Source organism: Phyllostomus discolor, chromosome 3 (genome assembly GCF_004126475.2).
Source record: "Phyllostomus discolor isolate MPI-MPIP mPhyDis1 chromosome 3, mPhyDis1.pri.v3, whole genome shotgun sequence".
NCBI lineage: Eukaryota > Metazoa > Chordata > Mammalia > Chiroptera > Phyllostomidae > Phyllostomus > Phyllostomus discolor.
The window spans coordinates 95,250,911-95,395,089 of NC_040905.2; the positions used below are offsets into that span (position 1 = coordinate 95,250,911).

A 144,179-nucleotide genomic window follows, 5' to 3' on the forward strand; every position below is an offset into this window, starting at 1 on the left:
TTCACCATATTCTCTATGCATCTCTGAAACTGAGACCTATCAGGGATGTCTGAGAAGATGGTGTGCAGAGAGACATGGCTTAGCAGCAATTACTGTGCAAATGGGTTTGGGACACTGATAAAACAGCAGAGTTTTAATTTTTATTTATTTGTTATTTTTTATTTAATTTTAATTGTATTTTTTCCCAGTACCATTTAGTCCCCTTACACCCCACCCCCAGAACCACCACACTGTTGTCCATGTCCGTGAGTCCTTTTGCTTTTATGCTCAATCCCTCCATACCCTACCCTCCCTCCCTTAGCTGTCTGTGTCATTTTCCTTGTTAGTGCAATTTGTTCATTAGATACCCCGTATGAGTGAAACCATATGGTATTTATCTTTCTCTGACTGACTTATTTCACTTAGCATAACGTTCTCCAGGTCCATCCATACTGTTACAAAGGGAAGAATTTTTACTTTTTTATGGCTGAGTAGTATTTCATTGCATAAATGTCCCATAGTTGTTTTATCCACTCATCTACTAATAGACACTTGGGTAGCTTCCATATCTCAGCAATTATAAAGAACGTTGCAATGAGCATAGGGGTGTTTATGTTCTTTTAAAGTACTGTTTTGGGTTCCCTCAGATATATTTCCAGAAGTAGGATCACTAGGTCAAAAGGCAGATCCATTTTTAATTTCTTGAGGTAACTCCATACTGCTTTCCACAGAAGCTGCACCAGTCTGTATTCCCACCAGCAGTACAAAGTGTTCCCTTTTTTCCACATCCTCACCAGCACTTGTTTGTTGATTTATTGATGATAGCCATTCTGACAGGTGTGAAATGGTATCTCATTGTGGTTTAATTTGTATTTTTCTGATGATTAGTGACATTGAGCATCTTTTCATGTGTCTATTGGCCTTCTGTATGTCCTCTTTTAAGAAGTGTATATTCAGATCCTTTGCCCATTTTTTAATTGGGTTATTTTTGTTCTGTTTTGTGTTAAGTTTTGTAAGTTCTTTATAAATTTTGGATATTAACCCCTTATCAGATATATCAGTGAATATGTTCTCCCACTGTAGGTTGTCTTTTTATTTTGTTGATGATTTACTTTGCTGTGCAAAAACTTTTGTTTGATGTGGTCCCATTTGTTTATTTTTTCTTTTGTTTCCCTTACCTGGGGAGATATATCCAATAAAATATTGCTATGAGCAATGCAAGATATTTTGTTGCCTATATTTTCTTCTAGGATTTTTATGTTTTGGAGTCTAACATTTAAGCCTTTAATCCATTATGAATTTATTCTTGTGTGTGGTGTAAGAAGGTAGTCTAGTTTCATTTTTCTGCGTGTATCTGTCCGATTCTCCCAACACCATTTATTGAATAGACTATCTTTAATCCATTGTATGTGCTTGCTTCCTCTGTCAAATATTAATTGACTATAAAGCTGTGGGTTTATTTCTGGGGTCTCTGTTCTGTTCCAGTGATCTGTGTGTCTGTTTTTATGCCAGTACCATGCTGTTTTGATTAATGTGGCCTTACAGTGCAACTGGATATTAGATAATGTGACTCTTCCAAGTTTGTTCTTTTTTCTCAGGATTATAGTTGCTATGTGGGCCTTTCATGGTTCCATGTAAATTTCTGAAATATTTGTTCCAGTTCTGTGAAATACATCATTGGAATTTTGATGGGAATTGCATTGAATCTATAGATTTCTTTGGGTAGTATGGACATTTTAATGATGTTAATTCTTCTTATCCAAGAACAGAGTATATGCTTCCACTTATTTGTGTCTTCTTCAATTTCTTTCTTCAGGGTCTTACAATTTTCCAAGTACAGGTCTTTTACATCATTGGTTAGGTTTATTCCTAAGTACTTTATTCTTTTTTGAAGCACTTGTTCCCTTTCTGTTAGTTCATTGTTGATACAACTGATTTCTGGATATTAATTTTGTATCCTGCTACTTTGCTGAATTCACTTATCAGTTCTAGCAGTTTCTTGGAGGAATCTTTGGGGCTCTCTATGTATAGTATCATGTCATCTGAAAATAATGACAGTTTTACTTCTTCCTTTCCAAAACAGCAGAGTTTTTAAAAAGAATCTTTGAAAGATGCACTGTTTCAAGCTTGCAGGTCCATTAGAGTCCACAATGCTGCTCCCCAACTCACACCTAAAGTCTCTCCTCCCCTTCCCTCCCCCATCAAAACAGCTGCAGATCCTAAAAATCTCAATATTATCTGCTTTTGAGCCTTTTCTAGGACTGATTCTTACCATGTGAATAATCTAGACAAGTTGTTTAATTTCTCTATATCTCAATCTCTGCCTGTGAAATGGGAGTGATATTAGCTACCTTAATTATAAATGACAGAATGGCATGAAGTAGACTACAACTATGTTTAGTCTATGTTAATTATTCTTAGAAAAAGAGGAAGGGAGGGAGAAAGAGAAGGAGAGAAACATCGATGTGTAGGAGAAGCATGGATTGGTTGCCTCATGCATGTGCCCCAATCTGGGACCAGGCTGCGCACCCAGGTATGTGTCCTGATCAGAATCAAACCAGTGACATTTTGCTCTGTAGGATGACACCCAACCAACTGAGCCAAAACAGTCGAGGCTCATTTTAGTTTCAATTTGCATTTTTATGATGGCTACTGTGGTTGATCACTTTTTATATGTTTATTGCTATTTGTATGCACTCCATTGTGAAGTACCTGTTCAAGTCTTCTGTCCATTTTAGTGGGGTTTTAATCTTTTTAAAATTGATTTCTAGGTGCTCTTCATATATTCTGAATATGAGTCCTTCTGTAGTTACAGGTACTTCAAATGTCTTCTCCCACAATGTGGCTTGCCTTTCTACTCATTCAATGATGAAAAGAAGTTCTTAATTTTATATATTTCATTGTATCATTTTCCCCATTACAGTTAGTACTTTCATTAGCTTAAAAAAAAATCTTTGCCTTTCCCTACCATTTCCTTCTATAAGTTTTTCTTTAATTACTTTTAGCATTTAATTGAAATTCTATTTGGAAGTTTTGGGTACAGTAAGGTGGTGTCAAGATTACTGGGTTTATTCCCTCATGAATAAACAAGTGACCCAGCCCCAAATAATAAAAGGCCTTCCTTTCTCCATCATTGCAGAGCCAAGTTTTTTATGTTATCAGGTAACCACTTATGTTTTTTTTCCCCCTTTGGTACTATTTGATTTGAATTGAACTAAAAACACATTGTGTTAATTATAGGAGCACAATAATAGGTACATGGAAGTGTAAGTCTTTTCACCTTGTTCTTCATCAAGATCATTCTTAGCTATTTTTATACCTTTGCATATTCATATGATTTCTATAAAAAGCTTTCTAATTCCACATAATAAGCACATTGAGATTTTGATTGGGGTTTCATTGTAATTTAGATTAATCTTAGGAGAATTGATGCCTTTACTATTCCAGCCAGTGAACATGGCATACCCATCAATTAATATTTATCTTCTTTAATTTATTTTGGGATATTAGAATTTTCTAACACAGTGGTCTTCAACTTCTCTTTATCATAGTTTTACCTGGGAATTCCATATTTTTTACTAAAATTTGTATTTTTAAAGATTTTATCTAGTATTTTTGTTGCTAGTACAAATACATACAATTTTTTTACATATTGTCCTTATATCTAGTGGTCTTGCTATACTCAATTATTAATTCTAGTAATTTATCTGGATAGGCTGCTGGATTTAAAACCAATTAGTTTTTCTGTGAAAAATGTCATTTTTTTTACTGTCCTTATGTGTTCATTTACTTTTCTTGCCTCATTGCAATGGCTGGGAACCAACAGTACAGTGCTGAATAAGAGGGGGTTTTTTGGAAAAAAAAAAAGATAATTCTACAGCAGAGATAGGGACAGTATAAATGTTCCTGGAATACTTGTGTATGTGTGTGTACTAGAAAGTAATTAATTACCCTCCACCAAAATGATATAGCATGTCCAAAGGAAGCCAACATAGAAGCCAACATATCAAAATAAATTATGGAAATAATAGATTATAACACTATGAGTAAAAAAAGGATCTATGATGTATATTGATACTAAAAATATAAACAGTTGAGTAAATAAATAATTAAATAAGGAGAAAGAATGGAGTTTTTCTTTATATTAGAATATCAACTAACAAATGTTTGAAGAATGAAAGTTAAATATCAACATTTTGCAACCATCAGTGTAATAATAGATCCAGGCAAGAATCATCCATGGATTCTAAATTCATTGGGTGACAGTATGTTAAGGAAGAAGGTATTACATAGTCTCAAATTATTTCCCAGCAGAGTACTTATTATTACTAAAGGAAAAAAGGGGTACTTTTATAGCAGAAAACGTCTAGTAGACACCACCATACCTAAGAAGTAAAAGTTATATCTCCAATAGTTGGACAAACTGACATATATGCCTCCTGATGTGATAGTGAAAAACACAAAATTAATGATGTAGTATTTTCCCACCAAAAATTCATGTGGAAACATTCAGCTTAACCCAAATTGAAAAACATTCTACAATGCAACAGGCCAGTATGCTTTGAAATGGTAATGTCATAAAGACAAGGGAAGACTGAAAAAGTGTTCCAAATTAAAGGAAACTAAAGAGAGTGACTACTAAATGCAATACATGTTCCTGGATTTGTCCTTGGGGGAAAATTCTACAAAGGTCCTGGCTGGGGTGGCTGAGTGGGTTGAGCATTAGATTGTGAACCAAAGGGTTGCAGGTTCAATTCCCAGTCAGGGAACATGCCTGGGTTGTGGGCCAGGCCCCCAGTAGTGGGCACACAAGAGGCAAATGCATGTTGATGTTTTTCTCCCTCTTTCTCCTTCCCTTCCCTTCTCTCCAAAAATAAATAAATAAAATATTTTTAAAATGTTACAAAGGACTATATTGGCAGAATTAGTGAAATTTAGACATGGTCTATAAATTAGATAATATTCAATCAGTGCTAATTTTCTGAATTTTATAGCAGTTATGCAAAAGAATGGTCTGATTCTTAAGTAATAAATCCTAAATTATTTAGCAATAAAAGATCATGATTTCTTCAAGCCAGTATTAAATACTTCAGCAAAATTAATAATTATGACAATAGAAGAATAAAACAGATGTAACCTATTAATCAGGATTTCCCAGAGAAACAGAACCAATGCAATGTTCGTGATATATAGAAAATTACTATAAAAAATTGGCTCACAAAATTATGGAGGCTGGCAAATCCAAAATCTGTAATGTGAGCCAATAAGCTTGAAACCCAGACAAGAAGATGGTACAGATGAAGTTCAAGGCAGTCTGCTGGAGAACTCTCTCTTGCTCATGAAGGTTGATCTTTTTGTTTATTCTGGCCTTCAGCTGATTGGATGAGACTTGCCACTTTATGGAGAGCAATTTACTTTACCCAGAGTTCACCAATTTGAAGGTTAATATCATCCTAAAATACCCTCCAAGTTGACACATAAAATTAACATCACGTGTGGTAAAATCTTAACAATTGGTTAACCTAGCTAGTTTTCCAAACATGAAATTTATTTATCTTTTTGTTATCAATTGCTAACCACTTAGAAATGGGCAAATACCTCAAGGGGGAAAAGAGCAGGAAAGGGATGGTTGCCTAGTTGTGTTTTGCTTCACTTCGGGACATGGCTTACTTGCTTCTCTACAATGCCGTCAAACAGCTTTCTGGGCCTTTGTTTGATTGTTTGTTTTTTTGGTATTTTGTCATCTGTTATAGTTATTCTTGGCAGGAAGTGTGGTCTGAGGAAAGCTACTCTATCCTAACAGAACATGCACATGGGACTGGGTCACATGTTAGCACTAGATGTCACACTGAGATGAACTAGCAGACAGCAAATCCTATAGGAAAGGAATGTGTCACCCAAATGAACCCTGAGATTTCCTTGAAATAGAAAGATTCATTGTATTTCTCTCTAAATCCCCAGGGGCTCACACCATGCAGGCTCTCAATGTGTTCACTAAATTTGTGAATAAAGGTAAGAATAATGGCAGCCTGACATGCCACACCAAAGAAGCCACGTGTGTTCTATTGTCATTAAGTCTTTCCAATCTAGAAAACGCCAGGGGTCAACTGTAGGTTAACATTTTGGCAAGAAGCACCTGCCATCAGGAACAATAGATGTCATGAGAGTGATTCAACATGGGATCAGAATACTGGCCAATCAGCCAGCCTTCAACATAGGAACTCCCTTCATTCACTGCGCCAGAATCAAACAGCCTCTTTCCAACAAAGTGTTGCTTCAACAAGTTTACAGTTCAGTTTTGGAAGAAAGAAGCCAAACATCCTTTTATTCCATAGCAAAGAGAGAAATGCTACAAACAACCTAAATATGTTTCAACAGGAGACTGGTCCAACAATTAAGGGACAACTATGCAATAAATCATTATTAACTTATAAATGATAATGAGGAAGAATATTTAATAACATGAAAAAGCATCCATGATATATCAGTAAATAAACCAGCTACAAATAAGTATAGAATGACTGCATTTATGTTTTCTTTAAAAAGGCAATGACACATGCATAGATAAGGGATTGAATAGGTAACAAAATATTAATAGTTATTTTTAGATTATGAGATTATAGCCAATAAAACTTTTCTTCTTTGGCTTATTTTTAAAATTTTTAAAATTGTTGTTCATGTACAGTTGTCTCCATTTTCCTGCCACCACTTTCCCCCTTCACCCACCCCCACCTACCACCCTTGATCCTACCTGCCTTTGGCTTTGTCCATACATCCTCTATACATGTTCCTTGATGACCTTTTCCCTTCATTCCCCCATGATCCCCCTCCCCCCTCCCTTCTGGTTACTGTCAGTTAGTTCTTTATTTCAATGTCTCTGGTTATATTTTGCTTGCTTGTGTGTTTTGTTGATTAGGTTCCACTTATAGGTGAGATCATATGGTATTTGTCTTTCACCACTTGGCTTACTTCACTTAGCACAATGCTCTTCAGTTCCATCCATGCTGTTGTGAAGGGTAGGACCTCCTTCTTTCTTTCTGCTGCATAGTACTCCATTGTGTAAATGTACCATAGTTTTTTGATGCACTCATTTACTGATGGGCACCTAGGTTGCTTCCAGCACTTGGCTATTTTAAATTGTGTTGCTATGAACATAGGGTACATAGGTTATTTTGTATTGGTGTTTCAGGATTCTTAGGGTATGATCCCAGCAGTGGAATTGCTGGGTCAAAAGGCAGTTCCATTTTTAGTATTCTGAGGAAATTTCATACTGTTTTCCACAGTGGCTGTACCAGTCTGCATTTCCATCAACAGTGTACTAGGGTCCTTTTTCTCCACAACCTCACTAGCACTTATTGTTTGTTGATTTGTTTATGATGGCCATTCTGACCAGTATGAAGTGGTATCTCATGGTGGTTTTAATTTGCATCTCTCTGATGGCTAGTGATGCTGAGCATACTTTCATATATCTCTTGGTCCTCAGTATGTCCTCCTTGGAGAAGTGTTTGTTCAGTTCCTTTGCCCATTTTTTTAATTGGATTGTTTGTCTTCCTGGAGTGGAGTCATATGTGTTTCACAAAAATATTTCTATTAATGAATAATGATTTTTAAAAGTTATTTTTAAAAAGTGCCACTCTGTGCTTGTTGCCCAGGAAGGAAGAAAAACATCAGTTTCTCAGCTTTCTAAGGACAAATTCCTCTGCCTGTTGTTTGGGAACAGAACAGGGAAGCTGGCGTGGCCTATAGGTGAGGGTTTTATGAGGGCTGCTGCCAGCCGGGCTGATGATGATGCCACACTTTGTTATCCACATTTCACTTTAATGAGCAGGAATTATAATAATAAACAAGTCATAACAAGTGTTGGAGAGGTTGTAGAGAAAAAGAAACCCTCATTTACTGCTGGAGGTACAGCAGCCATGGACAATGTAAACTGGTACAAACACGGTTTTATGGAGGTTCCTCAAAAAATTAAGAACAGGGTTACCTTCTGGCCCAGTAACCCTCACTCATCCATAAGAAAAGATAAAATGCTGCCATTTGCAACAACATGGATGGACCTCAAGAATATCATGCTAAGCAAAATAAATCAGACAGAAAAAGTCAAGAACTATATAATTTCACTCCTATTTAGGACATAAAACTGAACGAATAAATGAACTGAAAGCAATAAATGAATGAATGAACAAACAAACAAAAACTCATAGACACAGACAAAGTATGGTGGTTCCCAGAGGGAGGAGTGGAAGGGTAGTAAAGAATCAAAGAGGCCAAATATAAGAAGACAGAAGAAGATTTGAATTTGGGTGGTAAACACACAATACAATATACAGATGACATATTATAGAATTGCTTACCATAAACCTATATAATTTTATTAAGCAATGTCACTGCAATTAAATAAATTTAATTTAAAAATTAAAAAATAAAGAAAGGAATGACAGGTGGAACCCCAGCCTGAGCAGCCTGCCCCACTGAGCCCAGCCCAGAGGGGAGGAACAGGGCTCTACGCTGTGGAGAGAGCAGGAAAAGACAGCATTTCTCAGGCTGCTAAGCACCTGCAGAACCACTAGCAATTACCTGATCCATACACTGTGCAGGCCGTGGGGCCCAGCTTGGGGACAGCTGCATGTTGCTCCCTGTCACAATTACTTCATGCACTTCCCTGTGGAAATCTCAGCTTCTCTGCAGACAGTGTGTTATGGTAACCACAAGGACACGTGGTCCTGTATCAGTTATTTTACTCCACACCAGCTTTCTTAGGAAGGGTTCTGCTCTACAGTGACAGAGGAACAGCCCTTGTGAGAGACAGTGGGGCAGGCTGATCTCTACCAAAGGGCCCCAACTCCGGCTGACATTCACTTTCTCAAGTGAGTCTCCCACCAAAGATCTGCCTTCACTAAGTTCCTACAATCCCTTCAGCAGCCAGCCTTTATAGCCAGAGGGGCTGGGCTGAATCCTGATTGTGCTTCTCACTAGCTGTGTGATCTTGGGGAAGTCAGCTAAGTTCTCTGAGTTTCACTTTGCCATCATAAGGTGTTAATGATCATAACTAACATTTATATCTAATATTGACATTATTAATTTGCTTAATCCTCACCCAAGCCCCCTGAGGTAGTTGGCATAAAGTTTGTCCAACACATTAGTGTTGAGGGAGCTGAAGCACAGATGGTTATGGAATTGCCCCAGCCCATACCTACTCACTGACAGACCACTTACTCAAAACTGCACAGTCTTATCCCAGTGCCTACTCCTTTAACACTATGCTAAACCATCTCTTAAACCATTGTTGTGAAGACTCAATTGATAATATTTGAGGAATTATCTGAAAGGGGCTTTATGAAAAAAATAATAGCTTAATAAAGGCTTGTTAATGCTTTTGTTAGCTAATTCAAATGTAGTCACCTATGAAGCAAGACAAAAAGACCCTAGAACCATGCAGACTACAACTTTTCAGATTGTCAAAATGAGGAAGTATCACTGCATAGCAGCATCTTTGGAATTGCCCTCTTTCCAGGGATTCCTTGATGAAGTACTGCCTTTTTCACTAGCAGTTCTCAATCTGCCATCTGAAGTTCTGCCAAGCAATATTTTTATTCTATTGGTTGTGGTAGGGAAAATAAAGCAAATTTTAAAAATTATTTTTGTAGCTTGCAAATAAGGAACAGGACAGTTCAAATCTCCTAAGGATGTGTCCACTCTCTGATGTTCATCTTTGCTGGCGACTTCATGTGAACTTTGTGATGGAGCCACAATCTTTCTCCTTCCCAGTCATTTCCACTCCCAGAACTGTGTTGCAGAAAACATGGGGAGGGCCAGAAATGCAGTGACAGGTCCCTGGCAGATAAGGTTGGCTGCACAGAGCATGCCCCACATTGTTACTGATGGACAAGAATGGGTTGCTTGGAGAACTGCCCATTGTTTTAGGTTGGTGCTCACTGCCAGTTGGTCACAGAAGGAAAATCTAAGCAGAAGCATCAACAGAAATAAACACATCATATTTAGGTAGACATGGAAATTGAGGGAGTTATTGCTTTATAATTGTGACAAAACTCTAAATATTGTGTTTCAATTACATATTTCCTCATCCTTCTGGTGGTATATATCCCAGTGGTTAAGAGCTACTGCCTTTGGCTATGCTTGTAGATGCTGACTAATCAAGGTGACCAAAGTCACAGGCCAGCAAGTGAGAGCCATTTGTGCTTCCATCCAGTGCACCTTGCCATAGTCTTCCCTTGAAACAGTACATTGTACTTCATGCATGTGTTCTGCTTTATTGCCCTCCATTCAATGAAGGCTCTTAGGGTAGGAGATCTGGTATTTCTCTTACATCGGTTCCTTCTTCCACAACAATGGCTCATAAAGAGCAATGACAAATGAAAAGCCCACCTCTTTCCATTGAGAGCTAGGGCAACGCTGGAAGTGCCTACTACTAGGAATAACCCCACCTCCAGGTAAGAGACCACATTATATCAGGCTGGTTGATTACCTAGAGCAGCTGGAAGTACCACAATAACAGGAACAGGGAGAGAAACATATCCAAAACACAACAGAAAACACACAGCATTTAAAATACTGATTATAAAACCTACCCACTGTTGAATACTTACTATGTAACAGATTCTGTGTAAATTACTTGACTTATACTATCACATTAAACTTTGCAATAATCTCTACAAGTGAGCTATCACCCCATTTTACAGATGAGTAAACTGAGACCCAGATGAAGTAGTCTGTGGAATCTCATGGCGCTAAAAGGACAACGTTGGAATTATAGTTATCCAAACAGTGATTAGTGTTAGATACAGAGTAAATTCTTAAATGAATGTACCTCTTCAAGCCCACGCCTGGTCCATGAAACCATGCAGCCTCTAGATGACCTTCACCTTGCACCATGCTACCTTGTTTCAGGTCTAGGACAGGATCAAAGCAGAAGATAAAGCAAGAGTCTGGGAGCAAGAGAATGCCGGAAGAGGTTAGAAAGTTAGATGCAAAGCAGGTAGTGGCCAGTGTAAGACCTTTAGTCCTAAGTGACGCGGACATGGCCAAGTAACTGCTGTTGTTGGCACCAGCCACAGGCTGGGGGTGAGCAGACAAAGTACAAATGCAGACTCAGGAGGGATCACTCTGCTGTGATGATTACATACTAAATGACTTTATGTTTTCCTACTGTTTGTCTCATTCTGAATTCTGGGAGAGCATGGAAAAGGGTAATGTCTAAACAATTTAAATGGTAAAGATCATTTGGAAGCTAACCCAAAGCCAATACTTTTATATAGTTACCTTAGTTGTATTATGCAGTGATAGTAATCAGAATCCTTTATGTGATAACTTACAGGTAACCAAATAAATCCCATGGCCCATTTCTGCATGCAGTCTTATTCAAAGAGATATGGTTTAGTAGCCAAAGATACTCATTAGATTGCAACCTCCATATGCCTCTCTTAAGGAACCTTGAATAATTTATAAGTCATAACTTACTATAAGACTTAAAAAACAAGCTTTATACTCATTCCTCATTACCTCATATATTTTAACTTCACCCTAGAAAAACAAAACAAAAAAGCTTTTCCAAAGCCTAGAAAGAATAACATTTGTGCCTGCCCCTCACCCCTTGGTTACTATCTACTCCACCCACTTTTTCCTCTACCCTTCTGATACTTCCTTGGCACAGGGGTCCCCTGGTGGACAACCACTCCCATTACTACCTACACCAGGCTTGGCTCCAGTGAACCCAGGGATACCACAGAAAAGGGCGCTGTCTCCAGGACAGATGGAGTCCAAGGATGCCCCCTAACTCTCCACTGAAAGAGGTGTGCACAGATTCCTATAGTGTTGCCTGTCTTTCTCTTACTGTTGGGTGTGTATGCTTGTGTGTGTGTGTATGATAATTTTCATGGCAAATTTCCAGTAAATAAAATTTGCCATCTTGTTAATGAGGAAACCAAGTATAAAGGAAAGATGTATTGACTTATTTACCAAAACTATACACAGGTCAAGGTGAAGCTGGCCTAGAGTGGTCCAGCTCCAAGACCCAAAGAGCACCAGAAATCAATCAATGTCTATCTCTCTGTGTCTCTCTTTCTCTTCCTCTCTCCCCTCTCCCATCTCTCTTTACTACATAAAATACATATGGTACCAGTAACTCTGTACCATGTCGTTTGTGCTCAAGAGGACGGGGCTTCATTTCCCTAGGTATTTTCTTTCCCCAGAGAAGGATTCAGAATGTCCTGGTTTGGATCATTTGTTCAAGGGTTGAACTAACAACTGTGACCACAGGGATAAAATAATGCTGTGATGCAGCATTAGTTACATACTCACCCCTGTAACAAGAGAGAGAAATGTGTGTGATTAGCACCCTCCCCCACTAAAACACAGGTATGCACTCCAAAAGAAGAGAAATGCTGCCTGGTTGACCAAATGAAAGTACTCATCACCATGGTGAATGGTGAAACTATTACTTTTCGATCCTGGGCTCATTTATAAGGCTTAGTTTAGGAGGAAAAGGTATAAATTCTTAGTAGGGAAAGGATCTGAAAATTTTACTTGGATCCTGCTATTTTGTTACTCAAAAATTGGCAGTGGGATCTCATGGACTAATAAAAATAAATCTGCTTTTCTGGAAGTTAAACCACCCTCTACAATCTGAATCAATCCTTCCACCTTTTTGCTTGAACCATGCATTCCAGATAAATTGATTAATATTCTCTTGCATAAATACTCTTTGTACTTTCCCATCTGTGAGATTTCCATTGTGTGGTTTCCTCTGCCTAGAGTAACATTCTTTATTCTCTAACATATTCATCTCCTACTTGTCATTGCCTTCCTTCCCTAATCTGTAGGGTGGGGCAGCAGGTTGCCTGAAGCCCCTTTTAGATGATAGCAGGTCATCTCTTGCAGAGAGCAGTCCTAAGTCCAGCCCTGGTTGCTCCCTGATGCACACTCTTCTCTTCCATCCTGCTACTGAACTTCCAATTTGCTTGACAGATTAGCCCCCTCAAGATCAGAGGATCTGTCTTGCAAAGCTGGTCCTTATCACACTGGCCAATAACCTGTCTCTCTTCTGAAATTCCAAAACACCACATTATGCCACATGCTGATTTGTTGATTAAAAACGAGATGATGCATTTAAAGCATCCACACAGGACCCCTTTTGTTTTCAGTAATCATAAATAATAGTCAGCATTGTTGTAATTGTAAGCAATCTCAATCCCCCTGCTAAGCTGGACAAATATTTGTTGGATGAGCAAATGGTTGGATGACTAGATAGGAACAGTAATGAAAATAGTGAATGTTGTTTTCATATTGAAAATCTTAAGATGGGCATGTGTGCATTTTATTTTTAAATTTAGACATATTTTTAAAATGGAAACCAAAGCTCTGAGAGGACAACTGCTGGAAGCTTTACCAATTCCTCAATTTTCCAATGTCATAATTTACCAATTTATCAATAGCATACTGTTTGTACCATGAAAAGTGGTAATGTATTCTTTCAGGTCCATTTTTTTCACAAGTTACAAAACATCTCAGGTTTCAAACAAATAAAACAGAAACAGACTCATAGATACAGAGATACAGGTTGGGGACACGGCCGGTGACCACCAGAGGCCCCTGCAAGGATCATCAGGGGCATGGAGCTGCCAGTGCAGACATCAGGAGCAAAAGTCTACTTAACGCACTAGTGACTGCAGGGCTCAGGGGCTTGCCTACCCAGAGTGTAGTTGGCTGGGGGTTTCTGAAGTTCCTGCCAGCAAACTTGACCTTGATGCCCAGTTCCTCCTCAATTCTGAGGAGCTAGTTGTACTTGACCAAGCACCCGGATTGGCAAGGGGCACCAGTCTTGATCTTCCCAGTGCAGAACCCCACCACCAGATCAGTGATGAAGGTATCCTCAGTCACCCCAGAGTGATGAGACATGATGACACCCCACCAATTGGACTGGGTCAGCTTGCACACCTGAAGAGACTCAGACACAGAACCAATCTGGTTCACTTTGAGCAGGAGGCAGTTGCACTATATCTCATCCCTGGCCTTGGCAATCTGCTTCGAAATGGTCACTATGAGGTCATGCCCCACTACCTGGATTCCTGCACTAGCAGTGAACTTGGGCCACGCTTTGCAGTCATCCTGGTCAAAGGAGTCTTCAGTGGACACCACTGGGTAGTCCTTGATGAAGGATATGCATAGTTTGGCCAGCTTATCAGGGCTGATGTACCTGCTGGGGTCATCAGGCAACTTGAAGTCCAGTTCATAATTTCCTGACTTGAAGAATTCAGAGGCAGCTACATCTATGCCAATGACAACCTTGTTGGTGTAGCCAGCTTTGCCCATGATGGTCCTCAGCTGCTCTAGGGCTTCTTTATTCTCCAGGATGTTGGGAGCAAACCCACCTTCATTCTCCCATGCTGGTGGCATCTTTCCCATAATTTCTCCTTGAAGACATTTTTCAGGTTGTGATAAACCTCTGCTCCAATGTGCATGGCTTACTTGAAGTTTGTGACACCATCAGAGAGGATCATGAACTCCTGTATGGCTGGCTTGTTGCCAGTGTGGGAACCACCATTGATGATACTGAAAGCTGGAACTGACAAGATGACCTTGGCATTGCCAGCCAGGTCAGCAATGTGGCAGTACAGGGGCAACCCCTTCTCAACAGCCCCAGCCTTGCAGATGGCTAGGGATGCTCCCAGAATGGCATTCACGCCAAATTTAGCTCTATTATCCATTCCATCCAGCCCTATCATCAGCTTTTTGATCTTCTCCTGCTCCACAATGCTCAGCTTTTTGCTAAGCAGAGCAGGCACAATAGTTTTATTGATGTGCTCAACAGCCTTTGAGACACCTTCCCCATGTAGCATGTCTTTTTATTGCCCCCGAGCTCTAGAGCCTCACAGATACTAGTTGAGGCACCACTGGGCACAGCAGCTTGAAGAGACCTTTTGTGGTGTAGAGATCCACCTCTACAGTGGGATTCCCACAAGAGTCAAAGATCTCACTGGCATGCAGCTTCAGAATAGACATGGTGAATTTCCGTCCACCGGTTGTTGCCACCCAGGAAAGAAGCAGGATGCTGCAGATGAGGAAGGCAAGCATTAAGCCCCAAGGTCTCCAAAATATGATTAAAACATGTTTATAAAATGTTTCAGGTTTTAGCACAGTTACCAGCAAAAGGTAAAAGGAGGAGAGAAAAAGCCACAGGAAAGTGCTAGTGCTGCTGGTACAGGTGCTACTGGTACTGCTGGTGCTGCTGGTGCTAGTGCTGTTGGTGGGGGTGCTGGTGCTGGTTCTAGTACTGGTGACACTGGTGGTGCTGGTGCTGAGGACCAGAGGTTCTCACTAGCTGGGCAAATTGCTCCTTTTCTGCTCACAGAATGCAAATACAAATCTAAGCCTTGGCATCATGGAGCCTCAGGTTCAGTGGAAAGTATTCAAAATCACAGATGTCACAGTCCTCAAATGACAAGGGTCTATTATAATTGTAATGTGCCTGGCACATGATACCATGGCTCTAATAGACATCCAAAACACATTAAACAATTGTTGTATTCACACACTTCTATAAAAGGGACAATTCACTGTTTATATCTTGAAAGTGAGAATATATGTGTGTGTGTGTGTGTGTATGTGTGTGTGTGTGCTTTTAAATGGGATTTCTAACATGTTAGAATTTATTTAAAAACCTTCAATTGTACTTGAGTTAAAGATGTGATCATCTTTTGCTTGCATTCATAACTTCACCCAAGAACAGATGAAAAGGTAATGAAGCATTGTTGAGTATACACTGAAGAGTTTTAGCTACTACAAGATAGCGTGAAATATTTATTCAAGTGTCTGCATTTCCACTTCTGAATAGATGAGAATGAATTTTCGGCCTCCTCAGATCATGAGCAGCAGCCTTTAGTTAAGAGTGTTGGAACAGGCTGGCTTTGACGAGACGCGCTGCATTAAGCACAGAAGACCAGCCAGGGAATTTGCTAAGCTGGGATGGATTAATGCAAGCTGTTAGCGCTAACTTTTTACAAACTCCTTTCCGGGTAATAACAGGGGAGAGTAGACACAGACTTGAAATTTTTGGCAGTAAAATTAGCTTTAACATATGACTCACTTTTTTTCTAAACATAGAAATGGGGTAGGGGAAAGCAACCTAAAATAATTAAGACTCTCTTAACTGGAAATGTATAGACAGTAGCCAGCTAGCACATTGGCCTGCCCAACCTCCATGTGGCATTCTAGAGCCAGGGTCTTTGCCCCATTACAAAATCGTCATGCTCACAGATGGCTGTCATTTTGGCTGTAATCAATGGCAGTCACTCTGTCCCCAGTGAAAAACACTCTGAGTCAGTCAGGGTAAAAATATTCCTTATTATAAGAAAGCGAAATGATGATGGAACCAGATAAGCAAGGATGCCCATCATTATTCATAGCCTCCTGGGAGAAAAACAAGCTCCCCTGCAACCCCCTAGTTTTCTGCATTTGAGTCATTCTAATTGAGAAACTTGAGCACATAAACACAGCATATTGGGGCAGGGAGAAAGCCTGCATGTGTTCAGTATGCTATCTGTTGTTGGATTTTTAGTTAATAGTAGATAAGAAGAGAAGGCTAATGGGTTAAGGGTTAGGTTCCAGTCTGAGGTACCATCCTGTGCATATTTCTTAATCTCTGTGTCTTAGTGTGCTTATCTGTACAATGGCAATAATGACACCTACATGACAGGCCATGTAAAGATTAGCATTCGTAACTGTACAAGAACATTTCTCAGATTCTGACACAGAGGTGGTGGCAATAAATACCAGGTTATAATCCTACTGAAGTTATTATTTCTAAACTATTTGACATGAAAACTCATTCTAGGTTATAACTAACACACCTTATGGCACCAAAGTTCTAGCTGGAAAGTGAAAAGTTCTGACAAACGGGTGATTTGGAATCTTATACATGGAAAACAGTGGGCAACTCCACCTACTGAGTTGGTGGAATTTGCAGCAGCCTCAGTCACACTGGCTTCCCCCACTAGAAGACCAAAAGCATTATTCATACTGAGTTCCTTTTCACCAATGCTCTGAGGCAATGGTGTCTACTTCTCTGAAGGAAATTCAGATAAAGAGGCTTGTTCCTGGGAGCACATGGATCTACAAAGGGTGGGTTTGGAAGTTTTGTACAATCGACTCCTTAAGCTCCCCTTTATGTTGGTATTTTCTGGCACTCAAAACAAGTCCCACAGGAAAGCCTCATTATCCTTCTCCCCAGGGTTTTAGCCGGCAGGGTTTCTTTCAACTTCTCTTTTGATTACTACACACACATGCATACACACACAATCATCCCTATAAAACCACATGAAACTTAAAAATTTTATAATATATGATGCTCGTCATTAGTAATCACGAAGGAAATGCAAATAAAAACCACAATGAGATAGCACCACACACCTGTCAGAATGGCTATCATCAAGAAGACAAGAGGTACGGGGTGGCAAGGATGTGGAGAACAGAGAACGCTTGTGCACTGTTGGTGGGACTCTAAACTGGTTTGGCCACTATGGAAAACTGCATGGAGGGTCCTCAAAAGATTAGAAATAGATTCACCATATGATCCTGCAATCCCACTTCTGGGTATTTATTAAAAAAAAATGAAAACTGGTTATTGAAGAGATAAATGCACTCCCATGTCTAGTGCAGCATTATTCACAGGAGCCCAGGCATAAAATCACCTAAGTGTCCATCAATGGATAAATGAATAAGGAAGATATCTATCTATGTCTATATCACACACACAATGGAATACTACCCTTTCATTTGTGACAACATGGATGGACCCTAAGGATATTATCTAAGTGAGATAAGCCAGACAGAGAAATACAAATACTATATGAATGAAATCCCTTATATGTGGACTCTAAAAATAAAACAAATTTAGAAAGAGAGAGGAATAGTGATTACCAGTGGCTCAGGGTTGGGGAGGGCAGAGTTGTTTAAGGGTACATTCTGGCAACTGTCAGACAAGTCCTGGAGATCTGATATACAGTACAGTGATTATAGACAACAAAACTGCATTATAAACATTTAACTTGCTAAGAGACTAGGTCTTAATTGTTCCCACCACTAGAGGAAATGATAATTAAGTGACAGGATGCAATAGAAGTGTTAGCTATCATGACAACAGCAATCAGCACAATATCAGCATATCAAATCAAGGTGTCATGTACCTTAGACTCACACTATGTAATATGCCAATATATCTCAATAGAAAAGTATATTAGAATATTCAAAAAAAAACTTCTCTGACATTGCAGCATGACACTGAATGCAGAAACGGGAAGGCAGCCACAAGAAAGCTGACAGCATCAGGGTTCACCCCTCGCCCCCACTCCACCATCTGGATCTTCACCCCAGCACCCAGGAAAGAGCACCCTAGCTAGTCCATGTGGCTTTGCCTTTACTCACACTCTTAGCATTCTTCCTTGCTGACCATTCCCCACACACCTCATTCACCTGGCCAATGACTGCTAATGACCACTGACTCTCGATTCAGGATCATCATCCTCTGTCTTCTTTTCCTGCCCTCCGTGCTCATCCTCCCTATGTGCGCTATGATTGTTTGAGCTTCCTCTGTGCTCAATTCTGGGTCTTCATCAGCCTAGGATATGAGTTTTATAAATATCCTCTTTGGCTATGGGTCACTTCCATTGCCTTGGTACACATCTGTGACTAAAGCACATATTGTAACTTGAAAGCAATTTCAATACAGTTGCATTTTAATGATGTAGTTAGTATAGCTCACATCCGAATGCCATCTGATGGTTCCCTTACCTCAAGTGACTGAAATGCCAGGGATCTTCCTTTTGAGTCATAGTATTTCTATATAGTAGTCCATCAACATACATTCCACAAGGGCCTAGGAACACCAGCTCTTTGCCTGAAATCTATATATTTTCTGTCTCTAGAACCTTCTGGCTAGCTACCTTCCCCCATATGTGATGTCAAACCAGCTTGGTTCTTGCCTTCCCTCAGCCCACCCTCATCATCCCCATTAACATCCCCTCCCCCAATCCCAGTTCCGTACCATCTGAAGCCTCCATTCTATTGTCAAGAGATCTTTTGTATGAGTCACTTTTTCCTGGATTGTTCCACTAACTTCTTTGCCTTAATTGGATCCTAGAAAACCCAGTGCCTCCCCACGCTCCTTTCCCCCACCTTCCCTACTGGAGCAGGAATAAGACTGGCAATCTACCAACCCACCACTACCACATCCAGACAATCATTCCAGAACAACAAGTCTCCATGCCTTCTCTCTTGCCATCTCCTTACTAACCTCAGCATACTTCTTCATGTTCCCAGTGAGCTTGCAATATACTCCCCCATTTTTGGAGGGCTGGCTCACAATTTTCCTCTTTGCTCTGCCTTGCCCCAATCTCACCCCCAATTGTACTGGATGAGTTCATAATCCTTAAGAACCTATCCAACATGCTGGCTTCAATCACCTAACATCTCTAGCTTAACACCATGCTTTTATAAAGCTCTTCAGCCACTTACAGATTAAACTTAATCTTGTAGCTTCAATCTAATTTCCCCTCTCTCTTTTCAACTTTTTTTATCTTTTATTTCACTCCTTCCCAATTCTCGAACTTGCTCTGTGAACACAATTCTACCTCTAGTTCTTGTGCTCCTGTATTTTTTCCACTGAGTCGACTTTCTTCCTTTTTTTTATGTGAACTGGACCTCAGAATCAACCATGTTTCTCACAGTCAATAACATCCAATACACCTGTGTCTTCCTGGTCATCTGCCACAATCAGCAATACCCTCCTGTCCCCCATCATCCATTTACTCCTATTTCTCAGTGTCCCATAATATTGATCATTGTTGATCAACTCCATTTCCTGCACCCTCCATCCTCATCGAACCCTAACTGCTGCTTGCCATCTTTTCCTCCAGCACTTGTTAATTCTCAAATTCATCCTTTCAAAGTCCCTTTCAAAATGTTTCCACTCTCCTGAAGGGAGCCTCTTGACACATTTTTTTACCCTCCGCTGGGGTTGCTTCATGCATTGCTTGCTTCCCCTCCCTTCTCAGAAGTTCTCTTTATGTTCACTCATGTCCTCTGCTTTTCTCTTCCACTTCCCTCCTCTAGCATAATGTGCCCTTTATTACCTGCAGATTCAGCTCTCCTGGAACCTTGATCTCACTTGGTTTCCCTCCTCTGGCACAATGGCCCATTAATTAATTGTGGGGTTTTTTTCTCATTTTCAGCTTTCTATTTTTTCTAATGGGGTCAAAGTTGAACTCATCATCTCCATCAACGTGCTGATCCCCCTGCACATTCCAGCTACATTGATATTATCACTATAATGCCAATCATACCAGTTAGAAATGTATTTTCAGTTCTATCGCATCCCCTTTTTCCAGTCTGTGGCCAAGAATGTTATCTGCTCAGCAAAATCCATGTCCACATCTCTTTGTGGCCACACAGCTAGACTATTATACGTTTCCCAGACTCCTTGAAGTTAAACATAGTTGTGAGAATGGAATGTGAATGGAAGTGATGTGTACCACTCCTTGGCCACATCCAATTTCCCACCCAGTTCCTTCCATCCGGTGTTACTTTTAGGTTTCCTGGAATTGAAATGATCCTCAGATCAATCATGGAAGTTATGTGTTGAAAATGGTAAGAGTTTCTATTAATGTGGCTTTCCACAATGGCATTTCTGCAAATGTCATTGTGGAAGAAGGCAACATCTCCAACTTGTTTATCTGCCCAGTACTGTTACATTTGCAAAAAATGATCTTGCATTGTGTTGGAACCATGGTATATTTTTGAAGTCTACTTGTTATATCAATTAAACTATATAACTAATACATCCCCAAATGTCAAGCACTATTGATTCTACTTATGCAGCATCTTTTCTATCAGCTGTTCCTTTTCAGAACCACTACTGCCACTGCCAGGTTCAGCTTAATCTTCTCCCTCACATGATCTATTACAGTGGCCTCTGATTGGTCTCCCCGCCTTCAATATCTTGTCTGTAACATCAAACCCATCATTAATACTAAATTTCTTAAAACAAAAGTCAGATACTTTATCCTGTACCTCTAGAAGCCTTTGATGTTCACAGAATAAATCTCATACTGCTTAGCACAACACTCAAGGTGTCACACAGACTTGCCTTAAACTGCCTTCAGACATTCATTTACTTTGGGACCAAATGAAGTGTCCCTCATTTTTGTTTCTACTTGTGCTATTCATTCACCCTACTCTAGGTTCACAAATGCAATATTCTCTTACCTTTCAATTTCCAAATGTTCCTCACATATGAAATATTACCAGATCCTATATTTACAATTAATTATTTCTTCCTTTACCATTTACATGTTCTAGTATTTAGTAGCTATCTCCTCAAAGTAAATTGTTTATATATCCATCTTTCCTACCAAAATAAATAGTCCTTGAATATGTAGCATCAATGTATTAATCTTTGTATTCTTTCTGTTGTGCCCAGGACATAATATTTGCTTAACAATTTTTGCACCCAATTACACTGTGTGGGTTCCCCCCACCCCACACCACCAAGTAATTCTCCGACATCCACTGGACACCTATAATTCAACTCAATTCTGACACTATCTACCTGGAGATAGCATCAGATCCCACAGGTTAAGGGCTCAGTCCCACAACCCCCCCCCCCTTGTACATACATACACACTTCAGATTACAATCTTAAGTCCAGGGTGTCATCTGTGCTTCTGACCTACCAGATATAGATTAGAGATTCCCAAGACCCCCTCCTTGGGTTCAATTAATTTGCAAGAGTGGCACACAGAACTCAAACATTTTACTTACTAGATTACTGGTTCATTATAAAGAGTACAACTCATGAACAGTCGCATGTGACAGACCCATAGATACATAGAAAGGGCATGCCACTCTCCCCACATTTGCATGTGCTCAGCAACCCAAAAGCTCTCCAAACTGCATCTTACTGGGGTTTTATGGGGGCTTCATTATGTAATCATGATTGACTAAGTCATCAGCCACTAGCCACTGAATCAACCTCCAGCCCCTCTTTCCTCCTCAATGTCAGGAGTAGAGATACTAAAAATTCCTACCCTGAAATCACATGGTTGGTTCTTCTGGCAACCAGCTGCCATTTTTAGGTGCATTCCAAAAGTCACCTGTTAACAACAACACAAATACACCTTTTTAGGCCCATCACTTAGAAAATTTCCAAAGGTTTTAGGATCTCTGTGCTGGAAACAAAAACCAATGTTATAAATCATAATATTATAATTTTAACAAACAATTGTTGAAAAAGAAAAACACCAAATTCTAGGAAGAAAGAGAAAGGAGAAGGAGGGACAAGAGGAGGAAGGAAGGAAGGAAGGAAGGAAGGAAGGAAGGAAGGAAGGAAGGAAGGAAGGAAGGGAGGGAGGGAGGGAGGGAGGGGAGGGAGGAAGGAAGGAAGGAAGGAAAGAAGGAAGGAAAGAAGGGAGGGAGGAAAGAAGGAAAGGAGGGAGGGAGGGAGGAAGGGACAAGGAAGACAAAGAAGAAATATTTAGTTGTATAATTTGAAGGACACCCCTTCCTAAACCTAGAGGCTTGGCACTTACTGTAGTGAAATGGAGAAGTGCCAGGCATGGTGTAAAACACATGTGGGTGCTGGTCCCAGCTCCTCTACTTAGCAAGTCAACTCACCCTAAGTCTCAGTCATTTCATCTAAATAAAATGAAGATGGTGTGAAAATTAATAGACTTCAATGAAGATTGGAATCAGGAGGACCTGGAGGGGGAGCTCTCACCCCCTACCATTCATTCTCTATTGCCCCCCAAAAGAGAAGTGTCTTGCATCTACATCCAGAAGATTTCTATTCTACTACCCCAACAGGGAGAAGGAAGATTGTCTCCTCCCCCAACAATGATCCAGCCAATGAGAGAGTGACAACCCAGCCAATGAAAAACCTCTATACTCCAAACTCCCAGTTTTCTCCAATGGAATCGTTGTTTATAACAGCCCCCCCAACTTTCCCTCTCCTCTACAAAAGAACATTCTCCTTTGTCCTCTGGACTTGCCTACAGTTTTGCCATAGCTTGCATGTCTTGAATTGTAATTCTCCACTATTCCTGAATATACCTATTTTTTGCTGGTAAAATTACTTTTATTTTTAAGGTCAGCAATAGTAATACCTACTTCATACAGTTGTTGTGAGTCTTAGAAAACTATGTAACTATATCTATGAAGGCCTTGGTCTAGAGTATGGTGCATAGTAAACACTCAATAAATGACCATCATTGATAATAACCCTAAGTGCCCTTTGGAAATAGGCAGGAACTAAAATTTAAATGTGCCATCTCTACTATGCAATCTTCTATGACTTCCCTGGTAATTATTCACAAGGAATTATACATTTGCTGGCATTCCCTCATTTCCTACATATTGCCACCATCCTTGCCTTTCTAATGAGTTCAGTGGAATCCTTACTTCAAGGTAATCAAAAAACTGTTTTCTTAACAGAAACAGTACATTAGCCAATGGTATATAGAAGCTATATTTCCTAAGCAACCGAAATCCCAAATAATAGTCGCCCTTGACTTCACACAGAGGTGCTGAAGGTGTTTTCGGACTCCAGCTCTTAACCTGCCTAGAGTATGGGCCTCAACCTGTTCCTCCTGCACACAGATTTGTCAGCTTGGGACATTCTCAGGAGGCATGCCTGGCTCTCTGGGCTACTCTGAAATCTGTCTTTCTTCATAGTCTTAACTGTAAGAAATATGAGAATTTTTATTAGTGCAATACTTGATTTTCTTTTCTCTCACACATGCTGTTGTATGCTTGCTTATTCTAGGAGGGGGATTGAGACAGCTATCATTCCTTTGCAATAGATATTTGCTAGATAAAGCTTGGTTTCCAGTCTCTTTCTTCTTTTCCTAGTAGGTCTTCAGATGAGATGCATGCTGCCCCACGCCATTTCCTGCTGGAGGTAGCAGATCTGGGGGGATCTCAAGGTCATAGCCACCCTAGATCTGGCTCCTCATTAACCACTCATCTGCACAATGCTGAGCATCTGTCTCCAAATGCTTTATTTTCTTCCTGCAACTAGCAACTATCCATTTTCTCCTTTGAAAGACAATGCCAAAAGAAAAACAATTAAGTTAAGAGCAAGAGGACACAATTATAAGAGTCTTTCCTTGCTCGTTTCTTGTTCCTTCTACTTAAGATCTTGTTACCCATGATTTGTGCCTTGATGCCCTCTGGGTATAGGAAAGCTCTGTATATAGGAATGAAACAGACACTTTGATGGATGTCTTATTTTTCTGTCATTCTCTTAATAACATATCTTATTCCAAACCATAATAGCAAGTAGTTTTTAGATTGTATCTTGCATGGGAGAAAATATGTTAGAAATGGCCTTGCTTTGCATAATCTTTTCTTTGGTTCCATTTACGGGAAATAAATATTCACTTATTTACCTGGAATCCAGGAACAAGGATATCCTTGGATAGAATGTGAGGGTGGGAAGACTAATTTGATGGTGGTTTATTTGATTGAAATGCAAATGTATCATTTCCAATGAAATAAGTTGACCCTATAAATTCCATCCAGATTTTGTACTGACCTCAAAGATCTTTGATGTTTTCTTCATTTATAGTGTTCCACTGTGAAGAGCCCTAAATTATTCAGAACTTTCAAAGAATCATAGTGAAATGTCAGTGGTCTTGCCTTCTGGTTTCGTTTCCCCTTTGCATTCATTGGATCATTATGCCTCACTAAGTGTATCAGGTGCGGTGTACCAGGTATATTAAAATGAATTGAGGCACAGTTTCTGCATTCAAATAGCTACACATCATGAGGAAGGTGGGTATGCACAGATTTAATGAGAGACACAGGAATAGGGCAACACAGACCAGGGGCATTAGGAACAAAAGGATTGGGGCATTACCTATGAGCTATGTCCTGAAGTCTGAGGAGGGGCTTCTGAGCAAATCAGGTCGGGAAAGGACAGTCCAAGCATAGGGAACATAATGTACAATGGGGCATGACATACCAGAGGTGGCCATGCCTGGGGAAATGCCCATACCTAAGTGAATGCAAAGCAGTGGAAATAGCAGAGGAAAACAAACAATATTAAAAGAGAGAGAAAGACAGAAACTTTTATTCTGAAAACAGTCCAGTTAGCAAGCACTTAATGGGCATCTACCATATGTCCTACCCTGTATGCAAGCATCTTATTACTAATACAACTTTGCTGCGTCACCCAAGGCTAATTTTAAACGCATGTATGGACCCCGGACACCAAACCCCAGTTCAGAAGGGAGCCTTGGGCTCCTTTACTAGATACATATGTCCCCAGCACTTACACAAGACACTGTTTTGGGTGACACATCAAGGCTTCAAAGCACAGTGGCTAAGAATGCAGTTTTAGTTGAATAGGTCAAACCCCAACAGCTCCAGTTAGAAGTCATGTGACTTTTGCACTTAATTCTCTTCATCTCTGTTTCCTCGTTTGTGATTCAGAGATAATAATGGTAACTACCTCATTGGGTTATTATGAGGGGTAACTAAGCTAATTTATTAAGCACTTAACAAAATCCTCTGGCATATAGGAAATCACTATTTTTCTGCATATATTTATATATTAGTTAACAAAATAAAATAGATTTTATTGGAAAGCATATTAAGAAATGACCCATGCCTTCAGGAGCTGAGACTAAGAGTTATAACCTGGTTTTAAGGAGAGTAGCTATTCACAAATCTTAGCAATAAAAACTGAGTCTCCCTGCAAATAAAATAAACTTGCTGAAATTACAGCTGCTATTGAAAACTGTTAATTTGGGGAACTTGGTAAAAGTTGGTTCTCTCCAGACTAATCTTTATTCACAGCAAAACGTAGCAATTCTGAGATTTGCTTTGAGTAGGAAAGAAATGATGAATAGAGGGAGTTAAATTTCGCCTCTGGCCACAGACTAGTTTCTGAATAAGAATAAAAACAATTTTAAATATCCTCAATTTCAAATTCCTCCTCTCTTTCTGTTCTCCCTCCACACTTATTAGGTATTTATAACAAACTTTACAGTTTTTTAGTTTAAGGTAAAAGTATTAATGCAGAGTAAAAACCTCTTGGTATTTAGAGTGGCTAATTGTTAGTTTGAATGTTAAGTAATTTTTTAGAAATTAAAGCGCTCCTTTTTTCTCTGACCTATTGGGCCAGGTACAAACAAGGACAAGAAAAGAAGATAAAAGCTGACCAATTCCAAATACTTGTTCTAAAAAAAAGCTGTTTTGAAGATTTGCTGTGTTACATCTCTGTTTGTCAATGCAAGAGCCATGTGGAGGCCTTGATGTTTCTACAAAAACAGCAGGAGAGGAGCAGGGTGCTAATTTCCCTGAACAAATATTGTTCATCGACAACCCCAAGACAAGGTTCCACAAACCACTCCAGCCTCCTGTTGCCGCTGAGATAAGTTCTGCCCAGCCTCAACCAGCACTGTTCCCAAGGGTCTGGAGGAGACCAAGCTGGGCAGTGTCTGGCACCAGGTTTTGTGTGCCTGACATATAAAGAAAGGGCATTTCAAAGTTTCACCTTTGTCCCATCAGTTTTAGGTGGACAGCGCTGTCTTTCTCTTTATGTTCCATCAGCAGTGGGAAATGGTAAGGTGAATGTCAGGAATAAAAGACACATTCCAATCACTTCTTCCCTCTCAGATCAGGTCCTGATTATGGCTACCATTTTTTTTAAGCTAAGTTTTCACCTTAGTGGCCAAAGACCCCAATAGGTGGAATCTGGATCTATAATTTAACTATAATCTGTTTTAGTTCATTACATTAAGAATTAATTACATGTACTCTTTAACCCAAATTAAAAGATTCCTTGGATTTATAGCAAAGAAACTTTGGACCTCAGCCTTCACACAGATTAGCGGTTGTTCCCTCCCTCCTGCCAGGAGTTGTGTTTAAACATCCCTGCCTCCTTCCTATGAGCCCGCAATTACACCTCCTTGCAGCCCCTTCAGCACCGAGCTCTGCAAAACCACCCTTTGACAGGGCGATCCCTTACAAAACACAGAGGGACACAGCCCTGGACTAAAGAATACTGTTAAATATGATTTTGATTTAGTGGCTCTGATATTATCTTTCATATTGTGCAAAGAAAAAAAGGGGTAATGTTTTATCAGCAGCTACATGGTAAGCATATTGTACACTTCAATTAGATTCCGTTTATCTAGCGTGTCCTCCTGCCTTACGTGAACTGAGCCTCGTGTTTCTTCCATGCCCAGGCAGGCACATGCAGCCCATGTTGAGGGTTCCAGAGTGCTTTATTAAACAGAAAATTAATATAATGCTATTGTGTGAGCTGGCAGCTTCTTGAGAGTTAAAGACTTCGTAGTATTTTATTATCAGGACCAAATTTCAGCTTCTGGGATCTGGCAACTGGAGAGTTTACTCTACATGATTTCCCCAGAGGAGAACTGTATAAACCCCCCGTGGGAAGTTTTGGCTGCAAGCCCTTGATCCCGAAACAAGTGGTTGTACGAACTGAGACACACACCTGGCTCTTTTCTGAACTGGAATCAAACTGGCCTTTCATGTGGTATATAAACTGATGGGATTTTAATAAATCCCATTTATTTATACAGTAAATGTTTAAATGAGCCCCTTCTATCCCAGGCAATGTAGGGCCCAGGGAGAGAGGAATGAGCTGGGCACTGGCCTTCAAGGAGTTCACAGTCTAAGGAGAAAAACAGGAAAAAAAAAAAAAAGAAGCATAATACCATATGTAACCCGTGCTATTAGCAATTATCCAATAGTCAATCCCGTCCCGTTTTTCTTGCTAATGGATGCCAGTTACATTTAAGATGATGATATGTCCAACTCTATATTCATTTTATTAACTTCCTTTACAGCTAAGAGTAGGCTAGTGACAGAATTCTGGTCTATAAAATATAAGCTGAATTCTACTGGGAGATTCTGGGGTAGCTTTTGCTCTCTTGAATAAAGAGGACAAACACAACCTATGCTTCCCTAACTTCCACCTTTTGCATAAAACCAGAGGTGGTGCCTGGTGCAGGGGCAGCCATTTTGCAGTCATGAAGATAAGGAGCATGGGAATGAGAGTTACCATGCAAATCATGGCAAAGACAAAAGCAGAAAAGGACAGTTTCTTGATGACAATGTTTGAAAAAGCTGAGTTAATACCAATTCCCTTAACACTTGTATATATTGTTAAGTAAGAAAAAATACTTTTTTGTTCAAGCCATTATTGAAGTTTGGGGAAAGGGAAAGGGTATGTGAGGATGGGAACAGAAGTGCATGCTAGATTCTAAGGAGTTTTGGAAGTCAGATTAGGAGACCAATGAAGGTTTTAAGCACGTGAGTGATGTGTTGCATTAGAAAGATAATCAGCTATGATAGAAACACATAAGAGAAAGGGGAGGTGGATTGAGAAGGTGGCTCTAAGAAGATCACGTTCGACATAATTTTATAATTATTCAGAACTATTTAAACCTTAGAGCTAATGAACAGTTTTTTGTAGGATTGTGAAGGAGAAATCATATTTGCATTTTAACCCCAATGCATAGGCTGTCTTATTAACCTTTCTACATCTTACTGGTAACAACATTATATCACTATGAGGAGATAAGGAGACTAAGTGTCAGGAGCTTAAGCAGTTGTCCAAGTTCCCAACTACAGAGAGGAGGTCTTGGTTCCTAAGATCACATTGGTCTGGTACACAGACTGCATATCACCCCCAAGTCCTACATGAAAAGAGTCTTGTTTGCCTCCAACTGGATTGTCAGGGGAGAATACTGGAAGACTTTGCAACTCTGGAAACTAACACCAGGGACATATAGGTTACATACATAGTGATCAGGAGAACAGAAGGACCCAGACTGATCCTGCTGGTACGGTGGAGGCATACATAGGCTCTGCCATAAACAGATCTGCAGGGAAATCCCTCTCGAAAGATGTCCTTAGGTCTGTGGGAGAAACAGACATTTCTTTGTCTGCAGTGTCCCCAAGATAGATTGCCTAGAGACATTTTATTAATAAACCATTTTTAGTAATTTCCCCCAACTGCCAGGTACTGTTCTAAGTGTCTTACATGCATTAGCTCATTAATCAACAAGATCACATGGGAAAACCTCCACAGGGGTTTTTATGTTTCATGTTAAACCCATGTAGAGCTGCCAGTGTGAAGTGGGATCCACCAGGGGAAAGGGAGGGAGCTTGCTGCCACCTGCTCCCTGCTATTTAAAACCTCTGCACAGGGGCAAAATATGTATTCCTTCAAGGCAGAGCCTCTGGAGAGAGGAGCACAGCAGCTGAGACAAGCTGAAGGGAAGCTGGAAGAAAAGGAAAACAACCAACATTTATCAGGAACATTATATGCCTGAGGACAGAGCTGAGTCCTTTGAAAGCCCCTACAAAATTGATTGCACATTAACAACCCCTGAGCTAATGCTATTGAGAGGGTTGTTTAATGGCATTACCAGGAAGATCATGGCAGCTTTGTTCCTGCCCAGCGAAGGAAATGCATTTTCACTTAGGATATCAAACCGGGAAGTTCCAGAGCAGCCAAACAGAATAAAGCACGGATCCCGTGGCCCCATCTGGGCAGAACACAGGTAGGTTATACTCCTGATTGCTAACAATACAGGATGATCAGATCAATTCAAAGAGAGGGAGAGCTAATAAAATGAATGGTCCATTCCTAGAGTGGTTAGAGTGGTTAATAGGTCTCAGATCCAAAAACACTGGGCCACTAAGATGGCACTGGCACCAGCCAGCTGGGTTGGATGATGGCCATCGGGGATCCACTGTGGTTGGTGGGTGTTGAAGAACTGAATGTCTGTCTGTCCAGGTGACAAGCAGACAGCACTTATCAGGCCAGTATTTTAGAGGAAAGACAAGTTTCCCAACAACACTGTAATAAAGATCAGGTTCTTAGAGCAAACTTTGAACAAGGACTGAGCATCTTTACTTGGCTTTATTTTATCTCATGGTGCGTGTTAATTTATTCATGCAACCAGCCCATGTTTATTGAGTACCTACCCACTTTATACCAGGCATGGCTGTAAATGCCTAGAGTACAACTGTGAATAAAAACAGGCAAAAGTTCCTACCTTCTTGAGTTTACATGCTAGTAAAGAGAAATACATTCACCAACAAAAGTAATAATTCAGTAAACTATATCAGAAGGGGATACATGTTATACAAAATAAAATAGGGGCAGGTAGATTGGAAATGCTGGGGTAGGGGCAGGGCCCCAGTGAAAATGTGCCTCAGTGATGGTGGAGAATCAGTCATGCAGTTTTCCAAAAGAGCTTCCACCCCAAGCACTGGAAACAGCCCATTCACAAGCCCTATGGTGAAAGCAGTGTCTGAGCTTGACTGGGGAAGAGAGAAACATTCAGCAAAGCCAGTGAAGTGGGAACAGAAGCCACAGAGCATGAGTCCTAGAGTCCATAACACTGAGTTCACATCCCAGATCAATTAGGTTCTGAATAAATTTTTAACATTTCTGAGTCTTGCTCTATTCATCTCTTAAATGGGAATATAGTAGCCACCCTAATCTATGGGGGATATACTACAAGACCCCCTCCACACACACCATGGATGACTGAACTCATGGATAGTACCAAACCTATATATATTACTTTTTTCTATACATAAATACCTATCATAGAGTTTAATTTATAAAGGAGGCACTATAAAAGATTAATAATAACCAATAATAAAATAGAACAATTATAACAATATACTATAATAAAAGTTATGTTAGCATAGTCTTTCTTTCTTTCTCACGCTATCTTATTTTACTGCACTTACCCTTCTTGTGATGATGTAAGATGATACAGTGCCCAGGTGATGAGATGAGGTGATGTGAATGATGTAGGTGCTGTGGTTAGAGTTAAGCTACTATTGACCTTCTCATAATATGACAGGAGGATCATCTGCTTTGGATGATCCTGGATCATCGAGCCAGGATGATGTCAATGAGTGGGTGTCAATAGTAGATAATGCTGATGGTTTGGATCCTCAATAGTTGAACTTTTTATTTCTAGAATTTTCCAGTTACTATTTTCAGACCATGGTTGACCACAGGTAACTGACACCACAGAAAATAAACCATGGATAAGGGGAGACTACTGCAGTGATGGTAGCTCTCACGGGCTCTGGAGAGGACTGAATGCGCAGCATGTGTAAAGTGCTTAGACAGCTTGTGTGGGGTACACAGCGAGCCCTCAGAGGTGTCAGCTGCACCGTGGCTCCTTCCCACAGCTTCTAACTCCATATTTCCATGTACATAGTTACTTGTCTCTCTCACTACCTTTGGGGCAGAAGTTCTGTCCTATTTAATTCTAAATCTCCATACCCTCAGTTAGGACCTACACCAATCAAACCCTTCCTTGGTAGGAAGCTGTGGAACAGGGGATGTATGGCTGTCCCAGCAGGTAGAGCAGTAGATAGAATTGTTACTTTGGGACATAATAATCCAAATTCTTGACCATTGCACTGAGCAATATGAACACTCTCTGCAGGTGAGATTCAGTTCAGGCATCACCAGAAGTCAGTCTTCAGAGGCAGGGGAAATACAGCTAGGGATGTGAGAGAACTACCACAAACAGATGCTGACAAAAAGGGAACCATGTTAACCACACCTTCAGAGCCTTTTGAGGCTCTTAGACAGAGATATGGTTTGTCCAGGGTCCAGGTCACCAACCAGAAAGCAAGAGAAGGTGAAGTCTCTAATCTGAAAAACACTGCCTTCTCCCAATGCAGCATGCCATCAGAGTCTCAGAGCCAGGGCTGCTCAATGTGATTTCTGACAGCTTCTCATCCCCACAAAGAGATGGGCAGTGATGAGGTGGAATTCAGCTCATGCCTCATGCATGGAATTTTTCTAATTCCAGTGACAAAAACAGGTACAAGATTTCCCTGGAAGCCTGAATCTGGGCTTGTCATGTACCTCTGTCTTCAAATAGGCTGGGGACTACTGGGCTTGTGTGTTAGATGAATAACAAAACAGGAACAAGAACTAAGGAAAATCTATACTCTGTAGGAGGCTGGCTCCAATGTCTGTGACAATGAGATGGTCTCTACGTAGGCCCCAGTTGCCAGGCTTGGGCTAAAGTCACCTCAGGATCTGCTGTTAATTCCCAGTCCTCTCCTGCAGCCAATTTTAGTCCAACTCCTTGATTTAATTACATCCCCATGTACAATAGGAAGCTTTCATTCTTCTATACTTGATGAATATTCATCTGATAGACCTATAATTTCCTCCACCAGGCACACTCCCATTTTTGCATATTGATGCCATGTTTAGTTTATTTTCTAATTTTCCATCCTTCTGGTCCTGTGCTCACCACCTTCTCCTCATAATAATTTCTATCATCCTATCCCCATAATAATTTCCATCAGCACATATATACACACTGCCTTCCCTCTCTCTCCACCTTCGCCCAGATGGTGAGTAGCACATACCTGAGCCCCCTGAGCCTTCTTTATACCTGTCAAAGTGATGGGTAGAGGTCTGGGCTCTAGTCTTTAATTGGAGTCTGCATGGCTCTAAATGGTCAGGAACAGACAATAAGGAACAAAGCTGTGGGTGGAGTTCCGAGGGTACATATGGAGACCGGAGACCTGCACACTCCTTCACAGACATCACAGCTAGCCTTCCGCCAATTATGCCTCCTACCAGAAGGTAGTCAGGTGTTTCAGGTGTTTGGGTGACAGCAATACCTCACTACAGAGGGAACAGGAACAAAAGTTGAGAGCAATTGGGGTGTCCAGCAAAACTACCTGGCTCCCACATGTCCTCTCCTGGTGACTACTTGTGGTTTGGAACTTTCCCTTGAAGTCTTAATCAGCCTGGTCTATTATAACAAAGCACCACAGCATGGGGAGAATATAAGCAACAGAAATGTATTTCCCACAGTTCTGGGGGCTGGGAAGTCCAAAATGAAGGCACTGGTGAATTTGGTGTCTGGTAAGAGCACACTTCCTGGTCACAGATGGCTGTCTTCTCAATAAGTACTCACATGGCAGAGGTGGGGGCAGATCTCTGGGGCTTCTTTTATAAGGCCACTAAGGTCAATCACGAGGGCTTCACCCTCATGACCTAAACACCTCTCAAAGGCCCCACCTCCTAACACCAACACATTAGGGTTGAGTTTCTACATAAGAATTCAGGGGGACACAAAGAGTTGGTCTACAACACTTGACTTGTTTAGTCCAATTCCTGAACCTCTTCTCACCAAAAACCTTCCTCTAGCAGCATCATGGGCTCTGGCGCTCCTTCCTTCCCCAGGAACATTTCAAGGGTCTGCTGTGCCACACTGGGCTCAACTCAGCTTGTTCTGGTGCTTGGACCCTTGTTTCAGGCTTATGCCCCAGCCAAGCCCAAGGTCCCTTTCTGTCCACCAAAGACAGGAAGAAGAAAAGAAAGGAAGCTCAAAACTACTCAGTGCAGGCATCTTTGCCTATATCTCCCAACAGTCCCCCATTATGTAAAACCACTGGGACACTTCTAACATGCTTGGTCCTCAGAGAAATTCCCCATTCATCGACTCTGTGGCTGCTGATGACTAGATGAACGCCCTGCCTACCCTTCCATATAGGACATTGGATAAAACTATCAAAGACTCCCAACAGTTTGCATATCCTCCCATGAAGCACATTTCTCATTCACACAAGTCATTTCTTGAGAGAACCAGGGAGCATAAGGGAAGCAAGCCCAGGGATATCAGAATTCCCATGGAGGCTTGTTTCAGTCCCCATCAAGACTTTCTGATATGTTCTCTTACTGAGACTTGCTGATTAACAACTGATGTTCACATTTGCAAAGCTTAATACGAAGCTTAAATGGACATTTTAATATACATGTGTCCCTCTTGATGAAATAGCGATATTCTTTGAAAGTCACATGAGATGTAGATGGTTTAGCCTACTTACATTATAACTTTAATTTGAGTATCACATGCTAAATACAGTCCAGTTAACTAATTTAATACTCAGTAGACCCCTACAAAGTAGGAATTATTTTCACCTCCATTTTACAGATTAGGAAAATAGAGTTCGTAAATGACAAATGATTTGCCCAGGTCTCACAGGTACTAAGTGGCAGGATGCAGATTTAAACTCAGGTATCTTTATTTCAAAGCTTATGCGTTTAACCACTAAACAGAAAAGACATCTGGGTGGGGCCAGCTGATGGTGCACACTACCTACCTGCCTCCAGCAACTGCATGTGGCAAGGCTAGCAGAGTTCAGAACCTGACTCAATTTAGAGATGAGGAACTCCATTTTTATAGGCTTGTCAGAGGTCCTAACAACTGCTGACCAAACTCATACGAGGGTCAGTGGGTAAACCAGGGGTCCCTTTTTCTCTTTTGGAGCATCACAAAAGCCTTTCTGCTCATCAGCAGTCATCCCATTCTCTCTCCTAGAGGCAAGGGTCCAAGGGCAGCCATTCCCCCACCTGGGGTCACCTTAGGCACCTAAAACTGACCAGATGCTGGGATGACCTTAAAGCCCAAGTCACCCGATTTGGCAGCCTAGAGTTTCTAACCTGACTCTAAGAAGAAATTCATCAACAAGCCAGCAAAGTTCTTGTTACTGGACAGAGCACCTTCTTTCATCAGTTCCAACAAGTTCTTTTAACTGACTTCCCTTTTCTAGATTGGATGTAAATACCTTCTTTCTATTATTAGAGTCCTTGTTTAGGCAAACTGGGAGTGATGGGTCAGGTTGAAGCTGTGTTTCCTTTGCACACTCATTCTGAGCACACTCTGGCCACCCTATTTAGACCAAAACAAGTGGCAATCTGATGGAATTATCTGGTGGTCTTCAAGTCTCCTTGGCAACACATTTAAAAGGCTCTTAGAATAGATTGCATCTGCAGCTGACTAATTCCATGCATTATATGTTGCTTTTCACTGGTTCTATTTGGAGGCAGATTCTTCCCTCTGTGAGCCTTTAGGATGATGATCTCAGTGATGATGGTGATGATGTAACTTACGTGTGTTGAAGGATTGCTGTGAAGATAATTGAAGTAGTGTATGTAAAGATGTAAACTGCAAGGTACCAGATTAAAACAGATCTATCTAATAGACTATATGATAAAATACAGCAGCCATGGGACTGGAAGTTAGATTTTATGCTATTTCCAAGGCTGGGCACATCACTTAACATTTGAGGAAAGTCTTCTCCCATCTGTGAATTGGAAGTCATGACCTTTGTTTTCTTACTAACAGGACTGTTTGGAATTCACATGGACATTCTGGAAAGCCATTTTTTGACTACAAAGTAGTGTGCTGGCAGGCATACAGGACAATGAAATACACCAAGAAGTAGACAATCATATGGCAAATCCTTTCATAAAGCAAATAATCTCCTGCTCACATAGGTCTCTTAAGTCTAGAAAATGCTCAGATTTCAATTTTAAATCTGTCAAATGAATTTTCCATATGTCCATACAGAGGTGAATCTCATTTAATGGCTATTTGATGAAGGGAGGAAGGGAGAAAAGAAGGAAGAAGAAGGGAAGGAAGGAAGGAAGGAAGGAAGGAAGGAAGGAAGGAAGGAAGGAAGGAAGGATGGAAGAAGTGAAGGGAGGAAGGAAGGAAGGCTCTATTCTTCTTGCTCCAACTCCACATGCTGTTTTTAAATTCCTCCACATAATTACCTTTATGAACTATCATCAGGCAGCATAAATCTTCATTGGTACTACAAAGAGTATCTAAATTATTGAAAAATCTCTCTTACTATGAAGTTTTATTAAGAAGCATGACACATGTTATATAGTGTTTCTGTTAATTGAGCATCAAGTAAGTAAAATACACCCAGACACAGAGAACGTGCTAGGCAAGGAGTCAAGAACTGGTGATACATTTGTTCTTTTCCAGCACACAGTTGTCCTGGGCCTCTGTACCTACTGAGTGCCCTGAGGTCTGCTGGCTGTAGGGAAGACCCTAGCAGCTTCTCTGGATATCAGTCTCTTCTCTCCACCTACCACAAGCCCAACCCTTCAGTGTCCGGGCTACAGTCTCTTCACATCCCACTCAAGTGGATGGTGTCTGCTTACTCTGACATTGTGAAAATCCTGTTTGTTCATGCTAGCAGAAAAAAGAGCCATAGCTGTCAGGTTTCCTGGGTGCCTGCTGTTCTGCTTTTCCTGCCTTGGTCCTTATTCTTTAAATCCAACAAAGGCTTTCCCTCCTGTTCAGTCCTCTGAACCCCACCTCTTGCATGATACCCCTATATTACAGGATGCAATCCTCAGAGGGCATGCCCTACCCTTAACACTGTAAAATGTAATGGACTGGAGATTTGTGTTCAGTTCTCAAAGAACTTCTCTTTAAAAGCTGCAATAGAAGAAAGCTTCGTTCAATGGTGAAAATGATGACTAGCTTGGATGAGGACCAATTCAGATAATTGTCCAAAGACCTTTAATCTCACTGGCATCCCTCTGCCACTCAGCAGGGAACTGGCCGATCATTCCATCAATACATTTATTTTGTCAGCTGTCACTGTGTGGTGCCCACACGTCTCAGCTGGGTAACTTAGGCAAAGAAATGGAAACCTGCCAATATCAGAATCATTTCATCCCTGTCACGTGCCTCTCTTGTCATATGGATTTTCAAAGCATTTCTGCCTGGCTTGGCAAATCTAAGCTATGACCTTGTTTTAAGCTGCTGGGTCCCTTTAATTATTAGTATCAAACCCAACCATCTTGAGCTAGTACATTGCCAAACTGTATTAACTCAGTAAATTCTACCCACTAGATTTCTGTTCTGTCTGACATCCCCCACTATAAACACACACACACACACACACACACACACACACACACACTCATCCAGTATCACTTTGAACTGGTTATTTCTTCTCAGTAGCAAACATGTGTATGTACACACACTGATTTATTTTTATATGACTTTTCATGTATAGTTTTTCTTAGAGTAACTACTCCTGTCAGATGAAAACTACTAGATCTTTGATAGTGTTAAATAACTATACTATTGCCTGTTCAACACTGACTCTTGATCTTCCTAAATTGGGTCATCATTTTGTGAGGCAAACAGTCAAAAAACGGTTCTCAGAAAAAAAGTTGTATTTTATTTCATTATTATCCCAGAAATGAAATGAGAACACCACACATCTCACAAGAAAGTGATCACGAAATAGCCTGCCCCACACATTGGGACGAGGAACCTACTGTTGGCCTCCACCCTGGACAAAGCCCTTGTCTGCTGGCCTCTGGGCAAGCTGCACTTCTGAGCATTGCACTAGCAACGAGATTTTGTTATGACATCATAGGCAGGGCTCCAAGGCATGAGAGGGGAAGGAATGTGAGCTTTCAAGTCAGCCTGGCTCCAAACTCAGCTCTAGTACTGTGTGATTGTGCACAAGCTTCATCATCTAATGGGGATGATAAGAGCATTAAATAGCATACGTGCATAAAGACCCAGTGCAGAGCCTATTTGCTAGTCCCTCCAAGGAATATGCTCTTCCTTAACTGCTATGCTACTGCTCCTGCTCAGTTATTAACCAACTATGTCAGCAGAAACGCTTCAAACTTACCTTGAAACAATCCTTCCACTTCTTGCTCCTCTGAAAATGACAAGTGGTATAGAGGCTACCAGGTAACTCTTAATACATATTACCCTCTTCTTTAGGTAGATAATCATGACTTCCCACCAGCAATATTGTCACCTGCTTGAAAGAGTACATTCCAAAATCTCCCTTGCAGCTACAAGTACACTTCACTAAGTTTGGACCAATAAGATATAAATAAAAGTGGTGTAAAATTTCTAGGAAATATCCTTACAAGAATTCTTCTTTTCTTGTACTTTCTCCCTATTGTTGCCTGGAACATGTATGTGGATGCTGGCATTCCACAAGCCATCTGGGGTTATAAGGACAGGCTTGAAGTCTAGGAACAAAGAGTGGAAGGACCCTGGGTCTCTGACATCTTCCTGTAACAGCTTTATTACTCATGGGCTCTTTATTTCTGGACTTCTTTTGTATGAGAGCTAAATATAATTTTATCTCATATAAATCATTAAGATATTTGGCTGTTTTCTGTCCTAAGGAGTTAAACTCCAACTAATGCACCTTATTTCTCCACCTTTCTCTCTTCCCTATCAGCTCAAAGGCCAGTTGGACTGGACAAACTCTGTTTCATTTCCCCTTCCTTCGTTTCAATGATTGAAAGTCCCAGGATAGATTTTCCAATTGGCTGAGCTTAGATCAGGTGCCTACCTTACCTTTACAAGAAATGAGAGGTACTGAATCTGGAAGTAGAGGCCTCTGAAACTACTGGATTGACCCTACCTTCAGGCGGTGAAAGGTAATATCTCAAAAGGAAATGAGGGTACTGCTGACAAAGGCCTCCAAGAAACTTTCCATTCCTCACTCCTGTTGAGCAGCACATGCTTCTGGTGCTCAATATATCTTTTGTTGAACATTTATTGCAAGTCTACTTAATTCCTGCCTACTCTAGACACAGGGACACAAATATGCAGAGAAAACTGCTGATGCTCCCAGCCTAGAGGGAAATGCACAAGTAGACAAACAAGTGTGCAGTAAACTCCAAGGGCAAGAGATGGGTGGGGGTTTACAAGAGCAAACAAGAGTAGCATGTAATCCAAACTGGGAGTAATTGGAGACAAGAGGAGAGTGGGGATTATTTCCTCAGTGAGTCTACCTTGGAAGCAGAATAGGAGTTAGACAAAGCAGAGGGAAAGCAGAGGGGAGAGCAGGCTGGAGGCAGTAGGGGAGAGAGAACAGAGAGTGTATGAAGAAGCACAGGTCACATGGCTGGTCTTACTGGAGCCCAGAGTGTGAGGGACACACTTAGCTAGGAACAGCCCATGGAGAGCCTGGTGGGAAATGCAACTGAGCATAGAATTTATCCTTTAACCAAAAGACAGCCACTGATGCATTGTAATCATGAGGGGCAACATGATGAAATATGCATTTTAGAATGATTAGAATGATTACTCAGTGTGGAAAATGGATCATGGGGGAAGGAGGCAAGAATCCAGGTCTAATGACCAATTATGAGCTTATTGAGATAATACCATCAAAAAATAATGGTGCCCTGAGTTGAAAAAAAAAACATTGCTTCACCAAAAAAGTACAGCAATGTTCTTCTTCTGGCCAGTTTTTTTTCCTTCCGAAGAAAGCCAAAAACATAATGGTAAGAGGAATTGAGACAAAGTGGGCAGATTGCTAGGATTCCACTTAATACAAGAGTGGAGCATCAAAAATTAGCATTAGCTCAGTGCTTCTTAGACCATCTAGCTGGGATACCAATGATTTTCAACAAGCCCATCCTTTTTCAGGACCTGGAAAGTTGATAAATCAGAATGGTGTTGCTGGTTATCAACAATGAATGAATGAAGGAAGGAAGAAATGAATGGATGAACTTAACAATTAGTTGCATTTCTGGATCAGGGCCACCCTGGTTTCTATAGTTAAGCATCAAAATGAGGGGATTTTTTTCCCCATTTCCCATCTCTGTCTTTCTTTTTGAAGTACTTCTTAAAAGGAGTAGAAAGTGTTATTGAACCATCCCTACCTCTCCATTTGACTCAGAGTAGTGAACAATCATCCTCCATCAGAAATGGCATCTGGGACAATGTGGAGACAACTTATAGCCTGAAATTGTGAATGATCTTATAGTCTTTTACTGATAGCGAAGGTGGATAATTTGGGAAATATTATTCCATTTTTGGCAGATATTTTTGGAAATGCTATAAATGCAGAATAAAAGTTAAGCAGATAGATAACACATGGAACCTGAATTACCAAACACCTTGTTGATCTATGAAAACCTTCTCTGAGCTGTCTGAGTTCACTTTGGAGTTCTGTGAGAAGCAGATCTTCTCCAGGTATGGCAGTTGTCCTGGTGGGAATGAATTCAGCAAAGGAAATAATGTGCCAAATGTCTAGATGGTTAGTGTTTGTCTTTATCCTGAATTGTCCATTATAGTTTTATGCCCTTTCCATCCTGCTTCTTAACCTTCTAAACAAAGAAAAGGAATGTGTCTAGGGTAAATACACATACAGGAATATCAAGCAGATGCTGACCTAAGTCTCAGATTCAAGGAATTCTAAGAACATTCATGAATGACTCACTTTTCCTTCCACTGTGATCAAACACCTTCATTAGCACTGTTACATCTGGGCTCTGTGGAGATGGCCCAGAAAACTTCCAGTGGCCTGTTTGCTGCCCCAGACTAGGACACCCTGGTTAATCACACAAAATGGTAAGACAGACTAATGTTTAGCCAAAAATCATCTATCAATCACCTCACACCCATTAGGATGACTACTATTTTAACAAGAAAGAAAGAAACAAAGAGGAAAAAAAAACAGAAGATGAGTGTTGGCAAGAATTTGGAGAAATTGAAACCCTAAACACTCTTGGTGAGAATGCAAAATGGTGAAGCTACTGTGAAAAACAGTATTGTGGCTCCTCAAAAAATTAAAAATGAATGATCATAAGATCCAGCAATCCTACTTCAAGACCCTGAAGAGATATCTGTACATCCATGTCTTAAAGAGACATTTGTACACCCATCTTCATAGCAGCACTATTCACAATAGCCAAACTGTGGAAGCAACCCAGATTTCCATTGATGGATGAATGGATGAGAAAAATATGGTATGTACATACAATGAAATATTATTCAGCCTTAAAAAGGAAGAAAATTCTGACACATGCCATAACATGGATGAACCCTGAGGACATTAATAAGCCCATCACAAAAAGACAAATACTGTATGATTCCACTTAAATGAGGCACCTAGTATAGTCAAATTCACAGAGACAGAAAGTGGAATCATGGTTGCCAGGGGCTGGCAGAGGGGGAACGGGGAGTTAGTGTTTAATGGGTACAGAGTTTCAGTTTTGCGAGATGAATAGAGTTCTGGAGATGATGGTGGTGATAGCTGCACAACAATGTGAATGTACTCAATAGTACCGAACTATACATTTAAAAATGGACAAGGTGGTCAATTTTATGTTATGTATATTTTACCACAATTAAAAAACAACAACTACCACCACCAAAAAAAGCATCTATGAGTCTGTATGAGAGAGGAGGTACCAGAGGCTAGCCAATGCAAAGCACATTAAGTGACTATTTTAAAGCCCAAGGATAATGTGTCCTTTCCTCTTGCTGTCTGTTTTCTGTCCCTTCCTTCCTCTCTCTCTTCAGGCCTTCAGGGATCATCCTGGTGTCCTCAGAGCTTGGGACACATCTGCTCTAAACCTCTCCTCCACCACTGACCCACTAAGGTCATTCATCACCAAGATTTCAGCCCTCCTCAAGGTCACAGGGAGCCCCAAACTATACCTCCAGATTCCTCCTTTCCACTAAGTTTCAGACTCACATTTTTACTTGCCCACTGGAAGCTTCCTACAGAGAACACAATCTTTCCCCAGACACACCCTCCTTATGTATTCTGATTTTAGTTAATAGTATTATCCCAAACCCAGATTCCCACATCAGAGCCCTGAGACTCATCCTAGAACCATCTTTCTCTGTCTGCCTCTCCTTTTTCCATCTCCTAGGCACAATCCTTTCATTTCTATCCCTCAAACTTGGATGCTGTTATCTCCACTCAGCCCCTTCCAAGTGACCTGGGCAGCTTCTGTCACATTCTAACTGATCCCTTAATGCTTTCATTCTCTAGATTTCCACATTCCATTTTCTACACTGCTTTTTTACAGCATAGATGTTAACAATGTCACTCTCCTGCTTAAAAACTACACCAAAGTTTCTCTTGCTTACACAAGAACTGCCCCCCCACACACACACACAATTTTCCAGGGCAGAGTGGGGGACTTTCAAACATCTTAGGAAATAAAATAATTGGTCCAGTTTTGAGTCAGATGACAATACTGGTCTAACCACCTGAAACAGAAGGATGCAATCATTTATAAAGAAGGCAGCTGCAGTTGGCAGAATTCTAAAGATGACACCCTAAGATTGTTGTCCCTTTGTTATTAAATCAAACGTTAATCTAGGGACTGCTGTAGAGGAATTTTGCCAGTGCAATTTACTTCTCGAGTCAGTTAACCTTGAAATATGGAGATTATCTGGGTGGGTCTGACCCAATCAGGTGAACTCTTTAAAGAGGGAGATTTTTCTGAGTTTTAGCAGAAAGAGGAGTCAGAGAGAGTTGAGCAAAAGAAGAATTCAACATGCTTTGAAGAGAGAGGGGCTACCCACAGACACCAGAAATCAGCCTCTGAGAGTAGAGAATGACCCACTAAATTCTGCTGACAACCTGAACAAGCCTGGAAGCAGATTCTTCTTTAGACCTTCTATGTAAAAGCTGGGCTTGGCCAACATCTCCACTTCAGCCTTGTGAGACCCTAAGAACTGACCCCACACAAGCTCACCTAGACTTCTAACCTAAAATGTTGTGAGCTAGTAAATGGGTGGTGTTTTAAGCCGCTAAGTTTGTGGAGATATGCTACCCAGCACTAGGAAATGAATCCAGCAGCTCTCTGAGCTATCTCATGGAGGGGATGCGGAAAGCATCCCGGAGGAGAGGATGGCTGAGCAGACAATTTCATATGTAGCTGTTCCATTCACCAACCCACTTCAAGTAGTCCCTTTGCCTCTATCTGTCTTTCACTATGTTCTCTGCTATGTATTAGATTCACTTTAGGATTTCATGGGCTTTCAAAAACAAGCATTAAAATTGGATTTACTTTTAACTTAATCTAGATATATTTAACAGTGCCAAAGCCTAATATGTCATCAGTTTTCCCACACATCCTTGTATATGGTTGACATAAGCTTAATAAATTAATATAAACTCCTCCCTCTACTTCCATCCCCCACCTTTCTCTTTCCTACTTTCTTTCTCTCTCTTTCTCACACACACACACACATACAAAATGCCTGAACAAATTATGCCTCTCTCTTAAATGGAAGGGCATAAATAGCCATTTCAATAAGAAAATAAAAGAGTTAACCATCATCCACACTGTCTGCTTATTCTGATGTAAGAACATGAGCTTTGGAGTCATTTAGAGCACAATCTGAATCCCAGATGCCTAATTTTTATGGTAATATGACATCTTTTAGTCTCAGTTTTATCATCTGTCAAATGGGCACAATAATATAACCAACCTCATTGCACTGCTATGAGGATTAATTTTAATAATGCCCATGAAGTCCTCAGTACCTGCCTAGCATGAAGTCTACACTCAGTAAATAAGGCCAAAAATTTTATTATAAATGTAATGAGTACATGTGGCCCTTTAAAAGTAACGACATGAGAGACCCAAGATGGTGGAAGAGTAAGCGGAAGCTACACTAACCACCTCCCAGGACCAATTTGGAATTACAACTAAATTGTAGAGAAATCATCTTGAATAGCCAGTTGAACACTAGCTGGAGAGAAGTCTTATAACCAATGACAGACAGAAGAAACCACTTTACCACAACAAGGCTGGTAGAGAGTACAGAGTATGCACAAGAGGGCTGGCAGGGCTCCCATGGGTGGCAACTGAAGTTCTGGAGGGATATTCTCAGCAGCCCTGAGAAGTGTGGGGTATAAACCCCAAGTGGGCTGTCCAGCTGACAGCACCAGAGCCAGAAAGGAACCCAGAAAACATCCAGCTGTGAAAAGCAGCAGGGTTTCTATCTGCCAGGGAAAGACAGCTGTAGATACAGAGAGCCTCTTAAAGGGCCAAAGCACAAAATTTCATTTGCAGCTACTTACCCTGGGCTCTGGCAGAGGGAGGACAGAGTGGACCAGAGACGCTTGAGGAGAGGCCTGAAGGAACGGCTTCCAGGATCCCAGTGCTGAGTCATTCCCCATACAACAGAAGCCCTCTTTCTCAGGGAAAGCACTCCTCTCCAAGTGGCATCAGCCTCAGGGAAAGAAATAACCCCACCCACAGGAATTACTCTGTCCCACCCTGTGGAGCTTAAGCTGAGCTACTGATTACAACTTGATTAGTTTAATAGCTGATAAGTTTAATGACTGATTAGTTCAACAACTAAGGCAGAAAATACAAGGAAGCACCCAAAATGGGAAGACAAAGAAACAGACCCCAAATGAAAGAACAAGAGATTCTCCAGAAGAACTAGATGAAATGGAGGAAAGCAATTTATCAGATAGAGAGCTTAGAGTAATGATTGTAAGGATACTCAACAGAATGAAAAAAGACATAGAAGCCATAGTAAAGGACCAGTCAGAAATAAAGAATGCAATATCTGAAATAAATAATACACTGGGAGGAAAAAAACAGTTTTGATTAGATGAAGCAGAGGATCAAATCAGTGATTTGCAAGACAAGGTAGGAAAAAACACCCAGGCAGAGCAGCAAAAAGAAAAAAGAATTTTAAAAAATGAAGAGAGTTTAAGAAACATTTTGGACAGCATGAAGCATAATAACATCCATATCATGGGAATACCAGCAAGAGAAGAGAGTGAAAAAGGTATCGAGAAACCATTTGAAGAAATAATGACCAAAAACTCCCTAATCTGGTAAAGGAAAAAGATACACAAGTCCAGGAAGCTCAGAGTCCCAAACAAATTGGACCCAAAGGGGCCTGCCTCGAGACACACCATAATTAAAATGACAAGGCTTAAAGACAAGGAGAGAATCCTAAAAGCTGCGAGAGAAAAGAAGGTAGTTACCTATAATGTAACACCAATTAAACTGTCATCTGATTTCTCAGCAGAAACATTTCAAGCTAGAAGGGAGTGGCGTGAGATATTCAAGGTGATGAAAAGCAATGACCTACAACCAAGGCTACTTTACCCAGCAAGACTATCATTTCAAATTGAAGGAGAAATAAGGAGCTTCCCGACAAGAAAAAGGAAAAGGAGTTTGTTAACACCAAACTAATACTGCAACAAATGTTAAAAGGCTTGCTTTAAGAAGGAGGAGGAGGAAGAGGAGGAGGAGGAGGAGAAGAAGCAGCAGCAGCAAAAGGGGGGAAAAAAAACAGAAGAAAATGGCCTAACAATCAACAAAATAAACAAGCAAGCAAAATAGAACCAGAGACATGAAAATAGGAACAAACTAACAGTAATCAGAGGGGAGGCGGGTAACGGAGGAAAGAAGGGGAAGGGTGAAGTCAAGGAACAGGTATAAAGGATGCAAAGACAAAAACAACAGGGGTGGGGGGAGGATTAAATGTGAGAGGTGGGGATGGGTAGGGCAGGGGAGAGTAATGGGAGAAAAATGGGGACAACTATAATTGAACAACAATAAAAAAATTTAATAAAATAAAATGGCACTAAATACATATCTGTCAATAATCACCTTAAATGTAAATGGCTTAAATGCTCTGACCAAAACACATAAGGTAGTGGAATGGATAAAAGACAAGACCCATCCTGCTTCCAAGAGACCTATCTCAGATCCAAAGATACACACAGACTAAAAGTGAAGGGATGGAAAAAGATATTTCATGCAAATGGAAAGGAAAAAAATAGCTGGGGTAGCAATACTTATATCCAACAAAATACACTGGGATGGAGACTTTCTCCTGTTATACAATTTTCAGCTATCTTACAGGCAGGGTGGAGGGGTGTTTTGGGGGTGGGTAAAACCCTGAGCTCACTAGACCCATTAGGTAAATTCCAAAAGCAAATCTGATCTAGAACTTTTTGTTGAGTTAGAATGGTGGGAAACATGCTGTCTCTGTTGAATAGTGGGAAGAAGGGAGGGAGAAAATGAATAAATATGAATGCTACATTCTAAAGACATATGGGGAAGTGATTCCAGGGCATTAGAATTACCCAGACATGTGCAGGGTTCCTCTACTTCGACCAACCTGTATGGACAAAATGACAGGGCTGAGTGTGCCCACATCACTGAGGAAGGGCACTGGGCTGCCTTGGCAACTCCCTGCAGACTTCTTTCTGTGTGTGCTACCTGGAGAGCCTGCTGGGGTTGGGGTTCAGAGTCTGAATGAGGACACCTGGGGGCATCCCCACCCCCGGGAATTAAGTGCTCCAAAGTAAGTGACAGCAGCCACTCACCTCAGGCAGGAGGTCTTTATCTGGGTTTGTAATCATATATTTGGATGGAGGAAAAACAATTACGTCGTTAATCCTCTCTTACCTCTAACTGAAATCGAACAATCCTTCAATTAGCGATGCAGACAACAACCTGCAGTACAATTTGCAGTACCTGAGACTTTATCCCTATGAAGTTCACAGATATTTTCCTATCATACCATGCTTGTGCAGATATCACAAAATATCACCTATGTTCATCATGACTTCAAATTAGGCTTGTTATTAGCCCCACAGCTAGATGTTAATAAAGAAGCAAATCCATTACTATGTCACCGATTTGTTTTGTAATATTGTGCTAAATAGTTTAAACATAATTTGTTCCTTCTTCAATCCAATTTATTTCCTTTTATTCTTTAGAAATAGTATGCTGCGAGGGGGTGATCATCTTCCCAGGCTGCAGGGTCGAGGGCTTTAAGTGGGATGTAATGAACCTGCTGACTAAGAGCCCAGAGCATTAGGACCTGACTTTGAGGACAAGCTCTGCCCAAGAGAAAAGTGATTCCTAAGGTGGGGTGTATACTCTGCACCCAGGTGAGGAAGATGAGAAGCCCTACTAGGGGCTTCTGACTTTATGGAACTGACTAAAGGGAACTGGCTTTATGGAACTCCTATTTCACAACACAAACTGTACTTTACTTAAAATAGTCTTCAGTTGTCCCAGTAGCAACCGCATGAAGTGAGAACAATTTTCCCCATTTTACAGATGGGGAAACTGGCTCAGAGGAGTGTAATCACTGCTAGGAAATAAAGGAACTAGGCACAACTCCACTCTACATCAGTTTAATTTTCCACTCTCTGACAATGGCAATGACGGTGACAAAGCTTTCAGAACTGCTGAGCAAATGGAGAAAATCAATGCATCTACCAGAAACAGCCCCTTGGATGGTCATGGGGTATACCACTCAGATCCCCTTTATGAGAACCTGCTGTGGTGAGTACACTGTCTATACCATGGGGCTCCTCTACAGCACTGGCTCTGAGGACACATTCTTCCCAAGCTATTCCACAGCCAATGAGTTGAGAACACTAAGCCATTACTGAAGCCAGGCCATTCCTGCCTGATGAATCAGGTCCCTCTGATGGATAACCTGCCTACTGGCCAAGGTTTCTCCCATTCAGTTCCACCCTTCTTCCTTTCCTCTGTGCTTTCACAGGTACCAGACCGGCACTGGTCCAAAGGCTTCAAGCCTATTCCTGCTCACCCTCCCCTTTATTCTTCAATCAGTTTCTTGGATTTCTACCTCCATCTTGGTGCTTGCTTCTTACAAGACCCAAATTATTGATCTTCCATGTGTGAAGAAGACTGGCCCTCTGGAGGACAAAGGAGAGTGTGTTTTTTGTGACATGTTCATGAGCCAAGAAGGGAAACCAACCCTCCTTCTAAATTGTCACATGGGGAGTTCATCATGGAACATAAGCAGACATGCATGGGCAAGCTTGTTAAGGGTTAAATAAACAGGGTAATTCTACTAATTTGTGGTTACATTGATGGAGAATATTTCTGGGGAGGGGGCACAAAGGGATATTTCTGGGGTGCTGATAATGTTCTATTTCTTGAGCTGGGTGCTAATGAAATACATGTGTTCAGCTGGTGATAATTCATCGAGATGTTCACTTACGATCTACGCAGTTTTCTGTCCATCTATTTTTCCTCATTAAAATGGTTTCAAAACCTTGGTATATTTATGGAATCCAGCACCCAATGAGGTGAAATTTGAGGGCCTGCTCTCTGTAGGATGGAGAGCAATGTATTCGTTAATAGTGGGGTGGGGGAAGGTAAGTACTCTGCACAGTCCACCTATAAGCTCCAGGGATCCCAGGTTTGAATTTGGATTGTTGCCCTTAACAGAAAAGCTGCAGGCTATTTATCTTAGGGTGCTGAGTTGCTACCAAAGGTTCTAGACTAATCTGATATACATGCCCTTTTTAGCCAATCTTCGACTAAATAAATAAATGACTTACTTACATCTTGACATTTTAGAGATGTCAGAAAGAGAAGAAATAGGGAGTTCCACAATCCTTGGGACTGCCTGTAGCAGGATTCAGTGCTTGACTTTGAAAGCGTGATATGTGGCTTGCAGAGAGAATGAATCTGCCCCAGTAGAGAAATGTGCATATATGTTTGACAAATAATTCTCTTTCTTGGAGGAGGAGAAGGGAGGCTTGCATGGAGGTCAGGCAGCTCAATTACCAGAGGCAAAGCAGGGCAGCAGAGGTCTTGCAGAATCAAGGGGCCCCCTGGCACTGAAGCTTGCAAGGGGACTCACTGGCATCACCTGTTAGGCTGGGAATCTCTGCAGGCAGCCTCTGAAATTAATGACATCCTCACTTCCAGGAGCAGTGGCCTGCCTCTGCCTTCAGTCTCAAAGGTCAAAAACACCTCAAGGCGAAAATGCAAGGAGCACTTTGCTAAACAGGGTAAGTGCTGCCTGCCGATCACAGGGAGCCTGGACAACAGCTGCTTTTGTTCTGTTCAGTCAGCCAACCCCAACTCTCTGCCCTGGGGTCATTTACCTCTTAACTTGCAGGTAGAGGGAGCTGGCATTTGGTAGCCAACCAAATCTCAGAAAAGATAGTGTCCGATTCTACGGCAGCACTCTAAGAGGAAGCAACAACAGCATTAGTAGCATAATTCTATCATCTAATAGGATAATGACTTTGAGCGAGTTTCTTAGCCTGTCTGTGCCTCAGTCTCCTCACCGATTAAACAAGATTATTCATTATAGGACTTAGTCAGAGGGCTATGAGAATTGAATCAGATAATGCCTACCGAGCACTGTAAAAACTACATAGGTACTGACAAATGCCAGCTGTTATTATGGTGGCCATCATTAGTGCTGGTCACCAAATGTTTCTTACTCTATGTCTCCCAGGTGTGTGGTAAATGGTTAGAATTGGCCCTCTGAAAAGGTAAGACAGCCATGCAGCTTACTTTAGTCAATGAAATGTAGGCAATCATTTCCAGACAGGAACTCTAAGAGTGGGTTGCAGTTCACCGTCGGAAAACCTGGCCACATGGGGATGGAGCTGCTGTCAGTCGGAGGCCTTGAACTAGAGGATAGAGGGCCACCTCCCCAGCCACCATCAGGAGACCCACAGTATAAACAAATAAATCTCCACTAAAATTTTATATTTATTTGCTACTTCAAATCATCTGGTCTATTCTGACTGAACACAGACTAGTACCTAAAAATGAGATGCTGCCAAAACACAAACCTCAAATATGTGTAATTAGCTTAAGATTCATGTGGGCTACAGTACAGAAACCATGACTGGAGGCTGGAAGGATGGCAACCTGTTGTGCAGGGTTATGCAGGGCTGAAATGTGTGGTACAATCTGCTACAACCTGGAATTCAGGTAATATTTTGTAGCTCTAGAGAGAAGTTGCAAGACAAAATTCGTGTGTTGATTCTATTTACTTCATTTGTGCAGGTAACACAAGAGAGTGGCTCACAAGTAAACAGCCAGTTTGCAAGCAGGGATGAACAGAAATACAGAGTTTCAATTCAGAGACTTGTGGGTTTGGGAGAGGAAACATCAGAGGTAACATGAGAAATGCAAAGGCTAGCTAAGCCTTTGTAGCAAGAATCAAGTCAACAAGTTGGCCTTATACCCACTGTTGATGTTTCTGAATGTCCTTGCAACTACACTTGGAGGCTCAGCTCCACGCAGCAAACTAGAAGAAATTCTGCACCATTAGTTGAGAGGGCAGTGGAATAAATACGGCCCCAGGCTTAACTGTATAACCCAGAGACCTCTTCATTCTCCTGGCCTCTATTTGGTTCCATCTTATCTCACTTCCTGCCACACACTTCCCAGTCCCTGTAATTTGTTCTCTGTCCAATATTCCAGGGTTTTTAGCTCCTGCCCTTACCCCCCTCCACCCACCCTCTCTCCTTCTAAGAACCAGAGTCCTTCTCCTGAGCCCTAGTCCACATGATTCTGCTCCACCAGCTCCTGCCAGGCCCTCCATACTCTGCACACCTGTGCCTCTGAATATGGTCACGGCCAGACAAACCTGAATCTGTGATATTTGCCTGTACCTCACCAACACACCCCCAACTCTGCCATCTTTCTGGGCTTTCTCTGTCTTATCCCAAGGTCTGTCCAGTTCACAAGCTACAACTTGGCAAGTATCTCAGTCACTAGAACATGGTTTGAACCAGTAGAGTGCTCCTCGGGAGTCCCACTTCTAACCTTATCTTCCTTTACACTTGGTGCCCAAAGCTGATCACTATAGTCCAGATGACATCTCAAGGGCAAAATGCAGTAGGACCTCCCCTCCTTTCCCTAATGCTTAAAGCAACCTGAGATTCCAGTGGTTGTTTTATCAGCTTGTGCCTTTCAACCAGGCTACCTACCTGCCCCTCCATACAGAGCCAGCACCTCCATGAGCTCCTGCTCCCAGAATTGTTGCTTTGTCACACCCACATTCTGAACCTTTCTCTTCCCTCAGAGTACTCTGTTTCCAGACCTTTCCTGATCCCCTCTGATTGGGGCTTCTCAGTCTCCTCTTAAGCTCTGCTGATAAGGCTCCATTTCCAGGCCACATTTTCACTTGTTTCTTAAATATTAGCTACTTTGAGCAAACGGAATGCCACAGCCCAGGTCAACCTTGGCCTCTGGGACTATCCTGGTATGATTCATATGGTTGACTTTCCCACTGAGGACACCCCAACTCAAAGGAAAGAAATTGGACACTTGCCACACTGTGAGCTCAGAATGAACTTGTGGTCAACAAATGTGCCCAGGTCTTTTTCACCTCAACAGCTTTCAGGATACAAAGATCCCTCGTACTATTAGCTGAACATTTAATTTGCTGTACCTACATATAATTTTTAATCATTTATTTTAGAGTCATTGTTCACAAAATTGAATTAATTATAATCCTTTACCAATGACATACTAGCAAGAGTGAGCAAAAGTGGTCATTTTCTGACTTATTTTACTAATATTTATTTATATATCTCTTCCTGTGTATATTTTAAATATAGGGAAGTTTCACAAACCCAAGATTGCACCCCAAATTGAGACAATGAAAAATAACCTACATCTACTTCTGCATTCATTTCTTATTCCAGTGGTCTACAGCTGGTGCCCAAATATGTTCTTGGTTAATCCATCTAACTCTATCTGATCATTCCTTTTCTCTCTGAGTACAAACAAATTGCCAGAGTCCCACCTGATTTGACTTTGGGCAACTTGAACTTCTGTCCTCTCCTGACCCTGGTCTTAGCCCAAGGATATTTATTATTTGGGCTACTCAGTGCTATAGGCCTGGGGTGGCATTATCTTGCCAGACTGAGATTGACCTGGCACTGACTTAGGACTGAAATCTACTCTATTCCCCATGGCTACCCTCCTTATATTTTTTATCTCGATTTCCACAAAACATTAGTTTACAAATGCCCCATTTTAGAATGTGGTTAGTCTTTAGAAACACCCACAGTTTAGTTCTTTTGAATCTGGAAGTTAAAATACACGCATCCATTTTTCTGTCTACATCAGAGATTATATCCTGACGTGCCTGCCACCTTTGACATTAAGGTTGCCTGGCTCATATACCTACACAGTAATCAACTGTCTAATTTTTCCTCACAATCAGTAGAAACCTGACAAAAGACACCTTAACATCTGTTGGGCTTTCAGGCAACTCATTATGGGAATTCAGCACCTGGGTTTTCTGTAGCGTATCTGCTCAGCTTTCCACAGGAAAAGAGTTCCTGGGGGACTCTATACTCACCTGCTCATGGGGGAATTGATACAGGCAAATCTCATAAATGTCAAAGGAAAGTACATTCAAGATGCTGCTTTTGGTACATTTTAAGGGCAACAAAACTCATTCTGAAAAGGCAATAAGGCAAAAATGAAGGGTAATACCATAGTAAACATGTGTATATGAAGAGGTATAGAAAGACAAAAAAAAGACTGTGGGTGAAGTGGAGAGAGGAAAGAAAACAGAAAGAGAGAGAGAGAATGAATAAAGACAGAGGGAGAGGATACCCTTGAACAGGGTGAAGCAAGCTGTCCATTGAAATCTACTCAGGACTCTTTTTAGACTTTGCATTGCCAAGCCATATGGTAGGTTCTAGAAGAACACCAAAGGAGTACGAGACAAAGGGTCTGTGACTGTCATCAAGCTTACAATCGTGTGGTGAAAAGGGCTTGTTAAAAAAAATGCTTGTGAAATAATCAAAAGGCCATCAAAAGAGTGTAGATACCTTGGATCGGTGAGCTTACTCATTAGCTTGGCCCCATAAATATGTTATGTACATAATAGAGAAACATGGGTCACAGATCCCATTACAGTGCTTAAATGTAATACTAATAAAATAGTATACCTGTTAATAAATTTTCATCAGAGACAACTATTCTGGACAACAAAGCTATTGTCATGTTAGGTAACTGGCTGAGGGTAAACATGTGTTTTGATCTGAAATAAGTCAGTCTAATATCTTCTACAACACATTACCTTGAATGCCAGTAATATTTTTTTCTTATTTATGACCACTGAACAAATATAATTAAAAGTTAAATTTTTCTGCTTTTCTCCAAACTGCCTGCTCCCTACCCCCATTCTCATCACCACCACCCCCCAAAGAAACCCTCAAAATTTAAATCATCAGGTGAATCTTACTTCAGATGAATTATTCCTAACTTGGTCATCCTACCACTAAGTGTCAATTAATCTTCAAATACCTTTGCTTCTTTAAAATACCCAACATAAACCCACATCCAAACCCAGAAGCTCATACCCATAGAAGTAAGTCTACACAGACTCTTTAAAAGAACTTAAAACAATGCAATTCCCCCCAAAAATAGTTTTGAAAATTAAATGGGCAGACTGACCAATCAACCAAGTAAATAAGAAAGAAATGAATTAATGCAAGAACTTGGGATCCAATGGGGAAAGAGTGAAGAGATTTGAACTGGACACACCACTAACTCCAACTTTCACCAGAGATTCAGAACATCTTTTTTATTATTTGATTCAGCAGAACAGTTGTTCCTCAGTCCTACATCATTTCTGCTTCTGCAGGCAGAGGTTATGCATCCTAGCAACATGCTTCTGTTGACAGGGGAACTGTCCCATGAAGTATTGGGTAAAAAAATAATTGAGCTGGTGGTGTTCAGAAATTGGCTTCCTGTCATTTAGCGTGAAGGCAGGGCATCCCTCAGACAACTAGGGAGTGAGAAATTATATGTGAAGCACAGATTTTAGTTTCCAGATGTAAAATACTATCGTATACTTAAGGACTCACATGTAAGTTCTGTTGTATAGAAGGATTGGAAAAGAAGGACAAAATCATAAGGCAAAATCTAACAGTGTGTTAGTTTTGAGACATAATTAATTATTTTATAATGTCATGTTTCTTTAAAAGTCTCAATATGGACAGTGGTGTTTTGTTTTTTTCTCACCTAAGTCTTCCTTCTTGTTCTTCGTGTTCTAAACAGGAAGAACAATTCTGATGATTATAAATGAAAATACACAGTCCCTAGTGGGATCAAGGCTTCTAATTCTATTTCATCCCATTCATAAACCCTCCTAGGCAAGCTGTTGGTTGAATTCTAGTCCTGAATTATTCAGGGGAAACTGCATTGAAATATTGTGTAAAATATGGGGAAGCCTATAATACACATTTAGTATTTTTTAAATCTGCTATTCTGTTATGCCTTCCTAACCCTTCTCCCTACTCTCAGCTCAGAAATCCCTTCAGTGACACATACACATCCTCTCTCTTTCTGTCACTCTCTCAATAATCCCTTTCTTTAGAACACAAGAAAGCTTACTTTATCATACCTCATACCATAATAAAATCCCTTTTTTGAAGTTATTTTTAAAATGAACAGTTGCTTTCAAGGAAAATTATAAAAAGCACCACATTAATTGGAACCCAGCCTCAATAATTTTATGTGAGAAGAGTGTAAAAATGCCATATCTGATCCCTTATGAGCACAGATAATTTTGACTGTTATCACAGTCATTCCCATGCCCTGAGGGTATGGGTGGCCCATTTCTACAGCAGGTGTATTTAAAAGAGTTTGGTTTAAATGGGACCCACTTAAAATGCATTAGCATATGAAACCCAGGGACCTCTTTGGGTAGGAAAGAGGACTACAAATAAGGTGAGACTTGATTGAAAATGTAAGATATGTTTGAAATCAACAAAGAAAGAAAAATTAGTTTGTTCTGCACCTTCCAACTGTGGGCAGTCAACAGATTCATGTCATACATGAACAGTTGAGAGAACAGGGAGATGATTTGCCCAGAGCAGGGGTGTCCAACCTTTTGGCATCTCTGGGCCACACTGGAAGAAGAAGAGTTGTCTTGGCCCACACATTAAATACACAAACACTAATGAAAACTGATGAGCAAAAAAAAAAGGTTTTAAGTAAATTTATGATTTTGTGTTGGGCCACATGTATAGCCATCCTGGGCCACATGCGGCCTGCAGACCATGGGTTGGACACTCCTGGTAGAGGAAGGGTGGAAATAAAAAGCCAGGGTTTGAGAGTCAGGAAGAGAGGAAAAGGTGAGAAAGAGGAGAAGAAAGACAGAGCCGGGAGTAAAAGGGGACAGAAGAAAGAATAATAAGATCACCATCTTAAATATTCGTAGGAAATAATATATTAGAAAACAAAGCCAACATTAGTCTATGAGTCCCCAGATAGCAGAATTAGGACAAAGAGGAATAGTATCAAGGAGCAGATTTTTTGACTCTGTGTAAGAAAGTACTTTCTAGTCATCAGAGCTAAAATGGGATATGTTACATGGTAATGAGTAACCCATCAGAAGAATTATTCAAGCAGATGCTGGGTCACCATCCATCCTGGCTCTTCTTATAGAGATTGCCCTAGAAATTCTGAGATTCTATGATTTTGTGATCACATCAATAGAACGTGCTTATGATACAGTCCATGACACAAAGGAGATTCAGTCAATTCTCATTATTCTCAGTACTTCTGTTCTATAAAGTGACTGTGAACATGGAAATAACAAATACTGCACTATTGCCTCTAGGGAAAAACAGAGTTAGGTTCCTGGGAGCCTCCGGTCGCATTCTTTTTGTCAACCAATCAATACATGGCTTTGTTTTATGTGTGTTTCTGATTATTTTTAAAATATATTTATTTTTACAAACAGGAGAAGGGAGGGAGAAAAAGAGGAAATAAACATCAATGTGAGTGAGAAATATCGATTGGTTGCCTCTTGTACACACCCCAACAGGGGACTGGCCAACATGGGTCAGGGCTATGTGTATTTCTGTTTAAAGACACTTAAAATATATTGTGGATTCATTAACATTGAACTCATGGCCAACAGCACTACAACTCATGTCTGAACAAAGCTTATCTAACACATTTTTATCATAAGGCACATCACAGCTTTCTTGCACTTAGGAACACTAGGCAGCTCTTCAGCACTATGATTGGAGGCCAATTTAAACAGCAAAATCAACAACAAAAAAGCACAAAAATGCAAATAAAGTGACACTAAGTAGAGGGTGAAAAGGACACTTACCTACAGCATGAGTGCTGAAACAAGAAGGCAGGATATTGCCTTATTCACTCTCAGCGAGGAACGTGCATACTGGGCAACTCAAATTTTTCACTGATTGCACATGTTGATGAATGACTGTGAAAGTACAGATAGTATTGATTTGGGGGTCACAGATAAATTTTAGTGAATAGGTGAATTCACAAATATGTAATCCATGAATAAGGATAATCACCAGAACTTGTAGATATGGGGAAGCAATGATGGGTAAACCAGACAGGTAAAGGGTTCTAAATAGTCCAAAAAGTCTACTTCCAATGCCACAGCTTCTCCTTATAAAGCAGAGCACAGTGAGGTTGACACTTCTTCTTGAGCACAGCTGTCCGTCCTTCTGGTCACAGGCTAGGAAGCCAGATGGTTATATGGTCCAAGCTATGAGAGCTAAGAGGCTTCATTGTCTGGTAACAACTAAAACGTTCCATGAGAGCAGAAGAGCTGGTTGCAAATGGACCACTTTGGGTGGACTTAACTGCCTCTTTGCTCCTGCCTTGTTCCTCTTCACTTCAGACCTCCAAGGAGCTCTGTTGTGCAGAATATGGACAGTAAGCCCTCTGGGTTGGCCCAGATGAGGAAACTGGGACTTAGAAATGTGAAGTGATGACCCCTTGTACCAATCAGTGGAAGATCTTTCCACTTTCTGGCACTGCATTCAGTCATGGTCAGAATTAGGAAGATTGTTTATGCTCTCAGTAACATCAAGTATTGTCCCACACATATCCAAGTACTGCACAGAAACTGGCCCATTTGTCATCAGAATCCATGCTTACCACCTTACATTCACCCACTTCTCCAAAATAAAGACATCATCACCATCGCAATCTCAATCATTAAAAGACAAAACTATACGGATTTTACATATCTGAAAATGAGCAAAAACATAAAGATATAAAAATGAAAAGCATTTTGATGTTTTCACAAATTTAAACAATGTGCCAGAGGGCGAGATCTTCCTGTAAGAGTGGTGGACCTATCTCATCTGCATCTAGCATCTGCAAGGGTTGAGCTAGATCTGTAAGGGCAAGATTGCTTTGTTACAAAAGAAAGCAGAATTTTCCCTTTTTTTGTGGATTTTAATGCAATGATCTGTGCACACTTGTTATTAGTTCTAATGGACTGCAAGAATTGAGGCTTTGGGAATTAAGAGACTGTGCTCTGGTGATATAACCTCAATTAACTCTTTGTGGTTGGCTGAGGACTGGCAGGCATGAAGGACAATGATACCAAGGAATGTCCATAGGGGCTACTGTGCCAACTGGAGTGTTTCCTTCCAACAACACCCCATGAAGAACCACCTCTCATCTCAGACTCTCCAGTGGGGTCCAAGGCACTATGCTTATGGGAGTAGCACTTACATGGAATACAGTGTACACAGCCCCTCTTGGGGTCCTGCCATCGGTGGCCCCAGCTTGCAGATGAGCATCAGTGCAAGAAGGGACATGGCGGACTGCAACTCCTCACTTGTATATAACCCTATATGCTTTCACAAAAGGGAAGTACCTTATTATTACAAAAAATCCCAATCACTTTCCTGACCTGGATCCTTTTTACCTCTCCAGGTTCATCTTTTGCCATCCCTCGCTTACACTGAGGTTGTTTGTTTTGTTTTGTTTTTGCCATTTGTTCAGTGAGTCAGGTTCTTTTCAAAAGCCCCAGAGCCTTCCTTCACCGATGTGCCTCCCTTCACCTAATATCCTCTAATTTCTCATCCCCTCAGTGTGTCCTGCTTCTCTAGGAACCAACCATGATATTACCAGTTAGCTCTTTTAGCTGAAGTCATAGAAACCCAGACTCAACTGGTATAAAATATAACAAAGATGTATTATCCCACAAAACAAATAGTCTTAAGATGAAGGAGTTTTCAGGTTGGTGAATTCAGCTGCTTAACAATGTCACCAAAGGCCCTGTTTTTTCCATCTTTCTGCCCAACCATCCTTGGCCTGTCTTCTTTGCTCCTTGGTGGCTATGAATGGCTGGCACAGATTTGCACAAAACACGAGGCCACAATGACACCCAGATGCTCTCTCTCCTGGAGTGTCTTTCTTTAAGAGAGAGAAAACATTTCTCAAAGTCCTTCATCAGACTTTGAGTTCTCAGTGACTGGCATGGTATAACAAACTCATGCCTCAATCAACCATGACTGGATTAGTAAAACAGATCACAGGAAGAGAATAAAGTATGCTGGAAAAGAGAATGGTTTGAGGCTGGCAACCAACACTATTTTTTATTAACTACCCCTCCACATATGTTGCTTTAAGTGACTATGGACTGCCACTGTTCTCGTTCCCTATTACTCCTCTCAGGAATCTGAACCCTCTGTATCATAGTTGGTTACTCAGTTATATGTAAAGCTAGACATGATGTCTCATTCGTCATTATATCCTAGCACCTAGTACACATGCTTGGAGCTTAAGAATGAACGAATGGCTCTGGCCAGGTAGCTCAGTCAGTTAGCGTTGTCTTGATACACCAAAGTGTATCAAGTTGCGGGTACAATCACTGGTCAGGGCACATACAAGAAGCAACAAATGAATGCATAAATAAGTGGAACAACAAATCGATGTTTTTCCCTCTCTCCCTCTAAAATCAATAAATAAAAATTTTAGAAAAAGGAATGAATGAATGAGTAAATAAAGTTCTGAATGAGTGCATGAAATGACAGCTATTGTGTGCACGGGTAAACAATCACCCTCTGACAAAGGCATTGTTCTTTCCATTCTACGCTCAGAGAAATTCCTCCTCAGAAAGAGTCAAAACCTTCTCCATAGTTATATATAGTACAGAGCAGAACTAGACTTAACCTCAGAGCTTTTGGTTCCAATTTGAATGTTGGATCACACAGAAATGAGGCTAAAAAGATGAGACTATCAAATGGTCTACCCCGTCTCTCACAGTAGCAGTGCTGCAAACTTACAAAAACAGTTTTAACATGCACAGGGATCATTTAAAATTTTGAGTGCAGATGCACAGTGATCATTCTGAGACTCTTTTTCCACATGATTAAATCTTACTCCCTTCAGCTTTTTTCATCCCAGAAACATTTATATAACAAATGGATCCAGATCTTTTGAGGATTCATTTTGCAATCCTGACAAATTAAGGACCCTAAAGAATCAATTATTTTTACTTATCTCCCTGGCTGAAGGGGAAGAAGCCCTACATTTCTGGAACTTTGGCTTTGAAACCTCTTGAAAGCATTACAGAAAAGCCAAGGGAATTAGACAATAGGATTCTTTCAGAACAGTAGGATTTAGAGGATCTTATTACCTACTTTATAATCTTACCTTAAGGCTGTAGGAAGTATTAATTGGAGCAAAGACATTCAAAAGGGAACAGCTACTGTAAGTCATCTCTACTGCTGAAGTCTGCCTTTTATCTCTTTAATTTGTTACATTGCCTTACTCTCTGTGCAACTGTTGAATCCCTGTTGTATTTTTTTTTTTTTCTGGGCACAGACAGCAGGGGAAAAAAAGAGCTAGGCCAAGTGAATCAATGGCACTTCAAATCCCATTTCCTGCCCTGATCCGTGGTTGATCCTTTCAAAAGAAGTGGGCTGGAGAAACGGGCAGACAGGCTCTAGGCAGCTAGAAAAACTCAATCCAAGTATCTCTAGAGAAAGCTTATATGTGACCTGCACCCCAGAATCCAATTCTTACTAAAAATGATATACTGTTTATTTATGGAAAGTGTGAAATACTTTAAAATAGGTTGGGATGGCTGGAACCCCCTCTGACAAATGAAAGGAGGATGTGCTAATTGGATCCTATTGTCCCTCACTCATGGGCTTTGGGGACCACCTGCTTCCCACTCACATATTTTTGTAATGGGGTTAGAAATACTTCTTTTTTTATTTGAGGTAATAATTTTTAGCAAAAATGTTATAATCCCACAGAAAATAGCAGGGTTAAAGGGAGCTTAAATCTTCAGAAAGGAACAAGCGGGAAAACCAACTGCTATTTTCAGAAGATTGGTCTTAGTATAATTTCCCCTCCTCATTTGCAAAAAATTTCTGAATACATTATATTTGTGTAGAATTCCTTCTCTTTTATAAGTGCTATCTTTCTGAGGGCAATCTAGGCCAAAAAAATGCTTAAATATTTTTAAATATTTAAATATACTTAAATATTTCTCAAATTGTAGTCATTGTATTAACCAAAAATGCAAATTCCTGGGTCAGTAGGCTCCCAGATCTACTGACTGTGAGGCTCTGAGTAATAAGGCCAAATTAGAAATGTTTGAAGTTCCTTGGGCAACTGTTGCACATGCTGAAGTTCAAAAACAATGGGCATAGTGAATGACTCATGGGCTCTGGAATCAGAAAGACTGAGGTTGAATGTTGAGGCCACAACCAACTTAAATGAATAGGAAAGTCAGCCACTATGAGGAAAGTGGATACATTTCATCTTTCTTGATTTAACTTGGTAAACAAAAGATATTTATGAAGATCAGTAGCTCCAAAATGTCAGTTTCACAATAAAATTTATAGATTACAACTAATGAATTCTATTTCATAGAGTCCACTGCCCTTTGGGGGCAATTCTGTGTTCAATGTAATGGACTTGCATGATTTTTTATTCTATCACTCCCAACTCCCATCACTGTATCATAATACAAGTGAGGCACCCCCTTTGAGTCTTACCAACTCTGCATGCATGTCTACATGGTGGGCTCAACAGAGCAACAGCTGTGGGTAAAAGTTGACTTGGATTCAGACATCCAACCCCTCTGATCATTTTGACACATTTTGACAGATTCTAAACTTAGAAATAGCCAAAGAGCTGATCCAAGAACAGTCAGGATTGGGGCACTGGGTACTTTGATTGGTCAGGATTCTGGAGTCTGTTTTCTGAGTCTGATTGACACTCTGTAGAGGCTAAGCCCTGGCATGGAGTGATGAACTGGGTTAAGAAATGGATTGGTGTACTCCTTAAGCTTACCCTGATTGAAATAATAGGACTTGAGTGAGCTTAAGTAGATGATGATGATGGTGCATTTCAGAGAATCCAACAAAAGCTGAACAACCAAACCAGAAGAAAGACAGGGAGTCAGGACTGCTCTCAGGTTTTCAGCAATAACCAATATATCTTTTTGCTAGGACCCTGATTTTACTTGACTTTGCTCTCAGCACTCACTCTCTCCAAAGGGAAACTTTCATGAGCCCCCTTTAGGTACTTTCTCCCCAGTTCAATGTGCCATGGCCCGGAGGTAAGTGTCTCAGAATGGAAGCACGAGTATCCCTGAGGCCCAGCCCAGGGAACAGAGTAGCCCACTCCCAAAACATCAATCCTAGGCAACCCTATTAGAATTTACCATGGTCTGAAAAACGTATAATCAAGGGGAATAGACTGTAAGCTCCCAGTAGATTGGCAGCCTGTTGAGGGCAGGATCTGTGCCTGATTCATCTCTCCAACATCTCCACAGAGGCTCAGTGCTGGGGACACTGGCTTTGCACTCAGCCTGCCTCAGTTTGAATGGCCAGTTTCCCTACCTGTCATCTGAATTTTGGCATGTCTCTTGACTCTCAAGCTACTCTCTATTCATCTGTAAAATAGGAATAGTGCTAATACCTAACTCCCAGGTTGTTTCAAGGATGACTATGACTACTAACTCACATCCCCTTAACACAGCACCACCAGGGGGAGGGGCCCGCCATCTCCCAAGCACTGTTGGGAAAACTTTTGTCCACAGCCCAGGCAGAAAGGTACAAACCTCATTAACTGACAGTAGCAAGACTGCTTTTCAACTTGAACCTGTTGGATAATAAATTGTACCTTTAAAATCTAAAAGAGACATTGCAAGGGCAGACTCTTCAAAGCCCAAAGTTTTCAAATAAGTCCCTTAGAAAGGAGATGTTCTCCATGAAAAACCAATCCCAATCCCCCTCCAATCAAGCCTTGGTATTTCAAAATAGCCACTCTCATGCTCTGCTATAGGAATTATTGAAATGCTTACTTGGTACAATGGAGTGAGGTATTGGTTTGAGCTTTGCCTACCTCCTAAGGGCTAGAAATAGAAACAGGGTCTGGGGTTCCAGGAAGGGGAAAGACCTATGCCCACATCCACAAAGTGCTGGTGAGGCCAGAACCTAGGTAGGGCTTAGCTTCAGTGGGGGTTAGGGCCAAACCCTGGGACAAGCAGCATGAGTGGTCTGGAGGCCTTTCTCTGCAGCCAAGCATGCTGCTATCAGAGAAGACTGTGGGGCATTGCTAGGCAGAGCTAGACAGCACTCTAAAATGTGTCCTGGCTATTGCAGGGGCAAAGTGTCCAATTCTGGTTTTGGTGGAACTATGTAAACCCTTGAGTTCTTATACAGTCCAATGGAGGAACACCCAAATATCTGACTTTTCAACGACCCTGGCCAATTGGAGCCATGGAGTTTCACTTAGATTTTTTTATTTAAAAGGTGTGGCATTTCTTGCACCTCCATTATAATTGAGGAATTCCTCCCTGATACACATTAGCATCACCAAACCTCCCCCCTGCTCCCTAATGTGGGCCTCATCACTCCCTTCTCAGTGGGGCAAGTCCTTGAACAGCCCTGTTTGATGACTGAGACCATACCAACTAAATCATGTGGCTGGGGAGGAGCAGTGATTTAATTCTTTAGGTAGCTCCAACCGCATGCCCCTCTGTGCTCACGAGTGCAGAATGAGGGTAAAATCTGGTTGGAATGAGCCTACAGCCCCTGCTTCAACCCATGGGAAGCCAATGGGCCCTGGGCACTGGAGAAAGGATGCAGGCATGTAAGGCCCAGGAACAGAAAAGCCAGCAAAGACAGTTGGAAAGAGGCCAGCAGCAGAAAAAATAGGCAAAGGGCAAAAGAAAGGCCCAGGCAAGAGCAAGAGTAACTAGCTAGGGAGGACTTGAACTCCAGCATAACAAAAATAACTCCAAACCAAGATCCTAAAATTGTATTATCATTAAGTTTTATGAGATTTAAGCACTGTGCCAAGTACTTGGCATATGTGAATCTCATCTCTTTCCTCAAACAATCCTGCCAAGTAATATTGAGAACCCCACCCTAGAGAGGAAAACACATAATTTACCCACGATTACCCAGCTGGTAAGTAAAGAGGTCACTCACCTCTTGAGGAAACTTGGGCAGGTCTGTTTCTAACAGACAAGAACAGAGCTCTGGCTGGGGTAAGGGTGCCATGGGGCAAGGGCTAGACCCCTCTGACAGCCTTTTCCCTTGCTTCTTCAAGGATGACAGATGCAGCAAACAGAGTGGATTCAAAGCCCAGTTCATTCTAGTTACTCAGGGTACTCATGTTATGTTCTACAGAGTCACTGCAAACACTGAGTCAGGAAACACTGACCCATTGCTCACTGCTCAGACGGGAAATACAGACTCGGGTTGCTGTGGACCACTGGTCACAACATTATTGACCAATCAATACATAACCTTGTTTTATGTGTGTTTCTGTTTAAAGACACCTTATTTAATATGTATTGTGGATTCATTAGCATTGAACTTACAGTCAACAGCACTATAACTCCTGTCTGAGCAAGCTTATCTATCACATGTATTTTCTCCATAAGGCACCCCCCAGCTGTCTTGCACTCAGCAACACTAGACAGCACATCCACACTATGCTTGGGAGCCATTGTAAACAGTAAAATCACCAACCAAAAGCACAAAAATGTGGAAAACATAGCACTAAATAGACCATGAAAAGGACATTTGTCACCATTATGGGAGCTGAAACAAAGAATGTGCCCCGATTGGACCAGAGGTGGGAGTGAGTGTGTTGGGCAACTCCAATTTTGTCCTGGTCTATGCATGTCCTCAAATGATCGGGAAAGAGTCGCAAGTATTGATTTGATGATTAAACATAAATTTTAGCAAGTAAGCTAAATTCACAAGGGTGAAATTGGCAAGTAATGAAGATTGACTGCAGCCTCCCCACTAACTGTGCAGCCTTCAGCAAGACAAGCACCAGAGCTCATTTTCTCATCTCTAGAATGGGCCTAACACAAGCCTTCCTGCAGGGCTGCAGGGGAGAGGACACAGCGGGCTCAGAAAGCATTCATTCCCTCTCACCCTAGACAGGTACAAATGTGGGTTATCTCCAATCCACACACTAATAAGAAGCCTCAGCAAGTTAGTGAGTGCTCAAGGCCACAGAGCTTAAAAGCATCAACCCAAGATGTTCCTATAGGAAAAAGGACCCACTTAATTTCTCACAACTTACTGCTGAAATAATTGCTTATGAGAAAATGGACTTGATGGTCCATATTCTCTACACCCACACCCCCCTCCCCACCACCCTTTTCCTTCTCAATTCCTCTTCTCCCAGCCCAGGGAGATTGGCTACATGGAGGAAGAAGAGCCGATTAGTCTAGGCAGGGGAAAACCACCACAGAGCCAGCCTGCCTGCGGGGAGTTCATGAAGTCAAGTGAGGCATTGAATCTCAACACATCACAGCACCGAAGCCATCTTCATCAGTCAGCTTTCTCCAGGCCATTCATTCACCAAATAGACAAATATCTGCATTTTTCTAGATGAAATGAATGCAGAAGGAGCCATTTCCCAAGACAGATGACTGTTCTTTTTCCTTCAGCAAAGTTTAAAAAGGTAAAAATTATCATATTATGGGCACGGTGGTCATGGAGAGAAAATGAGGCCACTGCTCAACAGGGGAAATTGCTCTCCTTGCCTGGGAATGTTTTAGCATTAAATTAACTCTCCTATCTCCTGCCTGCTAATAGGAAAGCTTTCACCTCTCTGTTTGGCAGGGGATCTACATTTGCATTTAGATGGAGCTGTTGTAAAGATGGCCCAGCACAGGGGCCTCCATCCCTTATTTACAATAGCAGCTGGGTGATAAAATGATTATCACATAAGTGGTTGTTTCACTAGTTTTGATAGGGCTGGAGCTAGGATGGAAAAGGCTGTCATATGAATTAGTCAATGAAAGGAAAGGATAGTTTTTCCACGGGTGAGAGCTTCGTGGCTTTCTTGACAACCGTGAGGCATTCTGTCTCCCTCCTGACTGCCAGAGCCAGGCAGCCCTGATAGCTGGATGCAGGTCGAAAGGTGACTGATGTGACTATTTTAGTGGGCAGACACATTATAGTTTGCAGATCTTTTCATGCTTCATTTGGGGTAGGCAACTCATGGATTGTTGTTCCCATTTTTCAGATGAGGAAACTGAGACTTGGGGTGGATGCAATGATTCTCCCCTGGCCATACCTAGAAAATAGCAGGATTTGAATGAGATTCTAATCCCAAAACCATGCCCTGTCTATTGCCAATAACCTCCTTATCATCCATCCTCCCAACATCTTCTTGAACACCTAAAAGGAAGTTCCACTGAAGTGGGACTCGAGAAAGCAAAAGCCATTCTGACTACTATGACTAACTGTAGCCTTGGGCATCTCCCCCCCACACTCACACAATTTTTTATCTATAAAAGTTAAGGATTTGGACAAAGGTATTGGTGAGAAAACCAAAGGTATTGGTTTTCTTTAAAACCACTCTTTAAAACCAATACCTTTGGTTTTCTCACCATTTCTCTTGTTTGAATGTTCAGGCCCATCCCAACATCACACCAGCACCTGTCCTACAGGCTCTCTGAGCAAATTGTGCAGCTGTTGCAGTTGTCTAGGAAGTCAGTTTATTCCCAGCTCTATTGAGGCATTTCTCAGACTTTAGCAGCCATCAGGATCACCTGGAGGTCTTGTTAAACTACAGTTCACTGGACCCCAGATTCTGACTCAGTAGGTATGGGGTAGGGACCAAATTTGCATTTCTAACAAGTTCTTGGGTGATACTGATGCTGCGGGTCCCAAGACAACAGATGGCACTGGGAGAACCACTGCTCTAGAGATGAGAGAGCTCATACCATTGCAGGAAGGGCTCTGACCCCTCGCCTTTCGTGTCAGAACTGAAGCTTTATCCATTCCTGCTATTTTGCCTACCTGTGATAACATTAAATGGTGTAAACCCAACCACTAAAGTATCTCTCTATCCAAGTGTCCTTATTGGCTATGAAAATAATGACCACAGTAGCTAACCAAACTAATACATGTTCCAGAGAAAGTGATCTTGAAATGCATAAGTGGCAAAAGTCTTAGGTTCCAGAAACTATAGAACTAAGTCATACAAGGTCTTTGTATGGTCAACTTATATGCATTAGCAGTATATCCTATAATCAATAGAAGTATAACTTCCATTTATCAGGTGACAGATACAAAGATAGAGAGAGCTGGACCCAGATCAACTAAATATATCCAGAGAAGGAATATCCAAGAAAACTCAAGATATATACCCAGATAAAAGAAGCTGCTGTGTGTAAGTGGTGGCTGATCCTTTGGTTGAGATTCCAGCCTTCATTAAAGCATCCTGTCTTGCCAGAATTCAGAAATCTGGTTGGCAGAGGTGCTTGGGTAAGTGAAAAAGGCTGAATGCCTGTGATGGAGGAGGGGTCAAAAGTTGCCACCTGCTACTGCTGCTTCACCTCCAGCCCACCACAGCCCCCAGGAGTAATGACCCCTGAGAGAGAAGAGGGGGAAGGTCAAACAGAGTGTGGAGGAGAAATATACATGAAAAGAAAACAGAAGGCTTTTTGGTTCCTGTTTCAAGTACCAAACTATACATGACATTTGAATTTTCCCCAAGACTCATTTCTGCAAATGATGCCAAATTATGCTGAAAGGGTTGGAGCTTCCTGGGGACACTTTTGCCTATAATCAAACAGGTTTCCTACATTGTTCCAGACACTGGAAGGATCAGGAGGAGAAGGGGGCGGAAGGGCAGGTGACACAGAGCTGGCTGAGGAACAGTGTTGTGGCTGTGTTTCTTTTTGTCAGAGATGCACTGTGAAACTGGTTATGGAAACAGCTGCTCAAATGCAGACTTCCCAATGTGCTGGGAGAATGCGAAGAGGCCAAGACATTGTAGCACAAAGGGACTAATAATAATAATAATAATAATAATAATACTCATATTGGCTAAAATTTACAGAGGTTTATTGCAATGTGGGCACTGTGCTGGGACCCTTATTCACTTGAACTTCATGACAGCCAAGCACTGTTATTACTCAGTTTGTTGATATGAAAGCTGAGACTGGGAAAGATGGACTAACTTACCCTATTCTTTTGGATGCCAAAGCCTCAGCTACAGGTGCTCCTGTGCTACCTGAATGGCCTGGTATAGTGCCAATGCAACAGGAAGAGGAAATGGGCAATATAGTGCAAAATATCAATGGATAGCATTGTTAGATTTCATCTAGACAAGCTTCTGTTCACTGACTAACCAGAAAACACTAAGTGTGCCATGTCATCCTTCAACTGGATGTGCCAACATTGATGTTGATGGGAATAAACACCAATTTAAAAAAAGATCTTTAAGACCAGTAGAAGCTCACTTGTTACAAGAGGCTTTGACCTTCAAAAGGGGCCCCATTGCTGCAGGTCCTTCTGGATCTTGCCTTGGAAGCTGGGCCTGTGTCCTGGAGTCCCATGGACTGTGGCTGGCATTTTTGTTCCCACTGTACTTGGTGTGTTGCTCTCTCCAAGTAGTGCCTGCCCCTCCTTGTGCACTGACCCTGGCTTGACTGAGTTCACCATCAGTCTCTCACCTGGATTACTGCTAACACCTGCTAATGGGTCTCTACTCCAATTCATGACCCCTCTGCATTTCTGCCAGAGTGATCCTTCTAGAAGCAAATCTGATCATGCCAGTTGCCTGCTCCAAACCCTCCCACAGCTTTCTACCTCTTTGGGGCTCAAGTCCAGATGACTTAGGGCTGCATGAAAGCCTTCTGCTCTGCTCACTCTGGGCCCACCCTTCTCTAAGCCATGCTCTTTACTTCTTTGCTCCAACCACTGTGGGTCATTAGCATGTCTACAAATGCACAGTGACTTTCTTAACCTCTGGACCTTTGTGTGGCATCCTCATATGGTATCCTCAGGTGGTAAAGTGGTGGTGGTGGAGGAAAAGTGCTCCAGGCAAACTCGTGCTCATTCTTCAGTTCTCACTCAAATAGCACATGTAGGCTCAAACCCAAGTTGTCTACCTGAGCAATAAACAATGGAAACAACCACCTTTACCTCATTTCTTCACCTACTTGACAGTTCCATGGGGTTCACTGGTGGTTGAGTGGGAGTGTTAGCCATCTCCAACTATTCAACAGGCAACACACGGAACCAACTAGTCATCCAGAGGTAAAGTTCACAACCAGGAAAGGATTCTCTAATAACATGGAAACCTCAGTTAACACCACAGGAAAGTCAAAGGTGACTTATGAATCATGGCACCCCAGAGAAGCAATCTTGGAATATACTTTTTTCGTTGCCCAAGTTCAGTTTCAGGAGTCTCTTTTCCCATTCTTACCTTCATACTTAGCTTCACTGTAAGGACAACCCTGATGCAGAGAGAACACCATGTGCCCATCCCCTGAGCAGGTGAATGCTGGTGTCCTGCTCTGCTAGCAGGGCACTCCATGCTCAGTTATATTTGTTCAGTCTACATGGCACAGGCCTTCCTATTCCTAGCTAAGAAACCCTCAGAGTCTTGGACCACTTGTCTGGACCTTGACATCCTTAGTTTTTTTTTCTTTCACTGTAGGATGGGCCCCCAGGTATCCTGGCTCCCACTTCTAATGAACTATAAGTATGGATGTGTCTGGCCTGTAAGTACTTAGGGTCTTCCTACTTTAGTGCTGGTGCATCTCCTTCACCTCCACTGCCCCCTCGAATACCTAAGTTTGAACTTCCATTTATACCTCTTCAGGGAAAGACCTACATCTGGACCACTTCACCTAACTGGGGACCTATGTGTTCCTGGCATCTTCCTGTGCCTTGTGACTCAAAATATTTCACTTTAGTTATATTGTCTCCCTCTCTGCAGGGCACACTGGGCAATTTGCAAATGCTTAGAGACATTACTCAGCTTGGTGCTTTACATAGAGTAGGTTTTCAATGAATATTTGAGAGGAAACTAATAGTTTTAATTCACAGTGATGAATTATGACTATGATCTGGAGATTATCATGACTTTAAAAAAACCCATGTCTAAAATACAGTAGATCTGTTCATCATAGTGTCATAGGTTGGGTTTTCCAGGAAGCAGATTCTGAAATGGATCAGCAACAGTGGAAGGGAAGGGAAGGGAAGGGAAGGGAAGGGAAGGGAAGGGAAGGGAAGGGAAGGGAAGGGAAGGGAAGGGAAGGGAAGGGAAGGGAAGGGAAGGGAAGGGAAGGGAAGGGGGAGGGGAGGGGAGGGGAGGGGAGGGGAGGGGAGGGGAGGGAATGGGACTGAGCAGAGGGAGAAGCTGAGCCACTGTGCAATCAGAAGGAAGCACTCAGCAAACCTCTTGGAGAGCTCCAAAGCTGGGTTGGACCTCAGAGCTGTCCAGGATTGAGGAAAAGGGGTTTATCCTTTAACCTTTGCATCAGCCAGTCTTTGGGTGCAGATTGCCCCAGAAATGCATGTGACCTCGGGTGAGGTGGCTTTCTTTGGTCAAAGCACTTTCTAAAAAGAACTGGAAGTTATGGCTGTTGCTGGCAGTACTTCTAACAGCAGAGGAACAAATCCCTTATTTCTCAAGGGGGACCTGAGTGGCATGTCCAACCATCCAGCATAGAGGCAGACAATACCACCCTTCCCCCAGACAGCCACCTCAGCTCAGCTGAGCCAACGTGATGCCACTCGGAGTTGAATGACAGATGTCCCAGCTCTATGACCCTACATCCAAAATGGCTGTTCCCTGTTATTTCTTTCCTATCCCTTTTCTTTCCTAGTGTCCCTGATCCAAGGCTTTGAAAGTCATAGTCTCATGTCCTTTTTAATTGAACATTTTATATCAAGCCAAACAAGGCAATACCACTTTTCTTCTAAGATTAGCAGGTAGCAGGTTAGCAACTAAAAGAGGTCAAGTGTGTCAGGACACAGGATTCCAGGGTGTGGCATGATGGAAACCAGGACAACACGAGATCAGACAAGAGGAGCAGGCAGGGTGTATCCAGCGGTAGCACAGGGAGAAGCAGCCAGGCTTCGAAGAGGTAGATCAATAGATGATGCCAAGAGCTGGACAGGGAGAAAGAGGACTGAGCAGAACATCCATGGGTTGAATTTAGGACAGTAGGCGAGAAAGCTGCTGCGGGATGACAGAGCCATCACCAGGTGACCTGATGCAGTTCTGGCTTGGGGCACATCCAGCCTCTTTCTAAATCCTGTCTTCGAAGGTACCATCTAAAAAAAGTGTAAATGAATGGTGTTTTCTAAATTCTAATTTTCTTAAGCCTAAACGTCATGTCAGGAGTCAGTGAGGATGTAACAGAACACAGGTCCGGCTGGCTGTCTGCTGCGAGGAAAGCCAGTACTCGAGAGGCAGGTGCAGGTATAAAAGAAAGAGGTTTATTTGCAGACGCTGGTCACCTGGAAGGTGGGGAACTCATGTCACAAAGCCCACTTCCCCTCACTTTAGAGGCAGAGGTTTTTTATAAGGAGGGAGAGGGAAACAGAACAAAGAGATCAAGAGAGGGGACTGCAAAGTTCTCTACATGCAGATGATCACAGTCCATTCCAATGAGGCAAGTGTGCATCATCCGAGTTTAGTGTTCTATTGTGCGTCATCCTGGTTTAGTCATCCTGGCTTCACATCACCCTGGCTCGATGGCTGAAGGTCAGCAAACCTCCCAGAGCTGGCATACTTGAAGATCAGAGTCTATATCTTTTGAAACTACTTCCTAGAATTCTTATACAAACATGCTGTCTATCTACACACTACACACTACTCAGAGTTAGCACTTTACAGAAGCAATGCAGAAGAATGGTTGGATGGGTTACAATTTCTCACTGTTACAAATTTCTGCTGTTACAGATAGGCCATCTCTGCACTGGAGCTCCCCATTCAGTTGTCTAAGACTTCCCAGGGGCTACACCACTGTATCAAGCCGTAGCTCCCTTCCTCCACTCTCTTTTCACATGCCTCAGGCCTGCAGAATGGTCTGGCAGCTCTCCTGCCGGCACCATAATGGTCTGAGAGCTTTACAGGCTCCTTCTATTTATCTCTCACAGGAGAAGCTCTTGCACTTCTAACTACATCTTGACACCTGTTTCCTGCAGGGCCTGTACTGATACAATATTATTGTGCAGATTAGGGATACTGGGATCCAGAAATGCTAACTAACATCCCACAGGTTGTACAAGATGACATAGAACAGACAGAGTCTATGTGTTGAGAGATGAATCTAATGATCTAAAACACACCAGTTCTATTTCTGTTAATGGAGGGATTGTCTAAGACTCCAGACAAGGATCGTTGATGCAAGACGTGCTATGGTTGGGGCTGGGCAGATCTGAGAACCAGGAACATTCAGGTTGGTGCCTGAAATTGACAAGCAGGCAGAAGGCCCAGTCTGTCACCCTGGGAGGAGAGAGTCAGCACAGGTGTTAGGAGATCATTAGGACTCACCAAGAATTGTGAAAGGTTTTGAAAATGTGAATCCTGAGTGACAATCTGAAAATAAAGGAGAGAAAACAGAAGCCAGGAAAGCAGGACTGGCGGTAGACATGCTCCTGTGGAGGTGTGTTGACCAGGGTCCTTCTCACCTCGTTCTGCCTGTACCAGGTCTCTACCTCCTGGCATCTCAGAGGCAAACCAAACAGATGGGACCTGAGAAAAGCCAATTTCCCTCTGTGCCTCAGTTCCTTCCAGTGAGAGCAGCAGGGTTGCAAAGCACAATGTGGATTACAATTGCTGAGCAGGCATTTCTTGGTCGTTGGCCAAGTTGACAGGGATTTTAGAACAGTGTGTCATTTATAGGCTCCTGCGCCATGCAGAGCAGAAAACCGAGACTGGCATTTAACAAGAACACCTCCCACTGTATCGTCACTGTTTCCCAACTTTTCAGAGATGGAAGCAACCTTTTTTATCATCAAAAAAATCCAAAGAGCCCTCTCCTCCAAAATAGTACTAATAATACTTTTTATCCATTGTTGGAGGAAATGGATAACAACTTTATCAAAGGGTACTGTTAATGAAGCTAGTCTTTAAAATAAAACTGTATTTTATTAATCTCAATATTTACAAAGATTAGAACATTGATATGCAAGATGTCTTACTTATTTTGTCATAGGACAGAGCTCTTCTGAACACAGTCTTTACATACATGGCATTGTACCTGGTTCTAACAATGCTGGTGATCCCAATGTTACAGAAGGAAATGCTGTGGCTCAGAGAAATCTCATAGTGGATAAAGGACACTTGGTGGAATTTGGTGATATCTAAAAGTCCTTTGCCAAAACAGCACTAAGTGTTTGACTCCTTGCTGGTCTCACACAGAAAAGAAAATATAACTTCAACTGTCTTAAATGATAGTGTCTGAATTTTAAACAGAAAGTGGTCATGCTCCTGGAGGGAGGTATTCCCAATTGTCTCCGGCATCCTGTCCCACTACCCAGGCTGTGTTCACTGCCCATCTCTGGCCTGGCTGCCCTCCCCTGTCTACGGCCTCGCACAGCCCAGCATGCTGTCCAGCTGCTCCAGTGGGAGCATCCTGAGGTCAGCTCCATACCCTCTCCATACCCTCGGTGTCTAGCACAGAGTAGGCATTTGATAAATGCTTCTTGCCTGTGGAATAAATGAGTCTGAGAGGCCAAGCAAGGATAGAATTTCCATGGAATGGAACTAATATGCTCAGTAAACCTGAGACACTGTTTAAAGTGCCAAGGACCCTGAACTTTGCTCAGACAGAAACCAGGGACCAAGGGACAGAATCCAGACCCTGCATCTGTCAGTCAATGACCGTCTATCAGTGACGGTAAGACAATGAGAGCCTGATGTCATGGTGGTCAAAACCCAGCGGGCATTGTTCTGAATATAAGAGCAATGCCAATTTTTTAAAAAATTGCTGGCAAACCCACTACAATACTGAGCTATGCCTGCCAAATGCCAAACAATAAATTACAAAGGGGTGGGGGGAGGAATCAGACAAATGGTTGTTTGAGTACCATAGAGAAAAATAACTATAGCCAGCCATATCCATCTGTGAATGGAGACACAACAAACCATTCTGTGCTTTCATTCCAAGCAGAGCACTGATTAATTGCCAGGTTCTTAAACTCTTAAAAGTCTGTTTTTAAACTCAGAGGTCTGACATTTCAAAACATAAATGATGTGGTTTTGCGTACTGTGGCCAGGTGTTTTCACAGTGTGGCAATTCCTGACATGTCAGCATTTCCCTGCAGAAGGAAGAATTGGAGGATGTCTTTCTGGCCAAGTGACTCCATATTCACATGCTCACCCTGGCAGCCACCCTCTTCTGTTGGGCTGGGGGTGCTGATGCCACACTGTGTCCAATTTCTGAACTCACAGCAGCAGGACCCCTGCCTGGCTCACTCTGTTGTCATTGGCCTTTTATCCCCTACAAGCTGAGTATGGGGCAGGCACCCTGGGTCCAGCAGGACAGAAGCCAAAGGTCTCTCGTGGCAACTTGTCACAAGGGAGATGCTCCTTTGCCTGATGCCATAAGAAGTGATCTTGCTAAGTATTACAATTAAAAGTTTTATTCCAGAGGGAAGTAGCTTCACACTGGATTGCTATGCATACTCTGTAAGAGATGCACAAATTTAAGTGATTGTAACTTTATGAAACCTGGCAGCCTGTTATACCGGTAATAAAAATAGCTGGCATTTATTGAGCACTTAGCAACTGCTGAATTCCTTCTGCACTCTGGCAGCTGCAGCCAGGCCAGAAAACAGAGCCCATACCATGCAGTACAAAAGCAAGACCTGAATGGGGACACTGGATGCCGATGTGTGGGAACCAGGCAGTGAGGCCTCCTGGAGGTGAACAACAGCAGGAAGTCACTGTCCTTGGCTTATTCCATTCAACCCTCCAGGCACTCTCGGAGCAACCCAGGCCAACTATGGTCTTTCCAGCCATGATCTGTTTGCTATTCCCTCCCACCCTCCATGGCCCTGCTGGCCCCACTCTGCCCTCTGTGTCTTGGGGAATTGCTGTCATCTGGGAGTCCATCCTCTGCATCCCTGGGCTGCCTCATTGTGCTCTTTCTCTTTGCTTCCAAAGCTCTGACAGGCAGAACTGAGTTACGATGCAGCATACTGTCACCCCACCAGCACCCCTTGCAGGAAAAGACTATGAATAAGTCACATTTGTCCCTTGACATGTGAGACTTTGCACCAAGTAGGTGCTCAGGAAAGACTTGTTGAAGGACTGGACAAACTGATGGTATAGCATGCAGCTTCATTAAGTATTTTAGATGTAGAAAAAGGCTCCTCTGGCATTGTTTAGGCTCCAAAGCACTACATAATTATATGCTAATAAAAGTTTAGATGAATGAAACATGCTTTATTGAAGAATTCATTTTTTTCAGTGCCCTTCCTCTTCAAGGCATAAGGAGGTGCAAGTCAACAACCGCTTATACTTAAAATTGCCCCTTTATGTCCCTTTTTTTAATTTTATTTTAATCATTGTTCAAATACAGTTTTCTCCCTTTTACTCCCAATCCAGCCCCAATGTCCCTTTTCTTACCTTTGCTGCCATCTTAGTCTTGGGCTATTTATTCATCTGCATAAACTTGTTTGAAAATGCTGGAATTCACCGAAATAGGCTAACAGCAAATAACCATTTAATGATTATTCATAGTGACTTAGAAAACAATCCATTGCTGAGCTGGTTTCTGTTCAGGCCTTGTTGGTTTCCTTGTTGTTTGGGGAAGCAGTCTGTATGCAGCCAGGGCCTCGCTAATTATTCCCAAATGCAACTACATTTCCAACATGAAATCCTTCTCTAGAAGTCAGTCCCAGCCTGAGCAGCTAGACCACAAAGTTCATGGGACACTGGGGGAGAAAGCCATTCCAGTGGTGACTCCAACGTAGACATCTGTTCCAAAATGGTCATAGGACTGGGATTAGAGCTGAGTTTTTCTTGTATTGGCCTAACTTTTCCCCTTCACGTCAGGATGGTGCTATTTTGATTATAGATTCTACTATAGATTATACTATGATTAGAAAAAAATATTTTTAAAATGATGAAAAATAAATTTAAAAGCATCATTTTAAAATTTTTACTTCAGAAGCAAGATCCAACACTTTTTTAAGTATAAAGAGGAAGGCCAAACCAGAATAGGAATGTAAAATGGGTTGGTGAGCCCCTGAGTCCCTGCATGTGCTCCCCAAGGGCCACTGAGGTGGCTCAAAAGTTTCTAGCAGCCAATGTGGAAAAGGGATTCCTGAGCAATTCGGTCTGACCTCAGACAGGAACAGACCAGTTACTCCTGAAAAGGTACAACATATCCTGACCCTGGGCCCATAACGAAACTTCTCCTCAAGGTCTTATAAGAAGACTAATTATGCTGGCCGCAAGGTGGGTTTTTCTGACAACCTGAGCTGACCAGCCAGGTCTTTCAGACATCTTTCCACTGCCCCTTGGGTTTGCTGAGCCAGGAACACACGTCCACTCCGGGCAGAGCTACCCAAGTCTGCCTTCTCCACCATGTGAACCCCACCCTGTCCTCCCATGGTCTTTCTGCAGACAGTTGGTCCTCCTCTAGTTTCTTTCCTGTCTGGTCCTACCAGTTCAATCCAGTATTTAGCTACTTTCCCAGCTCTGCATCATGGACATGGCTTCCCAAACTGAACTGTACCTTTTTCCTTCTTGGTGGTAGAGGTGACAAACTGGTCAGCCAGTCTTTAAAGTCCCTGTGCTTGCTTATCACCTGGGCCAGGTCCCACTCCTGTTGCCTCTGGTTCTTTCTCCCAATCACCTTTGGGTTAAATCAGAGGTCAAACAGCTGCTGCCCAGTGGGATGGGACCGTCATCTAGAGCAGTGCTCCTCAAACCTGTGGCCTCAACCAGTGCCAGCCCATGGGCTGCTTTGTGGGTTATTAGTACACTGAGAGAGAAGGGCAGCAGCAGGCAGCGAGTTTGTTGAAGGTTTCCTAGCATTTCTAGGATAGCCAAGTGAAAGAGCGCTGTACTTGGTCTTTGTGCAAAGTACAGAGTAGCTCTCAGGTATCACTGATTTAAAGTGAGTCATACAAGGGCTAAACTGCCCACCGGTCATATGCAGGAGAACCTTTATCAGTGTCTGATGGCCTAGAAATCTTTAAAAACTCCATTTCCAAATTGGTTTGGAGAAACTATCTAGAGCCCTGCAACCACAGATGGTCTTTGTCTAGCATCATTGGGAATGGAGTTCCTACTTTCCAGGCACTGTGCTAGATATATTGCATACCTTATCTTGTGTAATCACACCCACTACAGGAGGTAAGTGCCTTCTTAATCCCCACTTCATGATTAACACAAGGGAGTCCCAGAGTAATTCTTCAGATAATTCTTAAGTCTTACAGATGGCACAGGTGAATCAGAAATTCAGACACCAACCTGTTTGAATCCGAAACACATGCATTTACTCTTGTCCTTCACGGAGTAGCAGAGCAATGTCTGCTGGACTTATGGAATTGGCAGGAAACCTCAGGCCACTTGCCCCTAATGAGGAGGAGGTGTGGGGTTGCTACTCCCTTGCCTTCCCCACCTCTGCTCTTCACAATTAGCACTTGTTATTTCTGATTATAAAACAATTGTTCTCATGGCAATACCCTGGCAGCTTCTTTCAGTAACCATGGCTATTTTTTAATAATTTGAACAAAGTTGGTTCAAATACAGGATTGCTCTTTGAAAGAGTTTTCAGAGGCAAAACTAAACTGACCAGTTGATGACAGCTTAACTTTTTCCACATCTTAAGAAAATCATAGCAAGATTCAAATACTACTAGAAAGCAGTTCCATCAACTTGAACAGAGGGTAGAAAGGGAAACACTCAAGTTTACAGTCCACTATACTGTTTTGAATCTAAAAAACAACCATGTGTAAACTTTTAAATGCGAATTTTTCCTCTGTTTGACAAATAATTCACAGATTGAGAGTATTTGAGGTTTGTTGATTGTATTAAGTCCTCTATTGCTGCTGTGACAAATTATCACCAAGTTAGTGACTTAAAAACAATACCAAATTAAATATTCCAAGTCCATAGGTCAGAAGTCAAACAAAACTCACCAGCCTAAGATCAAGGTGTCAGCAGGGTACATTGCTTTCTAGACGCTCTAAGGGAGAATCCCTCTCCTTGCCTTCTAGCCTTAGAGAAGCTGCCTGCTTCCCTTGTCTCATGGCCCCTTCCTCCTCCTCCAGATCCAGCTCCATTGAGCTGAATCCTTCTCATGCTGCCATCTCTCTGACATCTCTTCCAATTCCCTCTTTCATTCTTATGGACATTGTGATTACATTGCACCCTCAGATAACCCAGGATTACCTCCTTATTTTGGGCTCATCATATTGGCAACCTTAATTCCATCTACACCTTTCATTCCTCTTTGTTGTGTAACATAACACACTCACAGGTTCCAGAGATTAGGGTGTGGACATCTTTGGGGAGCTATTATTCTCTCTGCCCCAGTGGATATAGCAGTCTAGGCAGGTTTCCCAATTGCCTCTCCTCACCCTCAGCCCTGTGATTCTCTTTGGCCTCTTCTTCTTGTGAATTCTGGCTATTAGCTAATGAACATCTTTATGAAGGGGGGAAAAAAAAACTGTGGCCCAAAGGCTTTTCCCAAATCTTTATCCCAAACAGTAAGGCTCAGTACTGAGGACAGGTCTATGGAGCAAGGCTAGGCCAGTTAGGATTTGTTTCAAGGAGATGGGGCTCTGGTGTTAGGGAGACAGGCTAGACAATCAGTCCTATTGAGGAGCGAGGGTGAGCAATGGTGCCAACAGGGCAGGATGGGCTGGGGTGGAGCCAGTTGGACTCAGAGCTGCTGATGTTTCGGCTGAGGACAACTTGATGGATGCTAGAGAAAGGGAGCTGGCTCGATGAAGTGCGAACCTTCCCTGAAACACCACTGCAATTATCCCATGAAGACATTTATGTAGCAGGACAGAAAACAAATCCCCATGATCATCAATAAAAACCAACCAAAGGACATTGCTTACCAAGGAGAAATGGCTTCCAGCACCAGCTGAAAATTGCACAAGAAAGTCACTAAGGCCTCTGCCTGGTTCTATGGGACACTGTGGATGGACACAGTGAGGGAAAGGCCCTCAGGAGTCTCAGGCCCTAGGGGGAGAAGGGAGAAAGACACTCCCAGAAAACTCACTTAAATTGCAAATACACCATGACAAGGGCCAAGAATTTTGAGCTGCTTTTTAAAGAGTCAGAGTGGTTTGGAAGAGGTGGGGTGGGGGGTCCCTGTGGCTTGAGGGGAAGTAAGTGAGGAGTCAGCAGAGAGAGGTAAGGAAGCACTAAGCGTTCAGGAGTAGGGCTATGCCATTTATCATCTGCGTGACTCAGGAAGTGACCTCACCCTTCGTGCCTCAGTTTCCCTGTCTGTGGAAAGGTGGTGATTGTAGAACTCTTGAGTGAAAGATACCCTTTGCTGGGAACATGATTTTCATCTGTTTGTTTGTTTGTTTGTGTTTGTTTTTGTTTTCTGGTAACAATACTTTATGTGAAATCTACCTCCTTAACCAATTAAGTGTCCAATACAACATTATTATTTACAGGCCCAATGTTGTAAAGAAGACTTCTAGAACTTGCATAACTGGAATTTTATGCATACTGATTGAGGAGTTGCTAATCAGCATGCTGGTTCTTGTGCTGCTGCCATGAATGTGAGTATACTCCAGGCTTTGCAGACAAAGTAGAACTGAGGCTAAGCCATGAGTTGGCTAGACAGTGAGGAGAAGCAGCAGCCACAAAGGTGAGGCAGTGAGACCCATTCAGGAACAGGAAGAGCTCAGGTTGGGGAGCTGGAGCCTCTGCCCAACAGGGAGGTTGGAGTCAAGTGGCGAAGTGGTCCTGAGGCTGCCTAAAGTCCTTCAGTGAGTCCCCAGATGACTGACTGAGACTAAAGGAAAAACTGCAGGCCATTTGCAGCTCGCACAGAGATATGCCAGAATGCATGGTTTTCTGGAAAGGGTCAGGGACCCTGGCTTAGCAACACTGAAAGCCCATTACCTCACTTGTCATCTGAGGATGGCAGTCACCTTCCTCAAAGGGGAGGAGTGAGGGCTAAATGAGAAAATGTCTTTGAAGTGCTCAGCACAGCGTGCAAGAGTACAGTAAACACTCAAAAAGTATTATCTGTTATTATTCCAAAGGGTCTTGATTGCCTTTTCTAGTAGTTTTCAAAATTTGTTTCAGTTGACTTTAACACTGAAATATTTTTTCCCCAAAGAAACCCCATATGGTAACAGAGGGAAGGCCTGGGTGACTTGAGGGGGCAAGGCCCAGAGCCGCCACACTCAGCCTTCTCCCTCCCTCCAGGACACCACCCTGGAGCAAAGCCTTCTGTGTGCTCTTCCAACCTGGTCTGGCCCAGCTGCTCTACCGGGGAGGCCCAGGAGGAACAGCACCTTAGCCAGGGCCAGGCCTCCTGGGCTAGTCTGGTTTCTGCATAACCAGTTCATCGAATTGCCAGTTCAATGAGTCAATTTTGATAAAAGTCAATGCACTGAATGTCAGCCCACCAAATGCCAAGTCACCAAATGACTAAGTTCTGAGTTCTCCAAGTCGTCAAAACTTGCTTCAACTTTATTTATTGAGTTTACAGGTGCACAGGCAGGGTTTCGGGGAGTCTGAACTCTAGTCAGAGACCTCCTCATCCTCAGCATAACCCTTGGGTCTCCTTCTCTCTACCCCCCACCCCCCCGCCCCTGTTCCCACCCTGTGTACTATCAGCCTGCCCTTCCCTCCCCCAGTCTCTTCCTCACTGCCCCTCAGTGCTCTGCGTTTCCATCCTGAGCCTCTACCCTCTGTCCTCTGATGCTTAGACACTTCCCCGTAGGGTCCAAAGCCCAGACTATGTTCTCAGCTGACCCTTCTCTTCACCTTCCTCTAGCAGAGGGGTTTTCCTCTGATCTCGCTCCCTGAGCTCCGGCCACAGGAAGCTTGGGCAGACACAGGATGAACAGTTCTTAAAAGTATTATTCTGAAGACAAAAGGAAAGCTGATTAATTCAATCATTCACCAGTTTAAAATAAACCCCTCTTTTTTTCCAATGGGGGCACAGATATCTTTTTTTTTCCCCAACCAGAATGCGGGGGTGGGGGTGGGGTTGTTTGTTTTGTTTTTTAATTCAATTCTTTGAACTTGCTGTTTAGCAAGTTGACCATATAATGAATTGTCTATTGGCAGATTAGTTTTTGAAAATTTGACCTAAAACTGAAACTCAGGCCCCAAATTTCCAGTCTAATTCACTTCCAAATATTTCTTAATATGCATTGGTAAAAATAATCAGTATGTCTTTATATGGGTCAGTATGTATATAATCAATATGGTTAAATTCGGTTTCTTTTCTCTCTTTATTTTTGGCAACTTTGCTTTTCCAAAATGTATTTTCTAAATTTTCTTCAGGCTTACAAAAATGCAGTGTATTTAAGATGTTAATGGCCTCATTTTAGTTTGCACATATTCTTGTTAATAATGAAATCTACTTCATGTGAGTTAAAACTAAAACCTTGTCAGAGTAATTCAGACATTTAAAAACTGTGTAACAATTCTAGGAGGATCCCTGTTAATATCCTTAAGAACTTTCAATGATTATGCTAAGTAGGCCTTGGTATTAACAGAAATAGCAAACAAATTAAAATTGGACTCAGTAACAATTGGGAGAAATGAATATGCGTACCCTTCAGCATGCAATTGAGTCTAGTTATTCAGGTGCCTCCTACACATTTAGAGAGAACATCTTTATTGAATAACCATCATGCTAAGTATCACTTAAGACTGGTATTGAGTCATCTGACTTCACTATATTTCTTTCAGGAATGCACAAGAGAACCACATCAATCAAATTTAAAATAATGCAACCCTCAATTGGCATTCATGTTAACAACAATCTCTATTTGTAGTGTATAGCAAATTTCCATGTGAGCAATGTAATTTACAAGGAATGCACATTTTATTAAAATTCCAGCCAAGGAGACATCTTAAAAACCAATCTCAGACCTTGGAGGATATCTCAACGATCCATAAGAAATGTCAAAATGATCCCCACTTCCACAGTAGATTACAACTTCAAGAAGAGTGTCCATCACTGTAAGGATAACTCTCTCTTCAGGCTTAATCTGTTTGAGAACTCAGCTTATAATACAAGAAAATCACTTTGCCATATATTTGTATATAAAAATATGATTTAAGGTGGATTAATACATTATCCTATTTAATCTTCACAACAATCGTTGGTAGTAAGTGCTATAATCACCATGCAGAAGATGAGACATCTGAGGCTCAGAGAGGCTGTGACATTTCCAAGTTTGTAGAGCTAATGAGAAGTAGACAAGTGTTAAATTTAAGTCTCCCGGCTCTGAGAAATAATAAGTTAAAGCAACAAACATGCATCATGTGTCATATACACAGACCCTTCTTCCGTTCTCTCTCTCTCTCTCTCTCTCTCTCTCTTTTTGCGGCTTTATTGAGATATGATTGACGTAGAGCATTGTGTAAATTTATGGTGTGGCACTAACTCTGACCTGTCATCTGTCACCTGAATGATTTCAACAACTTTCTGATGTATTTTCCTGCCCCAAACCTCAACATTTCATCCACCCCATGGTGCCTCATCAATCTCTATGAAATGCCTGATGATCATCTCATGCCTCTGCCCAAAACCCCTTAAATGGCTCCCCCTCATTCAAAATAATGAAGTTCAGTCTTCTCAACAGGACATACAGACCGTTTATGATTTCTCCTCAACATCCCATACCTCATACTCCTAAACCCACTAGAGTTCTGCCATGTGCTATCTCCTCTATCTGAGATGGTCTTCCTCTTTTGGACCTGGTAATATTACCCAAGGCCAACTCAAAGTTCTCTTTGTGAAGCCTTTCCAGGTACTCAACCATGATCTCAGACAGTTTGTCATCCTTTTCTTGGGGAGGCATCTATTTAAACAGCCTTATTGTTTCATAACAAGGTCTGCTGTCCATCTCTCCAACTGTACACTGCACTTCCAGCTACATAAATCAAGAATTAATCCACTCGTACTGTCTGTGTGTGTCATCTCACCCATAACCTACTTGTTTTTGTTTGTTGATATACTAGAACAGGGATTGACAACCTATACCTCACATGACCTGATGCCTGTTTTTGCAAATAAAATCATATTGGAATTCAGTCATGCTTGTCTATTTACATATTGCCTATGGCTGCTTTGCAATCCAAAGACAGAATTGGATAGTTGCAACAGAGAATGTATAGCCTATAAAACTGAAAATGCTTATGAGCTAACCCTTCACAGAAAATTTTTACTGATCCCTGCACTGAAAGTAAAATCAAAAATTAAAGTCAAGTTCACTTGTGCCCCTGCTGAGCCAAGCGGGGAATCCCTACGGGGTGTAAGGGGCTTGAGTTTCCATCTAAGTTCTGGGATAGGCTTACTCTTACATATTGGACAAATTCCCCTGTTGACACCTCAGTTTCCCTGTCTGTATAGTAAGAAAGTTAGACTGGACCAGTAGTTTTTAAACCAGAACTCTTTCCCCAAAAGTAGTCTAGTGTGTAGCAAGCCCTGTGTGTAAAACAGAGACAGAGCTATTCTGATAAGGGCTGGGGTGGGAGGCCAGAGTCCTAACCCCTGGTCGCCCAGCCTTTCCCTTGTTACACAGTGACTTTTGAAGGGGTCTCACAGTCCCCCACAGCCCCAAATGCAAAGGCCCTTGATCTAACAATTCTCTGAGTCCCTTCCACAGTCACTGCCCATGATTCTGAGCTCCAGGTACCATGTACATCTCCCAGACTGAGAGCCCTTCAAAATCAAACTTTGTCATTTACATCTTTTTCAAAAGCAAACCACAGCTTGAACCACAGAGGTGGACTGAAAAGGAAATAACTAAATAAATATTACCAGACATTTCTCCTACTTAGTCATAAAACAGCCTAAAGTATACCTTATGCATTCTGGAATGAGCTGGCACTTTCTGTGATCTGTCTTGGGCATTTTGAAACACAAAAGCTGAGTGTCAGCTTTGAGGAGATGTACAACATGAGGGATTGCCACTCCAGTGACAGCAGTCTTGGGAACAGTGCTCCTTCGAAAGGCATCAGGCAGGTAATGACATTGTGAGTTATTTGTTGCCTGAGCAGGGACTATTTTAAGCAGCTCATGGGTTTTTTGGAACTGCATCAGAGAGTATTTTGTAGGGGGCTTCCAAGAAAGACAGGGGGTCAGAGGTCCTGAGAGTTCAGAGCTCTGGATCAGAAGTCAGGATGTTTGCACAGCCTTCCTTTTAACATACCCCATGTACCTGCAGCAAGTGTTCTGGGCTCTCTGGGGCCTGGCTTTCTCATTTCTTATCTGTGAAATGAATAGGTTATACCAGATAATTATGTCAGACTCTATGCTAAGCCTTGCATATAATAACTCAATGCTCATAAATCTTCTGTAAACATAAGATCTCCATTTTATGAAAAATGTAGAAACCAAGTCTTAGAGAAGTTAAGTAACTTACCCAAAATAACACAACCCATCAGCAGAAAGGCAAGGCTTTAAACTAGCTATAGGAAACAGCTCATCAAAATGGTTAAACTCTGAAGTTAAACGGCTCTGAAGTTGAATAGCTTCTGTTTGAATCTCGGTTTTGCCACCGATAGAGTGTGACACTAGTCAGTTTGTTTAAGTACTTTAATTTCAATTTCTTTCTCCAATTAATGAATATGAGGGCACTACATGCCTAATAGAATTGTGTAGAGGATTAGATGAAATAATTTTTGTAAAACATCTGGTAGATACTGAGTCATAATTAATGGTAGCTATTATCATCATCTGGCTAATTCCATAATCCATGTTATTAATCACTCTGTAAAGAAATCAAACTTTCTGTCTCTTTTCTGATAGGATTTCTTATCAGTGTCACCTCTGACCTACATCAGGCCAAAGTCAATGAAGGGTCAATTCTTTGCCTCATCCCGTCACTAATCTCTCAGCAGCATTTGGCATTGCTGAACATTCTTCCTTAAAATATTTTCTTCTGTAGGCTTTGGTACACCACATTTTTCCTGTTTTTCCCCCTACATTAGAGGCAGCTCCAGCTCAGCCCCTTTGCCAGATGCCCCCTTTCCCAGACTTCGGAAAGTAAGATCTCCCCCAGGTCCTATTCTCCTGCTCTCCCCTTCCCCATCAACACTTGTTTCTAAGTTTATTAACATTTAGTCCCACAGCTTCAAAGGAGCTGATAACTCTCAAATTTCTCTCCCCACCTGGCCTAACCTCTGGGCCCCAGATGTCCTCATGTTTCTACTAAGGATGTCTCAACAGCATCTCTAGCCTGCATGTCCTAAACAGAAATGTTGGTCCTCCCTCTACTTAAAGTGCTCTCCTCCCTCTAACCTATGTCAATAAATGGACTCACCATTACCCCGTTGCTCAAGCCATAAACCTAGGTGTCATCTTGATTCTTCTCCTTCTCTCCCACCCAACATCAAGTTCATCAGTAAGTTCTTTCTGCTGTACTTCCAAAATATATGCTGAATCTGACATTCTTCGCCATGCTCAGTGTTTCAAGGCTAGTCAAAACCACTATCACCTACTTTCTGGGTGTCTCTGACAGACTCCTTTTAACCCTGATATGCTTCCTTATGAGCATTTGAATACAATTTAATTTGTCTTAAAAAAATTTACTTGAGTTTAAATTCTAAATTTCCCTAAGCATCAACTCTTATTTAATCTAAGACTCAAGCACTCTCTACTCAATAGAGTCAAGTTGTCTTTTTTATTTCTTGTGTTAAGAATGGAACAAGTCATGAATAAAGTGAATGTCATGATTTATGAAAACTGGAAGAGAATTTAAGCCCAGCTGCTCTTCTATCCATCTCCTCCTCATGCTGCCTCCACCACCTGACCCTAATCAATCAAGTTACACACTGAACTTTCCTAGATTTGCCAGAATTTGTCTGTTCATAAATGATGCATTCATCATGATGGGCCATGCTGGAAGCTCTGGCCTAGGTGAAGTGTGTGCACTGGAATCAGCCATAGGCTACGTTAGGACAGAGAAATGGACCTCATGCAACAAGCTAGGCTAACAACACAAAATGCCTAGGAAGGTATAGCAAACTCAATTCTAAAGTAGCTGAATGCAAAAGCTGTGGATTAGATCAGACTGGACTAGATTGATCAGAGTGGCTTGGGAGAATGATGACCCTGGGCTTCACGAGGGCAGTGAAAGCCTCTGTTGACACCCATTCAACAGGTGCTTTGAGGAGCCACTGTGGCTCTTTAGAAATGGATACATTTCAAATTGCTATGTCAAATAACTGTTTAGATATCCCAGAATCAAACTATGTAAGACAAAAAGAAGTCTAAGTTTCAGATCTCATCTAGGATTAGAAGTATCACATTTGAGGCCAAAAACATCCAGATTGGTTCATGAAATATTTTTTAACATGAGTCAATAAACCTACCCAACACACACAGTGTGTGCTGCAAAGGCTAACTGCTTTAAATTCCTTTGCTTTTTCTCCTGAAATGACATCAACTCAGTTAAACACCACTCACATCAGGATCTCTTTCTCTGTTTTTGAGATTAACAAAAATGAAAAAAAAAACCCTTTATTCATATCAGAATACATTTTTAAATCATAGCTCATGCAAATATGTAATGAATACTTATCAAATATTTTACTCTACTCATTAATTACTGAGGGAACCAGTGAGATGTTGACACTGGGTCAAATAGCCTTTAAGGAACCAGGTCTTTACAGGCAATTTAGTAAAAGACTATTAGAATAAAATTTCTGGACTAGACAAAAACCATTTAATGCCCATTAGAGCAATAAGCTCTAAACTTTGGTGTTATCTGTTTCATTGAGAAGTAGTCATTTGTATCTCTACTAAACAAAAATCTATAAAAGTTAGCATGTAACCACTAAACCTGGAAACTTTAATTGATATTAAACAATGAGTTGAACAAGAGAAACCCCTCTAAATTTGGGTGGGCTGTGCTCCTGTAGGACTTTGAATGGACATGCCAACACTCCCCTAACCACTTGGATTTTGTTTTTGTTTGTTTCTTTGCCTTATTTCCAAATTTTAGACAACAGTCTGTCTACCACTCTCCTGGTATATGAATAAATCTCCCAAAGGCTGGTGTCAGTATACTTGGCCTGATTACTCACATACATACAAAAAAGGGTGTTTATTAAACATGCATGCCTCTTTAAACTTGCTCTGCAAACCTAGAGCTCTTCTGTATGAAGCAACTTCTGCATGGAAATTGCCCTAAATACTCTTGGATTGGACTTTTGAAAACCTCTAATTTTTGTTCTTCTATCCTAAAGCTAAAACAACAAGTGCAAGGGCACCCCACCAGACTTTACCTGGTGGTATATATATCTATATTTGCGGATAAATTATTTTCTTCTTGAAGTTCCCCAAACTTGAAGCCCCTGGCCCAACAGGTGGGTTTCCTTACCAACTGTGACACCTGGACCCTGTAAGTCATGTACCAAGCTGGTGTCCTTGGGAGCAATCTGTAGCCATTGGCTCCACATGGCAAGTCAGTAATTGTGTTAGTCAGGGTTCTCAAGAGAAACAGAGCCAATAGGATATACATATATAGAAAAAGATTTATTATAGGAATTGGCTCATGCAGTTATGGAGACGGGAAGTCCCACAATGTGCTGTCTGCAAGCTGGGGATCCAAGAAAGCCGATGGTATGATTCAGTCTGAGTCTGCAGCCTTGAAAACCAGGGGTGGTAACAGAACAAATCCCAGTCAAGGGCAGAAAAAGATCATTATCCCAGCTCAAGCAGACAGGCCATAAGCAAAAGGGGGCACATGCCTCCTTCCTCTGCCTTTTTGTTCTATTCTGGTCCTCAGCAGATTGGATGCTGCCCACCCACAGTGGGGAGAAAAATCTCGTTTACTCAGTCTACCAATTCAAATGCTAATCTCATGCAAAAACACTCTTACAGACACACTCAGACATAATGTTTAATCTGAGCACCCCAGGGGCAACCATAAAATAACCATCACAGTAATTTTCCTTAATAGTGGGTGTGTCATACCCAATTAAAAGAGAATCCTCCTCAAATACGACATTTAGTTATGGCCTTGGTGGCACAAGTGATTTGTCCAAGTATATTTTGGTAAAAAAAAAACCCTAATAATACAGATTCTTATAAACCCATGCAAAAACTATATTGGTATACAAAAATTAAGATACTCAGAGTATTTATTTCCAAACTCTGGGATTTCGGGTAAGAATCAGATACCATTAAAAGTTTCACTTTAGTTTAAAAGCAGATTAAATTGAGGGTTAGTGAAGAAATAAGATTTTCTCATATGAGAAAATAATGTTTTCTCATATGTCCATAAAATATAGAACATTAAAGCAGCATCGACAATATTCCAAACAACAACCCAAATTAAATTTCCCTCATTGGTGTATTCAGTCACACATAATTCTCATTCTGCTGCTTCTGGGGAAGCAGTCTGCTTTTCTGCAGTAGACTAAAAGGAGTCCTTGAAATTCAGACTCTGTCTACTGATGTAATCTGAAAGTAGTCTCAGCTATGTCAGCTCAGAAGCCTGTACCCAAGAGTCTATTCTTAGACATATCAATAGTTTAAAGTGTTCGGCACAATCCTTTTCCAGGAGGCTCTGAATCTGACCTTTCTTGTTAAAGACACAAATTCCAGCTTGTAGAACCTTCAGGCAAGCATCAGAAGAAACCAGAAACCTCTTTGATTATGAAACTAAATGACTGTGGTTAATTTATCACAGTAATCCAGTTATTTTCAACCTTTCTCATCTCGTTGAACACATAAACTAATTATTAAAATTCTGTGGCACACCAAAAAACATATTTTTTGCTGAACAGACAAAAACATAGGTAAAATTTTGATTCATTCACACCAGATGGCTATTGTGTGGTTGGCTATTGTCATGTTTTTTATTTGGCAATTTAAGGGGAAAGAGGTCAGTGCCCCTAACTAAACAGACAGGTATTGCATGTTTTAAAAAGTCTTGCCGTATACCAGTACACCTCTTGTGGCACACTGGTTGAAAATCACTGCAGTAATCAATAATATCACAATGGAGAAGAAAATTCTATACTGGAACAGAGTGCCTCACTATTTCCTCAGAGTGAGTGTCGATTCCCCTGAGGGTAAGAACATACTATGAACAGCAAGAGTATCGGTCAGACTCCAGGGCATTCCTGTAAAGTTCACAACTTCTGAAATTAATAATATTTTAACTACAGAAACATAACTTAAAAAAAACCCTGAACACCTCCTTTGATCTGAGAATTTTTCCCGTGCAGCTCTTTTTTTTTAATACTCTTTTTAAAAAGATTTTATTTATTTATTTTTGGAGAGGGAAGGGAGGGAAAAAGAGAGAGAGAAACATCAATGTGTGGTTGCTGGGGGTTATGGCCTGCAACTGAGGAATGTACCCTGGCTGGGAATCAAACCTGTGACACTTCGGTTTGCAACCCACGCTCAATCCACTGAGCTATGCCAGGGCTTCTCTGCAGCTCTTATATTGCACTGATGTAGAGGAATGGAGCAAACCAAATAAATAAGTAAATAAAAACCTAATTGTTTTTAGCACCTGTTTTCATAGGTGAAATAATAAATCTTTGTGATTTCCAGGAGAACTCTTAAAAAATTAAAGTATTGTTTTACATGTAAAAACTGTCCTGGGAGTGTCACTTTATTTTTCTCCATTTAATATCCAAATTCAGACAAAATCAAAAGAGTGATCAAAAATATTTAGTAACTTTATTAAGATGAGAACATGGGTGTCTAAGGGAAACTATTTGGCTACCTATTTGACCAAAGGTATAATATAGTAGTTTACAATATTTTAAGGGCAACATAGTTGTAAGGACCCTGAGCTTGTTCACAAAGAAAAATCTTTGTTCTTTATTATTGTTTTCAAATAATCAAAGATGTGATGAAGTCAACACAAAGACCAGAAATTCCTTCCAGTGAGACTCAGAATCTGTATCCAGGTGGATAAGAGCTGTAAAATCAATTTTTCTTTTCAACAGAGAGAAAGCCCAGTTAGTTACTAATTAATATAATAGTAACAGAAAAGATTTCAGGAGTTTACTTTTCTTTTTTATGTAATCTTGGGAATAATCCTATCAAAATTGAGTGAACTTTGCCAAAGTTTTAACACGTTTTGTACCTTCTTTTCAGATTCTAGTATTATAAACATAGACAAAATTCAATACTTTCATATTCTCTGCATCTTGCTCTACATATTCACTAAGCTCTTATATTTTAGAACAAACACATTTTAGAACAAATTGACTATTTTTTTGAAAAGCAAAACCTAATCCCATCACCTTGTGTATGTAGTTGTATTTCTCTATCAAATCTCTTATTCCTAGTATAGCTTTGAGCACCAGTATCATTTTATTGAGGCATAATTTACACAGTTAAATTCACCCTTTCCTAGTGGACAGTCTGATACCTGACATGCATTCAAATCTGGTAACCACCACCACAATCAAAGCCTAAAACAATTTTTTACACAATACCCCCAAGCCCTTCAGACCCCTTTTTAACATCTGTTCACTCCCCTTCCAGCCCTGGCAACCAGTGACCTGCTTTATGTCCCTAGAGTTTTGCCTACTCCAGAATGCCCTATACATGGAATCCTACAGTATGTAGCCTTCTGAGTTTGGCCTCCCTCACTTAGCATAGTGCATTCGATGTCCAGCCTTGTAGTTGAGAGTCTCAGCCCTTTCTACTGCTAAGTAGTATTCTACAGTATAGATGCACAACTGTTTGTTTCTCCATTCACAACTTGAAGGACACTTGGATTATTTCCATTTTTGAGCAATTTCGAGTAGACTATAAATATTTGTGCTCAGGTTGTTGTATAAGCATAAGTTTCTGTTTCACATGGGCATATCCTGGAGTGAGGTTGCTGGATTTCATGGCTTACCACAGTTTGTTTAACTGACAAACTATTTTCAAAGTGAATATACTATTTTGCATCCTTACAGCAACATATGAGATTTCAGTTGCTTCACATTTGCACAAGCACTTGGTATTGCCAGGTTTTTGTTGTTAGTTGGTTGTTTGTTGCTGGTGGTGGTGATTTTTAGCTGTTCTAATAAGTACACACTGGTATCTTATTATGGTTTTAACTCACATATCCCAATGATGAACATATGCTTATTTGCCTTTTATATAGCTTCTTTGGTAAAATATCTGGTCAAATTTTTTGACTAATTTCTAACTGGGCTGTTCGTTTTCCTTTTGTTGAGTTTAAAGAGTTCTTTATATAGTCAAGATACAACTCCTTTATCAGATATTTGTTTTGCAAATATTGTATACCAATATGTGCCTTGTATTTTCATTCTTTTGATAGTGTCTTCTGAAAGCAAAAGTTTTTAATTTCAATAAAAGACAATGTATTGTTTTTTCTTTTTTCAGGGGTCATGGTTTTAGTGTCATATTAAAAAAAAATTTTGCCTCTACCAAAGCAAAATTCTCCTATGTTTTCATAGGATATATTTTCATAATATCACAAGATATTCTCCTATGTTTTCTTCTAGAAGTTATACAGTTTAAGTTTAATACAAGGTATGAATCGAGAGCAATTGTCCAATTGTTGAAACACTTATTGAAAAGGCTATAATTTTTCTATTATTGCCTTTGCACCTTGTCAAAACAAATACACTATGTATGAAGGGTCCATCCTGGACTCCCTATTCTGCTCCATTGATTTATGTGTCTATTTTTTTTTTTGCCAATGCCACACCATTTAATCAGTATAGCTTTGTAATAAGTGTTGAAATCAGATAGCGTGAGTCCTCCAACTTTGTTGCTTTTTAAACATGTTTTTGCTTCTCTATCTTCTTTGCTTTTGTGTATTAATTTTAGAGTCAGCTTGACAATTTCTACAAAAGTCCTTGTGGGTTTGACTGCTGTTCTATTGAATTTATAGATAAATTTGAGAACAATTGACATCTTGATACTACTGAGTTTTACCACCCAGGAAATTGTCTCCATTTATTTAGGACTTCTTTTATTTTATTGATCATGGTACTATAGTTTTCATCATATGTATATTTTATATAAGGTGTTAGACTTATACCTAAATATACATACATTTATATTTTATGGTTTTTTGGTGTCATTGTAAATGGTAGCAGGGTTTCTTAAATGTAATGCCCAACTGTTCATTGTTAATCCAGATAAAAATATAGCTAATTATTATATATTGACTTGTATCCTACATCCTTGCTGAACTCATTTATTAGTTCTAGGATCCTCTTTGCAGATTGCTTGGGATTTTCTATGTACACAACCATGAGAGTGCAGACATTTCTAATCCAAATGCTTTTTTTTGTTCTTGTTGTTGCCTTTTTCTTGCCTGATTGTGCTGACTAGCACCTCACGAATGATGATGAACATGAATGATTAGTAAACCACCACCAATACTAATCAACTGTTAACCAAGGTTTCCACAAGGTTTTGTGGAGGTTTCATTATGTAGGTACAATTGATTAACTCTTTGGCTATTGATGGTTAACTCAATCTCCAGCCTCTTTCCCTTCTTTAGAGGTGGGGATTGGGGCAGAAAGCTCTAATCTTCTTATGACACTCCATCTTACTGGGGACCAGCCCTAAGTGTCTCCAGTAAGCAGACATCTCAACAGAATACAAAAGACACTCTTATCATCTTCAGATTCCAAGTTTAGAGTTATGAGCCAGGAACCTGGACAAAGGCCAAGTATTTATTTTCTATTACACCACAGCACAGGAGACGGGACAGTAATTTTCTTTCTTACAATAGCCTAGTCTAATTATCTATCAAAGCTATGTTGGCTGCATAATAAGAGTTGAGAAGTATACTCTGTTTTCCTAGTCTCTGGAACAGTTTGTGTAAGACTGGTGTTATTTAAATATTTGCAAGAATTAGCTGGTGGAGCCATGTTGGCTTAGAGTCTTCTTTGTGGGGGGTTCTTGAATAGCAGATTCAACTTCTTCATTAAATATTATATATTCAGTTTTTCTTTTCTTCATTTGGCTTTGGAAAGTTACATTTTTCAAGAAAATTTTTTATTTCATCTAAATTGTCCAATTTTTGGTGTGTTTAAAAAATAATATTCTCTTATTAAGCCTTTTGATGTATGTAGGATCTGTAGTTGAGGCAAGAATATTAGAATAGGCAACAAAGGTTTGGAACTCTACCCCTCCTCTTTTTCATCTTGGCTGGAACATCAAAGACATGACCTTCACTGACCACCTGTCCCCCAGCTTTTCCCTCCCCAATTTCCTATAATTGAGAGAACAAAAAAAAAAATAGCTATCTGGAGAAGAAGGACAAGGATGGGCCATGTTGGCAGTCACTCCAACAACATCAGAAGCTGGGGACCACCCTATCCTTCCCCTTGCCCATGTTTAATAAAAAACTTCCATACAGCTCCATGGGTGTGTCTCATTCTCCAAGGTCACCCACTCTCACTTCTCGAGTGTGTACTATGGCTTTCATAAATTCACTGTGCTTTGCTAAATCTTTCTGTCACAGTCTCAAGTTCCATCTTGGGCTGTGACAAGAACCTGGTTTGGATTGAGGACTACTAGGCTGCCACCCAGCAATATAGTAACATCCTTTTTCATTTCTAATATTGGGAATTTGTGTTTTTTCTTCTTTGTGGATTAGTATTGTTAGCAATTTACCAATTAAAAATATATTTTCAAAGAGCCAACTTTTGATTTTGTTAATTTTCTGTATTGTGTTTGTTCTTTATTTCACTGTTTATAATCTGATCTTTATTATTTTATTCTTTCTATTTTCCTTAAATTTAATTTGTTGTTCTTTCAATAAGTTCTTGAGATAAAAGAAAATATCCTTGATTTTCAGCCTTTCCGTTCTTTTAATATGTATATATTTTAAGGTTATAAATTTCCCTCTAGGATCTGCATTAGCTTCATGCTGTGAGGTTTTTTTTTTTGACAGCTACTGTCTCAGGTTTATTTGTACAAATAGCACAAGAGGATGCCAGCCTCATGCAAATAGCAGCCCAGGGGTCACACCAGTCCTTTGTCTTTAAATTGGCAGACAGAGGCATCAACTCTGAAGCCTTTGTGGGGGCCTGGCCACCTTTGGGAGGCTGAGCCAGAGCTGGACTAGAGCCTAAGCTGGAGCTGCAGTTGCATCCTGGGCCTTGGTTTGAGCCTTGGTGTTTGACTGGCCACCAGAGCCTGAGACCCTTAAAGAGGTGGGCACAAGTACAATTCTCAATGCAGTCAAGTTAATTGAGTTTGTGGCCTTGGTCCTTTGAGATCTTGGGCTTTACAGGAGTCTTGATCACCTCAGTGTGTGCACTCATGGCCTTAGTGTTGTTGGCCTGCATCTTCTTCAGGCCCTTCTCGTTGTGCTCCTCAGCAAAGTTCATGTTCCTCAGGAGTTTAGGGTCTACCCCCTTCAGAGATTCATATCTTTGTGATTGAGGTTTCTCAATGCCTTTGCTGTACCATTTTCAGGACTGGTTGTCTGTGATGTGGTTCTTAGATTTGGCCAGAGCTGCACCAAAGCCCACAGCTCATGGAGTGCCTGTGAACTCAACAGACTGGAGCAGATGGGGCCACCACTCTTTAGCATATAAAATAAAGTCAAATATATACATTTAACATTTAAAATTATGATTAGTAATTAGTTTCATTATTCATTTTTATTCAGAAATGTTATAAGTAAACAACAATTATTAAATAACTCAATTTAATATTAACTCAAGGTTTCAGGTTACTTGAGAATGTTGGAAATTATGTCCAAGCTGATACACTACAAAGCATAAAAACTGCTATGAATATATTTTTCAGAATCACTCAGTTTAATTAAATAAAATTTACATTTTTCAAAATCTTTTTTTTTCCTCACCCAAGGAAATTTTTTCATTTCTTTTAGAGAGAGAGGAAAGGAGAGAGAGAAATATAAGTGTGAGAGAGAAGCATCAATTGCTCACCTCCCATACATGCCCCAACTGGGAATCACACACACCTTGACCAGAGATTAAACTCACAACCCAGGCATGTGCCCTGACTAGGAATCAAATGTGCAACCTTTCAGTTAGGAGATGATTTTCTAAACAACCAAGCCACACAGGCTAGGGCACATTTTTCATAATCTTAAATGTCATGTAGAAGTAATGTTAGTTAATTTGATCCATAAACGAACATGAAAAAACCAGAAGTTCATGAGAAAAAAAAGTCCATACTAATAAAATCAAGAGTAAGGCATATACTTATCACTTATTTTTAAAACCAAAATTATTGAACCAACCCAATTTTCCCAAAGATTCATCTTAACTATGTGAAATTGGATTCTTACATTAAATTGTTTATGAGTTAACGTCTTCGTTGAGAAGCATTTTCTAAATCTAGTACTAGACTTAGTTTTCTTATTTTCTGCCAATTGTAGTTTTGTAAAATGTGGTTTCTTTCTTTTTGTAAAGTTGGGGAATATGAGATTTATGTAAGATTTATCAATTTCTGAAAACTTGTCAGATCAGAGCTTCTTTATTTTAAGATGTAATAAGCTAAGCTGGAGGTAAGAAAACATTTAATATTTGTAGAACAAGACATCAAGGCCTCTTCTGAATCACAGACACATGGACCTACAGATACACAGGGAGCTCATAACTTCAACTCTACAGCTTCAGCCTCAAATTAAAAATAATATCAGAAACACAAAAATCCAGTGGTTCATATCTCAAAAAAACTATTCTTCTCAGTGAGCATGGAATTCCTAATGGATTTGTGTCCACAGATAGACAAGCATACAAACAAAAGAAACAAAGCCTATCAAACCAGAAAGTCTGTCTCACTTGGCAGGGAATAGATCTCCAGCATCCATTTACAAGGTCGCCAAATGATCAGACTATAAAACCAAATTCCCAGTTATTATTAACATAATAGAAACAAAAAAAACCCCCCAGAAACTCAACAAAAAAACATAAAATCTGTAGACATGAAGAAAAGAAGAAATCTGGAGAAAAGGAGAGTGAGTGAAATTAGAGTTTTATTGCCACCTGGGATTCACCCTGGAAGCAAGAAGAGATGTGCTTGGGCTCGCGTGGCCCTTGAGGTTCGACTCTCAAGCAGCACAGTGTAGCCAGCTCTGTTGGGTTAGTCCATTTGGGCATCTCTGTAGAGCAACCTACAAAAGGTGTAATTATCCAAAAGATAAAATCTTGACTCTCGTGCAAATATAGGAAGAACACATGTCAAAGATTTTATTCAATATATTAATTAATTAATTAAGAAACTAAGTAATATGTTTGTTAAGATTTGTTCAAAGAACATTTGAAAAGCTAGATATTTAAGGATGATTTACTAAAGAAGTGGTAGGATATGATTTTTGGGTTATATACAAAACCATTTAAAGTTCAACAGGATGATAAACTAACATTTGGGGCTATCAGTTCAGTTGGACAGAAATTACTTGTGTCTCTACAGGACAAAAACTTCACATGGTCTGAACATTTTACTGATAATAAGCAGAGAGGTGAACAAAAGAATACATGCCCCACCTTGGGTGGAACTGGGGCCATTCACAGCATTCAGAGGACATGCCACTCATATTTTTGCCTTATTTCCAAGTTCCGGATAATATTTCTTAAGAGTAAAAAAAAAAGCTGTACTATTTGGGAGATAAAAGCTTCATGCCATTGTGTCCTTGGAGAGTAAAAATGGTAAAATTGATTGCTTTTGATCTATGAAAAGACACCCACTTCCCTTTGCCCAAGACCACAAAGCTATTGCAGGTCAGGGCTGAGGCTAGAGCCCAAGATTTCAACTTCCACCATTCTGCATACATTGTTTGAAATACTACTCCCTAAAGAAGGTCAATTAGTTTTTTTTAAGATGGTTTCAAGACAGATCAATAAAATAAGGGAAATAGATACTCAATGTTAATTCACAAGCACCCATTAGAGGAAGCTGATTGAGATAGAGGGGATTTAAAAGAACATACCTCTTTCTGAAAGGAAGGAAAGTCATTCAAAATTTGAAGTTCAAAACAGTAAAATGCCCCTGTGTAGTGTCCTCTGTGTGTGTGTGTGTGTGTGTGTGTGTGTGTGTGTGTGTTTGTGAATGCCTACTTCTAAGGAAATTATAGACCTCCACCTAAGGGGAATCTGATATGGCTATGTCCCTAGCCTACCCAATTACTCAGGAAAGCCACCAATAAGGGATATATTTGAATCTAAAAATGAGACATGGATTTGGTTCTCAATCCCTTAACTCACCCTTGGAATTTTTAGTTTGTACTTCTCTCTCTGCTTCAAAAACAAAATGAAGATGAACAGAAAGCTGTGATATGATTCATTCAGGTTTCTACACCACTAAGACAATGTGTTTCAAACTGCAGGAACATATATTTTTAACCTTTATATATCAAAATAAAACACAGGTACAAAAACAGTTGTACTACCTACTGAATCATTACAAGGTGAGCATCCCAGTTATGACCACTTGGGCCAAGAACCTTGGCTAGCCATCCCGGACACCTATTTCCTTCCTCTGAAAGTCACCCAGCTGGACCACATTTGCAGTGGGGTGGAGTGGAAAATAATAGTGGGTATGAAACAAAGCTAAGCATTGTATTCCAACATTTCTGTTGCAAATAACTCTTATCTTAATGTATCTGTGTGTATATTTATACTGGGCCACAATTTCTCACCATGGTCACAATAAAAAAAAATTTTGATAGCCACATCCTGCCTACTGGACTACTGGGACCAGGGGAAACTCCATGATCTTGTTAGTTCCCCAAAAGCAGGGGTGGATGCAGGTTCAGAAGCCATGTGCTCTCCACGGTTATTTTACAATAACTGCAGGAGCTTCTTTGCTCACCTATCAGAGCATTTTAGAAAACATAAAATATTTTTAAAGAAGATGAACTATCTGTCCATATTATGCAAAAACTTAATATGGAATATTATAAAGAAAGCAATTAATCCACACTTAAAACTAATTGCCTAACCCAGTGGGTCTTTAAATTATTCATTAGTGCTATTTAAAAAATAATTGCAGTTTATGAGGAAAACCCATTATGGATTTCTTTTAAGAACTAAAAAGAAAGGATTTCCTTTTTTATTTACCAACTGCTTACAGCTCTTGAAACCAACCCATTTTTAAACTAGTTTAATATTCTCATTATCCCCTCCCAATCTAATTAACTTTAACATTTATCATACCAATACTTCATGAGATTCCCTGTAATAGATTCTAAACTCACACAGAGGACAATGGTATTCTTCTAAAAGAATATGAATGGTGTATCCAAAATAGGTATAAAGAAAAAGACTTTGAGAGAACAAAGCAGGAAACCGCTGACAAGATGTATGTGTTCCCAGTAATGACATTCTCACTAGCCCCACCTTCCACACTTCTAACCAAAGGACCTGGGGTTTCCCATCGTGTTTTCCCCTGGGGATGAGGACTTTTGAGTCCTTCTCCTTCTATTCTTATTCACTTCATGACTCAAGTTCCTTAATTTCTCTGTTTTTCTGGTCCCTTCAAAGAGCACTCAGAACCATAGCCATGAAAGGGTAGAATTGGAAAGGACTTTTGTCTAGTTTAGTGGCTTCCACACTGTGTTCATCAGCACCACCAGAGTTCCTGGACTGCCCCAGAGCCCCTCAGTGAGAAAAGCCTGCTGAATGGGCAGGGTTCTGTGATCCCCAACACCTCCAGACTCCCCACTCCCCAGACTCTAACAGGAGAGCCCACTTTGATCATTAAAGATTTCATGGGAAGGAAGTGGTCTTCTGCTATATACAAAACTTGAAAGTTACTCTCATGGTGCAGATATGAACACCAAGGCCCAGAAAGGGGAAGTGACTTGCCCCAGGTGGGACAGCCAGTTGAAGAACAGGGGGAGACCTGGCCTCCTGACTCCAGGTCTCATCTCCACTCCCTCTTTTGGGCCAGGAACACCAAAAAGATCCATGAATCTTGGGACTGGAATGATCTGGAGCTAAATATGATCTCAGCCACTTTCTAGTTACTTGTCTCTACAGTTATATTTTTCTATAAGACATCCGAGCCTCAGTCTTTTCATCTGTTAAAGAGGAGGTAAACATACTAGTCTTGTACAACTAGCTAGGCTACTTACCAAGTGTTCAGGTGTGAACAGATCTTAACATTAGAGATGCTTAATAAGTGCCTCATTAAATGTGCCTGTGACAGTCATCACTGTGACAAACATGAGAGTGCTCCCCAACCTAGACTGTTTGGATTGGTCAGTTAAGGAAACGCTTCACTTCCTGCCCCTGACACAACTACTGCCCAAGCACTTCCTGGTAACACCTATCAGTGCATGGGTAAACACACATAGACCAGTGCATGCTTAGACACACACATGGACCTACTGTCAGGACTACACACAAACACGAAGAAGAATTTGTTGGCTGCAGTTTCCCTAATCCCTCCTACTCTAACAGTATTCATAGGTACCCTAACCTTAGATAACTCCTACCCACATCACTTCTTCCTTCTTGACTTTGTTCAAAGCACACAAACAGGCTGGGTGTGGGAGAAGCCAGATAAACAGAACATGGATTTTTGACAGCCTCAATGATATCAATTTGTAATTACAATAGAACAGATTGTTTGGGGGGCCAAGAAAAACATGGGTATATCGTTAATTAATGACTATGGCGAAACCTACTTTATTGATACCTGAGGCTCATGCTCCCTCTTTGGAGCAACAATACGCTGATTTCTATGATCTTACTTTCTGAAGCCAGTTCTCCCATTCATAGTCATTCTGTTGTAATGGGACTGACCCTACCCCCAGTTCCAGAAGTGGATGCTTATTAGCTGAAGCCAATGGATGTGTGTCATTCCTCTAGCCACGGCAACTGGTTCTGGATAGGACCATTCATGGCCCAGAAGAGAAAAGAGATGTTTGCTGGGACTACTAGGAGAAATCATCTCTCTTCAGCTGATTCTGAACTTTCCTATATTTAAATCTTTGATATTTGTGTGGATTTTCCATTAATTTTTTATTTTTTTTACCTGTAGCATGAAAATATTACATATATTGACTACTGAGTTATTTTGGTGCCCGCTTACATTTTACATCCGAAGCAAGTGCCTCAATCCCCTCAGCCCAGCTCTCATCCTGTGCGCATGTGGAGCTCCCAGCTACACAGTCATTTCTCTTTTACTTAAGGAGAGACTGGGACCTGAGGTGGGGACACCACCACATAGCTTTAGGAAGAAGCCACCATTACATGCAATGGAGAGGAACTAAGTCCAGGTGTTTTGAGCTACTGGAATAAGTTTTGTCTAAAGCTAGTCCTCCTGCTTGACTGTTTATGGGAACCAGTAAATTCTCTTTACTCTGTAAGCCAACTTGAGTTGTTTTCTGTGATTCAAAACCAGAATAATGTAAACTGACACTACGGCTAATTACAAGAAGTTAGCCTCTGAATGTCTTGTAGAGCATGCTTTTAAATATCTAACACTTCCTTCTTTAAATGTGTGATCCATCAAAGTCAAGTGTCCTTGCTGGCTGTGGTCAACTTTCTGAACAGCAGCTTTCACCGTAAGGCAATATTTATTCTATAATTTACAAGGCCTCCTTTTTTATGTTGGTGCTGCGTTAAACACTGCATGCACACTATTTCCCTTAATTCTCACCCTCCCACACAGAATTATATCAGGTCATGCTATTATTATCCATATTTCACAGGAAAAGAAGGCAAAAGTGGAAGAAAAAGAAGAAGAAGAAGAACAACAACAACAACAACAACAACATGAACAATGTCATGTGAGAAGTGGCAAAGGAGGGTTTCAGAGCCAAAATGTCAACATAACTGCCTGTGTCCTTAACGACTACCCTATAGGTCTCAAAGTTATAGCTGTACATGGAAGAAAGGACCTGCTACATAATATCAATAGGTGCCCAATGCATATTGGGTGAAGGAACAAGTGAATTAGTAAATTAATTAGTTCAAAGGTAAAATGTTAGCCATGTTGATATCCACTCATTTCATTTTAATTTACTTCCCTCTATAAATTTCACAGGGTGGGAAAGACAGCCTCTTTAGGTCATGGTTATGTTAATAGAAACTTTTCTATAAAGGGACATGATTCTCAGGCATTGCACATCATCAACAAATTAGAATATAAACTGATGAAAAGCACACAGATAATACAGAGACTATATATCTAAAGGAGGTCCATGGCAAATTTGCTCTCCTTACTTCAAAGTTTGGGGATTGAATCAAACTGGGTCAAGGACTTCAAAATGTTTTGTAAACTGTAAGGCAAATAGATAACTGATTATTAGTATGTTTCTATGTTGGTCTCTTCATGCAAGGACTTGTCATCCAAAAAGCCTAAATTGAATGTTAAATTTCTAAGACCTAAAGCGATTACTTGATGAATATGTTTGTAAGACAAAATCAATATAATATTAAGCAATAAATTCATCTGATGAAGGTAAATACCACAGTAGAGAGTTCCAGGATTTTAGCATTTTAACTAAAGCAATGAGTAAACAGACTCCTCCCAAAGTAAAGATGAAAATATAATTATTCAGTCTCTTCATGTTAGATTTGCCCAGAAATTGAAATATTGTTAGCAAACACGGATTTAAATTTTGTGCTCCAATGAATTGGTAGATCTCTTAGTTTATTGTTTTGGTTTCTCTGCATTCTACCACAGGGAAATTATGCAGACTATTACAGTACATGAAAAGAATACTGATAATTATGGAATTTGCTGCTTAGCTTAAAGATCATTTCATGAATCTCTTCTCATCTTTTGGCACCATAGCCTGTCTATGTTTGTGTTACTGATCTTCTTAAGGCCTGTGATCTTATGCCCGTGCTAACTGTGTCTGAAACTATGCAATGCCAAGCCAACTGTTCAATTCAAGCAAATAAGAAATCAGCTCAGGTGGTTTTTTTCTGTGGAGCTGATTACTTAACAGCCTGGAGTCATCCTGTAGTCCAAGGCTGGAAATCCACAGTCCCAACCTTACCTGCAGGTCAGAAACCACTGGAAAGCTTCATAAACTGGAAACCCCAAGTCCCACCCCAGACCCCTGGATAACCTCAGAGCCCAGAGAGCCTGTTTTGAAACGGTCCCTTTAGGGGACTCCTCACCACTGCCAGATGGAGAGCACGCCTATGTCCATGACCCACAGAGGCCAGGAGAAACAAAAATAATTTAATCCCTTGTTTTTCTGCATGACACTTAACATAACTACTTTCATTTTGTTCTATTTTTTACTTATTTGTTTGCTTGTTTTTGTTTTATAAAACCTGTTGGACTCCCTGGCGGCTGTAGTGTTACATAAATATAAGCCTACAGGCTTGGCTTCCATCTGGAAAGTCTACATTGCATAGAAGCTGAGGGAGCTTGTTTGTATTGGAGTCTTAGAGGGTGTCTGTTTCAAATGCCCCATTCTACATGAGAGTTCTTCACAGTGAGGTTCACAATCTTCTCTCTGTTATAAATAATAACCCCTCAACTCTGTGAAGGCAGTAAGTCTCTCAGTTAAATACCTCTTTCACCTGACCGTCCAAAACATGAAAGGGTAATGGAGTAGAGTAGACAGTACACAGGTTTTTAACCCAGGGCTTACTACCTGCCAGACGATTGAGCTTCAGTATTCTTATCTGCAAAATGGAATTTAATGGCACTATTATTTTATACCTACCTCATGAGATTATGAGAATTTACTCATGTAAAATGTATGCAACAAATAAATGATAGCTTATTATGATCATTATTAGGAACAAATGATATTTTTCAGACCTCTGAACACTGGAGTTTTGTATTAGAGGCTGTCTAATCTACTCTTTGTATTTCCACAAAGTGTAAATATAATTTCAGTTATGGTTTGCCCCATGCAGTGTTAAATAAATACATTATTTTATTTAAGATTGGGGAGGTCATACCCCCAATATGCTTTTCTCTAGCCAGACAATGCCCGGACTCTCACATTTATTTCTGGACACCCCATTTTCAGAAGCACACTGACAAATCCAAGTATTGATAAAAAGTGTCCAGGGAAGTGCTGGAAACCAAGATTGTCACATAAAAGTGGGAGAGGAACAAACATTCCTCTACCCTGAAGGTTCTTCTGGATGGTCTAATAATCAAACAGACATGAGATAAATGAGCAAGAGAAAATAACCAGATTTACTGCATACATATGTAGGGGAACCTCACGTGCATGAGAGAGTCAGAGACCCCATGTGCACAAGAGGTTCAGAGATAGGAAGGGGGACCTAGCCATTAAGACAGCTGAGCTAGGGATGAGGTAAGGTGCCTTGGGGGTTTCAAAGGGTCATTGCAGGATGATAATAGTGGATGCTTAGTAAATAGAAGTTTGCTCTGCCCTGTAGATAGATCAAAAGGGGTTAACTTATTCTGGGCAAGTCTAATTCAAGATCATCTAAGTAGTTAAAGGGAGCAGCAGAAGTCCCTCAGGAACCTCAGGCTAAAGTTGCCTTTAGCTCCAAATAGTCTGTGCACCACTGAGGCATATGTTGGGGTGGCTCACTCTGAACCCCCACATAAGCAATTGTTTTAGAAACTAGCATTCTCAGCTAGGAAAAGGAAAGCCATGGGGTAAGTACGATAGTTGTCTTCAAGTATCTCAGTGTCTGTTGCAAACAGGTAGAATGAGACCTAGTGAGGTGTCTCTACGTGTCCACTTCATAGAATTAGGACGAGGACCCTAGGGAGGGGCTCTAAGGTCTCCCCCAAACTAAGAATTTAAGGTGACTGGGACCCAGGATTATCTTTGAACTGAGCACTCTGCTTCTACTCAGGCTCACAAGATATGTGTGTTAATTTTGAAACAGTCATATTATAGTGCTGCCCTTTCTGAATATTCCATTGCAAGTGGGGTTCTTGCTGGGAATGGGTAGCCTGAAAACTAGAAAGGAACCGCTGTAATTGACATGAGAAAAACATCCCCAAACACATAGATAAGTGAGTGGCAAAGCTCAACTCATTTCAGTGGGTCCACAGCCCCACTTACAGGTGTTGGGCTCTCCGTGGTCTGGTCAGAGCTCTTACTCTAGGTATCACAACAACTGCTGAAGTAAAGAGGAAGCTTACCCACCAACAGCCCTGGTTGCTCAACAAATCCCTGATCACAGAACTGAAAGCCAGGCCAGAGCAAAGAAGGGATCCCCTTGATCTGGAAAGCAGGCCCTTGTTTAACAGGACCCAAATCCCCTAAATTCATCAGAGAAGAGAAAAGCTACTCTTTACTAAACTTGATTTTCATGGTACAAAGCATGATATGGTAGGCTGGGAATGCTGAAATCTCTGTGTTCATGCTATAAATATGTTACAATTTTTGTTTTGTTTGATAATAATGCCACCACATTAAAACATCTTTCCTGGGAAAATCAAAGTCTAATAATATTTTATGCATACTACAAAAATAAAGGAATTAGCAAATCTAGATTACATATAAGGACTCTCCCTGCAAATGAATTTCATGCCTCTGTGACTATCATTTTATTTCTCCCACATAAACCATTTAAGGGTGCTATGGTAAGAATGGGTTCCCCCAAAATTCATATGTTGAAACCTACCCCTCTAGGAGATGGTATTAGGAGATAGGGCCTTTGGGAAGCAATTGGGTCACAAGGTCAGAGCCCTCCTGAATGAGATCATTGTCTCATAGCCTCTAGAGTACTCTGGAGCCCCTCCTGCCATGTGAGGAGGGTACAACAAGAAGTCTCAGACCAGGAAAAAAGCCCTCACCTGACCATGCTGGCACACTGATCTTGGACTTCCAGCCTCCAGACCTGTGAGAAATAGATTTCTGTTGTTTAGAAGCTACCTAGCCTGTGGTATTTTGTTATAGCAGCCTCGACAGACTAAGCCAGTGGGAGACCCGTTTAAGGAAGAAGACAGTGAGGTATGAATGGCTTATACCCTTGCTCTGGATCATGCAATGGTATTGGCAGCCTTGGCACCAAACCTCAAACCTGTTTCCCCCCCTTCTGTGTTATAGACTTGAAGCAGCCAAGGGCCTGTTGGAGGGCTGCTGGGTAGGGGTTGCCAAAATGCCAACCAGACCTGGGCTCACCCAAGACAACAATGCACTGGAGGGATGCCCTGTTAAGAGCCAAAGTTAGAAAGAGTGGAGCTAATGCCAGACACACCAAAGTTAAATGCAAGCTGGAAAAGAGGCATTTTGGAAAATTAATAATGTTTTAGATGTGACACTCTTATGCTAAGCAGAGCTTTGGCATTCGCAAAGTTAACTTGAGTTTCCAAATACTAGTTTTGAATCTTGTGGGCCACCTAGAAGGTCTACAGCATGGCCACAAATGAGACGTCTGTGTGGAGAGACAGCACCAGCATTTCACGTGACAACATGAAAGACGTCTTCCAGAGTTGTGTGGTGTGGCAGTCCTGCGGTGGGTGTGGAGGCTGTGTTAGCAGAGGTCTGAGCTCGTGAGCAAGCCTAGCTCACTGCCTACATCTATTTCTTGATGTAGCCTTGTTGCTTTCTCTCTTTAATGTCAAATATACCATAGCACTTATGATATATACTTTGTGTCTTCATGGGGCAAAAAAAGACCAGTTGCAAATATGAAAAATGGAAATAAAAAGAAAGTGAAAAGAAGTGTTGGATAAATTCAAGAATAAAATATCAAATTTTGTCATTGCTTGGAGCCACCGAATACTCTATAAGGAATTAGGAGAAAGTAATTTCTCAAACTGTTCAGCAAGTGTTCCAGCAAGAATTTATTTTAATTGCTTTTATAAATTGCTTTGATCCTATATTTAGGGGATCATTAGGGGCCTGAAAGGGTCACTTAAAATTTTCACTTATGCTTAACTAAGTTTTATGGAGAAAATTACATGTTTTAATGGTATTCATAGAATTGGGGACTTGCAAAGGTCTCAAGATGTGTCCTTCTAAAATAGCAAAGGTCTGTGACTCAATATCACTTAATTCTCACAATAGCCCTGTGAGATAAGGATAATTATTCTCTTTTACAAATGAGGCAACTGACTCTCAGAGAGTTTGAATCATTTGCCAAGTAAGCAATTTGAAGCAAGGATCCTGCCTTATGGGTCTGGCACAAGGCAGATTTTAGGCATATTATTATTTCAAGAAATCTCAAAGTGTGGTCCCCAGACCAGCAGCAGCACCTGGGAGGTTGTTAGAAATACAAGTTCCCAGGTCCCATCCCAGACCTTCTGACTCAGACACTCTGAGTACAGGGCCCAGCTATCCATGTTTTAACAAGCCCTCCAGGAGGTATTGGCTCACATTAAAGTGCTTGAGAAGCCTCATGTTAAATGAATAGTGAATGGAGGTCTACCAGATGGGAAGGGATAGGGCCAGGCTTCTCAGAGCCCTGAGGCCATGTCAGTGGGAAGAGCTGTGGTGAGAAAAACAAGAACAAGGTTTCTAAAACTAGGAAACTAACATCACAGCGTGAATTGACCTCCAACGGAGTCTCCCTTTCAGACCAGGGTTTGCCAGCATTTGTTCACAACTGCAGTGCCCACACCTCACATCTCTGCCAGCAATGTGCATGGACTGCGGGTCCCTTCCCTGCAGTGAACACAGTCAAATCTCCATTTTTCTCTCTTCCTCCCAAATCCCGCACAGTGAAGGCCACCTGAGGAAGGAAATTTTCTTTCTTTGTCTTTTCTTTTCTTTTCTTTTAATTGTTGTTGCAGTACAATTTTCTATCTTTTACTCCCATCCCAGCCCACCCACCCAGCCCTCCCCTCCCCCTTCCCATTTCCACCCACCCCTAGTTTTTTATCCATGTGTCCTTTATACTTGTTCCTGTAAACCCTTCCCCTTTTCCCCTGAAATTCCCTCCCCTCTCCCCTCTGAACACTGTCTAAAGGAAATTTTCAACTTGCACAAAACCCAATATATCTGCATTATTTGCACAACAGTACAATGAAAGCCCAAATGAGTTGTCCACATTTGGTAGCATTTAGAAGCTTTTCACCAGCACAGGAATAAAGAGAACTATTTTCCTCATTTCTGTTTACCATAGCAATACAGCTGAAAGAAAACAATTTAAATCTATAAACTACTGAGATGCTTTTGACTTAGGACAAGCACCCAAAAGCTTCAGTTATTTATCTAGAATCACAGCTTATCTGAGCTAAAAGAGACCCAAGAGATCACCTCGTCAGTGCAAGATGATTTGTGGTACTCACCTACAGTTTCCCTTAAAGAATTATGTATGCATTTTAACATGCATCAGGAGAAATGTATAACTTTTGTAACAAAGCCTGATTTCATGGATATTGTTGCTTAGAATTAAGCTAATTAGTACATAAAAAACAAAAGTGAGACGATTTCAAATAAAGGAAGTAAACATGCAGTAAACCAGGTGTTGTGCAGATATGGCAAAAATCATGAAAGTGATACATGAAGTTTTGTGATTAGCTAATGACCCCTAATAGGGTCCGGGCAGGAAAGAGAATTTGCCCCACCCAGATGGTTCGAATGGAGAAACTTCACTGAATGAAATTCTTAAGGCCCTGTGTGCAGGTTTAAGAGAACCACAGGTGGCTCTGAGGCCATCTGGAAGAGGAAGTTGTCACTGCTCCAAGGCTGAAGGGGCAAAGAAAGGAAATAGAGGGGTGGGAGCTATGGAGAGGTGGCCTGGAGAGAAGGAGCAGGAAAATATAGATCAACCTCTCCCTCCCCTCCTCCTATCACCCACCTCTACTTTCCATTGGCCAAATCCAACCAGAACCCAGAGGGCAAAGAAGCCAGGTGATCCTGATGGAAAAAGCCAGCCTCCAGGGACACAAGCAGCACAAGTATGAGTGGGAAGGCAGGAAAGGCAATGGCTACCAACAGGGACATAGGAGAGTCTATTTCACCTGCTCCTTTAATGCATGCAGAGCTCTCCAAACAGTGGGAAAGTCAGACCAGTAAGGACTCAGGAAGATTCACTGGGCTGGTTAGAAATACTACTAGAGAGATTTGTAGATCTCAGAAAAGTGACTTAAGTTCTCGGCATCTCAGTTTCATTTCTTTTCTTTTCTTTTTTATTTTCACCAGAAGAGTTTATTGACTTTAGAGAAAGGGGAAGGGAGAGAGAAACATTGATGCAAGGGAACAACACCAATGGGCAGCCTCTAGCATGCACCCTTCCTGAGGCCCAAATCTGAAATCCAGGCACGTGTCCTGACAGAATCAAACCTACAAGCCTTTGGTTTATGGAAGGACATTCCAACCAACTGAGCCACACCAGCTAGGGCTGCACCTCAGTTTCTTTATCTGAAAAGTGAGATTATTTCTACTTACCCTACTTTCTACTTTTCCACTTTTATTGGTTACCTATCACTGTTTAACCAACCACCAAAATTCAGGGACTGAAAACCACAGCCATTTTTTGTTCACAGTTCTGCAGTTTGGTTTGACATCAGTGGGAAGTCTGTGTGTTGGCCGCATGGGGGACACTCATGCAGCTGCAGTCATTCGAGAGCTCGGCTAAAGTTGGATGACCCAACATGACCTCACTGACATGCCTGGTGGCTTCTGGGGGCAGCTGCCTGGGGAGACATAGGTCATTCACATGTGGCTTCTCCAGTAGGATAGCTCATGTTCCTTATGTGATAGCAGCGACATTTTAAGAGAGCAAACCTCATGTTTGTGAAGTCCCATCAGCCAAAGAAGTCATGTAGCCAAACCCATAGTCAATGTTGGGGTGCAATAACAAGGCATGGATACCAGGAGGTGTGATTTATGGGGGGCCATTGATGTTAACAATGTGCTTGACCATTTCCAAATCCAGTAAGGTAAGGGAAAGTATTAGGGGAGAGAAAGTTAAAATTGAAGTTATTGGACATTTTTAAGCACCTACTATGTGCCAGAGATTGTACTAATTGCTAGAGAAACCAAACAAAATATAACAGTCTAAGAAATGCACAGTCGAGTGGGGATAAATTAGAAAATAAATCATAACACATGTGATAAGATAGCCACTAACAACAGGTGTACTTGTCGTTAAAGAGGAAGTTATTGACTCTATTGGGATCATACCAATGCTTAAGGCCCTTCAAGGACTCCTTATTATACTTAAAATAAGATCCAAAGACTTTAAATGAGTCTAGGAGACCCAACAGGAGCCGCTCTTGCTCAATTCCCCACCCTTTTCTCCTGTCTCTCCCCACTGGATCACCATATTCTAGCCACACTGGCCTTCTCACAGGCCTCCAAACACCCCAAATTCTTTCCAGGCTATGCCTTGGCTGAGCCATTCCTTCCATCCAAAATGCATCCCTCTGACCTCAAGCACCTAATATCAGTGTATCAATCAGGGTATATTCATGGAAAACAGGACCTACACCTGATGATTTAATGGAGGGACTTCAATTCCAGGAATTAGTTATGAAGGTGTTAGAAGAGCTGGAAGGGCAAATGGGTAAAATGAGGCAGTCTGGAGGTCAGCAAACTGCAGAAAGGTACTATAACACCCAGGAATGAAGAGACTAAGGGAGGAGGTGGCATTAATGGAGCCCAGGAGTGAGGTCCCCAAGTAGGAGCTGGGACTACAGAGGACGGGGCTGCAGAGTGGATGCTTGGACAACGGAGAGACACAACCACTGCAGAATGATCCCTGAAGCTGAGAGGAAATTGGGGGAGATACCTCAATTGTCTCTTGTCACACCCTCCAAACTCCAATCAAATCTAGCCAGAAACCAGTTTGAAAGGGAGCCTGAGGAATATATTTTGCAAGGGCCAGCCCCTTTACACAGTGGAGCTGGGAAAGGGCAGTAATAAATGTGAGCAAATAGTCAAATGACCTCCATGTTGCTGACTCCTGCCTTTCTTTTAGGCTCCAGCCTTAACTCACCTCCACAGGGAAGCCTTCCTTTGAAACTCTAGGTGAGTCTTCCCTGTCATCTATCAGCAGACCTGCTTGTTCATTTTCAGCATAGCATTGAAGTTATTATTTCCTGAAACAACAGTGACATACCACTAAACCCCCATGAGACCCCCCCATGTTTGCTTTGAGAAATGTTAAACCCCCTAGTTTAACGTTTCTCAAAAAGTTAAACATAGAGTTACCATATATCTCAGCAATTCCGTTCCCTAGTATATGCCCAACAGAATTAAAAATTCTCACACAAAACTGTGTGCATGAATGTTCATAGCAGCATTATTCCTAATAGCCAGAAGGTGGAAACCACTCAAATGTCCATCAAATGACGACTGCATAAACAAAATGTGATTTATCTGTACAATGGAATATTATTTAGCTAAAAAAAGTACTAATACATTCTATACAGCATACATGAACTTTGAAAATATGATGCTAAGTGAAAGAAACCAGATACAACAGGCACATATTGTATGATTCCATTTGTATAAAATGTCTGGAATAGGTAAATCCATAAAAACAGGAAGTAGATTAGTGGCTGCAGGAATAAGGAAATGGGGGCAGAGAATGACTACTAATAGGTAGGGGGTTTCCTTTTTGTGCTGATGAACTGTTCTGGAATTAGACAGTGGTGATGATTACACAACTGTGTGAATATACAAAAAAACAACAACACTGCATTGTATACTTTAACATGGTGAATTTTAAGGTATATGGATTATATTTCAATGTTTAAAATCCTTAAGAAACAAGGGATATGAATATCACATCTCTGGAGTAATACACTGAACTTGTTTTCATAATCATGTGTTTTTAAGTAGTCTGAAAGAAAATGGTAGATGGTAACCTACTGGATCACTAACATGGTTACATGAGAGTTTTTATCATCATTTCTTTGTAATGCTTCCCCTAACAATCACTAACAGTACTGAGGGCGGACTCTGTGTCCAGGGTTGCTCCAAGAACATCACATGCTTAAACATGTTGAAATCTCTAAACAACCCTATGCGGTTAGTACTACTATTATTATCTTTTTTTTTAGATGAGGAAACTAAGGCCCAGGGAGTTTATGTATCCCAAGTCATGGAGCCATAATATCTCAGAGGAGAATTGAACCAAGGAACTCTGGCTCCAAAAACCTCTGTTTGTGTCTGCCATATCGGACATCTTTGAATGCAACAAATGCTGTTAATGTTTCTGTTCTATGAACATTTTAAATCGAGTAGTAATTCACAGTTTATGGGATATTTTAACATAACGAAAGGAATATTTCACTGAATTGAGTGTTGAAATAACATCCTGAGCTAAATTTGGATTCAATAAACTGTATGTACTAACTGATTTGAGTGTTTTCCCCACCTATAATTTACCAATGCTGCCTAAGACAAGGAGTATACTCATTGCTTGAATAAAAGCAACAACATACTTTATTTTACCCCCAGCTTTCAAGGCATTTCAACAACATTTCAAGACATTGAAAACCCCAGTTTTCAAGACATATCCTCATTTATTTTTATTTTTTGGTTTTACAAAATTCCTTTAAGTTAAAAAAAAACAATGGAAACAATTATGCCTGTATTTCAGATGATAATATTGAGGCCCCAAAGAGCTGAGACAGAACTTGAATCAGGCCTCCTTGTTATAGAACAAAGAGGGGGCCTAGGCGCGATATACTATTACCTGAAAGGAACCCCCCAGGTTTGTTATGTCTGCCGCCAGAGGAAAGACATCTCTCAATGCCAGAGATTCATGAAAAGGAAAGGAAATGTTTACTTAATGCTATACAAACTTAAAGTAGTGACCTAATGTCTTCATCAAAATCCCAAAGTCCCTTAAAACACTCACAAACACGCACAGTCCTTCCTTCCCCCCCTTTGCCCAGTCTGGGGTACCGTATCTCAGGAAAAGAAATAGAAGTCCATGCTCAGGCAGCCCCCAGTTCTTCCCAGTAATCTGTCTCGGCTGAGAGACCTTCCTTGGTTCTCGGCACCCTCAGCTGTGTTGCCAGGATCTCTGCTAAAGCCAGGTGGCGGTTCCCCCTTCTAAAGCTGCAGGGGTCCCCACTTTGGCAAAGCCGCAAGGTTCTCTCTCCACTGCCCCAGCTGCATGGTCCTCTCTGCACAGTGGCTGCGGGAGTCTCCACTCAGCCAAAACCTCATGGTTCTCCCCCCTCAATGGCTGCAAGGAGGGGGATTGCCACTCTGCCAAAGCCGAGTGGCAGTTCTCTACTAAAACCGCATGGTGATTCTCTCTTGTAGGGCTGCGGGAGTCCCCACTCTGCTAAAGACCAAGTGGTTCCTCAATGGCTGCCGTGTCTGGGTTTAAATCCCGGAGCCAATCCTCCTCTGCAGCCCCATTTCCGACTCCTCCCACACTCATTTACACCTGCCAGAGCTCTCAAAGCCTTCCAGCTTCACTGGGCTGCCATCGTGGGTCTGGGGCAGGTGTGGCCCCATGTCATGGAACCAATCTTCTTCAAGCTCCCATGCAGGCGCTGTAACTCTTGGGATCTGCCCCCCAGTTACATTTTAGGGGGAAGTTATTTCCATTCCCCTGGCTTAGAGCATGGCCACAGCTATTTAACATATCTATGCAACCAGTCAAAGGTTATAGATATGTTAAATGACCATGCCAGAGGTTAGCTACAAGGCTGTTGCTATGAGAAACAGCTCTCAATGGCCCTGCTCCATTTGTCCCTTCCCCCAACCCACACCTGGGGGGCGGGTAGTGAGGACATCCTAAAATCTCCTGGACACCTTGAGTTCTGGACCCCATTTCAAATGCCCATTTGGGGTCCCCACTCTTGGCCGCACCCTGCAACATCCTGGTTTATAACCTTCTATACAATATGCCATCTACCAGCTGAACCATTTAAGGATGACATATTCACAATAATTCAGCCAATTTGGCAAATGCTGTTATGTTATCTCTGTTGTACAAGGTAGCATGCCTCACTTCCTCTGTCTAGCCAGAACAGATTCCTAACAACAGCGTGTTCAAATAGGAGTGTTCCTACACTAACCATCATCACTTCAGATAGTGTTGAATCGAAACATTCAGATGACTGATTTTATGTACAACACATGTGCAGTGAAGGTGGGAAATGACCCCTGATTCTCTTTGGTATCAACACTCTTCATTTAATTGGGGGAGGGGGAGGAATGGTCATGGGGCCAATATCTGGACTGTGTCCCTGTATCCAGAATCAGCACATCGAACGCAGGGGAGCTGCTCTCCTCCTCATTTAGAATTACAGGAGGGAGGAAGATTTAAGGTCTCTTGTTGGCCTCCTATCCCAAAGATCATATTTCCCTTTGTGTTTTCACAGCCAGGAAATCCCTCATCAAATCCAAGTAAATCCCTCTTTCTCTCTTCTAAGCCCTCATCTTGTTCTGTTTCCCACAAGGAGGGCGAACAGCTGGCTGCTTCTGAGGAGCAGCAACCCTTGAAACCCACCCACCCCAGTGTGCTGCAGGATTCCAAGCATCTCAGTGTCAGACACCTGAGTGTTAATTACCTTTTCGAGTCTCCCACATCGATACTGACAGATGCAAAGCCCAGCTGGCCCAGATGAGCATTACAGGAAGAGAAAGTGGAAGGCAGGTTCTGGACTTCCCAGTGTGTCCTAATAACACGGTGCAGAATCTCATACATGCCTCCTTACCGTTCCTCCTGGCTAGCCCCATCCAGACACCCACATGTGCAAAGGTTCGCACACAAACAGAAACCTTGAGGGTTTGCCCTTTTACTCACTTTTTCAGTTTTCTTCCCACCCCATCTCACACCACCCCTGATTTTTTATATCTTCTTGGGTAGCCGAATGTCCCCTCCTCCCTTGTCTAAAACTAAAGACTCCTCTCTAAGTCACATGTCTTATCTATTCCCCTGTTCATAGTCAAGGATTCTCAGGACAGTTTTGCACAATAAATAATTTCTCATGCAGCTCATGAACTTTTTCCATGGTGTAAATGACTGGGAGAAGCAGAAGCATCACTCATTACTGACAGGAAGACCAGGAAGACCTAGAGAGTAATTAATGCAGAGCAAACACTCCATGTGTGTTTGATACACTCTGACCAAGCAAGCAAAAGAAAACCTTAAGAGTTTGTCCCTGGTCCTCTTCAAAAATATCAGAAACTAAATCATTAAAAACAGTCTAATTAGTAGAGAAAGTTGTATTACTACTGGAGGGCTAGAGTCTTTTGAGGATATTTGAATCCACATAAACCTGATCTCCATGATTCTCCTGGGTCCTTGGTGGACCTTACAAAGTATCCACCCACTCCGTCTTCTGTAAATGGAACATTATCAGGAGGGCTGGGATCCAAGGCTCCGGGCCCTCATCACCTGGTCCCCCATGCACTCACTCCCAGTGAGACATCTAGATCAGGGACTGATAAATGAGACTTCTGATAAGGTTTTGACCATTCCACAGAACAAAGGAGTCAGAACCTTATAATTACATACACAATAGCCCTTAATGGAGGGGAAACTCCCCAGTGAGCCACCAAAACCTTTATATATCATCAACTTGGGCAATTATGTACTGTTCTGCAATTAAATTCACTCAGGAAAGTGGAATCATTACTGTGAGGAGTAGCTAACCAGAAAAGGGTGAAAGTCTGCTTTCACCATATGGCAAGCAATTCCCAATGATGTCAACAGAAAATTGCACATGAGTAACTGTGAGGCAAGGCTCGTCCCTGGGAGAGGCTCTGAAGTTTTATGATCATAAAGGGGAGTGGTGAACTGTCAGAACGAAGCATGGCTGTACAAAACCATAATTTTCACGCAAACATTAAGAGACTTTCTAGGTCAAGTCGACCAATACCACACAGTTCATTATAGTTTATTCTTCCATCCTGTCCAGTTTTTAGGGGGAGAAAAGAATGGTTACCAAAAAAAATGTCTAATTTCTTTTTGCACATTGAGATTCTGCCCACAGAAAAGAGACACTTAGGAATAGTATCTGTTTTGAGTTAGTGAATACAGATCTTCAACACTCTGCAAATCATGCAGAAGAAATGCACAAGGTCTGAAATATAAACATAATCATGATAGGGTCTGTGAAAGAGGTTATTGATAAGATAGAGAAGTAACACATTAAAAGCAATAAGCACAGAGCATACCTTCTATTCAGTGCTGTATCTTCCTTAGCAAGGAGGCAAAAGGATGCCTCAGAGCCCACCTTGTCATCATCCTTTTTGCACACAGCTCCTCAGGCCTGAGGGTGTCAAACTGGCATTAGGTAACTAAGTAGAACCAAAGTAGAACCTAAATAGAACCTGGTGCATATGCTAGCCTGGGTCAGGTCCCCTACAGCATGTTGTTAAGAGCATGCAGTACCCAAAACAAATAAAATCATCATTCCCATCAAAACACTCCCAATTTTCACTTATTTGCATGAAGTAAAGCCCCTACTCTAAGGGTCAGTTTTGTAAAGGCTGATGGATGATATATTCAGAGAGAGAAAGACGTTGTGTCTTGCTCTTGCTTTACCCCTATAGGCTCTTAGGATGTGTGTTATTGCCCTATCAGTTGCATAAGAAGGTGGGATGCCAATGAGAAAACAAGTGGAAGAGAACACAGTTGAGCAGAAAAAGATGGGAAGTTCAGGAGGTTCCTCAACTGGGTTCACCATAGCATCGCTTGCTTGGAGGAGAATGAGCCAAGCAGGGGTAGCAGCTGTAAACAGAATAATCTCAACAATAATAAAAACAATAGGTAACATATCCTGAGAGCTCCCTGCATGCCAGGCACTGAGGTAAGTGCCGTGCATGCGTCATCATCCTGCATCCTCTCAAGGACCCTATGTAAACTTCAATCCCTCAACTTCCCTGTGTTGAACACAGTATTGTTACTCCCATTTTGCCAAAGAGGAAAGTGAGTTGATAACATAGGAAAAGAGCCATAAAGGATCCTTAAGGAGGGGATGAGAATGGGCAGGCAGAGTAAAGAATGGTATTGTGTAGGGAGTCTGGTCAAAATTTGCAAGGGAGGGGATAAGCCCATGAGGTGAACAAAGGCAGATGAGCAGAGGCAGGTGGTACAAGGGATCCCAGCAGAAAGGCAGGGTCCAGGGTCAATTAGCAAATGAGCCAACCAGAATGGTGGTCTATGTTAGCAAGCTCTAATCATAGGCACAGAAAAACTTTTATTGAACAAAGACTCTTTTCATAGTTGCTGCCACATGAGCTTCATACAAAGACTGCAATGGACAAAAGCTGGGAAAGAAGCTCAGAAAGTGCTTTGCCTTCACTCACATTGCTGGGAATGCATGGAGCCATTCACTCAAGGCACTATTAAAGCACTGCCTGCCCCAGAATTTAGGGCTGCTTAACCACTGCCAAGTTCATATTTTCTTAAAATGTTCATGCATCAACCATTTTTGGTATAACCAGAGTCCCAGAGCCTGGGTGCACCCTACAGGACAATTTTTACTCAGGAGAGGGAAGACTATGTCCACAATGGGTTGGACCGTTCCAGTGAGTGGTCTGTGGTGAAAGAGGCAAGGATGCCCAGACTTAAAGGACAAGACAGGGGTCAACCCATCAAAATAAAGGAGTGAGCCACGAGGCATTCCAGGCCCACATCACAGAAGACAGACTATAAGTTGGTGAGTTGGCATGAAGCAAAAAGTCTGGCCTCCAGCTGGGTGTGTCATCCATGAAAAGCCTCACATGAACTCTGGCTGAAATTGTGTAGTGAACAACCTGCCAGCAAGAAACTGCCTGTTGATAGGAAGTAAGCAGCTCTGCATTGTGCCAGAAGTGCTTTCCCCCGGGTGTTCCACATGCTGAAATTACAGACAAACCCTTGGAGCTTCCCTTGAATCAATATTCCCTCAGATGGCCAAGATCCAACTCAATATCTTTTTTTCCCCACCAATACTAAATACCTTTCCCACTTAATCCAATGTAATATGATCCCTGAGGCCTTATTCAAATGCTCCTTTTTAATTCACTCCCAGACCCTTTCCTGGGGGTCAGACTCTTTGAAGCCCGTCCAGAGATCCAGAGCATTGTGTTATCAAAAGCTTCCTCCCAGCGATGTGTGCCCACACCCTCAGAGGCTGCCAGCCTCCATCTCACCTGAGATACAGGTAGATACCCTCATTCAACTCTCAGGGTTAATTAACAGTTCACTTTCTAGTCTCTTTGCCAATTTAGAAAGAATGTTCTTTCCAGTTCCCTCTGACTTCCCTGCTTCTATTCTCTCCTCTCAGCAAGAAGAGAGACTAAAGACTAACAAGGTTTTGGTGCCACTAAGAATGAGAAAATCCTTTGGTTAATTTTTCTAAAGATAAGAATGTCACCTTACTCTCAGATAAGGGAACAGAGAGGTTGTCCAGCCGTTGCAGCCGGAACGGTGACGAGTAAATGAGAAAGCAGTGTGTCCACAGCAACTGTGCCTGCCTGCAGCTCTTTCCTGGGTGCCTTTGCAGCAGGCTGTCCTGAAAACATTGCTTTCTTTACAACAACAGAATGTCTGAAAAACAAAATGAAACAGGAATTTTGATCGTGTGGTTCAACAAAGTTTGTGATAACAGAGTACAGATCTGGGTTTAGAGTAAGGAGAGAGTGGCTGCTTCTGCCCTGAACATTGCAGGGGAATTAGAAATTTCCATTAACGAAATGGTTTCAGTTTTCAAGAGTGGACACGTGCAATAAAATGGATGATTAATTTTCAGATAATTTACCTCTTTTTAAAATGCTACCACTTAAACCATACTTCACCTCATTTAATCATGTGTTGGTGTTTCAAAAGGCACTTCAGAATCTAGTGTGAAGGTCTTCACTCTGAATTAGAAATCTAATTCCATTGTAGACTTGCCTCCAGCCCTAGTTTTTTTTTCAATTAAAAAAAAATAGTTGTTATACAGTATTATATTGGTTTCAAGGGGACAACATAGTGATTCAATACTTATATGTCTACGGAATTGATCACCATGTCTTGTTTCAGCCCAGCAGCCAGAGTGCTCCTTTTATTTAAAAAGGGACAGCTTGGCCCTGGTCAGGTAGCTCAATTGGTTAGAGCATCATCTCAATATGCCAGGTTAAGGGGCTTGACCCCTGGTCAGGGCACATATAAGAAGTAACCAATGAATGCATAAGTGGAACAACAAACTGATGTTTCTCTTCCCCTTTCTCTATCTCCCCCATACTCACCACCTCTCTAAATTAGTCAATTAAAATAAAATGGGACAGCTCAAGTCACTCTGCTTAAAATCCTCCAAAGTTCTCCCTTTATTAATCAAAGCAAAACCCAAAGTCCTGATGGGGACATCCCAGGCCACGCAGTCAACCCCCACCTCCTTACCTCGGATCAGCCTTATGCAGTAGTTGTCATTACTATCCCCATTGTGTGGATGGGTACACTGGGGAGCAAAGCAATAAGGACTCCCACATGGAGGTCTGGGTTTCTCTGATTCCAAAGCTCCTGTTCTTGACTGAGCTACATCACAACAAACACTAAACAGTCTTCTTCCCTCCCTCCCTTCCTCTCTCCCTCTCTCCAGGCCTCCTACAGCCTGCAGTTACTTCCACAAACTCCTCTGCTCTGTTTGCATCCACTAGTCCCTCGAGAGAATGCTCCTCCCCAGGTTTCAGAATGGTTTACTTCATCACCTCCTTTAGATCTGAACACAGATAACTCCTTAGCAGCGAGGGCTTCTCCACCTTCTCTGACCACCCTGCTTAAAACCGCAAACTCTAGCCCTGGCTGGCGTAGCTCAGTGGATTGAGCACGGGCTGCGAACCAAAGTGTCGCAGGTTCGATTCCCAGCCAGGGTACATGCCTGGGTTGCAGGCTATAACCCCCAGCAACCGCACATTGATGTTTCTCTCTCTCTCTCTCTATCTCCCTCCCTTCACTCTCTAAAAATAAATAAATAAAATCTTTAAAAAAAAAAAAAAGAAACTTCATATTCTTAAAAAAAAATGCAAACTCCTCCCTCTAACGCACACAGGCACTCATTCCTTATCTCCTCCATCCTGCTTACTTTCCTCCTTGTCGCTCACCTACGACTGCATTCTTCTGTTGTTTATTGCATGAATTTCCCCCATGAGGGCAGGGCTTTTTCTATTTTGTTTTTTGCTGAATGCCAGCTCATGCCTGGAACATGAATATTTGTTGAATCGTTAATACATATGCCTGGCATATAAAAGTTGATTGAAAAATTACAGTTCTGGCTTACTTATTCAGACTGATTGATCCCAGGCCTGGGAAGCATCTGAGTGGCTCAGGAGACAAGATAGATGATTCTAGACACTCAGCTGCCACCAGCTAGCTGCATAAACTTCCAAGTCCAGCCTCACTTCTGTTATAAGCACTGGCCGATTTATATTTTAATTGTGTGTTTACTCGTCAGCCTTCCTTAGACAAAGAGTTCCCTGGTGGCAGGAGTTACATTTTTCATAGTCAACAGTCATTTGGTAAATGGTTACTATGTGTCAAGCACTAGGCCAGACACTCCAGATATAGAAATAAAGGGCAGTGTTGATCCAAGGCTACTGCACACCTTTGAGCAGGCTGGATGGACCATGCACATAAAGTTATGTGGTGCACAACCCGCTAAACGGTACATAACAGCTCTGTAATGATGATCAATTCATGACCAATTCTAATTGGCCATACCTTCCAGTGTCATTGCTGGTGACCTAACTGATATCTAATTAGCCTAATTAAACAATCTTCCTTGATTATGGTTTTATACACCTTTGACAGCCATGAAAATGTGCCTTGCAGATCTTCAACTGCAGGGACTGTCACGTTGGCCAAAGGCCTCCACTGCTTGAAGGCTCTGAAATCCATTGCCCGATCTGTGCTCCCAGCGAATGGCTGAGCGTGTCAGTCACTGCACCAGGAAACTTGTGTCTAAGGAGGGTCGACAGCTAAATACACAGGCCCATTCCTGGGAGGCACACTCCTCTGGTGGCAGCTGTGGTTTTAGGATGCCCTGAAACCCCTTCCAAACCATCGTGAGATTACACAGCAGCTGTCTAGGACCATGTCCCTACACCTACCTCTTCTCTGTCCTTGGCTCATGGTCAGGCTTACCTTGAGGTCTGAAGTTCTCCCAGGCTTCTTCAGCTCCCTCGCCAGAAACTCACAAGTGTTTCCCCTAGTAAAGTCCTTGCACATTTAATCCCGTCTCCACTTCTGCTTCTTGGAAGATCTAAACTAATGCACCTTCTATTTCAACTCCCCAACTCTAGTTTCAATGCCCTACAGCATGTCCCAAAAGAGAGCAAGCTTCCCAACAGGAAAATTAGATTGTATTTTTCACCTTCGCCAAATTCTTTGCTTGCTGTCCATCACTCATAATTTTAAACTCCAACCCACTGGGAGTATCTGAGGCCTTTGAGGCACAAGCCTTTGATGACTTTTCCAGTCCTTCCCAGCCTCTGCTGCCTGGCATTTTATGCTTCAGCAGCTCCAAATACTATAGCTCCCAAAAGGGCCATGCTGCCCCAGGCTGCTTTATTTTCTGCTTGCGTTTTTTCCCTCTGCTGAAAAGCCGCCCTATCCCAACCTCCCATGGCCCATACACACACATGCACATGTGTACACACACATGCATGAACACAAGCATGTTTAAGACTCAGCTGCAGTGCTGTGTGCTCCATTGAGCCCTCTGCACTCCCTTCAAATTGACTCAGGTCCTGAGCTCTGAAATCTGGAGAAGCCTCCTTTCCAGAGCCCCTCACAGCAGCATTTAGAGGCTTCCTCCTTACTTTTCCCCACTTTCAGAAGAGCTCCCGGAAGGTACAATAACAGCAATGAAGGGATCCCAATGGGCTAGCTGCTCAGCCCCCCTTTCCCAGGGACTGCTCCACCATCCCAGTCCCCAAGATGACTTCCCAGCGCCCATCCACAGTATTCAATATGACCTGGCTCTCTTCACCGCAGTTGAATGAACCAGATGTGAGCAGCGGCAATCAAACCAGTTAGTTTCCTCTCCAGGAACGTGGATTTTTGAACCAAGAGAAAATCATAAAATCTTTTTATGGCTGGATCTGCAACACCACCTCCTACCATTTGTGTGAATAACAGAGAAGAGCAGAGCCAGCACACAGACAGGAGCAGAGATAAAAGGTGGTTCTCAAGCCTTGCTGCTTCCCCCTTCCCCTCCCCCTTCCCTTTCCTCTTCCCCTCCCCCTTCCTTTCCCCCTTACCATGGTAAGATACCCTGTGTCCTTATCAGAACCTGCTCTTTTCTGTTAAGCTAGTTTGAAAAAGCAAGCCATCACACTCATCTCTGCATCAAAAGTTCCTGACACATAGTAGATACTCAATAAATGTTTGGAATAGAATGAACAAATGAATGAATGAATCAGTGAATGAGTAGTAGAAAGTTCATGATGGAGGACCATGATGCCTGTCATTGACAGACTACAATACTGTGACTAAGAGACATTTGAAGACAGCATTCTGTGACAAGGCAATGACACTTGTTTTAAGAGACCCAGAAAGAGACTCTTGGTAAATGTCATAATGACAGTGTTCCATGCATGCACATGCTGGTGCACCACCCAGTCTGGAAATGGTTCCCAACCCTTCCTGGGTGTCTGAGAGTCAGCCTGCCACTGGCTAGCAGGAGCTTTAGCTACCACCCCAAGTCAGCAAGCTCTGGCTAAGTGTGCAGGGTTTTGCAAAGAAGTCTGTCCTGAATTCCTAGTGATGTGTCATGCTTGTCCCAGTGCCCATGCCTTCAAATTCAGTGACATGGTCTTTCTGGGTACAAGTGTCTTAGTAGCAAAGAGTAGTCTGTGCCTGAAGTTAGAAGTCTCATTCTAGCCCTTACGTGTGCCTGGTGGCGACAGCACCTGCCTCCTGATGTGCTTGCTGTATACAACACACAGGGTACTTACTACCTGCAAAGGGATTTGTAGAGAGCCTGGCTCCTAGTAAGTGCTCAATAAAGATGACTTAGCCTGTCTCAGCCTATTTCCTGTCAGTAGACTGAATTAAATCAAATCAGATGCTTTCTAAAGTTCTTCCATTCGAAATGTCTATGATTTTTATCAGTCGTAGCACAGATTGGGGGACACAGCTCGGGGGCATTCTTGGTGTCACCCAATCAAGCCTGTGCCTAAATCGAAACCTGCCAAGAAAACAAGCATCCCATGAGGACTAAAGGAGCAGCATCAGGGATGGTGACAGTGATGGCAGTGTTCTTTTGAGCAGTTAATGGTCGTTAGCTGGTCTCCCAGGGTCCCCCGAGTACCTCTGCTGCTAATTAGGAAAGATGCGGCAAGAGGCGTCCTGGTCCCCAGGGCTCCCTCTTCATAATTTCTCATGACTCCTACTTCTTTGTGGTTGATGCTCCACCCCATTAGTGCAGGCTGCCTTCCTTATCTCTGATTGATGGATATAAAGTAGGACAAAGGCAGCAAGAGGAGGCGGCAAGCCTGGGTCCCCAGGCCATCTCAAGTGCCATCCCTGACACCTCTCAGTAAAATCTAGACACTCCCTTGGAGCCCTGAACTTGACCCACCTTCATTTCCTCGGTATTTGTGAAAGGCCTTTATATGTGCTAGGCATGTGTAATCAGGCACAGAACTTATAAACAAACAATCAGTGTGACATGTGTTTTCATACATACATGAAAGTGTGTTGAAAGCACCTGGTGCATTAGAGGAAAGTCTTAAAGGAGGAGATTTCTGATCGGAGCCCAGTGCCTATTTGAGCACTTGGTGAAGGTCGCTATGTGTCTAACTCAGTTGCCCAGGCCACATTCCTTTCTTCCAGTAGCCCTTGGAAAGTGAGGTCCCAGAACCCCTAGAACATGTACCTATGTAAGTAATGACTGTAATGGTTATCCTCCACTTGCCCCTCTAGATCCACTCTCCACCTTTCTCCCTACCTCACCCTCAATATGGACTCCATCAATATGGGACTACCCTCAATATGGACAATATGGACTTCATCAATGGGACCCTCTGACTGTCTTGAGTTGAAACAATAAGAATCACCAGAAGCAGAAGACAGGACATGAGGAGAGAGAGGTCACCGTGTGTATCCTCCAGCCTCCTCCCTGCTAGGCAATGGTTGTAAAATGCTCAGTCTCCCACCCAGGGCTGCACTCCTGTGGGGTGGCTCCTCCTATTGCGTCAGCTATGGCCAAGTTCCAGGACCACTCCCTTCCTTTGAGCCTTCAGGCCCAGGGTGCTACCTCCCTCGGGCCACCCCCAGCCCGGGGCACTTTAATGCCTCCCGTTATTTCCTTAACCTGGTCCCCACCTCTGTGGCTACTCGCTTCTCTATGTTAATAGCCTTGTCACAATAGTCTAGTCCCTTTCCTTTGGACCGTGCCATCTGTTTCCTGCCAGGACCATGACTGAGACAGATGTTTACATAAATACTTTGAGACTAACGGATTTAGATCAATCCCTGAGTTATTTCCCTAGTGGACACAATATTTTATAGAGGGTCTCATTTGTAAACTTAAGAAAGGATTTTACAAATGAATGTCTACGTAAACCTTCTTCAGTATCTTTTTCCCCTAGGAGGTTTTTAGGAAGCTCAAAATCCCTTGGAATTTGATCCTCCTGGTTTTCTGGTAAGAAATCACTGCTCAAAATTATTTAGTAACTGCAAATACTCCCAGGAACTAGATAGGAATGTCTCACTCAGGCATTCACAGCCCACTACAATAAGGCACTGGCCTGCCTCGCTGGCTTGATTCTCCCATCCCAGTCTGCGCCTCTACAGCCACAGCCCCCAGAGCACTGCCCTGTTCTGCATTCATTCTGGTTCCTGTCCAGAATGGCTGGCATATCCTGTCCCCTCCAAACACCACCCACCCCTCATTTCTCCTGTGGTTGAACTTCTTCGAAGCCCTGCTCAAATCTTCCTCCTAGTCTTAACTAATACACTACTTCTCCCAGCCTTCCATCCCTCTCCTATCTCTCTCTACATGAGGTTATTTTCAAATTACACTCAGGCCCTAGCTGATGTGACTCAGTGGGTTGAGCACCAGACTGTGGACAGAAAGGTCATTGATTGGATTGCCAGTCAGGGCACACGCCTGGGTTGTGGGCCGGGTCCCCAGTGGGTGGCATGCGAGAGACAATCTATCTATGTTTCTTTCACACATATTTCTTTCCCTCTCTTTCTCTCTCCCATCCCCTCTCTCTAAAATAAATAAATAAAATCTGTAAAATATTAACATGCTGTACCTTGGCTTTCTGAGGGGTGGACAGGTCCATGCATTTTAACGCATGTATGGGTTTGTATAACCACCAGCACAAACAGGATACAAACAGTTTCATCACCCACAAAAGCCCTTATGCTATCTCCTTAGAGCTGTGTGTGTATGTGTATGTGTGTGTATGGGTACATATATAGAGAAAAGAGACTTATTATAAGGACTTTGTTCACATAACTATGGAGGCTGGTAAGTCACAAAATCTGCAGGGTGAGTCAGGCAACTGGAGACACAGGAGAGCTGACGGTGTAGCTCCCATCCAAAGGCCAGGAGGCTGGAGACCCAGAAAGAGCTGGTGTTTCAGTTCAAGTCCAAAAGCAGGAAAAAGCCTATGTCCTACAGTGGAAGCAGGCAGGCTGGAGGAGTTCTCCCTGCTCAGGAGTGGATCAGCCTTTTTGTTCAGGCCTTTAACTGATTCGATGAGGCCCACCCATATTAGGAAGGACAATCTGCATCTCTCAGATCACCAATTTAAATGTTAATCTTACCCAAAACACCCTCACAGTCACCCCCACTATAATGTTTGACCAAATATCTGGGCACCCTGTGGCAGAGTCAAGTTGACACATAAAATTAAGTATCATAGTCATATAAATAGAATAAAAAATATGTGAACTTTTGAGACTGCTTTCACTCAACATAATACATTTGAAATCCATTCAAGTGGATATGAGTATCAATAGTTAATTTCTTGTTATTGCATAGTAACTATCACAGTTCGGTTATGCATGGAAGGATATTTGTGTTCTTTCTAATCTGGAGCCACTATAAACACCCATGTACAGGTTGTTGTATGAACATAAATTTTAATTTCTATAGGATAAGCTGGGGGTAGGATTGTTGGGTCATATGATGAGTGCATGTTTAACTTTATAAAGAACTGTCAAAGTGCTTTGCAGAGTGCCTGTGCCATTATGCATTCCTATCAGAATGCCTAAAATTCTAGTTTTTTCTCATCTGAGGTATTCGTATTGTCAGTAATTTCCTTTTTTTTTTTAATTTTTAGCCATTCCAATAGGCATACAGTGATATCTCATCATGCTTTTAATTTTCATTTCCCTAATGGCTAATGATCTTGGACATCTTTTCATATCTTCATTTGACTTCTGTATATGTTCTTTGGTGAAGCGTTTGTTCAGAACTTTTTACCCATTTTCTAACTGGGTATGTTTTGTTTTACCATTGAATTTTGAGAGGTTTTTTTAAGGATATTCGGGACACAAGTCATTTGTCAGACACATGATTTACAAATATTTTGTGATAGTTTGTAGCTTGTCTTTTCAAGTTGTTTTTTTCACAGAGCAAATTTTTATTTTTAATGAAACCACATTTACCAATTGTTTTCTACGGATCATGCTTCAGTTTTATAACTAAGAACTTTTGCCCAATCACATCACAAAGATATTCTCCTATGTTTTCTTCTGAATGCCTTATAGTTTTGCATTTTATTTTAAATTGATTACCCCTCTAATTATGAGGTAACTTTTGTATGAGGTGTAAAGTTTAGGTGAAGGTTTATTTATTTGTAGGCAGATATCCAATTGTCCCCAAATAATTTATTTAAAAGAATTCTTCACTGAATTTCTTTGAACAGTTATCAAAAATCAATTGGCCATATTTTGTGAGTTTATTCCTGGACCCTATTTTCTTCCATTGATCTGTGTATCTATCCCTTTGCCAACAGCACACTGTTTTGATTACTGTAGTTTTATGGCAAGTCCCTAATTGAGTGATGTGATTTCTTCCACTTTATTCTTCTTTTTTAAAATTGGCCAGTTATTTTGAATCCTTGGACTTTCCATGGAATTTAAAATAAGCTTGTCTGTATCTAAAAAAATCTCTCCTGAATTTGTATTGAGGTTTTATTAAATCTATAGGTCAGACCTACATCCTGTAACTGCATTAAACTCATTTATTAGTTTCAGGAGGTTTTTGGTAGAGGTCTCTGGATTTTCTGTGTAGAAAATCACGTCATCTGAAGACTTCCGGCCAAGATGGAGGCATAGGTAGACACACTGCCTCCTCACACAACCAAGATAGAGACAACAATTTAGAAACAGAATAACAACCAGAACTGACAGAAAATTGATCTGAATGGGAGTTGGACAATCAAGAAGTTAAAATAGACCCATGCGTTCATCCAGATTGGTAGGAGGGGTGGAGTCAGGCAGTCGGGCACCGGTAGTGCAGCAGAGAGCAGAGAGCATTGGGACCAGGCATCTGGGGTGCGCAAGACCACAGTGGGTGGACCCTGAGTATGCAAGAGGCAGCTGGCAGACACCGGCCGAGGGGTGACAACTGGTAGACCCAAGAGGTGGTGATTGTGAAGCAGGGCACTGTGGGCAACCCAGGATCCCAGCGCTGGGAAATAGAGCCTTGGGGCACTGGTTGAAAATACCTGTGGGGGTTGAGGCACAGAGAGAGATTCTCCTGTGAGATTCCTCACAAGAGAAGTCCTTGGGAGGTCCCATGGCATGCACAAGCACACCCACACAGGAATTGGCATCAGAGGGGCCCAGTTTGCTTGGGGGAAGCACCAGGAGGGACTGAGGTCCCACAGAAAGCAGAGTAAGCACTATTATTCCCTCTCAGACCCTGCCCCCACATACAACTTCACAACCCAGTGACTGGGGTGCCCCGCCCTGGTGAACACCTAAGGCTCTGCCCCCTCCATACGTAACAGATACAACCAGACCACAGGGGTGGGGGGGAAGATGGTTCAAACAGAATTGAAAGCTCTGTAATCAGTTTTTTTAAGTGACTAAGAGATAGCCAACCTGTCAGATGCACAGTTCAAAACACTGGTAATCAGGATGCTCACAGAATTGGTTGATTTTGGTCACAAATTAGATGAAAAAATGAAGGCTACAATAAGTGAAATGAAGAAAAATGCACAGGGAACCAATAGTGATGGAATGGAAGCTGGTTCTCACATCAATGGAGTGGACCAGAAGGAAGAAGAAAACATACAATCAGAAAAGAATGAAGAAATAAGAATTCAAAAAAATGAGGAGAGGCTTAGGAACCTCCAGGACATCTTTAAACTATCCAACATCTGGATTATACGGGTACCAGAAGAAGAGGAAGAAGAAGAACTTGAAAAGTTATTTGAACAAATAATAAAGGAGAACTTCCCCATTCTGGCAAAGGAAATAGACTTCCAGGAAGTCCAGGAAGCTCAGAGAGTCCCAAAGAAGTTGGACTCAAGGAGGAACACACCAAGGCACATCATAATTACATTAGCCAAGGTAAAAATGAAGGAGAGAATCCTAGACGCAGCAAGAGACAAGGAGACAGTAACATACAAAGGAGTTCCCATCAGGCTGTAAGCTGATCTCTGAAAAGAGACCTTACAGGCAAGAAGAAGCTGGAAAGAAGTATTCCAAGTCATGAAAGGCAAGGACCTACATCCAAGATTGCTCTATCCAGCAAAGCTTTCATTTAGCATTGAAGGGCAGGTAAAGTGCTTTTCAGATAAGGTCAAGTTCAAGGAATTCATCATCACCAAGCCCTTATTATATGAAATGTTAAAGGGACTTATCTAAGAAAAAGAAGATAAAAAAAATGTATAGTAAAATGACAGCAAACTCACAATTATTAACAACCACACCTAAAACAAAAACAAACTAAGCAAACAACTAGAACAGGAACAGAACCACAGAAATGGAGATCACATGGAGGGTTAGCAACAGAGCAGTGGGAGGAGGACAGAGGGGGGAAAGGTACAGAGAATAAGTAGCATAGATTGTAGGTAGAAAATAGATGGGGGGGTAAGAATAGTATGAGAAATGTAGAAGCTAAAGAACTTATAAGTATGACACATGGACATGACTAAAGGGGGGAAAGTGGGTGGGAGAGGGTGTACAGGGTGGAGGGGAGTGAACGGGGGAAATGGGACAACTGTAATAGCATAATCAATAAAATATATTTTTAAAAATGTCCAAAAAATCACGTCATCTGTAATAGAGACAATTTTATTCATTTATTTCCAGTTTTATTCTGCATGCCTTTAATTCCTTTTCCTTGCCTTATTGCACTGGCTGGAACTTCCAGTGTGATGATGAATAAGGTTGATGAGAGTGGACACCCTTGTCTTGTTCTCAAACATGGGGAGAAAGCATTTCGTCTTTCACCACTAAATGTGATTTTGACTATAGTTTTTGTTGATGCCCTATATAAGACTGAGGAAGCTCCCTTCTATTTAGTTTACTGAGAATTTTGTGTCACAGGGAGAAATTTTACTTTGTCAATGCTTTTTCTGTATTAATGGATATGATCATGTGTTTTTCCTTCTCCAGCCTATTTAATATGATAGAGTGCACTGATGGATTTTGAATATTGAGCCAGCTTTGCATTCCAAGGGAACTCTCCATTTGATTATGGTGTCCTTTTCTTTTTATATATTGCTGAAATTGATTTGCTAACATTTTAGGAGGTTTTTTATGCCTGTATTTATGAAAGACATCAGTTTGCAGTTTTGTACACGCTTTGCCATGTTTTGTACTAAGGAAATCCTGGTCTCATAAATGAGTTGGCAAATGTTCCCTCCTCTCCCATTTTCTAGAAGCCATTATATAAAGTGGATGTAATTTCTCCACACTTGGGGTAGTATTAGCCAGTGAAATCATCTGGTCCTAGTGATTTCTTTTTCAGAATATTTTTAACTATGAATTTAATTTCTTAAATAATTAATGATTCAAGTTACTTTGTATCTTGGGTACATTTTGGTAGATTGTGAGTTTGTAAGCAATTGGTCCATTTCATCTAAGTTGTAGTATCGATGGGTGTAGAAATGTTCACAGTATGCCTTTATTATCCTTTTAACAGTAATACCCCCTCTTTCATTCCTGATTTTGGTCATTTGTGTCATTCTTCTTTTTTCTTTGTCAATCTTGTCTTATGGGTCTAGACACATAGAATTTGACATCTCCTTTTACTTTTGGATGTTTCTTTCTCACTTCTTTGCATTGCAATAGTGTTGTCCCCAAGTACATTTTATGTACTCCCCCAGGGTTCTCCCTGGGATCTAGGATGGAGCCCTACACACTGCTGAATAAATGATATATTTTTATTTTAAATAAGAGAAGCACCCATAGGCCTCTCAGAATGCAGGTGTGACTCCCCAAGCTAGATTTTGATAGCACCTTTGTCTATTGCTGCCAATATATTTGGTTAGAAGCAGCAGTACCTGCTACGGGGCTCAGAAGGGGAGTTTGTCACCTCTGTCTACTTAGCTCGCACACATTGTCTCCTCTCAGCAGGAGCAGATTTCCAGTGCATTGGTCAAGTAGAGGGACATTCACTGGGTCATTAGACTAAGGTGTAAGTTTTTCTTCCTCATTTCTCTTGATGTGGCATTTTGTCTCCCTTACTTCCATAAGTCTGAGAAGGAAAGGGAGTTTTAAGCAGCTTCTATTTAGGAATCACTCAGCCCAGAGGAGCACATTTTTTTTTACCTCTTCTGGGCTTTTCTGGGTTCTCTCTCTCCCCGCCCCCTCTCTAGACCAAACCATATACCAATTCATACAAGCAAATGACAGACAGCTCAGTGAACTCCAAACCATATTTCCCAAAAGAGCTGTCACAAAGTGATCAACAAAATTTTAAAGCTCAATTTTAAGTAACCCATCCTAAATTTCCTTCGGCTTTCTTGAAGTATAGAAGAAACAAAAAGTTCAGAAGCATCCCTACAGTGTCCTTTTCAAAGGCTTGATCAAGATTTACTAAGTTTTAATTACACTGCAGCACATACTCTGATGAATACAAAACAAGTCACAAGCGTGGTCAACCTTGAGAGTATTCACACCAGCATGAAGACAATTAGACTTGGCACCAGTGCTTAAAATTCATCTCTCTCACTTGTGTGCTGTATGATTCGGGCTCTCAATATGTGGACAAATTATTAAGAAATCTAAGGCTCATAGAAAAATCTGTGACACTGGGATGATAACTCCTTCAGGGTGTTTTGTGATAACTTGGGTGAAGGCAGTTGGCACAATGTTGGCTGCAGAGGTTCCTTGGTCAACATTGGCTGGTCATGTGGAGACTTGCATCAATAATCTTATTACCTAGTTAGAAAACTAAAAAATAAATGCATAAAACATGGAAAAAATAACCTGAAGTTATGCACTGGCCATAATATAGACTTCATACTTATGAGTAGAATAATTTTTTTAAAGCATCACTTGTAGAGAAAATTTGAACAAGAAACATGTTGGGAGGAAGAAAGACATCAACTTGGTTTGGAAAATGGGCACAGCTTGGATTGGCAGAGAGAGAGCAGCGAGCAATAGAACCACCACGAGCAAAGGCACAACACAGAAAAGGATGTGCCACAGCCAACACCCATATGCAAATCTTCAGATGCCATCATGAGTGGAACCAAACAAAATTAAAACAGTGTGTGAAACCTAAGCACTACTTGGCCTCTAGCTGTACCCTTCTAAGCTCCATGCCTCATCACACCAGCAATGACACATATTCAGATTCCCAGCATCGGCCTCTCTGGCAGAACCTCTCCAAAATTTCTGGCAGAGGAACAGCCAAGAGATACAGTCAGCAGGCAGTCACATGCAGAGCATCTGCCTTAACTGCAAGCCTTCTTACACCTCAACCTCTCATGTGTCCCAACGGAAAGACTGCAGCCATTCTCCTCTTAGAAACAAGCAAGCTTAATACATACAGACTGGAAAAAATTAGGCGATGGTCCAAGTTAGGTGATGGATGGGGTGTGCAGGCAAGTTGCCCTGCACTGTTGCAGCACCCAGAAAATGTCTCCCTTAGTAGCGCGCTTGGTGCAGTGGTTTGTTCATGTCTCCAAGTGCCCCACTGGGAGCATCTTGTGTCGGGGACTGTCAACCAAATTCTTGATAAGTCTTAGTCATCAAGCTAGGACACCTATTTCCTGCAAAGAGAAAAATGCCCTTTGTTAGAAAGTGAAGCAGAAAAGATTTTATATTTTCAAAAGCACATTCAGAGCATTCTGTACCAGACAGCATGCTAAGTACTCTGCATATTATTTCCCTTGATTATATGGTTTTAAGAGGTTGGCAAATGTATCCATAATTTACAGGTAGTGAAACAGATTCCACTTAGAGAGATGACATCACAAAACTGGAAGAGGGTACAATAGGGATTTGACTGTAGGCTTGTCTGACTCAAAGGCCTGTTCCGAACATGCTAAATGCCGAGATGAATTACGTGGCCTGAGAAGGATCCTGTAAGTTACACTGTGCAGGTCCAAGTTCACCCTGTTTGTGAAACTTGGGGCAGCGATCTGTAAGATTTAAAGGGCAAATAAATAAGTGAAAATTATGTGCAAACAAAAGCACAGACAGGTGTGGAGGACTTGATACACACAAGGGGTTTGGTGAAAGGGTTATGAGATATCATTTCTTAACATCATTAGACTTCATTACTGATGCCTCACAGTCCTGAATTTTATATTTATTTGTGGCTTTTTATTAAATACCATCTGTTTTTGATATGAAAGTCATGCTGACAAAACACGATTGATTAAAGTTTCTAATTATCTGTCATCACAGCATGACCAGTGGCAAATGGAATGCATTTTCTTCTTTCTCCCAGAAAAATAAAATAGAGGGCTCCCTAATGCAAGTCACAAAACTGCTCTGGTTCACTCAAGTGCTCAGTGAGAATATGCATAGCAGGGCAATAAATGGGTGGGCGATATCATGCAGTCTGCCAGCAAAGCTGACTTTCCATGGAGAAGACAATCAGCCAGGGCCAAAAGTAAGGACTCCAGAAAGAGTCTCTGACACAGATGACTTATAGAATAACTATTCTTTTCTTATCTTTAATTTTGGTACCAGGTATAACTGGGTTATAGCTGCCCTTCATATGGTAGCCATGAAAGAATCCTATTGAAATTCTTTGTGAGTGTATTACTTACAGCAACACTAGCTGCTGTAACAAACTCTTAAATTATCAATGACCTAGCACAAAAGAAATATATTTCTAATTCAAGCAACAGTCCAGTGCAGTCAGACCTCGAGAATTCCATTGCAGTCATCCCCTCAGGCAGCAGAGTACCCTCAATCCAGCCAGTGGCTGGGAGAAGGCACAGCCACTCTTCAACCTCTTTAGCCTGCAAATGGTACCTGAGGCTCAGTCCAGGGCAAGAACCAGTCGTGATGCGAATGGTGGCTGGGCAACCCATCCTTGGCAAAACTCTCACAGACTTCTCAAGGTATCAAGTCTCCTTGCACTGCTGTGTCTTCTGGCCACCAGCAGCCACTTGTCCCCTCTTCTCCACACAGGCATATATTTACCGTCTCCTTGGGTCTCATCCAGGGCTGCATCCAGTACATAATATAGGAACTCAGAATGAAGAACAGCCATTTCCATTTACTTTTTAAGAAGCTGTTTGTGATAGGGCAAGTCATGCATTAAAAAAGCTTATCTTCCCTCCATATACTCAACATACACAGTGGTGATAAAGCAGCGGCCAGAGAACCACAAAGAAATAAAAACATCTCCCATTTTCTGTCTGCTGACGGGAAATACAGCATGCGCCACTAACATCCTGTTTTATATATTTTTTTCCACCAGTGCTACAGCCTTACAGACACCCACATTGTGCAGACAAGAGTTTTTTGTTTGTCCATGGCACAGCATGGGTCTGCTCCTGTTCTGTCCCTGATAACAGTATCCCAAAGGCCTGCCACCCACACACCAAGTCAATAGCATGCATTTTAGGCTTTATCTAATAGCGGCACCCCTCATTGGGCAGGGCCTCACTGGGGGAACACTCCTGAGGAAGGCCTCTGTCCTCTCACACCTAGTAGGATTCTGAAAACGTCCTGAACTGGTGCGAGGAGGAAGTCATCCTAGAGGTGGCACGCGTATTGGGCAAGCAAAGTTCAGAGTTTTGCAGAGTGGTTGTTATTAACTTCTTAGAAACAGAGGAGCTATGAAACTGTATTCTTTCTTTCAATCTATAGTTTGACCATTTTATAAGCATTCGAGGACTGATTAGAAACAAATGCAATCAATGCGGTAACAACTCTCCTAGACTACGTATGCCTATTTTGTCCCTTCAAAGAGCCTATATTTGTATCCTAACTCAGCTCCTCTTTACAAACCATTTTCAGAGGCTACAGTACTTTCTTTGACTTTCTTCGTTGTGCCAAAGCTTTGTTATTAGGTCACGTCTGAAACCCTGATCTACCGTCAAAAGTATCAATGAACAAGCCTGGTGAGTAAAACGGATGACCAGAGTGCTGTCACACAGGGTCACACACATGGGGTGTAGCTCAGCAGGAACACCCAAACAATCTGCACATGAGAATCATAGGTGCAGCTTAATTCAGCCAGGCACCCCCAGGTGTGCATATGGTGATATGCACATTTATTGTCTTTCATTTTGCAACAAAGGCTTGAGAATGCTGCAACATATGCTTATAAACCCACTAGTTTAAGGAAAAAGTCTTACACATGAATTGGAAGCCCCCCAACCCCCGCCACCATTCCGCAGTGGCTGAGTCATCCCACCCCTCCGTCTAGGCCCAGAGTCACTGATGTCTGTCAACTGGGGGTTCTGTTTCCCACGGGTATCTTTATACTTCCTTATGCATATGTAACATATGGATTGGAATGAATTATAAAACACTATTCTGTATATTTTTGAGCCTTTAGTGATATATGATACTCATTCTTATACAACTTCCTTTTCTCATTCAACCTTATATTTGTAAGATGATAGATGCTGCTCTAGTTCATTCATTTTTCACTTTCATTTATTGATCCACAATATGAATATAACACAATTTATCTGTTCTTTTATTGTACATTTAGTTTCTTTCTAATTTGTCACAATTGCATACATATCTGCTATGACTATTTTGTAAATGTTTTCTTAAGCCACCTACATTTTTAAGAGTTTCACAAGCATTCTGTTTTTCTACTCAGGGTCAAGAATTGATGAGCCAGTTCAAGGAGGGGTCTCAAAATGTGGTTCCCTGGACAAGCAGCATTCATGTCACTTGGGAACTGTTCAGAAATGCAAATTCCCAGGCCTCACCCCACACTGACTGAATCAGGAACTGGGGACAAAGGATAGTAATGTGTATTTTATAAGATTCTGATGCTCACTAACATTTAAGTAGTACCATTTTAGTACAGCATAATGATGCCTCTTGTTTTGCATGTCTCATAACCCAAATTAAAACATCCAAAATGTTTGTGCAATGGCTGCAACATTGAAACAAATTCAGAAACTCCCACTGACTGTTTCAAAGCACAATATATGCATGTTAATGAAATATACTAAGGTCTAAGGAGCAACTTTGAAAATCATAAAGCATGATATAAATTAGTAATAGTCAATGTGGTAAATTTGTTTCAAAACATTACTGTGTTACTTACTAAGTCATGACTCATGCATCAAAAAACAACAGCCAGAGAACACAGACATACAAGGGCATAAAGTCATTTCAGTCAAGTGTAAGTGTTTAAAAAAGCACTCAAGAGCATCTGAAGCATTAAATATATTTCTGAATGAGTTTCAGTATCATCACCCATATGGCATGGAATTTTTTTTCTTCTGTATTTCAATGTGCACTCTCTCTTGCAGTTTGGCTGTCTGGACTACTTACAATTCCATACTCTTGGAACAAACAAACAAAAAGTCTTATCTCAGGATTTGTTGGGAAGGCATGGCAGCTTTCCGGGGTAAGATAAAGCAGTAAGGAGAACAGGATGAGAACTGCCCATTCACCAGGCTCAAGGGAAGGGTGTCAGCCAGGTCAGTAGTGGAGAGTCTGCAAACCAGGTATGGCCCAGTGCCAGTGGACTGAGCATTTTCTCATCATGATTCAGGAACACAGTCGATGCCTTGGGTCTTTGGTGTAGCTGGAGGTTCTCAGTGGGTGAATAAGCATGGCTTTTGGTCATAAAGACAGAACGTGGATAGAGAAATTCAAGAATCAGTAGTAGTTTTCATCTAGGGTAGACTCTGATCAAAGGTCAGAAGGGAAACTGTCAACTGTGAAGAGTGACCCCATTCTCATTAAGGACAGGAGTTAGTTACTCAAAGGGCTGAGGATGAGGAACCAGTAGAGCTCAAGTCCTAGGAAAGAGCATGAGGAAAAGCACAGAGATTCCATTAGCAAAAGGGAGATGGTGTGAATCTGGCTCCAGGTGGGAACTGGAAAGAGGAGGAGGGCAGCCCTGGGACATCCCTTTAAGGATCACGGCTGCCCAAAGAGTAACTGAAAGGCAAGTCCTTAGATGGAGCATGCAAGTACACATGGTCTCAATCAGGTTAGGCCCAGGTGTAAGGAGCTGGGGAAGGCAGATAATGGGATAATGAGGAGAAAGTCAACAGAAAAAAAGGAGAAGGAAAAAATTAAGTCAAATGTTTAACCCACTGGTCTACATCTCTCTTTTCCCAAAGGATTTATGAATAGAATGGTCCAATCCCCTACCTTGAGGGCATAAGGTGGGTGGAAAAGGAGCCTCCTGAACTCAGGTGGGCATGGTGGGGAGCCGACTGGAGCCAGGGAGCAAGAAAGGCAAGTCGTGCTGTGCTGGTGGTGTCCGGGTGGTGCCCAGAGCGCAGCTTAGTGCATGCAGAAACACCAAGGAAAATGTGGGGCCAAGGAAAAGGCAGAGTCAAAATAAGATGGGAGAAGGGAGGAAAAACAGGTTAAGGATCCAGGAAGGTTAAGCATGAGAAGTCAAAAAGACAAGCAGACGATGTTCTGCATAAATGCTGGCCACAAAGCCAGCATCCACAATGTGAGAGCTGAGTTTCCCCAGTGGAGCCAGACGGGATGGGCAGTATTCTCCTGAGTCACACTCAGTCAATGGGGAAGGATGGGCTCAGAGATAAAAATCTTGAGCTCAGAGGAGCAAAGAGAATAGAGTTCTGATAAGAAGTGTTCTGTCCTACACCCTGCCTCTGTCTGCAGGCAAGCTTCAGCTCTCAAGTGATCCAGACAGGTACTGGACCTAGAAAATTGGATACTGCTGAAGTTTGACAAGGCTGAAAAAGCCAGGGCTTGTTTCACTAACTCCTAAATAAACAAAGGGCTAACTCACAAAGCCAACTCTCACTCATTTGCAAATCTAATTTATGTAAAGCCACCAGTGACCAGAGGCAGATTTTATTACCACCTTTAAACCACTTTCTACTGTGACAACCTCAGAATCTTTGGGCTGCTCTGTTTGCTGAACTAAACTGAACCTACACTAGAAGCCAAATGTTTGTTGTGAACTTTCTGAGTGCCAGGCCACGTGCCCGGAGGAGAACAAAGGTGAATTAGACCTAGTTCCTGTGTCCGGAGGAGGCAAGCACTGAGTAGGAGAGACAATCCATCAATAGATCACCTCAGACTCATGTGGTTAACCCAATAGATGTTTATGTCAAGCTTGGGGTCTTTTTTCCATCTCTACTGGAGCTTCTGATTCTGTAGTGATTTCACCAAAGTGTCAGACAAACATGTAAAAACAGGCAATTGCAAAAGAAGTGTTGATTATTACACTGAAGCCTTAGTCCAATACTATTTGCCTAACAGCAAAACCAGTCATGAATTTGGGTACCCTGTGGACTGCATTCAGTTAAGAAAATACTAAGTAGACACTTAAACAACTACATTTCAACCTGAGTCCTAGGTTAACTATTTTTTTCTGATCTTCTTCACCATTTACACATGGGGATTGTCAAGAGACTCAAATGGGAAACTCTCTTTGTTGATGTAAAAAAGAGACTCAGTTCTGTTGATTTGCAGCATTCTCTTTAGTGTCATTCTCTGAAAGCACATTTAAATTAAAAATAGTTCTATTTTTTATTAAGCCAAATGAGTGTCCAATAACTGACACCAATATATCTCCCAGTTACATTGCCCACATCTCTTATGGATGACATAGAAATGGTGGCAAGAACCAGACCCACTATGTGTCTAAAGCCATTGTGTTGGAAGTGACCCCTTAACTTCTGTTATCACTTTATTTACTAGTAAGTAAGTACATTTAAAACCAGAGAGAGGTCTGTGTAGAACCAACATACCCTCAGATCATATTTCTGTGTTCGCAAGGACAGAGTTACAGTGCAGCTTCTCCTATGACTCTGAAGAGTAATGTGTCACATATGCACAAGGCTTGTCCCAAGCAAGCAAAGCAGAGCCAAGTTCAGAAGCTTGACCCATTTCCTGAGGCTGCTGTCACAAGTTACCACAAAGTGGGTGACTCAAAACAATAGAAATTTACTCTCTCACAGTTCTGGCCAGAAACCCAAAATCAGCACACTGAGCTAAAATCAAGGCAACTGGCCACCTGTGAAGACCGTGCGATAGAATCTGTTCCCTGCTTCTTCCAGCTTCCAGTGGCTGACAGCATTCCTCGGCTTGTGGCTGCATCACTCCAATCTCTGCCTCCAGCCTCTCTCTTATAAAGACAGTTGTGATGGCATTTAGGACCTACCCACATAATCCAGGATAATCTCAAATTCCTTGATTTAGTCACTTGTGCAGAGGCCCTTCTTCCAAATAAAATAACATATACAGGTTCCAGGGATTAGGGCCTGATATCAGTGGGAGCCATTATTCTGCCCACCTCACGGAGCCCCCCATGAGGTTAGGCTGAGTTGAGACTTCACCAGAAATTAACCTATGTTAGGACTCTTCCCTTTCCCCACCTGCCTCCCTAGGCAGTTTCCCCTGGGATCATGTCCTCCATCAGTCACTTCCTTATTTCTGAGTCTATTCTTGGGCAATATGACCTGTGACAGTAACATAGATAAGGAAGAAGACAATAATACATTTAGGTTGTGTTGCTTGAAGCCACCAAATTTATAGTCATTTGTTCCACAGCAATAGGGAACTAACACACCTGGAGTATAATCTACTCCACTGAGTTTGCTCATCCTCGAGGCACTGACTACCGGCAGCCCAGGGAGAATGTAAGCTCCCAAACACTTTCTGGTCTGGTGCATTAGAGTGAAGCTCCAGCAGCATGAAGTACTGGTGTGAACAGTTAGGAAGGAAGTATGTAATACCTAGGGAAAGCCACACAGAGCCAGGAAAGGGAATCTGGGCAGAGCACTGACCTCATATGCTACACATACAATTAAGCCTTCTCTCAGAAACTCAGCTCTCCCTCTTTCTCTCACTGTGGGAAGCTCAGCTCTCTGGGACTCAGCATGCATAGTCTTAAGCATCAGAACCCTCATTTCTGGTGTCTGGATTCTTTCTGACACAGTACTTATGTCTCTAGAGCCAATCTCATACTATCTCTCTAGACTGACCCATTTCAGATGCAGGAATTGGTTGGGCTGGTGCCTGTATTGGTTTGCTAGGGCTGTTGTAACAAAGAACCATAAACTGAGTGGTTTAAACAACAGAAATGTATTGTCCCACAGTTCTGGAGGCCAGACATCTGAGCCCAAGGTGTCAGCAGGGCTGTTTCCTTCTGAGGGCCAGGAGGGGAAATCTGCTCTGCGCTTTTCCTTTGCCTTCTGTGGTGTGGCAATCTCAGGCATTCGTGGGCTTGTATATCCCTGCCTTCATCTTCACATTGTTGTGTTCTTGCGTGTGTGTGTCTTTGGCCAAATTTTCCCCTTTTTAGGGACCCAAGTCATGTTGTATTGAGGGCCCACCCTACCCTAGTATGACTTCATCTTAACCACATTTGTAACAACCCTATTCCTAAATAAGGTGACATCTGAGGACTTCAACATATGAATGTGAGTGGGACACAATTCAACCAGAACAATGCCCAAGGGCCTACCACCTTCCTCCAGAATTCTCTTATGCTAACTCTCTGCCTCAATCTCTGTCCATCTCCAGCTCCACTTCTCTTCCCAGCCAGGGCACCCCAGAGCATGGTGTTGGATACAGAGATACAGTCAGTGGCCTCCCACACACTGACTATCACCTTACCTTACAATTTCTGACTGTTGACCTGTAATTCTTCCCAGCACTTGCCACTATCATGCTGGTACAGTGTAGGCATTCAACAAATAGTCACTGAATTAGCTAATTGATTGGTTACACCCAACAGGTGGATGTACTTCCAGATTCTGACCTACTCAAGCTACTGGTTTAAGCCATGCTCAGCCATATCTTTAGACGGGACATTATCCTCAGTGGTGAAATATCAGAGAAATGACTAGGAATTCTATAACTCCTACATTGAAGGCCCAAGTTATACATGGTAACAAAGGAAGAGAAGCACATGGCTTTCTGATAAATCAGTAAAAAAGATAAGACAACTTACAGCTCCCAATTGCTATCAAAAACTCCTGTAAAAACAAAAACAAGACAAAACAAAAACAGTCCCTATCTCTTTGTTCGATTTCACAGTCTTACAGACTCAGAGTGATAGAACTTTATCTAAGAAAGCTAACAAGTAATCCTGGTAGGCATAGTTTTCCTAAGGCATTCAGGTTAAGTTCAGCTCCACCACTGCCCAGATCTACGTATTCAACTTCTTCCCTTTCTCCTTGTTGTTCCCTCCTTTTTTGTCTAATGTCTGTGCTCCTCACCTTCCTCTTCCACCTCTATTTCAACACCATCACAAGTATTCCAGAAATCCTAACTTCAACACAGATAAATTGGGGGTGAAGACACAAGATCACTATCTATTTTTGAGGTTTTTATATATACATAAGGCCATGAGCTAATAAAAGATAGGAAAGTAGGGATTAATTTAATTTCCCACTCCCCTAAGAGTTCATTATTTCTTTATTATATTATTTTTATTAAATATTGTCTACACAGATAATAGTGTTTCTAATTTATGTCAAGTTTATAAAGAAAATCTTTAAAAAATGTGAAGGCCCCAAAACCCAGATCAAAACAATTTCAATGAGTCAAAACTAGGATCACATTAAATTCCATCACTGATTTTTCCCATGAATCACTCAACTCAGGGAAAATACTTAAAAGAGAAAATATCCCACACCTGCACGCTTGATCTGGCAGCTTTAAGTCAGCCCAAGTTTCTATTTCATTAGTTACGGCTGGCCAGATAAACTCTTTGTTCCCCTCCACTGCCTTGGATCCTTCTTGCTTTCTCTGTATTTTGTGCTCATTTCTACTCTACCCTAACCCCTTGGACCTCATGCACCTTCTATAATTCAGCTTCAAGTCTACCCTTTGTATGTATTGACTGCTCATGGGAGCAGCAACATTTTGACTTGAATGCAGTTATCTAGAATTTCTCCAAAATTCTACCATTTTATCAATTTCAAATGTCAGAAATCTTTGCAGGTCTCATTCTTCTATCTGTTGTGTCTGTAGGACCTGAGCCTCCAGCCTGGCTTCCTCAGTTCACATGACAGCCAAGCCCAGCCCCACTCAAGAGGGGATTTGGGAAATGCTTACCATCTTCTAAAACTGCCCTATTCAGTCCCCATGAGAGTGGTTATTTACAAAAAGAGTTAAATAGGAAAAACAAATTTAGGGCCATTTAGACCTTATTTGCCAGGTGGGGCAGGGAACACAAATAAAAGTAAATATTGAGTATGTTATTTCTAAACTGTGAGGAAGACTTACTATAAGCTCAATGGGAAAGCAGTTTTTTTTCTTCAAAGCTCTTCAAAAACCTGCATGGTAAATGCCCCACTGGTAACAGGGTCATTGGAGCACAGCACCGTACAAGGACGACCACAGGTACTAGCAGGGGATGGAGATGAGGCCCCTCACTGTCCTTGGGGTGGCAGAAAGCAAAAGGGCCAGGAATACTTTTCCAGAGGAACGAACATCAAATCTGAGTCATAAAAGAAAAGTGATATCCTGTCCCTTGCTCCATTTTTTAAAGCTTTCACCCAATATGACTTTTTCCTTCTGTGATAGTTACTATTCTGTGTCAACACAGCTGGGCTTTTAGTGCCCAACTGTTTGGTAAGTCATCAGTCTAAATGTTGCCATGAAGGTATTTGTTAGAGATTACCAACATTTAAATCAGTAGACTTTGAGTAAGGCAGATTACCTTCCATAATATGGGTGGGTCTCAGCTGGTCAGTTGAAGGCCTTAAGAGCAAAGAGTGAGGTTCCCCAAAGTAGAAGGGATTTTGTCTCAAGACTGTGACACAGAAACTCTGCCTGAATTTCCCAGCCCACTGCCCTATGGAATTCAGTCTCAAGACTGAGCATCAACTCTTATCCAAGTCTTCAGCCTGTTGGCCTGCCCTACAGATTTTGGACTTGAGAGCCCCCACAAATACATGAGTGAATTTAGATAGATGGATAGATGGATGTATAGATACATAGATAGATAGATAGATAGATAGATAGATAGATAATGTTTTTCCTCCTGGTTCTGGTTCTCTGAATAACCCTAGTACATTTTTTAAATCACAAATCTCTAGGGTGAGTGGGGTTTTAGCAGAGCAAATTCAAGACTGGCAGCCGCATCTATGCCACGAGGCAGGGGCAGGGAGCAGGTGAAGAACCCCCAATGTTAGGCTTTCTGTAAGGTAGCTGTGCAACCACTGAGTTTTCTTGGACAACTTAGATAGGCCTCCCCTGAAAGAGCAAGAAATCCCCTGAGGCAGGTCCCTGAGGGACTCAGAGAATTGCTGCTAAGTACCACCACTGGGGAACACGATCAGAGGCTGATCCCTTGAGATCTTGTCTCATTCAATGGACTGAGTGAGCCCCAGGGACTTGAAAGCACTCAGGAACAGGGGAAAGAGTGGTGGGAAGAGAGAGAAAAAAAATAATCACTGAGTCTGCGCACCGAACGAGAAAACTTCCCATTGTGGGAGGTGGCTCGCTCTGAATTTTCATGCATTCCCTCTGCTCCCTTCTTCCCAAGATGGAATCTGAAACACGCAGGTCTGCAAGCCTCTGGGTGGTTCCCCGTGCTTCCCTTGCCAGGCTCTCATGTTCCACCCCAAAGTTGGATGCTTGTTGGACTGGGGCCTGCCTGTGCCACTGGATGTTCCTAGTTTTAGGAGCTTGATTCTCAAAGACAGTGAGGTAAATGGCTCCAGAACCTCAGGAGGATCTCCCAGAACACTTGGAAGCTGACTCAGACTTCCAAGGAATGCTGTAGGAAGTCAAGAGCTATTCATGAGACAAGTTTGCGAGGTGGAGAAATCAGGGCCAGCTAAGAAGTTAAGTCTTCTTAAGTCATGCTTTGAAGAAAATCTTCAGTCTGGGTAGCAGAGGAATGGGCTAAAGAACATGTCTAAGGAAACAACTGGCAGCATGGGACAGGGCCTGACCAGAGAGGAGACCCACCTGCAGACCACAGAACCCAAGTGAGGAGGCTGTCAGCAATGCCTCACACATGTGGCAGCAAACAAGCCCTCTATCTTAGTTTTCCCCTTGTCTAGGAGCCCTACATTTATTCTGAACCTCTCCCCCTGACCTTCACCTCATACCTGATTCAGGTCACTCTCAGAGTGACCAAGCTGACCATCCCCAGCTGCAACCTCACTGTGATGCTTGGTAATGTTGTCCCAGCTCCAGACTCAGCTGATCTTAATAAAAATCCTGTTTCTTCACACCATTAGTTGGCCTCAGTCTGCCTTCAAAATGTCCCTCCTGGTTTTACCTGGCCCCATGACCAGCCCCGCACCCCAGTCTACCAATTAGTGAGGAGCAGGCCTCTGGGACTTGGTCACCCATCACCCCCACCCCCGCCACTGTTGCCTGGCTTCTCCTCTGGACATTTCCTCCCAAGTATCCACCATCAACAGTTGTCATTGCAGCTCACATTCTAAAATGCTCATTATTTGCAGTTTTAATAGAGATGCAAATTCAGATTATAAAAAGCACTTTTAAAAATAGAAGGTCTTTGCCTATTAAATAAAGTAACACACACACACACACACACACACACACACAAGTTTATGAAATGCCTGTTTGTAAAATAAAGCTGCATCCTCCAAGCTGTGAATCATGCTGTCCCCAGAAAGTGGAACCACTTTTCTGTGTTGGCGTGACAGGGTCAGTGAATCAGGTTGCTACAAGCCTGTTGAGAAAGCGCAGCCTTGCAGGATGAATTAAATGGGCATTTCCACCTGTCACTAATTTCCCTTGCTGGGTGAGAAACAGCTCTATTAATCGGAAAGGACCTTGATTGGTACAACTGCTCTATCTTCAGATTCAGATGTGCACAGGGTTGTTTGTGGAACGCGACAGGGGCTCTGGGCTGGCCAGTCCGCTGCAGGCTGCCCGAGTGTGTCAGTGAATCTGATTATGCTGCTGCTCAGTCCAGAGTGTCTAGCTCTGGTGGGTTTTTTTTTTTGTCTTCTTCTCCCTAAAGAGAGGTGTGATTACGTTATGCCAAACCACTCAAGGATAATTCATACTGTCAGGCAACCCTTGTGTTTGCCCATTATCCTACAGTTTTGGGCTCACTTCATATTCCAGAGTGGCGTGATATAATGTAATGCGATTTGAAATACTGTAAAGCAATAACCAAAGTAACACAGTTTGACATCTTGAATCTCAGAGGAGGCATGTACACACTGGCTACCCTGTATTTCCACTTTCCCAGTACAAGCTACTTGATATTATTTGATTTTTTCAAGTATTATCTGTTTTTAAAAGCAATTAGAAGAATGAGGCATTAGCAAAGGAAATTTCTTGTCTATTCATCGTATGTGGAAGCTCTTCAATGGGAACACCCTGTGCCCACCCCTCTGACATGCCATTGACCCAACAGTCAGTGCCCACCCCGTGTCACCTGATGAGACAGTGCTGGCTCATTTATGGGACCTAAGTTCTTTGAACATCACAGTCATCAAACAGATCACACCTATTTATTGTGTACCTACTATGTGTAAGGCTTTAAGAGGAAATAGCTGGCATGTGAATTGAAAATTAGGCAGGTTATGATGGGGCCTCCCAGCTTAAGTTTAGAGCAAATGTGGTTTAAAGCTTCAAGAATATGCTGAATCAAAGCACCAGGCTTGCTTACCCAACTGATTTGTTTGTTCTTTGCGCGAGCTGAAAGCAAGGGGTTGGGCCAAATAGGGAGTGGCTGACTTAGCCTCAGCAGCCCGCGGTTCTGAAAAGCCAAGAAAACTTGCTGCCTCAGCATTGAGGCCCAGATTTGGCATGGAGCCCACTCTAAGGAAAGGAACAAATTCTTGAAAACAAAGAAACACCCCACAATCCCTTCTTCTCAGACTATTACCCAGCCCATCTTTTCTTCCACTGTGAACACTTTGGAACAGAAGTTTCTGCTTGCTGAATCCATTTTCTTAACTTCCATGCTCACTCCAGCCCCCTGCAATCCCACCTCCCATCCAGTCATTCCAGGGGATTTCAAACTGCTCTGTCTTCCCCCTCCCCTGCACTTGACCTCTGAGCTGCCCCTGAGACAGACCATCTTGTCCTTGGTTATATTGTCCCTTCCCACAGCCTGCCTCTGTTTCCTCATCACCACCTTGCAGCCTTCCTGTTCCAGGTCTACTTGGGGCTTTTTCATCCTCTACCAAAGTTCTGGGCTTGGCATGAGGAATGTAGTTAATAAACTGTAACAACTATGTATGGTGCCAGGCAGGTGATGAGAATATTGGTGGAACACTTTGTAACTACCATGCTGTATACCTGAAAATAGTACCAAATAATACTTAATGTAAAAAAAAAAAACATTTTTTAAAAGTTCTGTGCTTGGTTGTCTTTTCTTTCTGGTCCTCGGTCTCTACAAGGGTAACTATGTCTGTCTCCCCATTGACGTCAGCAGCCACACTGCACTTGATTCCCACATCCTTGCCTCTCAAAACACTGATTTTCCCAATTTCCATGTTTGGAGTTCCAGTTGCCTGCTGGGCATCAGCAAGCCACCAGCCCTCCTCTCCTCTTATTCGTTGTAAATGTTTAGCTGGGGGCTGTTCATGCTCTCTCAGTTTTCCTGATCCAGCAGCAGGGCACTCCTTTGAGTTCCTTCCCCACTTTTCAACCTTGAGTTCCCTCCTCCTGAAATGTTTCTCTCCCAAATCTTCACATCCTGCTTCCTCAGAAAGGCCAATGTCACCTCCTCAGAAAGGCCTTCCCTGCTCAAAGGGGCTGCACAGCCTCCCACGTGTATTCCCAGCTCATCACTTAATCCAATTCAGTAATATTTTTATTTATTTACTTATTTATTGTCCATCTCCTTTGCTCCACTGCTAGAATGTAAATTGTATAAGGGTAGGTGCCTGTCTGTCTTATGGACTGATTCATTCTCAGCACCAGGGAATAGTAAGTGCTCAGTAAATATTGTTAAATGAGTAAGTGCTAATGACACCCAATATTTTATATTTAGCACAGACCTCTTCTTTGAGCTCCAAAATGCCTCTTGAGGCCAAGATAACTCAATAAGATAAATAGCTCAAACACATCATGTCTAAACCCATATTTTTAATGTTCTTAAACCCTCTGTACCTTCATCACAGTAAATGAATCCTGCCAGTTACTTGTTGCTCAAGCCAGACACCTGGGAGTCATCCTTGATTCCTTTCTCTTCTTCACTCCTCCCATATCCACTTTGTGATGAAGTCCTCTGACTACCTCCAATTATATCTCAGACCTTCTTTCCAGCTCT

General features: G+C 41.7%; 1 pseudogene; it reads right to left on the reverse strand.

Annotated features, from left to right (window-relative positions):
• Window positions 1-13,556: 13,556 nt before the first annotated feature.
• Window positions 13,557-15,079, reverse strand: LOC114500992 (annotated as a pseudogene).
• Window positions 15,080-144,179: the final 129,100 nt, after the last annotated feature.